The sequence below is a fragment of the Mauremys reevesii genome, linkage group 21, assembly GCF_016161935.1.
Source record: "Mauremys reevesii isolate NIE-2019 linkage group 21, ASM1616193v1, whole genome shotgun sequence".
NCBI lineage: Eukaryota > Metazoa > Chordata > Testudines > Geoemydidae > Mauremys > Mauremys reevesii.
Window position 1 is genome coordinate 10,391,007 of NC_052643.1, and position 143,537 is coordinate 10,534,543.

The 143,537-nt window shown below is 48.9% G+C and overlaps 2 protein-coding genes across 9 annotated transcripts; both read right to left on the bottom strand.

Moving 5' to 3' along the window:
• Nucleotides 1–12,142: 12,142 nt before the first annotated feature.
• On the bottom strand, nucleotides 12,143–82,741 carry SPSB1 (splA/ryanodine receptor domain and SOCS box containing 1). Of its 7 annotated transcripts, XM_039509392.1 has the most exons (5): nucleotides 82,433–82,741; nucleotides 72,020–72,163; nucleotides 71,473–71,647; nucleotides 20,896–21,717; nucleotides 12,143–14,360 (listed from the first exon to the last, which is right to left on the bottom strand). In XM_039509392.1, the coding sequence occupies exons 4-5, from the start codon at nucleotides 21,587–21,589 to the stop codon at nucleotides 14,233–14,235; spliced, it is 822 nt and encodes a 273-aa protein (XP_039365326.1). In that variant the 5' UTR covers nucleotides 21,590–21,717; nucleotides 71,473–71,647; nucleotides 72,020–72,163; nucleotides 82,433–82,741; the 3' UTR covers nucleotides 12,143–14,232. The 7 variants fall into 7 exon arrangements, with proteins under 7 accessions (XP_039365326.1, XP_039365324.1, XP_039365328.1 ...); XM_039509390.1 differs by lacking the exons at nucleotides 71,473–71,647; nucleotides 72,020–72,163; XM_039509394.1 differs by lacking the exons at nucleotides 71,473–71,647; nucleotides 72,020–72,163; nucleotides 82,433–82,741 and adding an exon at nucleotides 56,376–56,478.
• Nucleotides 82,742–98,031: 15,290 nt separating this feature from the next.
• Nucleotides 98,032–119,408, bottom strand: H6PD (hexose-6-phosphate dehydrogenase/glucose 1-dehydrogenase). Of its 2 annotated transcripts, none has more exons than XM_039509294.1 (5): nucleotides 119,177–119,408; nucleotides 109,096–109,752; nucleotides 105,309–105,426; nucleotides 103,160–103,429; nucleotides 98,032–102,426 (listed from the first exon to the last, which is right to left on the bottom strand). In XM_039509294.1, the coding sequence occupies exons 2-5, from the start codon at nucleotides 109,720–109,722 to the stop codon at nucleotides 101,069–101,071; spliced, it is 2,373 nt and encodes a 790-aa protein (XP_039365228.1). In that variant the 5' UTR covers nucleotides 109,723–109,752; nucleotides 119,177–119,408; the 3' UTR covers nucleotides 98,032–101,068. The 2 variants fall into 2 exon arrangements, with proteins under 2 accessions (XP_039365228.1, XP_039365227.1); XM_039509293.1 differs by lacking the exon at nucleotides 119,177–119,408 and adding an exon at nucleotides 112,965–113,147.
• Nucleotides 119,409–143,537: the final 24,129 nt, after the last annotated feature.

Genomic DNA, 143,537 nt, shown 5'->3' on the forward strand with positions numbered 1-143,537 from the left:
TAAGGAGTTCCACAAGTTGACTGGGCGCTGCGTGAAGAAGAACTTCCTTTTATTTGTTTTAAACCTGCTGCCTATTAATTTCATTTGGTGACCCCTAGTTCTTGTATTATGGGAATAAGTAAATAACTTTTCCTTATCCACTTTCTCAACATCACTCATGATTTTATATACCTCTATCATGTCCCCCCTTAGTCTTCTCTTTTCCAAGCTGAAGAGTCCTAGCAAATGAGTCCCCTTCATTCCTGCTGTGATTACAATGAAGGTTTCGGGGGCTACACCAGGGATAATGGGGACCATTTATCCCCGTTTACTAAGCAAACAAGTTCCCAGGAATTCTGCAACTCCCTCGTGGCCCCTGGACTCCTGGGAAGGGAGGGCAGAGGAGTGAATAACTAAGCCCCTTTAGTCAGAAAAGGAGGCGGCAGCTGCTGGAAAGGGTCCAAACCAGACCCCTACACGCCCTCTGCCTAGGAAGTTGTTCTTGGTACCAGGAGATTTCAGCTCCAGTGAGGTGTGTGTTAGCTGCCCTGGTTTCTTAGAACAGAGCTGGGAGCCAGAGTCTGCATGCCTTACAAGGATGATTACCGGCCCCTTGTGCAATTCTGTACTCCCCTTTATCTCAACGGCAGCCAGTGGTGTCTACTCTTCAACTAGCAGAACAGAAGAGGTGTGGCTGAAACTATCCAGCCCCACAGCCTCCAAACATGGCAGCAATGGGACCAGCTGTTCTGGAGGCAGCACCGCAAGTTCATCTCTCATTTGTGTGGGCAGGTAGAAGACAATTCAATTCATGTCTCCCCTTTCTCACTCAAGTAGCTTCCCTTTGGCTAATGATCAATGAGCACAGTGGTATTGTCAAGAGAAGGCTGTAAACCCTTATGCATAACAAATGGGGAAGATCATGGAAGCAGGATCCAAGGGACCTACAAGATGCATGGAATATACAAGAGAATCCTCAGCTGGGCATGACCAGATTTATTCTTGCATTAAATCTTGAGTTGGTCCTTGCATCATCCATGTATGATCCTTGCGCTTTTGCTGGAATAGACAGCTGGACCACAGGGACTTTAGCGACAATCATAGCAAGTGGAAAAACAGGTCCACACATAAGGAATTGTATAGGGAAGAGAACACTGGGTGGAGAAGGCCCCGGCACCTCCTTCAATGCCCCAAAGAAGTTACCACTTTCATGTAGGGCCCTGTTCCAGAGCAGGTCCTTCCACCACGACTGAAGGACTGGGATGCCTGAACTCCCTCACTCCATTGTAAGCTCAGGGAAAAATGGCTCCAGCTCTCACTCATCTGCAGAACATACTGGAGTTCCAGCTGTGAAGATCTGCACAGAACGACTCAATGCCTCTGCTCAGCCACAACGAAGAATTGAAGTAGCTAGAACCATTGTACCTCTGAAACCATGTTAAGAGCTGACAGGAGGAACTGCACAGAGGAAGCCGTTTGCAGCACAGAAGAAGTTTCACTGGTCCCACACAAAACCCAATGATATGGCGTAGCCTTGAGTGCTATCTATTGGCTCCTTATCTGTTAGTTATTTGTCTATCCACAGATACAGAGTATGCTCGTGAAACCAACCACCCAACCCAGTGCCATCCCACTCATCTTCCATCCTGGTTGAGAGATGGCAAAGGAGGTAGGACCAACGCACCCTTTGTCTTCATACAATCAGCCCCTCCTGTATCCTTTTGTTTCTGGCTGACTCTGGCAAAAGAATGAAAAAAAACCCCGAAAAACCCAAGACTTTTTATTTATGGTTGTGTCAGTGGGCTGCACTGTCTAGACAGCTGGTATTAGCATCTCAAGCCGTCCTGGAATTTGAAATACCATTTATTTACCAGGAGAAATAAAAACTCTGAGATTAAACAGTTCATAAAACTAAATTGGGAACTGACACCAGGCCGGAGGAGACAAAAAGGTAACGATGTCTAGGGTAAGCGTCTTCGTTTGTCTTGGCCACAGAGATGTTTTTACAGAAAACAAAACAAAACAAAAAAAAGTCAGCTTGGCTTCAGCGAAATGTCCTCTCTCTCTCCCCTCCCCACCTTCACTCAGCTGCTCTCAACATGTCCCCACAAGAAAGCCTCAGTTCGCTCAAATGAAAATGAAGGACGGACAGAAACAGGGGTCACCCTTCTACAAGAAGCCTGGGGACCAGCAGTCACTCTGTGTTCAGGTGGAGAAAGCGACTAGGGATGGCCGGCTAATAAGTTACATGCAAAAAGAGGGGAGAGCTGGAAGCAGGAATCCTCAACCTTCCTTCTCTGCTGTGGAGGTTACAGGGCAATCCATGCCTGCCCCATTTTGGAGTGGCACTTTTGCAGGACACTACACCTGCCTGCCCGTTTCCATGCCAGTTCACAGATTGCAGGAGGTTTCCAGTCACATAGCTTTTAAGATTCAGCATGGACAGGGCAAAATAAATTTCTGGATCCCACCATCTCCCTCTCCTTGAATGAGCAGCACACAGTCTCCCAGGGGAGCATATAAAGAAAGTTTGATGGAGCCACCCCATAATTTTAACAACAGCTGCAGAACTTTAAAGAGGAACCACATGAAGGCATGAGACCTCCCCTCTTACAAAGAGCTACGGGCTCTGTGTTGAAGCTGAAAGCTCATATTAATATAAATGACTCATTAGGCCAAGCACACAGCAGCTTGGCAGGAGAATTACTCCAGTTCTCCAAAGACAGGAAGATTTTAATAAGTAAAGGAGAGGCCACCGGACAGAATCACAGCACCAGGACTGGAACTAGCAGGACTTTGTCCGGGTCAGACAGAGGCAAGAGTTAGCGTTCCAAAATTGAAGAGGGGGTAAAAATCAGAAAAAACGGATTGGGTAGAAGATAAGGGAGGGGAACTTGGTGTAGTTAATAAGTACCAAAGCCTTGAAGGTCTGGAAAGAAAGGAGAAACAACAATCTGTAACGGATCGAACCATGTGCCTGCTGCAAGCCATGTTAGTGGTATCCAAGGACAGCGAGAGCAGTAATAGCCTGTAGGTGGGTTTTTTTTTAAGCCTTGATAATATATAGATTTGGAATCTAATGTGGATATTCTTAATGCATCTATCGCTGTGGTAACTGAGCACTCTGCTTCTGAATGCAGTGCACAGTACCTGAATGCTGGGTGATGAACGACACCCTGCAAGTGAAATCTGCAGCCTACTGTTTCGAAGTACTCATTGATGGTTCTAACCTCAAAGGAAATTTGCCATTTAAGGCCAATACAGGCAGGGAGGCAGCACACACCAGGGCACAGTAAATAGTTTCAATACATTTCAGTTCAAAGTGACTCAAAATGAGCTGTATAAAGCCAACCACTCCAGCCATAGTTCAGAGCTTGAGTGGAAGGATGTCCTTGTGGTGTACTGGGACTTGGGCAATCTGAGTTTAATTCCCAACTCTGCTACAGACTCCATGACTGGCCCTGGCCAAGCCACTTAGTTCCTGGGCCTCAGTTTCCACCTCCACCCTCCCTGCTGTGAATTGCAGGTGAAATATCGGTGAGGTCACTTTCCAGGACCCGAAGAAGAGCTTTGTGGGACTAGAAAGTTTGTCTCTCTCACCAACAAAAGTGGGTCCAATCAAATCATTTACTTCACCCACCGCGTCTCTCTCCCCCTTGTCTACTTAGAATGTAAAATCTAGACCAGGGCTTCTCATTGCCCTTTGACCCCCTTCTGACAACAAAAATTACTGCACGACCCCAGGAGGGAGGGGGACTGAAGCCCGAGCCCTGGGCAGGGGCCAAAGCCGAATCCCAAGGGCTTCTGCCCCAGGCAGGGAGCCTGTAACCTGAGCCCCGCTGCCCAGGGATGACGCTCTCAGGCTTCGGCTTCGGACCCTGGGCAGTGAGGCTCGGCCCCAGCCCCAGCAAGTCTAAGTCAGCCCTGGCGACCCCGTTAAAATGCGGGTCACAACCCACTTCGGGGTCCGGACTCACAGCTTGAGAATCACTGCTCTAGACTCTCTCTTACACCACATACGGACAGCACCTAGCACACCAGGGTCCTGGTCTCTTTGGAGCCTCTCGGTGTTAACCACAATTCTAAACAATAAATGCTCCTTACTGTCTTCTGGCTACGGCCACATGGCCAAAGCAGCACCCAACTCTGTAGAGTTCAGGCATTTTCTGCAAAGGGTGATTGGATCCTGGCTAGTGCCAGAAGGCCAGATTTGCTGGACCGAGGTTCTGATCCAGTATGGCCAAACCTATCTTACTATGGAAACACTGGTGAGTTCAGAGTCTGAAGAGCCAAATTCTGAAGCACAGAGAGGAAAGGATGTTTTCTTTTCTGCTGGACAAAACATAACATTTCTGGCAGGCGCGAGCAGGGACTGAACACTGTGTCCACTTTGGCAATATCCCGAATTCCTGGACGGACACAAGTGTGTTTTTACATGCAACACAATTGTGTAATCCATCTCCCTCCACTCCCTCTGAAGGAACTTGGCAAAAAAGCATCCACAAGGCTTTGGAAATTAAGAGTAGCCTGGAGCATGTTGCATCTCACTCCATTCCTAGTGCTCCTCGGTGCGGCTGCAGAGCAAGCATCACACAAATAAACCAAGTCACCTTCAACACTGCATAGTCTGTAGGTTTGCTGCACCCAGATTGCAAGAGGATCAATCATCAAAGCCCAGTTTCTCCCTCTCATTACATCCAATGAAGCTACATACTAAAAATCCAAGGGTCATGAACTATCTACTCCAGACAGCACCAGTGAAGGACCTGGAAAACCTTGGTCTTAGTGTTGGGGCTTTCTGGCTTGCTAGCTTGTGTCCACATGGGCTCACACACAGCCGTCTGCTCGCTGCACAGGAAAAGGCCCCACACAAATGAGAACACAGTTAACTAGCTTTTATGTGTATTCAACTCACCAGTGGTCCAGGGCCAGGCCATCTGAAATATACAGATTATGTTTGGAGTAACAGCCATTATTCCTCAATCTTGTTTGGCAGGCCTCACAAACTAAGGAGGAACAGACCTTTTCGGCACTTGGGAGGAGACATCCAAAGGAAACACCCCGGGGTTATTGATTCCATAGGCAGCACTCAGCCTCCAATGAACAGTGCTAGAGAATCCTATTGCCAGAGGTGCTTGCTTTGGAAGAAGAAATACAGCAGGACTCTGGTGCCTCACACAATCATTAGAAACCTCCTTCTTTTTGCAGGGGGCAAAAAAAGTAACCCGCGTCCTGGTCAAATGCCAGTTTAGGCCAGCCTATTTTGCCAGCCTGTACTATGAACTGGATAGAATATTTGCTTGTGCGGGTCCTGAACTGGGGTGAAGTCCTGCTAGACCCTGCTGAATAGTAGTTACTGCCCAGGCAAGAGATGATTACAGTTCAGGGGCAGACGAGATTCCTGTATGAACAGGCACTATAACGAAGCACTTTGCAACCCTTCAGGACAAACAAAGCATTTCCTAGAAATTTATACAGCAACACCACCCCCACTCAAGCCTATAGCCCCCTGCTATTAGATACCCCAACCAACTCCTTCCTGAGCTATCACCATCTGTCGCCTGAAGAGCTTGACCAAGAGGATGCCTTAAAAATCTCAACCCACGTGTACTCTGGGGGGAAAAACAGTGGTGGGTGAGTGGGGAGAAGTACTGATTCTACCTATTTTAGAGGTACAGATTAAAGTCCCTCTAGGCAAGCATCAATGGACGCTCAGAGTCAAGGCCTGCTGTCCAGTTACCCATCTATACTTACACACATGGACTTTCACTTAGCATAATTCTGTTAGTTTGGTTTTCTTTCTAAGGCACTTGCACTGTTCCCCGCATCCTGTAATATTATCCCCATTTTACAGACGGGTTTCCGGAGGATGGAAGATGTTCTAGACCTCAGGCCAAGCTCACAGCTAGTCAAGCTGAGCAGCTGCTCACGGCCAATTTCTTCACAGTCAAAATGTTCGGCAGGAATGTGCTGATGTCAGCACATCTTCCGCCGGAAACCAGGCTGCGTTCCTGCTGCATTGCCCCCCTGGCAGGCTGCTGCAGAGCTGGAACCCTGGAAGCCCCAGCTCGAGCCGGGGCCATCAGGACTTGCAAGCTCCCAGCTTCTTGGTCACCCCTCCAGGCAGGCCACCAGGCAGCTCAAGGAGCCTCATCAATTTTGTTTAGAAAGAGTCAAAATGAAATATTTTGATTTTTCAAGCTGGAAATTTCAGGCTGTCTCTGTTCCGCAGGAAATTCTGAAACCACAGTTTTGTTCCAAGGCAGAATTATTATTTTTTCAACTCTCAGAATTTCCTGCCCCCTGGGGATTCCAGGTTCCGACCAACCAATATTAAGTGCTAGTCTATTTAAGGATGTGTAGGCCCAGGCCAGGCTGTTCCCACATGACCCAGTTGCCTTTACAAATGGCTGTAAGCCATCTTAACATCTATGTGATAGTGTAACACGTGAATGGAAGAAGGTGGCTGAAGTGGGTGAGTCCCAGTACCCTTGGAAATCAGAACAGCAAGTTAGGCAGTAAACGTGCATTACCGTAGGCTTGCGTGATGAGCTCTAGCTGGTATCTCTTCAATGCTATGTGCGTCTGTGGTTTGGGTGGGAAACAAGCATTTCGAGGCAGCAGAACAGAATGCACCAGGGCAGCTTGAACTCCGGCGGGAAGAGCATTGCTAAACAGTAAGCAAGTTGTAAACCACCAGTCAGACAAAACATCTGGCAGCTGCTTCAAATAGTTCTCTGTCTGAAGGGCGGACAAGCCTGCAACAGACTCATAAATCAAAACATTTGTGAGGACAGGGCCAGAGCCCCGGGGGGGCTTTGTGCAGCCCTAGGACGAGCCTTTCTCCCTTTGGCACCACTTTCTGGGCCAAGGAAGTTTTAAAAATAAAATAAGTAAATCAATCTCCAAATATTTCCCTCTCCAATCAAATTCAAGTCAGCCTTGGGCACGGGATCAAGATTATCAGTGCGGTATAGGCTGGGGGAGCACACTAGGGGATCCTTTTCACTCCTAGCTTCGGAACAGCTTCACTCACGCAATAGAGAAGACCTGTTTGCACCCAAATTGGAACATTCACTGCAGCAGTCAGCAGAGGAAGGCTGGCTGTGCTTACGGCATGGGGCTGGGACTCAGGAGTTTTGCAGTCAGTTCTCAGCTCTGTCACTGGATGACTTCTGTGACCTTGTGCAAGTCACTGAATCTCTGCCTCAGTTCCCCATCTACAACAAGGCAATAGGGTTACTCCCTTTGGGCCAAGACCCTAGTTAGGGTTGCCAACTTTCTAATTGCACAAAACCGAACACTCTTGCCCCGCCCCCTTTCCCCGAGACCCCATCCCCGCTCACTCCATCCCCCCACCCTCACTTACTTTCAGTGGGCTGGGGAAAGGGATTGGGGTGCAGGAGGAGGTGAGGACTCCGGCTGGGGGTGCAGGCTCTGGTGTGGGGCCAGGAATGAGGGGTTTGGGGTGCAGAAGGGAGCTCCAGGCTGCAGCCGCGGGGTTCAGAGTGTGGGAGGGGGCTCAGAGCTGGGGCACGGAGTTGGGGTGCAGGAGGGGCTGTGGGCTCTGGAGGAGGGGTTTGGGATGCAGGTGAGGGCTCAAGGCTGGGGCAGGGCTCTGGGGTGCAGGCTCTGGGTGGGAGTTTGGGGGTGGGAGGGGACTCAGTGCTGAGGCAGGGTATTGGGGTGCAGGAGGGGGTTCCAACCTGGTGCAGAGGGTTGGGGTGCAGGCTCCGGCTGGGCAGCACTTACCACAGGTCAGGGCCGGCTTTATGACCCACAGGGCCTGATTGGAATACTTGGCGGCGGGCTGGGGCTTCGGCGGTATTTTGGCCGCGGAGCCCACTCTGGGTCTTCCACGGCACCAAAGGACCCCCCGCTGCCAGATTGCTGCTGAAGACCTCCAGAGCGGACCCCCCGCCGCCAAAATACCGCCAAAGATCCCCAGAGCGCAGCCCCCTTCAGTGCGGGGCCTGATTCCAGGGACTCGGTGGAATCGGCATAAATCCAGCCCTGCCACGGGTGGCTCCCGGTTGGTGGCGCAGCAGGGCTAAGGCAGGCTTCCTGCCTGCCCTAGCTCTGTGTGGCTCCTGGAAGCAGCTAGCCTAGGTGGAGGGGCCATGGGGCTCTGCGTGCTGCCTGCAGGCACCACTCCCACAGCTCCCATTGGCCGTGGCTCATAGCCAATGGGAGCTGCAGAGCCAGTGCTCAGGGTGGGGGGCAGCACACGGTGACCCTGTGGCCACCCCTGTGCCTAGGAGCTGGATATACTGGGAGCTTTCTGCAGTGTGGGGAGGCTGCATGGCAGAGTGAAAAGGACACTGATGGGTACCCAGGCCTGGGCTGTATTCTCAACTCCACGCTGAATCACTATGACCTTGGGAAAACCACAACCCCTCTGCACCTCCTTATGGATGAGACTTGAGCTTCCTTTCCGAAGTAGCTTGGACATTGACAGCTAAAGCCCTGTATCTGTGCCGATAACTATTTTACCATAGCCACCGCGGCAAAACACTCCCCTTGACTTATAAGTTACTTCTGGGGGTATCATCAGGATATCTCGGATTCTTTCAGAGATCACCACAGGACAGCTCCGGGGAGAGGAGCGTCAGATACCTTGGATTGCATCACTGAGACAGCAAAACAGGACAGACTGCAATAAAATGGGAAGGCATAATTCGGTGCAGATGAACGTGATTAGTCAGCAATAGAAGGGAGGCAAGTGATATTGGCCAGCAAGCCAGGATTGGCTTTAAAGGAGGCCTTGATTCAAGTGGGACTTGTAATTTTCACGGTCTTCAGCGGTGGGAGCAGCCTTGGCTGCTGGCGGCCAGGACCCAAGCATATGCGACAGCAGGGGAAACAGGGCTCCACTGATTCATTAGGATTTGCTAATCTGTGACATCATTTGTTGATTCCACCAGGTCCAGTCCACATCTCATGACTTCCTGCATGGTTGCTAAGGCGATGTACATAAACACTGCAAACTCCAGGCCCCGAGCAGATCATTTATTTCAAATATTCCCCGCAGCTGGAACACGAGCCTGTTTGGGTGTCTGGAGCGGAGCATGAACAAATTTCTCAGTCTTTGGCACCAGCCCCACCTTCTGTCCCCACCACCCCAGCCCACTGCTGTGCCCCTCCCCATAGAGTTTATGGCTCACTACAGCTCACATTCCATACAACAGTGATGGGACAGGCTGCAAGGGAGGCAAGCTTTGCCCACATATGGTCAGAAATTAATATTTCTCTTCAAATCCCTGCTACCTGCAGCATGAGAAAGATGCAGAGATTCATTGCTACCATGTGTGCAGGCTGCCTTCACTTAGCATCCTTTCATTAGCGCTTTCCTTTAAATATAAAGAGATGGCACTGAGGGTTCCCGCCCCCTCCCCTCATTTATCTTGCATTTGCCCCCTGCGCAGGGCAGAAGCCATTTCTGGTGTATTGCAACCTTGAGTGGAGCTCAGTTTTACAGACCCCCCTTCCCCAGGCTGGGAGTTGTAAGAGGTCTTTTCCTCTTACACCCACCCCACCCAGTTTGGTAGCTATGGCACTGGTGTGCTCCCTCGCACAAGAGGGTGCAAGGCTTGCCCCGGATTAGTACAGGTGCTCTCAACCCCAGCCCAGTAAATCTCACACACACACACACACCAGGGAAAACTGCAATATTAGCTAAGGTCACCCTGTAGCCCTTATAGAATCCTACAAAGGACTAGGCAGAGCGACCACCCCACACACCACGGCATTGGCACTGCAAGATGCCACCTCCGGGACCATGGAACTATCTTCTTTAAACAGGACCTTCTTTTCAAGGAGTGAAACCTCTCCCCAAAGCCTACGCAGTGTCATTTCAAGCAGTCACAGGGAGGGGTGGGCACTGATCATACCAACTGCATCCCCATTGGTGCTTTGAGTCAAAAAATCACAGTGGAACGGCTAGGACTGGTGAAAGGTGCTAGGTTAAGGGCCCTGGAGCTGGAAGGCCTCAGTGTATTGTGGGGGCAGAGGCAGTGTAAACTTCCACCCACCGGCCCTTCCAAATGCTTCATCCTTGACCTGGAGGCCCACCAGGCTTAAGAGGGTTATTCAGATTCCACCACCAAATTAAATCTTTGGCCTCTAACAGCCAGCTGCAATGACATCTGTATCAGACAGATCTAATGGCAAACGGTCTCAGTTCATCGCCACCAGGTCTGACCCAGGTAGGAGTCAACGGCCTAGAGGAAAGAGGCTCTGTGCATCCCGCTACAGATTCCAGAGCCATCAGTCCCCTGCATCAAGGGCATGTGCTACATTAACCTGCAGGGGCAGGGCACTGCTCTTCAGCTTTGCCACCCCATCCAAAGGACCCTCAGTTAAGTGAATGAGGAGAAACAGGAATCTCACTACTTCCATGTAACCCCAAAAGAGCCTGGCTGGAATAGGTCATGATCTCCTCCATTTCGCCAGTTCCCTTCTCTCGTTCCATTTCTTCCTTTCTGCCTCTCCAGATCCCCTCCACTTTTTCTTCACGACTTTCAGGAACTCACTCAAGTAACCCAAAGGGGAAAAAAATGTTCCCCTATTTATACTGTATTGCCCATTACATTTTGTTCATATACATGGTGATTCTTTACCCTTACACTACAGTGTGAAGAAGGCCCATTTTAAAGAGAGGCTAGCTAGCCATCGGAACGTAAGGAATGTGGTGGATTCTCAGTCACTTAAATTCCAAGTCAAGATTGCAGGAGTCTAAGAGATAATCTTTCCTCAGCCAGAAGTTATGGGGTTGATACAGGAATCACTGGGTAAAACTCTCTGGCATGTGCTGTGCAGGAAGTCAGCCTAGATAAGAGTCCCTTAAGGCTTTAAAAAAAAAAAAAAAAACACGCATCTGTGAGTGAACCTGGTTCATTTTAAGGAACTGAGTACAGGGCCAGTAACAAGTCTTCCCTGCCAAAACTGCCATCTCATCTCAGAGATATTCATTCCAGCCACATGTGCAGTAGAGATTTCCAGGCATGACTGGCAGATGTGGGTCCCATAAGCCTTTAGACGTTAATGAGGTTGTCCAAACACACTGGTTAGCAGAAGATCCCCAATGCTTCAAGGAAACAAAAGTGCTGCAATTCTCATACATCATATCCCCACTCTCTTGGCCTGCCTCCTGCAGCCTTCCTCACACTCAGTATTCAGAAGGAAGTTACATGCAACAAGAGGGCTGCAGGCTTGATCCCAGGTGACAAACAATGGGGGAGACCTGAACTCAAATGGTACCTGCTGTTACAGGTGGAAACAGTGCAACACTACCACGATAACCACAAGCTACCAAAGGAAATGGTAGATTCTGACTCTTGGGAGTCTTCAATTCAAAGACCGGATGCCTTTCTGGAAGATCTGCTCTAGCCCAACACGTTGTTGGTTTCAGTGCAGGGACAACAGGGTAAAACTTCTCTGGCTCATGATATGCAGGAAGTCAGACTAGGTGTTTTAATGGTCCCTTCTGGCCTTACAATCTATTTAAAAAAAAAAAAAAGCTGAGCCATCTGAGGCTACAGTTGTCCATTATGTGCCTCTGCTAGGAAGCATGCAATGGATTGCAAGGAGCCCAGAGTCTGGAGAACAGGGTGAGGGGCTCCAATGGTCAGATGGAAGGAAAGTGTGGCACTGGGGGCATAGGGCCTGGCCCCTCCATTAGCTACAATAGGATACTCCGGCCTTTCACCAATAGCACTTCAGATTCCTATCTATACAACCCTGTTCCCCAGTCACCTCTACCTCTCCTCCAACACAGCCAGGCAACTTGCTTTCAGCAGGGAAGCACCACCACAAGACCATACCAGATAAGCTTGCATAAAAGCACAACTAGTAATGACAGCTCTGCATGTAAGGGGTGGGGCGGGGAAGGAGGGAAGAAGCTTTTCAGTCTGAAGAAAAAGGATGGGGGTTATAGCACTAGAGATCTGGGTTTAATTCCCAGCTCTGCCACAGACTTTTTGGGTAGCCTCAGAATAGGATCTGCAAAATGGGCATAATCCATGCTCTCATCTTTGTTTGTTCTATTCAGACTAGACTCTTTGGGGCATGTCTCTTGGTCTGTATATGTACAGACCTGAACACAATTGGCCTCTGATTTTGGCAGGGCCCCCCTAGGCACAAATAAAACAGGACTCCTGCTCTATATATTTAATAAACTTTATTTCTGTATTGGATTACTGAATATTATTTACAGCTGTAAAAGAGAAAGCAAAGAGTTTAAAACTGTACAAAGCAATGCACTGGAGACAGCAGAGGGACAGTGGAGACAAGGGGGGAGGGGGCGCTAAAAGCACACAAACAACAGGGCAGAAGGTGGCCACTTCCCAGGAGGGGTGGAAGAGTTGAAGGCAATCAAGCTAGGCTCTGTACATGCTGAATTCTCCTGTGCAACTTGGTATGTGTCCCACCCTGTAACAGAAGCTTGTACAAATCCCTACATAAAAATAATCATCCAGGTTACATTAAAAAAAAAAGAAAGAAAAGGGCACTTTGAACCCCACCCAGTCTTGGCACCAATTCTGTGCTTTAAAAAATATACTATGCCAGTAGATTTTTTTTTTTTAAAAAAGGTACCATACAGCAGCTGTTTAAAAACAGGATTATACAACACCACAAATATATATTAAACATTTTCAACAAATAAACTCATTTGTACCTGTACAAAACAGAAGCAAAAAACCCCCACTCAAACAGTTTTTCAAGACAAAAAAGAAATGTGCAAAATAACCCCAGAGAAGGCAGCTTAATAGCCTGCTATTTGGAGAGGCCAGGAGGGAGCATCTCCTGTTGACGGTGGGGGACTGGGTCCTCTCTTTTTGGCTACTGAGGTGAGAATCTTTATTTGGGATGTGCGAGGATTTCTCTTTTTTTCTTTTAAATAAGATCTCAATGGTTCTTCTCTCCCTCTTTTCTTGACTGTGAATCAGGCTAGTTCCCTTTGCTGTGCATGCACAGCATCGAAAGAGCACTCTTAAGCCGCCCATCAAACTACTTTCCATCACATCACCCTCTAGACGTCTGGCCTGCTGACACACTAAGGCAGAACACACTGTTCACACCCTTCCTCCTGGGTCATCCCTCTGGCCACTAGCAGGGATGAGAGGGTCATTCCTGCCAGAGAGCAAGGAGGAGGTTATCTTGATGGACAATGGCAGACTGAAAAGCTCTGATTTGAAATACTCTAAGCAGCTTATCAAAGCAGAAGACTCCCGGCAGATCCATTTCAGGGGCGCTAACATGGACTAGAATATGTATGACGCAGACATGGGAAAGGAGAGGTCTGTGGTTGTAAAAGACCTGCAAATCGACAAGTCAGTCTGGAGTGGCTGGCTCTCCATGGATGATATTGCATGCCAAGGAGTCATGGCAGGGGGAACTCACCACCAACGGGCACCTGATCTAAAAGCTGCAGGTTAAAGTGAACACAAGGAAAGAGGGGGGAGATGCATACATCAGAGGGGCTGCTTAATGGACTGGTTTCCCCATCCACCGCAGGCCTTATCTGCTGCTAGCATCACAGCCAGTGAAAAGGAAGACAGACAAGATGCAGGAAAAATGGAGTGAGGGATGGAGAGTGATGGGTGAAAGAAACAAGAGTCAATCTACATAAAACAACAGTTAAGACAGGGTGAGACTATCGCAACATTGACATCAGCTACATAAACCACCTTATCCAAGTTAAAAAAAAAAACGTGTCCATGTGGAGTTTTTTTGGTGTCTTCACTTCCCATTGAAGTCTTTTACGTCCTTGCTTGTCAGAAGGCCCCTCCCCTCCATCTTGTGCCATTCCACATGTAGCACGTGCCATTCGACGTGTTGCCATTCTCAATGCTTCCCTTCCAAGCCTCATGTACCCTCCTTCAGCCGGCGTAAGAGGCAGAATTTGCTCCTCCACTGCAGGATGCTCTACAGCTGTTTGCCAGGAGCTGGGAGGAAAGCAGCAAGGGATGTGCAGAGAGATTCTGGAAGGTTGTGTTTTGGGGTTTTTTTTGGAAGCATGCGGGGATGTGATGTGAACTTCCTCAGCAAAGGTCATCTTAGTTGTGAAACAAGGATACTTGAAAACGGCCATTTTAAGGGCATATTTGGTTTTGGCGTTGGAGGAAGGTACTTGGGCTGAGGATGTCCAACACTAGTGATGATGGGGGGAGGCTGGCAGGACCACCGTCCAATGGGTCAGCGCCAAATCATTTGCCTCTGTTTCAGTTCTCACAGCGTCCTTCAACCTGTAGGTCATTGGTAGAGAAGGTAGCTCTTGAGGGAGGCCGGCAGTGGCAGCGCTTGGATCTCGCTCAGTCGATCCTTGCCCAGAGCCAGCCGCACAGAACGCCGGCACAGATCCATCAGAGGCAGTGGTTCGGCTGCAAGACAAAAAAGCCCCACGTTAACTCGGAACACAAGTTAGAGCCCAGTGGCTGCGTCGTTAGTTACGGTAACAGACACTCAAGAGGAGTGTGAGAGAAACTGAGGCCCGGGCCTGTTCAGGAGCCCTTGACCACCCAGCACCCTCAGCAAGGCAGGCAGCAGTTCTAGGTTACTATGCAGGGGGTCCCAATGGGCCACAAAAGCTGTAAACTATCCACAGCAAGCACTGAAGGTAATGCATGCCCTAGAAATACCAACGGTAGAGTAGGAAAGGAGATCCTGGAATCCCCCTACAAGTAATTAGGGAGGTGTAGCAGCATTTAGTTAAGGTGGGAGAGCCCATATTTTTAGACATCACAGTGTGGGAACCTTTGTGAAAGCTGTTTAAACACAGGACTGCATCTTGCAGTATGGTTTTACCATTTCTAGGTACCCCAAAGCAATGTACTGGTTCTTCACATTTCTAGGCACCCCAGATGCCTTCACACGCTTACTTCTGACCTCCCCACCCCCAAAATACAGACAGGCCAGCTCCATCAAGTTTCACAAATCACTACATTTGCTCTCCTCAGCAGAGATTTCACCTTCAACCTGAATCCTGATCCAGCAGCACCAGATGGGACTATACACTCGCATCCATTAGTTCAGTATCCATGCAGCAGGTTTCATAGCCCTTAACAGCGAGAGAGCTTTATTTAGAGCTCACAACGCCAGTTCTACTGGGGTGTCTTTCTATGCATCCTTGGTGGACTGGGCAAGTTCCTTGTGCCAGCACGGCATCCCCTATGGTGCAGCGCAAGAGTTCCTATTCTGTTAACACCTCCTGAAATGCAAGTGCCATGTGATTAAGGGTGCAGGTGTTCTGGCTGCTAAAGCCAGTGCTTGCACTGGCCACGCATCGCTGATGTGAGCAGTAATTTCTCTTCTGCAGGCAACCCTGCCCACCTCCCCACCCACCCCCAAAAACCGTCACTGCAGCAGATCTCTAGCCTGTTTCCCCTCCACAGAGATTTTCCAATGAAAGTCTCCATCAGATGCTAATGGTAGCCCCTTGAGAAAAATCCAAAGCCTAACATGAAGTCACCCCCAAAGACTGAGTTGAGCTCGCTTGCCTAGGTCAGGACTTCAGTGTCTGAGGGGCAGATGAGAACCAAGCCACCTACAGTCTGTCCCCAGCAAACTAGGTTTCAACACCTATATTTAAGGGGGCAAGCCCACGTCGTACCCCACAGAGAGTGCTCCCAGTTCTGAGGGCAGAACATGCTCTACTGGAAGATCTGCAACTACGATTCTTGCAACATGGCTTTAATAATACAGAAAGGAGAAAGTGCAAGAGTGGCTGGCTTCACTAACCAGGATTAAGACCCACCCAATGAGGAAAAGCTAGTAGTCAAAAGCCCAGCTTCATTTTAGCTCCACAGTTACATTTTCAGGTTAGGTTTGACAGACTACGGCAGTACCCCAGCAATGAAGAGTTGGGGAATTTTTTTTCCAATATCAAACGATTGCATATGGACCTATGGCTCCATACACATCAATGCAGCAGGGAGCTGCTCTCTCTAGTTCTTAGGAAGAGGATGATCTACGAAGGCCAAGTTTTCAGCACAGTGAGCCCAGGAAATCCAGGAGGTCGAGATTAAGAATTGATATTTTAGAGACAGACGATCCAAATTGCCATCTCCCTACTTCCCAGGTTACAATTCTGCTACCTAAGCAATTTCATAGCCCCAAAAAAGTAGGAGATGCAATTTAACTTAAGCGAGCTGCCACAACAGATTAAAATACAAATGAATATTTCCTAGGAATATTTCCCTGGTCTCCACAGGAAAGACTGGTTTCTTGTGATCTGATGGGGCAGACAGCTGCACATAAGGAAAAGAATCTGAACTTTCAAGAGTTTTTCTTGATGATGTTTTCCAAGCTCATCTGGATAGCACTAAATAAGGGTGAAGGTTTTTCAAAAGCGACTAGGCATGCCTCCGCTTTGGGCTGTCTCACTAGACACTTTATGAGGGTCTGATTTTAAAAAAAAAAAAATGCTGAACAGCATCTAAAAATCCAGGCTCCAGCCAGAAACCCCAAAATGGGGACTTTGAAAATCTTGGCCAACAAGCGTTAGTTTTTCAGGAGCTGACTACAGATTCATGCCAACAGCGCTTGCTTCCTCTGGAACAAGCCAAATTAAGCTATCGACCCTGTTCATCCTGCTGCCACTGCCAACAGATGGGAGGCAAAATTTTTAGTCCATTTTCTGACCTTAAGTGTCACTGCATTCGTGCTCACTTCCAGGGAAAAAAAAAAATCCCTCTTGCATCTCTCCTCCACCACTTCCCACTCCATAAGAGTTTTAAGATTCATCCTTCCCTTCTGTCCTGTCCAGAGCAACGACACTCTCATTCCGGTCTTCCCCACCCCATTTTTCAGATTATTGTAGCCATTGCGTCCACCTTTTAGCCTCCCAATGCTCATTGACAAAACTGTGGCAGAGTTTTCCTAGCAGCTTGGGCAGAATCCCTCCATAGATTCCAAGGCCAGACGGGACCACTGGGAACATCTAGTCTGACCTCATGTGTAACACAGGCCAGAGCACTTCCCCGAAATAATTCCTAGGGCATAGTTTTTAGAAAGACATCCAGTCTTGATTTCAAAATTCAGTGCCCTGCATGTCAGATCAAGTTCAAGATTCCAACCCTTCCTTTCAAGGTTCTAAACATCTCTGCCCCCCACCCCCCCAGCCTCTCCACCTAGCCAGCGATGCCAGCCTTGTCCACCGATTGGTCTCTGCTCTTTCCACTAGGATCTACCCCTCTGTCCATACTAGGGCTTCCCTGCACCAACCCCGAAGGCCCCAATCCTTCTCTGGAGATGCAGCTCAGCTACAGTGCTGGTAAATCAGCTAATTAATGGCTACGTGTGAGGCATATGGGGACATGACTCTTTAGAAGTCATTTTAAAAAGCAAGGGTGCATACTATGCATTTGATTCTCTACTTCCCGCTCCAGGCCCCACCCCAATGAACTTTATTTGTCCCTTCGCCTGTAAGCTCTTCAGGGCAAGGACTGCGTCTTTGTTTATACAGCATTCAGCACAATAGGGCCCTGACCCTCCTCCTCGGGTCCCGTGGCATCACTGCAATAGAAACATGCCAATGCCGTGGCCTTCAAAGAAGCTTTGGATGCAAACTAATCCAGCTAAATCGCACTAACTATGTTAGTTGTCTGCGTGGATAACCCCAAAACAGTCCCATAAAGACCACCCAGCTCCACAGGAGCTAGGAGTGAACTACTTCTGGGTGTTTTTCACCCACCAACAGAACAAATCATGCTTGCACCTGAACCGCTGACCCAGAGAACGCAGCCACTGCTCGTGGAGCAGGTTCATGAGCATGGTGTCATTAGACCCAGGATCATTACTAAGTACTCCAGTACAACTACGCCCAGGAGCTGTTCTATCCGTGCCTGGTAGCTGATGTCTGACCATTTCTGACTCTGTTACCGCTACCCACGGTCAAGGCTGGGCTCCAGTAGCCCCATATTGGGTATGTTACACCTTGGAACCCACTCCGACCGAAGCAGACACAGAACGTGACTGTTCGCTTGCTATGCGGAGTTCTGTGCTGAGAACTCCAATCTATATTGGCCACCTACTGGCTTCACCCCTATGGTGCTGAACGGTTTGGAACCCAGCTACCCGAGTGACTGCCTCCCCTTGGCCATACTAGATAGCAGCTGTGCCACAGCTGGGCTCCCTTCTGTCTGAGTGGCAGGGCACCACTGCCAAGAGCGCTCTATCCAAATGCTTGATCCCATGCCCTCCAGGGTTGGGCACCCTTCCAGACATGCTCCCAGCCAGACTGTTTAGAGACAAGGAGGCTGGGAGGAAGTGGCTGCTGAGGGACCATCTGGTTTTTAGGTGGTAGTGTTTAGCTGCAGAAGGCAGCCTATATGGAAAGCACTGACTGTGCGTTTTCAAGTTTCAGCACCAGCATCCCTAATTAGGGGCACCTAATCCATGGAGATAAGACATCCGACCTTTACCTACTACCTTTCCCTACTTCACACATGCACTTGCCCTGTGCCTGGACCCTCAGAGCTAGTGCAAGTGAAGGGCCCTTGCTCATTTATTAGCCTGTAAAGTAAATACAAAGCATTCCCAGCCATTGCCTCTGGCTGGCTCCTTTCAGATACAGCAGACTTGACTGGGTGATTGGCCAAGACCACAGTGCAGACAAGAATCTGTGTTCCTGTGTCACAAAGCTCGATAGAGGCCACCTCAAAATTAGACCACTCTAGTCCCATCACTGTTTAGAAGGAGAGATACACAAAATATTAGTGCTCCAAGCCCTGCCCATCTGCTCCTGGATGTAATTTGAAATGCCTGTTTTGCTTTACCTACTTCCACATGGTTTGGGACCTAGGTACCTATGAGACTAACCATCCCCAAAGGGCTGCTACGGCCATCAGGCTTAGCTGGAAAGGTCTCTCCAACCAATGGCACCTGGAAGTGAGGAGTAAGAGCTTTTGAGGAAGGGTCCTGGGCTGTGGAATTCTCCTCACTGATGTGCAGGGCAAAGCTCTTCCTTTGAGCCAAGCATTTGCTTGACATGGGTCACAGATAAGAATGTTTTGCTGTGAGAGGTATGCGGGGGGGGGGGGGAGAAGGGGGCTGTCATTAGGGAGATCTCGGTTATGGTGCACTGAAAGTGTAGAGCAGAAATACATGAGTTTGGATAGGTTTAATCTGCAGCTGTCCCTGTAGTCATGTAAAAAGCTCAGAGCTTGCTACATACCCAGCTGCACCATTAGCCAGATTTGCTCAGAGCCCCGCTACACTAAATTTGAAAATCAAGAGACTGAATGGTAGGTGTTTACAGCAGGGCAAATTAGGAGAAGTGAGACTTATCTCTCTCACACTCACATGCGCCAAACGTTTCACTCCAATGCCTGTGACTCAGCACTAGCTCTCTCAGGCCAGGAATACCCTACTGCATGTCGATTGGTTGCCAGGTTTGGCTAGATAATAGAGCAGCAGAAACAGCAAAGCTGGGAGATTCAGTCTCTGCAGTCCAACCTGGGTGGCAAAAACTAGGAGGAGTTTTAATGCAGAGTGGAGAAAAAAAAAAATCTCACTGTTCAAAAACATTGTCCCTTTTGGTCTGTTTGTACAGCTCCTAGCACAACAGAATACTGCTCCATGACCGGGGCTCCCAGGGGGACTACAATACAAACACCACCCATTGCCTTAATTTAATAGCTACAGTAGCAAGGAGAGTCAAGTCTGCAGTATTAGGCACTTGCACTTAGTTCTACTGAAGTGAACTATCCTGCTTAAATAATTCATAATTCATTCTTTGTAATTAATACTACACTCGATTCTGAACGGGCTCCATCATTGCACTGGGTGACCTATGCATGGCTTCGATGAAGAGTAAGTATATTTACCCCCAAATACAGGAAGAAAGTATTCTATAATCCCCTGCAACAAGACAAGACAGATGCTACTCTGGGGCTTGGGGTGAACATGCTATCCCTTCCCATATTAAACCTGACAAATTTCAGTAACAGCAAATCCAGATTAAGCCATTCCTCTGAATGGATTAAGTCACATTCTGGTGCAATGGGGAACCTCCATCCCAAAGAGACAGACAGGCTTTTTTCCAGGACCAATTTGAGCTTGGGAAGCTTGTACTAAGCTTGGTGACCAACCTCCATCCTGAGTTTACACAGAACTACGAAGGTTTTCCTAGCCACAATACCCAACCCCACTCTGTTTAACCGTGTTCCTTAGCCTTGAAGGGAAAAGGACAGAAAGCTAGTTGCTGAAAGAGGTGGGGTTCCAGGCTACTGACTGCGCAGCTCCCTACACACCTGCCTGCAGAGCAAGTTTAAAACTTGTTCTCCTGTATGAAGAGTACGTGGCGGTCGTCACCTTTCAGGTAAAGGGTGCTACAGAGAAGCTACAGGATTCTGCCTCGGCCATTGGCCTAAATCCATAGTAAGGCACTGGAGTCTCCAGCACTAAGTGGGAGGAGGAGGAGGAGATCAGCTTTCCAGATAGACTTAATGCACATGGCTGGAGTCCCAGCAGTAGGTTTCCTCTCTGCATAGCTGCCCCAAATCCACACTTTCCGCCCTATACAGTCACCTAGTTACTTTCAAACTGCTTTCCTAATTTGAGGCACTGTGTGCTGATGTGTAGCCAGACCCGTTGGCGTTACCCTGCTATAGGAACAATCTGGCTGACTGGTAGCTACACCAGATCCAGTTAGAAACAATACTGTTCTTTCCAAACACAGCCCATCAGCAGACTCATCTGGAGTAGAAACCCCATCCTCCCCCAAACCCTTTGCTGCCTTAACAGACCCTGCTGTCCTAACAGTCATTTTGGTTTGCACGGGCCACAGTTTTCAGGTACATAGCTCACTAGCTATTGGGAAGGGAGTGCGGATATGTGCTTCAATCTCTTTAGCGGGGCTAGGAAGGCATGCAGAGATCTGCACTTTCAGAACAAGCTGCCGAGGGTTATACTTACGATCAAGCCCGTTCAAGTAGCGCATCCGTATTTCGCAGTGCCCCCACACCGCGCTTACAACTGGATACAGTTTTTTCCCTTTAAGTCCTCGAAAAGCAACGCCCATGTACTGCCCGTCTACGATGAAGCTCAGGGTCCCGTCATCCATGTCCAGGACCACCAGGAAAGAGTCCGGCACAATGAAAGTCTCATCCGGTTCCAAGAACGCAGGGTAGGTTTTACTCGGCTGGTTCTTGCCGTCATGGTACAGTCTGTTCCGCCCAAGGTCCCAGCCCCAGGATTCATGGTTATTTCCTATCAGGGTCGTGTACCCTACCGAATGCAAGGGCGCGTCCGCCGTAGCCACCCCTACCACGGCATGCGTGCCCCGCTGCCTCATGGCCCACGTGATCTGCCACACATGCAGTCCCCTCGTATATCCAACTTTGCCTCGGATGGCATCTGTGCTCTGAGCCACCGGATGCCGGTGAAATATTAGTTTGTCGTCCTCTTTCACAAAGACATTCAGCGAGCGGTCATCGTTGTTCCACGAGTGCAGCAGCTGGACCTCGTAGGAGACCGGAGGCATATCCAATAGCAAGTCCAGGCGGGTGGGCTTGCAGTAATCCAGCCCCTGGAGCTCCTGCTTGAGTGGCCTGTATGCAGGGTCTCTCATATCCACAGTCTTTATCCCGCCAGTGACCTTCTGACCCATCTTGTGCTTTGATTTCAGGTATTTAGAGACTCCCAGGGCAAGCTCATCAATTACCCTCCCGCTGTCATTCAGCCCTGCAGAAGAGGTTGCTCGGAGACCTTATCAAGATGTGCACTGGTCAGTATTGCCTAATGGAGGGAAAGAAAAACAAGCAGGAGAGTTAAACATTAGCACACCACCTGTAAACAAGATTCCCAGCACTCCAGTTGTCTGGGCAAACAGACCAAAGGTCACACCTGGGGAGGGGCTCACATGCCCAGCACAGACAGAGACAGGACCACCGCTCACTGGAACGTGCAGCGTGTTCTAGAGGGAACCTTGAAAAGTTCTGTCTACACTGCGGGACTAGGTGTGACGGCAGCATACATTGACCTACCCGAGCTAGCTTTAATCTAGCAAGCGAGAGCACCAAGAGCAGTGAAGCCACCGCAGCACGGCGGCTTAAGGCCGTCTGGGACCCTGGGTACTTACCCAGGCAGCTAGCCGATGCCGAAGTCCTTGCTGCTGCAGCTTCACCACTATTGGGACTTGCACTAGCTGGATTAAAGCTCTCTCAGGTCAGTCTCCACATGATGCAATTTCACCTCTAACTGCAGTGTGGACACACCGTAAGGGCTGGGAGTTTGCCAGGCAACTCATGTAGGCGAAGTTTAATAAGGAAGCTGGAAAAATGCAAGCACACCCAGCCTCCCACGAGCTGCGAGGAGGACACAAGTCTCCGTACTGTGATGTACGATGCAGAGAGAAACACAGACTTTGGCCTTTTGTGGGCGTCACTGAGAACACTGAAGCTTTGGTTTTCCCTTGGGTTACACAGACTGCACCACCCTGTTGTCCTTGGGCCACGCTAAAGCTTTTAGACCCAGGGCTTCTCGAATACGCTGCCTTCCCATAGGTCTCCCCTGCATTTAATCCCCCATCACTCCTGCTAAATACTCTATTGTATGCTGCATACACAGGCACAAGAGTTGCAGCTCGATACAAGGTACTGGCACAGCCTTGCTTCATCTCAGCCACAACCTACACTCTCACGGATGCAAGCTGCACGAGACACCTCAGCCATTGCCAGGACCATCCACCTGTGTGTATCTTTCCAGACACTTATAAAGGCCCTGGAATTGCATTCCAACTGGACAACAGTCAAAGCAATCTCTACAGTTGCCCAGAAAGGAGCCAAAACACACAAAGCATTTAACATTCTGCAAAGAAAAATCCCTAAACAGCCCCAGGCAACTACTGCAGCTATTTGAGCCCTTGTAGCAAAGTGATTCCCAGAGGTATGTCCAAGTTCAGAGGGACTGAAGTTGCAGTTAGAGCCTAGAAGGAGCTGGCTTTCATCTTGCAGGGTGAGTGCTCTGGTGGGGGAGCTGAGCTTGCTTATTCGGACTTGGTAACTGAAGCTTAAGGCAAGGTCCAGGGATTACTGCATGTTCAGTATTTAGCTTGTTCTTAGCAGCACAAGCCTCCTCTATCCTGACCCCCCTGTCTTATTTTGCAATAGACAAGACAGAACCAACCTCCAGACAGAGGCAGTTGCCACTAAATAATAACGGTGGCTGAAATATTACTATAGGAGTAGTAAAGGAGCAGGCTCTGTTTCAGTGGGTCTCCCTTCTGGGTTTTATTTCCTAACCACCGTGCTCTCAGGGGGAACCGGAAGACTTGATCCAGATCTGCGAAGAGGTCTAGCACTTGCTGGGATATTACAGGGCTGGCTGGCAGAGCCTGATGTCTATGCTACCCCTGCAGGAGTTCGGCACTTTGCATCCCACTCGCTGGTTCAACAAGGGCTGAGAGCACAGCAGAGGAAGCCCTCGCTCATGTGAGGTGGGGAAGTGACTTACATGGATTTCCCTGGAGTAGCTGTAGCTGGCCAAGGGTGCGGGATCCAGCCTTCCTTGGCTGCCTGCCATAGGTGACAGGGCTCTCTGGGTGGGAGGGAATCCTCTGGGCTCTAAGCACCCTCTGGAGAAAAGATTACACAAGGCAAACACACAGGCAAGGTTGGCTCGGTGATAGCTTTTCCTTCCTCAGCTCAGCACTGAAACTCAGCTCCTGAAAAAGCTTTAAACATGGCTACTTCCCAACAGCAATAAAGCTATTTCAGTGATCAAAAAAGGGAGAGGCCGGGCAGCAAGGGAAAGCCCCCGATGGCTACAGACGATTTGCTGAACAGTGGGCAGAGTTAGAGAGCGCACCCTCTGCTGGGACAGGTCTGGAGAGGAATCTGTCCCCCAACCCCTCAGTCCAACCCCTCAATACTGCGAAGTACCTTGGAAGCGTCCAACTTTGCAGAGCTGAAGGAGCAGGCGAACAGGCTCGGCCCAGCCTCAGGAGGCCCACATTCCAGCAACGCTTGGCAGCAGAGCTCCCATTGAGTTACTGGAATCCAGATAGCAGTTACAAACCACCCCCCTTGTACGTTTCGTCTCAAATTCTCTGCCTCACTGGGGCAGCTGCTCTTCCCAGGGAGACAGAAACAGACTCCGAGTCCGGAGAGAGGAGCAGGATTCTTTGCACAGCTTAACAGTTTCCTTCCAAGCTTCAGACAGACTCATTTTGAGAGGCGCCTATCTGCTTAGAGACCAGCTACCTCCGTGCACCGCTCTGTGGCATTGTGTCCACCCAAGCAAATCCGCTCTCACTCGGCTACACAAGCAACCCTCTGTTTATGAGCTGCCAGAGCAGGGGCAGCTATTAGGAAAATAAAAATATAGGAGGGGAGGGAACGAGCTTTCTAAGAAAAAAAGTGTTATTTTAACGTTTCCTGGAGTGAGGCAATCACCCAGAATTCCTGCCAGCTAACAGTCACAACAGTTACTCATGACCAGGACCTCATCTGGCATGGAAAAAAAAAAAATCACAGTGCATGAATCAGATCTTGTATAAAAAAATAAGGTTACCGGACATAAGCGGCAGCACTTCAGTTAGAGGCAGTGGGTGGAGGAAAGGCCGTACTGTGCGTCGGCATCACCATGGACAGACTGATCAGCTTCCCCTAAGCTTTATGCTAACGAAGTTGCTGAGACTACTCTGCTATTTTAGGTGCCTGTGGTCCGGGGGTTGCTGCAGTTCTGTGGCTATTTGCATAGAGTGCTAAACCACACACACACACACACAGTTTGTCAAGCTTTCTGAGACTAACCCCCAAAGTTCCATCTCCGAGAAATTAGCTCCACAGCTGGCACGGTACACTGGCCCTGAAGATCTTACACATTCTCTCCTACCTTTGACTGATGAGCTGATTCCTCCAGATTCCTGGAGGTGCGCTCTAAGGGAACAAACCACTCCCAACCTCCCAGTCAAGCCTGCCCTAGTTTAATTAGACAACTATGGAAGAAAAAGCAGCTGCCTCTTAGAAGGGTTTGTTTCCACCTTTAGATGCTCAATCCATTTTCTTCTATGGTTTTGCACAGGCTGTATGCTTCACCGTTTAAGAGACAGTGTCAATGAAGCAACAAGACCTTTCCTACATCTTAAGTACTATATTGGGCTCTCTTCAGAGACCTCTGCCCTACGGGGCAGAAGTGCTTTAAACTCCAGTCCTGCACACCAGGGCTGATAACATTAGTCTTGAAATGGAGGATAATTACTGTAAGTCAGACATCATCCAGTATTATCCACAGGGGCACCTGAAGACAAGCTAGGGCACTTGCAAGGACGGCTTAAATCACACTCCAGCATTTGCTGACTGGCTAAGCATAAAAGTCATCAACCAATTGCAGAACAACTTTAGTGATGTTCCCCTTTCTTTGGCTCAATGCTTCTCTTTAAAATACGTGCCTCATTCTCCCCGGGAATCTCATTCCACTTCAATAGGTGACAACACTAAGTCTTGATTAATCTGCAGATATTTAGGTCTCTAATCTGCCTTCCTAGCACATCTGAGTATACTTCAATCACTTCTCTGCCAATGCAGGTGCCTTCGGCACTGGTGCACCTTGGTCACTCCTATTCTCTCCCCGAGAGACATAGTAATCTAGTTTCACATGGGCTGAATGCTAGAGTCTGGTTTCGGTTCGGTTTTGGGTGGTGTTGGTGGCCTGTGATATATAGGATGTCAGACGAGATGATCTGGTGATCCTTTGGGGCCTTCAACTCTACGATGAAGGATCAAAACACTGGCAGAAAAGGAGATGCAGAGATTTTCCTGAACACAATAGTCCACATGACAGCCATAGACAAGAAGCTACAATCCAGCCTGCCAAACCGAGTGAGTATCTGGCACAGACCATTTTGAAGCAAGACATACATGAGAGTAGAGCCGGGGTCGGCAACCTTTCAGAAGTGGTGTGCCGAGTCTTCATTTATTCACTCTGATTTAAGGTTTTGCGTGGCAGTCCTACATTTTAACCTTTTTAGAAAGTCTCTTTCTGGAACTATTGTATGTAAAGTAAATAACGTTTCAAAATGTTTAGAAGTTTCATTTAAAATTAAATTAAAATGCAGAGCCCCTCGGACCGGTGGCCAGGACCTGGGCAGTGTGAGTGCCACTGAAAATCAGCTCGCGTGCCGCCTTCGGCACACGTGCCATAGGTTGCCTACCCCTGGAGTAGAGGGTACTTCTGTAGTCTGCAAATGAGCAAACAATCCCCCTATCTGTGCAAGTGCCAGCAAGACTAGATTCCAGTACTTGTTACCTACAGAACCCTTTCATACACTCCTTGTCTTTGATTTAACCTGCTGAATGGAGGTTATTCCCAAGTGCAATCTCTATTACTGCACCCATGCTCATCCATAAGAGTAGATAGGGTTTGCCCCTGCTTGAAACTGAGCGGAGCTCAGAGCAAGGGTGGGCTTTACATCAGGGCCGCCCAGAGGATTCCGGGGGCCCGGGGTCTTCGGCGGCGGGGGGCCCTTCCGTTCCGGGACCCGCCACCGAAGTGCCCCGAAGACCCACGGCGGGGCCTCCTGCCGCCGAATTACCGCCGAAGACCGGGCTGCGCTTCGGCGGCGGGTCCCGCTTCGGCGGTAATTCGGCGGCGGGGGGTCCCCGCCGCGGGTCTTCGGGGCACTTCGGCGGCGGGTCCCGGAACGGAAGGGCCCCCCGCCGCCGAATTACCGCTGAAGACCGGGCTGAACTTTGGTGGCGGGTCCCGCTCCGTCTTCGGCCGCAATTCGCCAGCGGGGGGTCCTTCCGCCCCGGAGCGGAAGGACCCCCCGCTGGCGAAGACTGGGAGCGGCAGAAGCTCCTGCGCCCGGCCGCACAAGAGTTTGCCGGGCCCCCCGGAGGGAGTGAAGGACCCCGCTCCGGGGGCCCCGAAAAACTCTGGTGGGGGCCCCCGTGGGGCTCGGGGCCTGGGGCAAATTGCCCCTCTTGCCCCCCCCTCTGGGCGGCCCTGCTTTACATACCCGTGACACTGAATTGAGCCAAGGATTCCGAGGACAGAATGAGAGCTCCAAATCAGAGCACTGCGGCTTGCAAGTTTAGGAATTATTGTAATGGAGCACAATATATACCTACTGCAACACTCCACTGTGCACCATGTGCCCGACAGAGACGCTGCCCCAGAAATGGGGTAGGGGTGTCACAAGAGAGAAAGGAGCTTTCAGCTAGGAATGAAAGCTGATGCCCTTGGAAACTTGAAAGAGCCTCACCCACCTTTGGATGAGCACTAGTCACTGCATGCCTTCATTACCTCTCTTTCCTGAGGCAAAGAATTAGGGAGCTAGCCAGGTCCAAGCAGCAAAGAACTAGATTTCGACAGTACAGCCAGGACATGAGAGAGAGAAAAAAAAAGGTTGGGTTGGGAAGGAACAGAAAGGAGCAGTGAGAACTGAACACAAGTAAGGGGCTTCTAGAGGGTCAGACTGGATACACAAGGAGATGCTACTTAACTTATGACTCCAAGATTTATGTAGAATGTTGCCCCTTTACAGTTTGACAGGCTAAGGCAGAATCCGTCAGCTCTGTTAGAGGGGTTGACAAACACCGTGCAAGCAGTAACACTAGTTGAGGAGAGCCAGCTTTGGCATGGAATCAGATTACCAAAGGCAGGGTTAATTCCTTACATCCCAACAGGATTTTAAAAGAAAAGCGCCTGCCTTTGCAAACTAAAGTATAGCAGCCACCGTGGTGCTCAGCAAGCACAAAGCAGACTAGAATACAGTTCTGCTGTGCAAACGGCTTTGTGTCCCAAGGACTGGACTCCTGTACTATTAGAGTGGCGGCTTACCTATCTGGGAGTGCAGAGCTATGCATTAAGTCTCCCTACAGACAGCTCAGCACCAGACGCAGGCAGCCCTAGAGAAAAAGGGTCAGAAGACCCCAAGCACTTAAAGCTACAAACCTTTCACCACAAAAGATTTTCAGGGGTCTACAAAGGTGCCTATCACCGTAGAACCTACACACTGGAAGATCTCCATTGCTCATGCAGCCTGTGCTTGCTGGATTTCTGCATTGTTCTACCGCCACCAACCCCGTTTGGCCCCACAGTTTTAAAGCCCCATTTTGCTCCTGTGCTATTCTGGTTTTATTCGTAACTTGACAGATTTAAGAGTTTTGGAGTCTCACAGCAACGACATCCACTGCTATTTTCAGAGCATTAGCTCTTCCTTTAGTTTAACTGTTAGGAACCAGCCGGCAACATCCCATGACTGACACACACACACACACGTCAGGCTCCAAAACAAAGGATGTTGGCGAGTGGGCACAAAGGCCATCATGAGACGTTTCTCCATCAAGGGCTTTCACACCAGAGAGGAGCAAGGACATTGTTTTGAGGCTGCTCAAGACCAGTTGCAGCAAAGGTGCAAATGTAAGCGGAGATGGAGAACAGGGTATCCCACCTAAAAGCCTTCTTTGTCTTCCTGGCACTTGTCTACCCTAGGCAGAAATGCTGCCCCAACAGCCAGGCTCAACCACTGAACACATCCAGACCATCTTCTCACCTCTCCACCCAAATAACTTGTGTTGTATAAGAGTCGAGGTCATGCAAACATTGCTCCTCCTACAACCTCCTTTGCCCTCTCCCAAGGGATGCAGCCTTCTATTTGCATGTCGTCCTGCGCCATCTCCACTTCCCAGGGCTGGAACACCTCCCCTAACCCAGCCCCATTATGCGACCACCTTATAAGGCCCCAACTTAAACTGCACTTCTTGCAAAGGACCTGCAAGCCTCGCCCTCCCCATTGAAGCATTAGCTAATGCAACGATTCGTCACCAAAATACTGCATGCAAGATGTTGAGAAGCCATGCTTCGCCTCCCTGTTCATACACCCTCCCCACGATCATCACATCCAAACCCCAGCCCTGCTTTGGCCATCTAGACCCATCCACACTACAGAGCGTTCGAGTTTGAAAGCAACCGACCAACTGAGTTAGCGGACAACGCTCACCACGATCTAACCCCGACGCTTCGCTAGCGGTCAGCCCTGTGTCAGCCAGCTCGACTGTTCATCATCTTGTCCCAACACGGCAACATTCTGTAGTCTAGGCAAGACTCAAGACTCCGCTCCATTGCTTTTAGTTTCTTTTGATTTGTTTAAAGTGCTCCCACAGTGGGTCCGGAAGTTTCACAATAATTTATACAAGGGCTGAGAAAAAAAAAGTCTAACTACTAAACTCCACACAGGCTATGAGGAAGCCCACGGATTCATAGACCTGCCCCACCCACTCCATCCTTCAACCCACTGCACTCTCCTGTCTTGAGCTTTGCCATGTGCCATAAAAATTAAATCTGGGCCGTCTGAACAACCAGGAGGAGACGTTCTCAGGAAGAGGGGCGCTCACCCAAGAGGTCCTCCTCCCACCAGCTCTCCCTGCTCTGTCTAAAGCCAGATGAAACTGCAGTGCTGTCACACACACAGGTCATTTCAGGTAGTCACGTTCCAAACCACATGGGGATTTAAAGGTCAAGTCCTAGGACAAACCCCATCCAGAAGCTAAGTGGGAGGCAGTGCAAGTCTGCAGGACATCAGCGCAGGTGGGCTCTGCACAAAGCAGGGACTTGGTGCTGGGAGCTTTACAAAGGGGTACAGAGATGCTGCTGGTGCCATTACCCCAACCGCACCCTGAACTGTAGTTATCAAGTTTGCAGTAAGTCCTGCCCGGAGCTCTCTGCACTCGAGAGGGTTAAAGCAAATATTAAAAGATGCATTAAGGAAAAAAAAAAGCAGAACCTCTCCACTTGCTCTGGGACAAGCAATGTTGCCAAACATGGAAGCGGCAGGAGGGGATGTTAGGACAGGAAAGGGCCTCCAGTTTGGCCCGCTCCGATGCAGTCATTGCATGGAGCAGAGCCGTGCTGGTGTCAGCTCAGACAAAGGAGACTGGAACTGAAAACGAACCAAGCATCGCAGAAAGGGAAAAACTGAAAGCACCTCTAGCCAGCTACGAAGGTTTTGGACAACTGAAGTTCAAAGCCATGCACAGCTGCTCTGGCCACGCTGAGCTGCAAAGCAACGGACACCACCTCACAGGTCACCAGGCACAGAGGCCCCAACACGCTTTTCTCCATTCCCTGGCTTCCTGTGCAAGTTTTGCTCTATGGCTGTTGGTTTGAGGGAGAGTTTACTCTGGCTCGCTCCCTTCCCACAATATTTACACAGAGTTTCTATGGGGGAGAGGTCAGGCATCTCTAAAGCACCCAGAGCATGAGGAGAAAGTCCTGGTCCCACCCCAAAGAGTTTAAGATCTGGAGACACCATTCAGAGGGGCAGGGGGAGAGGAGATGCTGTGCAGAGTCACTTAACCAAGCTTTTAAAAGGAGAATGATTTAACTGCCTGGCATGAGCCTTGTCATCATTCTACCATTCTTGAACCCCGGCTTATGTCTTTTAAAAAAAAGGAATCGGATTTTGCAAGTCCTTTTGGTTTGTTTTAGGGACTAAGTCAACACTGTCCCTCTTCCTACTTGTCAGAGACCAGAAACCCATCATGGCCAGTGGGCAGGGCACTGGACTGGCGTGTGGAGTCCTGGTTCTAGTCCCAGCTCTGCCCCCAATCTGTTCCTCGGGCAATTGACACCTTCCCCCCCCACCAATTCCCCCATCACGCCTTTGTTTTGGCCAAGGCCTCACGGTGTTTGTACAGCACCTAGCACAATGGAACCCTGATCTCAACTAGGGCCTCTAGAGGTGGATCTACACTGCAAACACACAGGTGTTTGATTCCCATGTAGACATGCCAAAGTGCTACTTCAATCCCAAGTGACAATAATCCTTCCTTCTCCCAGCAGTCAGCACCGTCCAGGAGCACAAACCCTCTTACACGGGACTGAAAGCACAGCCAACTGTAGCAACGTTTTAACCAGAAGGGAAAGCACACCGCTCAAGTTCCCCTGTGAAACTAGTGCAACTGAAATCTGCACAACAGTTAAGCTTTGATCTCAGCAGAAAGTTACCAGCACTGTGTTTTTATTCTCAGTCCACAAAGGGGATTCAGAGGGCGACATCAGGAGACACAGCCCTGCTACTCCCCCAATGCACAGACACCCCCTGCACTCAAACATCTCCGAAGTCCCAGCTCCTGCCACTAACAATTAATCAACACTTTGAAACAGCAAGCTCACCTACCTGCCAGAAGGAGCCTTCGCCTGCTGCCCTGGAAGCTAGTCGGTGTGCAGCGAACGCTACCCAGCCCCAGAACAGGCTGCCTTGGCAGTTGCTCAGTAGCACACAGAGACCACTGCATTAGTAACACAGTTTACGCTAGTTTTGAAGTGTTGCAAGTCAGCCCCAGCAGAGATGGGTAGGCACAATCATCACTGCCCGGCACCAGTTTTAGGCACTGGTTGCCGCCCCTCTTCAGTCTTGCTTCACAGACCACAAAAAGAAGTCGCCCAAGGAGGGCAACTTCTCCCAACCCCACCACCGGCAGAAGCAGCTTGACTAGGAAGGTTCAATTGCTGGAAGGGCTGATACGGTCCCTCTGCAGAAAGTGAAACTGCCTTAGCATGTGAGAGCAGGAGGAAAGCACATGTCCTAGCAGACAGATGGAGCAAGAAAATCCTCCTCCAGAACAGAGGCCCCAACAAGCAGCTGTATTCTACAGATCTGCAGGGGATGGGGAGAACAAGCCTCTTTACAGCCTAACAGCAGTACTGGCATGTTCCTAAGCCAAGCACCAGATTCTTCTGCAGAGTTGTGGGCCATATGCCTACAGACTTCTGCAGCTAGATTCCAGTTCTTCTAGATTTTGAGTGAGAGATGTACCTGCCCTCATTCCTCTAACAGAGAGAGGTCTCCACTACAGAGACGAGGAGGGGTATCTTTTCAGAAAGAGGAGAAAGACCCATTTTATGGCACTGCTAGGACCTGGAGCAATTTAAAAGCCAGCTGTTTTACAAGATGGAATTTTCTGAAAACCCCTGCCCAGGAGATGGCCTAAGAAGGGTTCTCCAAGCAGAAGCTTTGCTAAAACGGTGCATTTTGGGTAGCATGTGAAATGCACTGTGGGCATCTCACATGCTGTGGTTCATCCTCACACTGTTCGATTTTCAAAACACAACCATAGCAGGGCTGTGAACTTGAATGAATTAGCTAGGCCCACCCTTGATCCCACCAACGTCTCCATAAAACTATGTAACGGAGGAGCCACCTATAGGAATCCAATCTCTTGGTTAAGTTTCCACTCTCCTCCGACCCAATACAGCCATGAAGCTCTGCAGCTAGCAACAAGAACGTCTTGAAGCACCTCTACAACCAGGGAGGGGAGGAATAATTCATAGATTCCAAGGCCAGAAGAGACCACTGATCTAGTCTGGCCTCCTGTACAACACAGGCCAGAGAACTTCCCCAAAATAATTCCTAGGGAATAGCTTCTAGGGGGAAAAATATAATCTAATCTTAAACCTCTAGTCAACAGATTCTGAAGCACTGTGGTCATCAGGGGAGTTCTGCACAGCAGCCAATAGCTGAGACACAAAGACATTTGCTTTGTTGAAGGTTTGTTCTCAGGAAGACATGTCTAGAAGAAGGTGGTTTCCTGCTCCTGCCAGAGATGGTCCCCTGGATTATAGGGGCCAGCTGCAAGTGGCAGTTAAAACCAAACTCCTGGATGCAATGTGCATATTGGCATTTGCTAGTGGTCTCAGAAAGGCCTGGTCATATCTTAAAGGATTGAAGGGGAATCCCGCATCACAAAGTTTAGCGGATGTGCCAAAAAGGTCACTAGATTATCTGCGGCTTTCAAGAAAACTCATATTCCTTGTCAGTGCCAGCTGCAAATCAAACAGCATGTACAGACACAGCATTTCCTCAAGGTTCTTAAAAATAGCCTACTTAAGTGAAGGCAGATTCCAGCCATTCCCTCCCCACAGCAACAAAATCTACACTAGAGGGACAGAAAAGTTTCAAACTGTACAATATTTGGCAGTGGTGGTCAACATCAGGCTTTTCAGAGGAAGGTGCTCTAATCCTTGCAATGCCCTACTTATGAGGAAGTTTTTTCTTAACTATCCCCCACCCGCGTCAGTCAGTGGGTGGCTTCTGCCCCTGAGTGTAGGAGATTATAAAAACTTGCATTTATAAAAACCACCTTGTTCAAGCCCTGAAGTTCAGCTACAGACAGCTGATGCAGTGTCACTGCTTTCAAGATCACAAGGGATGTTTTCCCCCCTCACTCTGTCCCATTTAGGACAATATCCGCTTGGGGCTTAAGCGTCAAGGTTAGTGCTATAGATACCGCTGACACGTGTGGATGGGTTTATATCCTGTCAAATGCTGCCAGGATCCTCTTGGCAGTGACACGGGATCCTGCTTCTTTCTATGCGAGTATGTACATTTCACAGCACCTTTACGGCAGTTGCTTCTCAGACGGGGTGCCAGGTGGGAGCACATTAGTTTTCTTTCCTCCTTTGATGGAGCAGGACCAGCATGAAATGGCACAGTGCCGGAAGACAGGATTCCATGTTAATGTTCTCCGGCAAACCAGCACTGGCTACCTGCAGCCAGATCAGGAAAGATGCAAACTATAGCTCCACCTGTAACTGGATTCTCTCTCCTTTAAATAAGGATGGTTCACACACCCCTGCCCCGTACGGTCTCCGGTGCTGAGCCAAACCATTGTTCCCTCCCCATATCAAAGAAGTTTTTTTTTTTGTTTTAAATAAAAGTGATCACACCTGAGGATATATTTCAGGGTGCGACAAGCTTTGCTCAAAGTGCTGTACAGACACATGCCTCCACCACTCCAGAGACCACCAGAGGCAGCGTGGCTTAATGGATAGAAAGAGGTGGGTTTTCTATCCTGGGCTCCGATCTGCTGCGATACATTGGCCAAGTCACTTCTCCTCCGTGTGTCCATTTCTCCTCCCATCATCTGTCTCGTCTATTTGGCCTGTGAGCTCTTTGGGGCAAAGACCATCTCACTGTGTCCAATGCCAAGCACAATAAGGATCCCACTATGGTAGGTTGGGGGCGTCTCCAGGTGCCACCATGATAACCTTTGGAGGAGAGGGAGAACCTGGCACAATCTACCAAAGGGTTAAGTGTCTCCCAGTAGTGCCATCTGCACAGCCAGGAACAGAACCCCCAGCCCATTCCCCTCGAACACCAAGGCCCAGGGAGAAGCACCTCTGCAGAATGACTTCTGGGGAGCAAATTTAGCAGCTCTATATCCTAAGAGGCACCTTTAATAGAGATAAGAGGGGAAATAAGGACATGGGGATATTTCAGCGAGTTCGCCAGAGCTCGGTCACTAAGTAGGTTTGTACTTTAAGTAGCGGCAGGATCCAAGTCAGCCGAGACATGAACTATTAGAGACCATCTCCCCAGGATACAGCCCTGGCAGTTTAAGATCACATTAAACTAATACTGCGCTGCATCTCTGCCAGATAGCTGAGAAATTTAGCAAAAGCCCCTTCCCATGTCCCTAATTTGCAGCTGCAGCCCTGACCTTCCCCACAACTCTCCTTTCTGCTTCTTTCCAACATCCTGCGGATCCCAAGCATCTGGCTGCAGCCCACTGGCGAAATGCTGTTTTGATCAGCTGTGTCCGTGTGTCACAAGAATTGCCAGGTAGCCTTACAAGTCAGAGAGCTGGTCTAATGAGCTCTGTTTGCAGGTATACTTCATGGTGTCTAACCCACCTACGGTGCCACAAGCCAGACCGTCACATGTCCTGACGCCGACTGCCAGCGAGAGTTAATCCAGCCATCTGTCCACAGCTCTTTCTGAAGCTAGCGCTGTGTACGGATGGATTGCAGACAGACCTTGTCTTTATGCAAGGGTTGCAGACAGGCTACATCAGGGACATCACTGACGATGATCATCATCATATGTGGTGAGTTAGAATAAGAGCCATAGCTCTGAACTCCAGATAGACTCTTTTGGAGGAAATAGCACGAAGTTGTGGTCTGGCAGATACGGCAGCATTGAGACGGCACCTGTACATTGCGTTACGCCTGGATTTTCCTGCCTAGTTTTTTTCCCCCCTTGCTCCAAGGCAAGTCTGAGGCGGCAAAAAGACACGTGTCTGGAGCATCCCAGCAGTTACACATCAGAGAGGGAAGTTAGGAGATAGATAGAGAGAGAGAACAATGTGTCCTTGCAGTAATTAGGCAATTATACAGAGCTATTCCTCTCCAAAGCGCTTTGCAAATGTTAGTCATCAGCCCTCCCATGCTGCAGTGTAAGCAATTCACCGATGAGGAAACAGTCACAGATTTAAGTGACTTGGCCAGGGCCACACATTTGGTGGCATGGCAACCGAACCACGTTCTTAGGTGTAAAGGGGACAACTGACTGTTTCAGAAAGTAGATTGGCTAGATCAAGACAGGAGAACAAGCCTTCAGAGCGCCTGAGCTGGCGTCGTTTGCCAGAGTTTGTCAAAAGGCAGGACTAGGGGTCAGGAGCTCCTGGTTCTGCGCCTCGTAGACCGATGGTTTTCTAAGCCAAGCTCTTTGTGGACATTTATAACACCACAGAGCTGATGCAGCTGCTCGCCTCCTCAGTAGGAGCACCGAGGGTGCAGCGTCCACTAGGACTGAGGTTCATTGGCAGAGCCACGTGTAGAGAGGCTCACAGGTTGGATCAGCAGCCCCTCGTGCCCAAGTCAACAACCTGGGGATGGAAGTCGATGGAGTAAAAGCTGGGCCCTTCAGAAGAAAGTACTGCGCTCTGGGCCCCTGGCGTTTCAGAACCTCATGGTTATGGTTTCTTATACCCACACAATATTTCCAGTGCCCACACAGGGTCAGGATTCAAGAACCACTTGCCCGTCAGTATGGTGCGGGCGCAGAGCCAGTGGGGAAGGGGAGGACTTCACCTCTCCTTAGGAATCTCTCCTCCTATCCCCACATACCTGCCCTATTCTGGGAGTTAACTTTTCTAGCACTGCCAGGACTTGAAAAGCTCGCACACGAGGACACCACCCTGCTCAGTAAGGGTTGTGCCAGGCTGGGCTTGCGTCACAGCTAGCAAAGATCCCAAAGCCACAGCTTAGCAGCGCTGGAAAGACTGGTTTGGGCAGTTGGGAGACTGTACTGAGAGGCACCAGCCATTCTGTCATCAAGTTATTAACAGAGCCGTGTCTTGGGAGCCTCTCCCTGCGTTTACAAGCTAACCTCCACACTTCCCCGTTCTGACACTTGCTCGGTATGCAGGACAAGCCTGGCTTTAAAGAGAGGCTTTTTAAAAAGCAAGGTGCTCAGGCAGGCTTCTGTCTCTATGGATGCTGCATCATGGTTCCTGTGTCCTTAGACTGGAAGCTCTTTGAGGCAGGGGTTGTCTGTTTTGTATTTGCACTGCACCTTGCCTGATAGGCTCCTGATCCATGAGGTGCTCCTAAAACCCCACAATAATAATAATATCCTTTGCACAGCTGCCCCACCTCACAGCAGACAGTCATAGTCTAGGCCTGAGCAAACCAAGATCTCATTGAGACCACTAGGTTGATACCAATTGCATCATGTTTTTTTTTTACTACAGCTGACAGGTCTGAGACACACCCAGATGGTGAGCTAAGTGGGTGAAAGACTGATCCTTTGGGGCCATGCCAAGTTTCCACTTCTGGGGTGGTGCACTCAAGCCATCAAGGAAGAGTTGACATGTTACTGGATTTACTGAAATTGCTAGTCTAGCTCAGAGCAGCTGTTCTGACTTGGAAAGCTTCATGTGCCTGTGAATAAAGGAGCACTTAGCAGCAGGTGGGTAGGTTCCCTACCACTGACGCTCACCTCCGGCAGTGTGTCACTGTTTTCTTGTCACTCCCCTCCAGGAACACAGCCAGCTGGAAAGTACAGCACCCGAGAGAGCTTTCGGGGCTGCTCTTTTGCAAGACCCATAGGTTAAATTGGCAGGAGACAAACAGCAGGAGAGTGTGGGTGGAATAAGGAACCGGGCAGCCCTGTAGCAATGGAAAAGTAGATAAGGAGGGCAGGGATGCTCCTCCTAAAATTAACACCAGTAACCTTGGCCATAGTTACTAGGCAGCAAGCTGACAGAGGCTCACGGATTAGCCCCAGTTCCAATGTGTTTAACTGTTCTGTGCCGGGCTTGGGAGCTTCCAAACAGCTGGTGCCGTCTATACTCCCCTCAACACCAATTCCCCCCTCAGTAAGACTCGTCTAGCTGATTAACCACTCCCCACATCAGGTTTCTCTGAACCCAGGAGCTGTAACATCCGGATAAGCAGCATTTTGAAAAGGTATTTCCTCTGCTATTAAGCCACCATAAATTTTAAATAATAGCTGTTTACCTTTGGAGCTATTTGCATTGAAGAAACACACCTAATCCTTAGCCAAACCAAGCTCCTCTTACACAGCCAGGGCTCCAGAGTCTAATTTATTCCTGCTTTACTTATTCATAGCCCATGCAGCAGTCCATACAGCCAGTGTGTTTATCTGCCTAAACGACCTTCTTGAGTTCAGTGTCATTAGCTGGACAATCACACCAGCCTGAGACAATGGGGAAGAAACGAGTTTCTATCACTATCCAGAGTTTCTGTTCCCATATCTGAAGCTCTTTTCTGCTGAGACAGTACTATGGGGCCAACAAAACAAGCCATCAGGACCCTGGTTTTCGTAACAGCACTCTCCTTCCCTCTCGAAGCCCGTTAGCACTGAGTCACTGTGGTTTAATTGTAGCGGCAGCTGCACTGGTGGAAGGAATCCACCTTAAAGTTGTACGACAACATCTACTCCAGTGACAGTGGGGCACACGGACGACGGCTTGAAAGCCCAGGAGATTGGGACAGGAGCAACGGTTTCACTGGGGGGTAGATTGTTCTTAGGTAGAAGGAAGGGGCTGGGTTGATAGCAGGGACAATTACAGCACAGCCAGTGGTGAAACTGAAGGCTCCCACATCCCAGTGTGCAAGCTTACCCTGCCGCAGCAGGACTAGCCAGTAATACCAGGGGAGTTTAGTCTTCGTTCTGTTCAGTCCTTGGCCTGCCAACCAGTGTGGACGCCTACGGTATGTCTACACTGCAATAACAAAAAAACCCACGACACCGAGCCCAGCTCCACTGACTCATGCTCGCTGGGCTGAAGTTTGCAGTGTAGATGTTACAGGTCAAACTCCAGCTCAAGCCTGGAGACCCATCTCCCCAGCAGAGTTTCAGAGCCTGGGCTCCAGCTGGAGCCTTGACATCGACACTGCAATATTTTTAGCCCTGCAAGACACGTCTGCTGACCCTAGCCAGCCGCGGCCGTCCTGTGGGTCTTATTGCAGTGCGGCTGTACCCTTCGTGACTAGAACTAGGCAGAAGTCACTCACTCATTTTCATACAGACCTCTGAACAGCAGCTAGATGGCTACTCCTAGACACTACAAACCCCGGCCGGATCTGAACTAGTAACCAAGACACACAAGACTTTTCCAGTTACCAGGATCTTGTATGACGACTGGACAACTAGAGAGCACAGGCGGGTCTCCCCTTGTGCCTCAGCATTTTAGGAAATTAATTTTCTCCTTCCCTTACAGAAGGCCAAGCAAAGGTGCATTCCACACTAGCACCCCAGCTACCATCATGCTGAAACAGCGCAGTGACACGGTTCTGAGGAGTCATTAGCATGACCAAGACTAGAACCCAGGTCTCTCCTCTATTGCCTGCTGTAGCCACTAGATGACACTCTCCTAATAAGCAGTTCCAGGAGTCAGCGCACATCTGAAAGACAGGCCTGCAGAACAAAGCCAAGAGTCCTTTCATGGTTAATGCCTCGTTTTGCTTTTGTTACCATTTGTTTCGAGAACACAGCAAGTTTGTCAGGGATTGAACAAGGCAGCCTAGCACGGGACTGTCATGGGGATCAGAGGCCTATCTGTACTAGTCAGCCACTGCAAGGCTGAGAGGGAGAATCAAAGGCTGGAAAGGAGTGAGTCTGCTCATCTATACTGAGCCAACAGGGCCATGCAGACAGACACTCTGAAAAGAATGTTTTTGTGCTGAGCTAGAAGCTGCCAAGCCTCCTGTGTGTATGGGCGAGGCTTGGGGAGCGGAGAGGAATTCCCTATGACCCAACCACCTTTACATTCTTTGGGAGCATCCAGTTAGCTGGGGATCAACTGTCCCCTTTAAGAGTCCGGATGCATTTGGCAGAAGTCCTTTGCACCCAAAGCCAGGGGACAAAATTTAGTTTCCTTTTTAAAACGTTTCACACAGCTGATGATACCAAGATGTGTGGGTCTTGCAGAGGATCCTAGAAAAGCCATGACCCCCTAGTCACAGAAGGGCAGCTGAACACATCTAGAATACCAGGTCATCCTAAACTGCTAGCCTGGAGGCTCCATCCAGCACGGCAGAGAAGCCACCACTAGCTAGTGCAGTGTTTCTCAAAACCTGGCAGGCTGGGCCGGTTTGTTTACCTGCCACGTCCACCACTTCCAGCGGCTCCCATTGGCCCAGAGCAGCAAACCACGGCCAGGGGGAGCCGCGATCGGACGGACCTGCGGACACAGCAGGTAAACAAACCGGCCCGGCCCGCCAGGGGCTTTCCCTACACAAGCAGCGACCCCAGTTTGAGAAACACTGAGCTAGGATCTGGAGAAGGGCAAATGCATAGTAACACCCCCGCCTTCCACCCCAGCAACTCTGAGCCATGGTCGACGTAATACAATTGCAGACACTGCGTTACCTATGTCAATGCTAACAGTCCTGCAGCCGCTGTTGAACAATGTCAGACACTAGCCACTCTGCTCACAACTTTAAACTCCACCGCCCAGGTGTCACTGAAATCGGAAGCCCCCCAGCCCCTTTACAGACCAACAAATTTTTGAAATGCCTTTTCCTGATTGTCCAGTTTGGTGAGCTCACCCAACCGCTCTGCTTTGTCGTCTGCCACTGGTCAGCTGACCCTGACAGCTGCAAGCTCCAGACTTGGAGGAGACAGGAGATATTGGATCCCCTGGGCCTGCGTGGAGAAGAAGCTGTGCAGAGCGCAGCAGTTCACGTACACAGGGATGTCCCTGGAATCCTTGAGATCTCTCAGTGAAACTTTGACGGAGATACTCTGCCATCCTTTCCCAGAGGCTTCTAGGGCTGGCAGCCTTATTTCTTCCTTTGCAGGAGGACACTTTCCCACGCCAGATGAGGATTACTGCACCGGTGCCTGCAGAAGTTAACGGGTTAGCAGCATACGGGCACGGCCAGCTTTGGGATGCCAGCTGCAGCTGTGCTCGTGTTACCCTCAGGAGCGAGAGATCAACGACCACCACCACCGAAGGTGCCAGTATTCTGTGCCGTTGCGCTAGAGAGTTCTAGTTTCATGCCACTGAGCAATTCCCCCCCAATGTCCCTCCCCCAGACTAGCCACACTCACCATGGCTGGAGCCGAGAGCTGACCATGCACAAGCACTCGGAAGCAGAAACACACCTCCTTGAAAACTGTAGGGGAGCAAGGGAAGGCAGCTCTGAATCTTAACTTTCACTTTCTGTTGTGCCTATACAGACAATGGTGCCTGTGTGTGTTTTATCTGTAGCTGCTGCTGCTGTGGCCTTGAGGGGTTTTTCCTTCTACATCTGCAGAATGCCTGAGCCAGATGAGGAGGAGGAAGAGGACGACATGTTCCGCGAGGTCCTGCAAACCAGTGCTGCATCAGACCAGGAACAGAGCCTGGACGATGAACATGGCAGACTGTACGGAGAAAGAAAGAGTGGACTGGAGAAAGGCCCAGAAGCTGGAGAGGGAAAGGCACCAGGACATAAACAGGGCTTCTCTGGCAGCAAACAGATGCTGCAGACTCTTGGGGAGCTACAGGCTCACCTCCCCTTTGCAGTCCGTGGAGCACTCCAGTACTGCACCTTCCTACCCCTATCACTGCACATCGAGGGACATTAAGGACAACCACAGCTTCACATACCCTCACCTGTGAGCAGGGGTGAAAGGAGCTTAAAGGACTTACCAGTATGCAGGCCCAGAGTCCTGAGCAGGGGGGCAGGGCCTCAACTGGAAGGGGGCGGGACCTCAATCAGAAGAGGTGGAGCCTTTAAAATCCCCAGGCCCTTTAAAAAAAAAATAATAATAATTGAGCTTTAAAGGGCCCGGGGCTCCGGCTACAATAGCCGCTGCTGGGAGCCCTGGGCCCTTTAAATCACCATCAGAGCCCCATGGTAGCGGTAGCTGTGGTGGTGTCCGGGAGCCCCAGGCCCTTTAAATCACCGCTGGAGCCCTGGGGCTCCTGGCCCCCACCACTACCCTGGGGCTCCAGCAGCAGGGCTCTGGCAGCGATTTAAAGGGCCCAGGGCTCCGGCCGCTGCCGGGAGCCCCAGACCCTTTAAATCGCCAGCCTGGGGAAGCTGCCCCCTGCTTGCCGGTACGCTGTACTGGCTTACTTTCACTACTATTTTAGCTACACATACATCTACTGTGGCTCTGACAGGCAGAGGTCAATGTTCCTTCCCCTTCTTTAAGCTCAGGTCCATGAATGTGTTAAGATTTTAATGCATTTGCTTTTAACTTGCACAGAATTTAAGTGGTTTTGTTACTCAGTAACTATTATTTGGAAAATAGTTCATCTTTATTAGTTCCCAACATATGCTGCAGAACAGCTGGAGGGACTTGTGATTGTACCCGGACACAACTCATAGGATCAAGTATCAGAGGCGTAGCCATGTTAGTCTGTCGCCACAAAAAACGAGGAGTCCGGTGGCACCTTAAAGACTAAAAGATTTATTTGGGCATAAGCTTTTGTGGGTAAGAACCCACTTCTTCAGATGCATGGCGTGAAAATTACAGATGCAGGCATTATTATACATGAAGAGAAGGGCGTTACTTTAGAAGTGGAGAACCAGTGTTGACAGGGCCAGTTCAGTCAGGGTGGATGTGGTTCACTCCCAATAACTGATGAGGAGCTGTCAATTCCAAGAGAGGGAAAATTGCTTTTGTAGTGAGCCAGCCACTCCCAGTCCATATTCAAGCCCAAATTAATGACGTTAAATTTGCAAATTAATCTTAGTTCTGCAGTTTCTCTTTGAAGTCTGTTTTTGAAGTCCATTTGTTTGCACTTGGAGAGGAAGATGAGGTCTGTGTATCTGTGCGAGTTTTTTGAGGAGGTTGATGGATTTCCACTCATAGAATCAGTGACAGTGTAAACATACATGTGAACCAATCACCACAAAATTCTTAAAAGGCCCCCCAGACAGAAGGCCAGATACTGCAGCGCCACGACAATGCATGACTATGGCTCGCTGATCTAGGGCTCTTCCAAAGCCCCTCTGAACGGTATAGGTCCATGCTGAGCTCTTGCCTGCCCTTGTACCTGGCTGTTCCAACTCAGCTGACAGCCGCTCCACCTTTGCCCTCCACCCCAGCAGCAAATTTCCCCTCCTTTGGTTCACAGATGTTATGCAGGACACAGCAGGCAGCTAGAACCACTGGGATATTTTTCTCATTGAGATCCAATCTTGTGCCCCTTCCATCTCCCAAAAGGGCATTCAGTCCTTCTGCACCTGCTGAGCCAGTAGTTGACTATTTCCTTGGTGCTGTTGAGGTGGCCAGGGTCTGCTTTCCTGAGCCAAGGAGTAAAGAGTAGGATGGGTCTCCCAGGATCCTACTGACATTTCAGCATTGCCAATGGTCATCTACTGGTTGGGGAAAGGAAGTCCCTGCTTGTAGCTTTTGAGCAGTCCTGTGCTCTTAAAGATGTGAGCGTCATGCACGTTCCCTCACCAGCTAGCGCTAATGTCAATGATGCATCCCCAGTGAGCCACCAGCATAACCATAAAAAAAATTAACAACCCTCCCTGTTCATGTACTTGATGGCAAGGTGTTCTGATGCCAAAATGGGGATGTGCTTGCAATCTCTCTCTCCACAGCAGTTTGGGAACCCCATTGCTGCAAATCCATCCATTACGTCCTGCACATTGCTGAGAGTCACGGTCCTGTGTAGCAGGAGATGAGTAACGACCCTGCACACTTGCGACACAATAGCCCCTTTCTGTGGATTTTCCAACTCCAAAATTATTTCCCTTTGACTAGTAGCATTCTGGCATGATCACTACTCGCTTCTCCACTGTCAGTGCAGCTTTCATTCTGGTGTCCTTGTGTTGGAGGGCTGGGGCGAGCTCGGCACACAGATCCAGGAACGTGGCATTGTGCCTCTGAAAGTCCTGCAGCCACTGCTCGGCATCCCAAACCTGCATTATGATGCGATCCCACCAGGCAGTGCTCATTTCTTGGGCCCAGGAATAGCACCCCTCTTGCAGCTGCCCCGTGAATGCCACTGACCATCTTGAATGGATTCTCGTTCTGTCCCACAGCAATCCAACCTCCAGGAAATGGTCATTTTCCACGGGGCTCTTCTTGCATCTCTGTGAATACCAGAGGATTGCGTGTCCTGTGTTTGTAATGCTCTGGACAATAGGGCAGAGCTGTTCAGGCTCCATGCTTCTGTCAGAGATAGCGAACCAGTCCCATATAAGGTTCATGGGTTTGTCAAAATAGGCATGAAAAATCATGGGTGGAGAAAGCTGCATCATGGGAACTTGACTTCCTCAGTCCCAGTCATCCCTTCATGACAAATTTCTGACCCACCAGGCATTGCCAAAACTTCCCAAGTCAATGGGCTAGATGATGGCAAGTTGCCTACTGGGATACCTATCCGTGGTGCACTGCACTGTGCATCGAAACAAGCATCCCAGTGAGCAAGTGCACCCCAATGCAAGGCTCCAAGCATGCACAAGCAGTCTACTAAACTGACAGCTTTATGCTGATGTGACTTCCATTGGCAAAAGTTAGAGGTCAGACTTGAGGGCACAAAGGGATGTCAGAGACAGGACTATGGGGCTGCATCCAAATCTAAACCTCTGCCTCCAGGGCAGGGACCTGCAGGAGAATGAAGTGACTGGATAGACGGCGGAATATTTTTGTGACCAGGCAAATTCAACAAGCCTCTCAAAACTTTTGGGGTGACAGATGTATCCAAGTTCAATCTTGGAAAACAGAAGGGTAGAGGCAGTTTGCTCAGCCTACATGTTTTACCTTCAATTTTGTATTTTAGCTGGTGCAGTGTCTTCCTATAAATGCTGAAAAAGAGTCACACTCATTCTCCATCACTTCGCTTTCCTCCCAGGCATTCAAGACAATCCCACCTTACTCTCCATTAGGCTGCTTCATCCTCCCACCCCAGCTAGTATTGCATTCAGAGAAGCCACATCTTTAGCACTCAACTAACATTCCCGACAGAGCGTTTCTATTCTCCACCTCCTTGGGTGCTCTGCTTTGGCTGCAGACCAAGGAGCCTTCCACCGGCTTCTGCAAGCAGCAGCATGACTGGAGCGGTGAACATGCACCTCTGCTTGCTAGTGCACAGCTGGCAGCGTCACCATTACAGCCCTTTGTCTCTTCTTGAGTTGGCTGAGAAATGGTTTGATGCTGGGAGCAGCTGAGCAGGGTTCAAGTTAGATGAGCTGCAAGTCTGTTCCAACAGCAGCTCCACACACACAGGCAGACCATCTCGTCTGGATGGAAAATCCCTTACAATTTTCAAGTTGTTTTATCACTACTAAGGCTGCCAAACTGCAACCTCCTCCTTCCTCTTTTCATTTAAGCTGTGTTAGCCAGGTCACAAATACTATTAACCGAAGAGCAGAAATCCCCAACAATGAAGCACTAGATTACTCAGCCTGTGCCCTTCTAAGGCTTTGTTGAGTCTGACACAGAGCTACAGTAAATGCTTCTACGTCGGTAAAGTCTCTGCCCAAGGGGAAGTTATGGCAAGGATGCTTGGGCCAGGTCTACACTAAAGTAAGGTCAGCCCACCTACATCCCTCAGGGTGTGAAAAATCCACACCCCTGAGCAATGTAGTTAAGCCAACCTTATTCCTGAAAGACTTCTTCCATCAACCTAGCTGCTGCCTCTCGGGCAGGTGGATTCCCTTTGCTGATGGGAGAACCCCTCCCCTGACTCTAGTGAGTGTCTACACATGGATGTGCTGCAGCAGCGCAGCTGTAATGCTTAAGTGTGGACATAGCATTGGCAATGGCACTCAGCTGTTCAGGAAGGCAGCACTGTCTGAAAGCATTTGCCAACCAATTCCCCGCAGGGAGGAGCTCAAAGGAAGTTTTGAGGAGCATAAAGGGGGCGTGCTTCCATTTATTGGCAGTCTGTGCCGACAGGGCCAATGAGCCACAAACACTGAATTCCTACCCACGCCTCTACAGGTCAGAAGAGAGGCAGACTGGGTCTGTACATGTTCGCGCAATCTTGCGTCAATGATGCACTTTCTGAGGCTGAATAGAGGACATTACTCTGCAGGACTGGAAGGCAGAAGCAGCACCGTAAGCTAGCGGTGTTGCCTAGTCAGTAAGGCGCTGGAGTGGGATCAAGAGACTGGGTGTGAGTCCTAGCTCTGTCGCTGCATTGCACAGGGTGTGTGTGTGGGGGGGGGCAATTTCCTCCCTGTAACCCCGCCCCCCCATATCTACAAAATGGGTATAGTGATATGACCTCCTTTGTGATCTATGGATCAAAGCATTGGATAAAAGCTAGGTATTATTAAATGAGAGAAAGAACCTGGATCAAAGTTCCTCCCACCCCAACCCTGAGCAGTATCTCTTCCGAAGAGGGACTAGATCCCTCCTCATAAGAGCAAGAGGCGTCTCTAGATAGATACAGAAGTGCCTGTGGTTGGAAGACTAATCAACTCCCTTCTGCTCGCCTCTTGAGGCCAGCAACACAGCACACTCGCTACAGTTGATCTGTTTTCTCCTTCCCATCCCGCACTCCCAAAAGCCACACTTCAGATGCGAGTTACAGTTTCTCTTTTCCTTCCTTTCCAACCTTAAATTCCCTTAAGAGGCTATCACTGAGCTTTTCTGTCTTCACCAGTCTCTGGTGTTTACACCTTACTACTTGTATTCAGTAAATGGACGCTCAGCTTTGTGGAGTGAGATCTGTGCCAAGTCTCTCCAGCCTTGCCGGCCAACTGCCGCTGTAGGTTTACACATTACAGGGGCTGCTCTGGATTTGATCAGGTGTGAACACAAAAGGTGCACTGGTTTTAAAAACACCTTTGGTTAAACTAGTGGTTCTGCACTCTTGTTCTGAAAACTGGCTAAAGAGGATATAGCTAAAATTGGCTTGTTGCAAGCCTTACGCAAAGTCAATTGAGCTACATATATTGTAAATAAATGCTCATGCAGATTTGCAGCTGAATAACAAATAATCAACACCTTTTGTTATTCAAGTGCAAGTTTGAAGGTAGAACAATCACTTGGCTGAACCCAGCCATGGCAAGCCAATGCATTTATAGGGGGTTATAGATTGAAATAAAAGAGTTCCTGCACACACAAATAGCATCAGGTTTCAGGAACTAGAAGAGAACCACTCTAAGTGAACAGTTAATGATTGCCCAATTACCTGCAGAATTTCAAAAAGCAGAATGCTTTATTAGCTCTGTGACGAGCAGCCGCATGAATTGAGAAAACTAGCTGTGAAGTCAGACACCGAGAATGTCACGTTAGGACAGAGCATCACTAGGATGCATTGAACACCTTCCGGGAGCTCTGCCTAGCGGATACTTCTGCGTGGCCTTCTAAAGGAGATTGAGACATGACACAGCACAAGATTGAGAGCGTGTTTGACAGGAAGGGGATAAGGTGATGCACAATGCAATCCCCTTCTTAAATTCAACTTGCAGTCCACCCAGAAGACCAGATGGGCAGCACCTGACCCCCATACATAACAGCATCCCATGAAGGTGTCTCCAAGCTGCTCCACCAGCCGTTTAAAGATCGAGGTTACTTGGGCTCTGCTTTTTCCCTGTGCATCTGACTTAACATGCTAGTCTCTCCCCTCTGTTGGGGATAGCTGGTAGCCTTCCAGTGGAAAGCCGCCAACTCTGCCAGCTCGTGCCAGTGAGACTGCGTGGGGGGGGGGGGGGGGTTAGGCAGCAATTCCATTCCAAGTACGGCCAAAAGCCCCTCCCTGCAGCAATGGACTAGCCCTTCCATACTGGTTTCTTTCTCCCTGTGCCAGCACAGGTCACAGAGATTGAGAGCCTAACCCTTTTCTGGAGTCTTCTTGCTGCTATCACAGTAAGCTACTAATAGCAAATCCAAACAGGAGAGCTAGGCTCTAGTGCGGTACCCAAGCACCTTGAGGTTCCTATATCTCTTCTTCTCCCCCCCCGCAATGAGGCAGGGAATACCTGCTGACACCTTACGGGATCTAGAACCAACCAACCCAGGCCAGTTGCAGGTATTTAACTGCTGTACAGACATACCCTCTGAGATCTCCAGGATGGGCCTGGTTAAAGATCTTTATTTGGATAGATTCTAAAAGAGACAGCTAGACTGGGAGCCCCACGCTAATTTCAGCCCCCAGGGACATAATGTAACAGCATGAGTATCAAGTCTAGAACTGCTCCCTCTCATTACAAAGAAATGCTTCTCACTTATTAGCAATATTGACTCACTGAGTAAGACCAGACCGAGTCACATGATACACAAGCCTGCAGAGTGCATTTCTGGAGGAATCAGGGGCAGCTCCAGGCACCAGCGCTCTAAGCGTGTGCCTGGGGCGGCAAGCCACGGGGGGCGCTCTGCTGGTCGCCGCGAGGGCGGCAGGCAGGGTGCCTTTGGCGGCTTGCCTGCGGAGGGTCCACTGGTCCCGCGGCTTCGGCGGACCTCCCGCATGCGTGCCCGCGGAGGGTCCGCCGAAGCCGCAGGACCAGCGGACCCTCCATGCTTGGGGCGGCAAAATGTCTAGAACCGCCCCTGGGAGGAATAAGGCTATTCAGCTCCAGGGACAAAGTTACTGGAAGAGTCAGAAGAACCTTCTGCCCAATCATATTAGTCTGTTGTCCATCTGTGATCCCAGCTCCTTCTTTTATACCACGTGTCAATGAAGCCGCACTGAGTTTAAAAAAAAAAAAAAGACCACATCAAGAACTTAATAGCTAAGCTTCTCACAACCAATGCAGCTGCCACTACAGTCCTAGACAGGAAGAGATGCCAAGCTGTACTGGGGTTTTGTAATAGAGCCAAGTGTCCTTGGAGGAGTGAAATTAGACTTTGCTCCCATCTAACTGTGACCCAATAGACACTGGAACCCCATTTTGCTTGGAGAGTGACTAGTCCACTAACATCCCTGCACCATTAAGTTCTCAAGCCACTTCCACACAAAGATGCTTCCACATCTTTGCTTATTCTCTCTGCTGGAGTCTTCCCCGAAATAGGGAAAAATCTTTGTTAGCAAAGGTCAGTGAAAGGCTCTGTACTGTTCTCCCCCCCACGCCCTGCCCCAAGCCACACAGTGCTGCATGCAGTGAGATCAGTTAAAGCCCACAGCATTCAGCCAGGCAGAAACAACCTCCTGATTCCAGGACATGAGGACTCAGGTGTGGGAAAGAGATGAAGGGAGGCATTGTGCAAATGTCTAGGAGACTCAGAATCTCGCGACAGGCTAGTCCTGGAAGGAGAGAAGAGAAAGGACCCCACTGTCTGACAGTAAGGCAATCAGCACTACTAATAGGAATTCGCAAGACTCGTACTGGAGGCAATCATTATGAATCAACAAGGAATTTTATTTATTTGCAGCCAGTGTCTGAAGTACCCCAAAGCCAGACAAAAACCGAGGAAAGTCCCTCGGACAAATGGTCTGGATAGTTGACATTTCAAGTTCCAACACCACCACCCCCAAACAAGTTGTCTGCCCGTTGTTTTTGGGTACGTGGGAGGGGGAACCCAGGAAAGGTCTTTTCAGCTGCTTCCTTCTGGGAAGCAAGCAGCCAATATCCCAGAACACAGCCTAGGCATGCAAGAGGTCAACATCTGGCATACTGCTGCTGATACACTGTATAGCTGTCACTCCTCCTCCCTCCAACCCCACAAATCTCCTGCTTCCAAAGCTTTTAGCTATCCTGCAGAGAGGGTATGTTCACTGCATAAAAGAGATGTTCCGTACCCCGGGGCAGCCGAAGACAACAGATGTTCGCTTTTCACTTGTTAGCAGCTAGAGTTAAAAAGTCTATAGGGAGTCTGGTGTTGAACTCAAGCAGCCTCATCTTCACTATTTTAACCTGAATGTTCTTTATTTGGGTTGACGAACCCCCCTTTTTTGGGGGGTGGGGGGGAAGGGGACAACAGTGAAAACATGTCCCTTGTGTGCTCAAAGCAAACCGCCTACAAATAAATCACAGGACAACTATCAACTGCTCCACAAGCTAAACACAGCAGCTTCCCCTTAAAAATACAGGTTGCCACACTCCACTTCACAGAATCCCTGAGCCCAAACATCTCCACTGCCATTAAAACAGCCCTATAGCCCAAGTCAGCCAGCATGGGCCAGCCGTGGGTTAATTGCAATGCAGACAATCCTTACAGTCCACTGAATCACAACCAGTGAATTTCACTTGTACCAGATACATGAGCTACTTAGACTGCTTAGGCAAAATTGCACTAAATAGGCCAGATGCAAAGTGCGGAGAGCAGAGGTCTAAGGAGAAGGGTACATATACGCGTATTCCCGAGTGGAGTTTCACCATATGCTAAAGTCAGACACACCAACTCCTAGCTTTTAAGGATCCCCTCCAGGGTGTTTGTCAGGATCACTTATCCCTCTGTAAGAAGGTACTGAAAAAAAGTGGCCTGGGGGTGGGGGTGGGGGGGAAGAGAATTAGCCTTGCGTCTTCTTTCTCTGATTCACAAGGGCCCAAAAGGATGTCAGATGTTTGCTTACACTAAACATTCAGCCCCTTCCTGCCCTGAAGACGGACAACAAACCCCACAAGACAGAACAGAGTTGAGTAACCAAGGGAGTGATTTTTCAAACAGCTTCTGTTCACGCCAATACTTAACACAACCCCCCTTTTGCCAAGTGCTTATTAAGGAGTCAACACCCTTGCACATGCAATTGAAGTGTGAGAGCTCACACCCCCACCCCCAGGAGATCTTTCAAAGCCTGGGGAGACCATACTCCTGATGTTACTAATCTTACAAAAACGTGGGCGTGGGGGGGTTGTTTTTAAAAAACGCTAAAACAGTGAAATCTTCTAGACCAGCTAGGAGTTTTAAAGACCCTCTTGTAGGAACTGGGAGATCAACCCTTAGGCAGCTTTTGGAAAAAAAAAGAAAAAGAAAAGAAAGGCACAAACTCCATTTTAAAAGCAAAAGCCCTTTACAAATCACCTTTAAAAAGTCTGTAAAAGCAGCAAAGAATCCTGTGGCACCTTATAGACTAACAGACGTTTTGCAGCATGAGCTTTCGCAGGTGAATACCCACTTCGTCGGATGCAGCTCATGCTGCAAAACGTCTGTTAGTCTATAAGGTGCCACAGGATTCTTTGCTGCTTTTACAGATCCAGACTAACACGGCTCCCCCTCTGATACTTGAAAAAGTCTGATACCTGTTTCTGTTCATGAGCCAGGACCCCAAGCTGAAGGAGAACAAGTCCTCACTTCTGGTCTGTGTCCTTAACTCATAACCAATACTGGTACATTGGTAAGGCTCAGTGATCAGCAAGGTTGGGTTGGGGAAGAGGTAGGGAAAGAGAGAAGAGCCACCCAGTGGCACACTAAACACTAGTGTTTGATCCACTAGCAAGCCATGGCATGGGGTCAGGGAAGCAGAGGCTGGAACCCAGCAAAGATTCCCAGTAGTAAGCATGCTGGACAGCATCCCCAGCTCTGTCCTGGGACTCAGAGCATTTTCTCACCAATAAAAGGAAAAACGTGTTCAAGTCTAATTGCGCCTCACGGTAACAACCAGCCTACCCAGGCACATGGCACTTCAGCTTCATGCTTTATAAATATCCACCCTATATAGACAGCGCCAGCCCTATTATGTAAACAAGGACAAGTTAGACAAGTGACTTGCCCACAGCTGCAGAGGGAGTGAGCAACAGAACCAACAGAGCCCAGACTAGACGCGGGTGTTACCTTACGCCTAGCCCCATGTTCAGCCCAAGCAGGGAAACTGAACAGCTCCACCAGATAAAAATATACTCTTACCTGGCTTGCAGCAACAGATCACTTCACTGCCACAGTTAAAGGACTTCTCAAGACTGAGGTTCATCTGCCCAGCTTCTTACCGCAGTTGTGCTAGGGAACAGCTCCAAGCTGAACCACACCAATGGCATGATACCGGTAGCATCATTTTCACACTACAGTCTATAATCAACTGGGAGGTGAACAAGTTGCAGGAACAGTCGATACAACATGTGACGTTCCTCAAACCAACTCTTCCCCTTCAACCCCTTATTTTCCAGCCTCCTGGCTCAAGCTCCACCTGCCCCTCAAAGAGGCCACATGCTGCGGAGCAGCCAGTGAAACAGCCAAGCGAAACAGACTGAGAGCCGAAATGTTGGCCCAAATGTGGTCCCAGTTGCTTTGTAGGGTCATGCTTGTGTTTAGGGAGGGGGCTGAACGATGCAGGGCTCACCTTGCTGTAAAAAAGGCGTTTTATTACCAAAGTGGTCTGGATGGGGAGCTTTGAAAAACTCCCTTCTCCCCCCACATGAAAGTCCTGTTAAATTTAGCTTTGCAACCAAAACAAAAGCAGCATCTGCTTGGACGAGATGAACACAAGATAAAAGGTGTCCATGACAGAAAGCTGGCTGCAGCCTCATGTTTTCTTTTCAAGTTTGAGCTGGGAAAGAAACATAACAAGAGCTGTGGAAAAACCCTTTCCAAATCCAGCAACACAGCCGGAAGAGGCAATTATTCTTCCCCAACGGCATCAATAGCCAGGCAAGGTAAGAGGTTGAGACAGATCCAAACTTGCTGTCCCCTCTGGTGCCTATAGCTCCTCTGCTTGCTGGAATCTGGAGGGATTCTCCCAGCCCACCCCAAAGAAAGCGCAGTTTCCTAGGGATCTCCCTCAGCAAAAAGGAAGTAGAGTTTCATATGATGGCAGGGCGCCTCCAGAATTCTTCTGGCATGGAAGGTTTGCAACCCCGCCAGTAAGGAAAGGAAAAGCACTGGCATCTTTCCTCTGCCTAGAACGGACTGTTCTTAGAGGAGAGTGAAGTTAGGATCATCATGGGTTTGCTGGGACGTTATATAATACAGTATTTAGACACTGCTGAGGTCTCATTGTGGTCAAGCCCAACACTGCAGTATGAATAGACAAGGATTGCCCGGCTACAGATGCACAGTAACATAGGAGCTCCTCCCCCACTCCAGGGAGGGGCCACCATCCCTTACCCTGCAGCATCCCAGCTGCCGGTACCCCCTTGGACACACAGTGCCCCTAGTATACAAGTTAATCCAACACAGAGCTCATGAAATGTGGGTTTGTGCTACCGCGGCCCCCTGCTAGGGGCCGACTGAAAAAGCCAAGGTGCCATAAGAATCCAGGATTTTACACACTTCTTGTGAAATGTGTTTAGTGGTCTCAGTCCAGCCTCCAACAGACAAGCCTCCACCACTACATTGATATGTTCACAGTATCCCAGTATCCGGCAGTCGGAAACAAGGAGAAGTTAAAAGACGACCGGGGGAGGGAGGATGTGATAGAGGTCTATAAAATCATGACTGAAGTGTTATTTACTCCTTCACATAACACAAGAACCAGGGGGTCACTCAATTAAGCTAATAGGCAGCAGGTTTAAAATGAACACACTGTCAACCTGGGGAACTCGTTGCCAGGGGATCCTGAAGGCCGAAAGCATAATGGGATTTAAAAAAGTAAATTCATGGAGGATAGACAAGGACAGCTGTTAGCCAAGATGACCAGGGATACAACTGTATGCTCTGGGTGTCACAGAATCATAGAATATCAGGGTTGGAAGGGACCTCAGGAGGTCATCTAGTCCAACCCCCTGCTCAAAGCAGGACCAATCCCCAGACAGATTTTTGCCCCCGATCCCTAAATGGCCCCCTCAAGGATTGAACTCACAACCCTGTGTTTAGCAGGCCAGTGCTCAAACCACTGAGCTACCCCTCTCACCAAAGCTGGAACTGGATAACAGGGGGTGGATCACTCAGCTGCCCTGTTCTGTTCATTACCTCTGAAGCATCCAGCACCGGCCACTGTCAGGAAACAGGATACTGGGCCAGCTGGACCATTGGTCTGACCATTCTTATGTTCAACACTCTGTGGCCAGCCTACTCTCAATCCACCTGCAGCATCTATTAAAAAGGTACATACGTGCCCCTCCCATTACCAGAGTCTCTGTCAAAGTCTACAAAGCATTTGAAAAATTACATGCGTGGGAACCAAACAGGATTCATCCAGATGTGGCACAGACAAGTGCTAAGCAGCTCTGTCAACGTTGAGAGGACTATCCCTGTCATCTCATAGTACACCAGCGCAAATACCACTGCCAGAACACACACAAGTGACAAGTTACTCCACAGCATCTCATGGGCTGCCCACTAACTATTGAGTAAGAGGACATTCCTGAGAGAACTCAGGACTACTCAAAAGGCAGCTCAGATTACCAGTGTACAGGAACATACACAGAAACTCCCTCAGCTAAGCATGCTGGGCCGATACCTCTCTAGAGCTCATTGGTCCTTCATTAGTCAAAGAGGTGGTTGAACCCTGTGTTTACCAGAATGCTTCAGTCCAATTATTTTTAAATGGGAATATGGCAGGCGGTGCACACCCCTCAGTGAAGATTACAGCTCTGCACTCCCATCCAGGCTCATTAGATAATACGTGACTCCTTTCACCCTACCCGGAGAAGCTTATGAGAACGTAATCATGTTTGTTAAGTGCTTTTAGGAGGGTTGGGCTACAGGAGTGATTCATTTGGATTCTTACATCACCTAGCATTGCAAAGGGCTTAAGATATCACATGGGTCAGCGACAAGACAGCTAGATTTGTCCATTTGTTTAGGTGGTTTTTTAGCTTTGTCAGTTGAAGTTTTATGCAAAGCAGCTTGCATCAGAGGACACAAGCAGAGCTCAAATTTGCATGTACAAAAAACCTGAAACTACTGATTCAACTATGCTTCCCTTAGGGTAGGTCTACACTAGAAACAGCTAGTGCAGCAACCGCACTGCTGTAGCGCTTCAACATAGACAGTCACTACAGCGACGGGAGGGGTCTTCTGTCTCTGTAGTAAATCCTGTCCCCCGGGGAGGCGGTAGCCAGGTTGACGGAAGAATTATTCTGTCAAGCTAGCACTGCCTACATGGGGACTTAAGTCAGATTAACTACATTGTGCAGAGTCAGATTTTTCATTCACCTGAGTGATGTAGCTGCGTCCATCTAATTTTCTAATGTAGAGCAGCCCCGAGTCTTTACTCCTTCAACATAGCCCAGAGGGATCTGCTCTTCAGACAGCCCTACCTCATTGAGAGCGAACCTCTTAAGACTGAGGCCTGGACTACACCTAAAACTTAGATCCACCTAGTTATGTCACTCAGGGGCATGAAAAAATGTATCCCCCCACCGGGAGAGATGTCACTCAGGGTTTGTCTGCACTTACCGGGGAATCGACGCATCGGTGGTCCATTTAGCAGGTCTAGTGAAGACCCAGCTAAATCAACCGGTGATCCTCTCCCGTCAACGTCACGTAGTAGCTTAGACCCGCTTACCACGGGGTCCATACATAACTCCAATTGCGTAACTTAGATCGAATGTCCCCTGTAGTTTAGACAAGGCCTAAGCCAACCTCAGCCCAGCTGTACAGACTCTGCTAGCTCAACGGAAGAATTTTTCTATTGACCCACCTACTGGCTCTCAAGGGGGTGGATTTACTACAGCAACAGACAACCCCTTCCTGCTGCTGCTGAGTCTACGCTACGGCAGCACCGTGCCGTAGCACTTGTAGCATAGGGATACCTAAAGGGGAGAAAAACTATGGGCCTGACGCAGCTCCCGCTGAGTTGAACAGCACAAGCTCTAGATTGCAAGACATCATAACAAACTATTTGCCTCTCCAAACCCCTTCAAGTCAGCATGAAGCTGTGCCCAACTCGTTAAATTACTTAAGGGAGTTCTAACAACTTAGGCTTCCCCACGTGGTGCATTCCCTATACCAGTTTACATAACAGGAGCACCACCCTAGGGCAGCAGACGCGACCTGCGTAACTCGACTGCATTACTTGTCGCCATGTCAGTGCCAGGATATTAGCGTGACAATATAGCCCAATAAAAAGACGCTCTGACCCTCCAACTTCTGTTGGCGAGAGAGAGATGCCTGAAGAGCTCTGTGTGAGCTTGTCTTACACGAACAGAATGTGGACCAATAAAAGATATTACCTCACCCCCATGTGTCTCCAACTTCCTCGGACTAACATGATTATACTACCACAGCAGACAACTTACTGCACACACTCCTTTGCATAACCTCATGCACAGTCTTACATCGGCTGGTTAGAAGACAAATTGCATGCTAAGCCCATAAGCAAATTCTTATAGCCTTCTTTTCCTTACAGGCCTGGAGGGTGGGCGGGGGTGTCACAGTGGGAAGAATACCTGGCAGGAAGATTAAAGACCTACAAACAGCCATATTTTTGACACTTGCCTAGAGTTAAAGGAAAGTTGTTCCAGCCAGTCTGGAGTAGTCAGAAGTGAGGTCCAGTGAAGCTGTCAGGAAGAGCAAAAGAAAGATTGTAGGAACCGGAGTTCGCTCACGCTGGATGTTTGAGCTTGTTTTCCCCTGTACATCTGAAGTGCAGATGAGGCTTACTTGCTGATTTCCTGCACTGGAACGTATGCACGCTTGGGTGGGAAATTAAGACCCGAGTTTGATTAGCCTTGTAATACGTTGACTGATGGTATCGATTTTGTTTAGCTATCTGCCAAGACAGACTCCAGCAATGAAGAAAGGCTGCTAGTACACACTGTCCACATAGCAATTAAAAAAAAACCCCCAACCTTTGCCTACATAACTTCACGTAGACTGCGCCTCCTTTGCTGAAAGGTAATTTTACTTCAACCCTCTAGAATAAAAATGAGAGAACAGTTTCCCCAAAACACATGGTCAGATCTTTTTCATGCTGCACTGTAGAACTTTAAGAACCAGCCTGCCCCTTACATTTTCACATTCCAAGTGCACCAACAATACCGCAGGGTTCTGTGGTAAGTGGTGTTTGGAGGAAGCCTCAGAAACGAGCACATACACACACGCACCCCACACCCTCCCTGGGGCTCCCATGCAGACTAAACTGTGGGTTTCCTCTTAGAAAGGGCAGAATTCCAGTACCTGTCATTAAGCTAGCCGCTTTATGCCACGACTGTTCCAACATGGATGTCTGAATCCTTTCCATCATTACCAATGCGAAAAAGCTAGCCGAAATGAGAAAGAAACGGCCAGTACCACAAACCAACCCCAAATTCTCTTATCTGGCATTTCACAGCTGCTAGTATTTTTTTTTAAAACAGTTCAAAGGCAAGGCAAAAAATATCCATAGTCAACCTGTCCTCTCATAGCCATCTTAAGCCCTCATAAAATCAACATACCCACTAAATAAACATTTAATACAAATGTTTATATAGTCACTTACTTCCTGGTGAACCAAATCATTTGAAGTGGGCCATGGAAAGATGATGACATCAGTGGAAAGTTTCCAATTAGGAGACCAAAGTTTAAAGCATATTAAGGGCATTTCGGGCTCTTGAAAGAAAGCTGCAGACATGGAAACAGCAAAAAGAAACCTGTTGTTAAGCAAAGAGTCATTTTTAAAACAAGTTTGAGGGGTAGCCGTGTTAGTCTGTATCAGCAAAAAAAAACCATGAGGTTCCCCGTGGCACCTAATGCCCAAATAAATTTGTTAGTCTCTAAGGTACCTAAACTCCTCGTTGTTTTTAAAACAAACTCCGAGGACCAAATGAAAAATTTAGACCAGGTCTTGTATTCTTAGTCGGTGCTTATGCGAGTTGACTGAATGTAAACAGCACATGACCCGATGGACATGCTAGGTCATTAGGGTCAGGGTTCTGTCTTTGTTAAGACTGGCTGAGGGACTCAACAAGCCAAGCTGTTTCATCCATCCAAAGCACACTGAACGTTTACCTATTTTCAAGTTGCCATCGAGTTAGAAGCATCCACTCTAGATCAAAAGGGTAGAGTCAGTCATTACAAGTCTCTTGCCAATCACACACACACACACACACACACCAGGAGCATTCTCCATCAGGACTTCTTACTAGGCTACCTCAGCTCTGCAGCACAATAGTTAGAACAGATGATTTTTCCCAGTTTTAGGAGTCTGGTAACTGGTCCCAGCCAGATCACGGGCTTGAGTACAGGGGAGTGGTTCCCTTCGACCCTCAAAAGGAATTAACACTTGCCAAAACAACTCAGACAAGTTTGCAGTAGAGTTCAGCAATCCTCAAGAAGCCACCATCAAAATAGGGGCTACTGGACAGAGAAGGGGCAGATTATTTATAGTCTTTCTAAATACTGAAGTTACACAAAGCTAAGTGTGACAGTCTGGTGTTTGAGGTTGGGGGCGGGGGAGATGGACTTTTGCATTTGCTTACAAACGACTTAGGACATGACTTGATAGGTTTCCATCAACATGCCTCTTTCCAGCTAGATTCCTGCAAGGAATCAGTGCACTTTCAAGACATTTGTCCAACGGCCATCATTCAGATGTTGTCTCACTGGACTGAGGTTATTGCCTGCCAGCTCTTCATTTCTAGTTGTAGCTCTCACAGTTAAGAGCCCAGAGGTAGATGCTAGTAAGAGACGCTGCAGGACTGGTTCTTTAAGACACCCATGTGTTTAGAGCCAGACTCAGAACCACAGGTGCAGAGTGAGCAATCCTACGGGGGTGGGGGGAGAGAGCCAAGCATACTCAACAGCCAGCAGAGAGGAATGGGGACATCCCGGCCAGCCTCCACACATACTGCTTCCCAAGCAAGCTCAGTGCTGGCCTGGAGCCGTGTCAATGCAGCACACCCTTTGCCAAAGGGATGCTTGTAGGCACTTAGGTTTCTGAACCAAAACGTACGAGAGAGACTTGGAAAAAAAAGAGCCCCAGGGGGATAATTACAGACCACATTACTCCTCACACAACCAGCTGTCTCCAAGTCACGCGCTCTACAACAGCCACACTTACGGTGCTAAAATGTTTTTTGCTACTAACATCACACACAAAATGGGACACCTGCCCCCACATCCCGATTCCCAGCTATCACCATTACAGAGAAGGAACAGTTGCTTTTTGTAGTGCAGAACAATCACCTTTGTTTTTCGAATGTGACCAAGAGGCTATCGCCTAGGATGGGTCTTTGATCATCATTACATCTGACAGGCGCACTCTCTCCCCTGTTAAGGCATCCAGCCTGGGACACTGTCAGAAGACAGGATAATGGGCTAGCTGGACCATTGGCCTGACTCAGTATGGCCGTTCTTGCCCTTAAGGGAATTCACAGCAGACAAGCTTGGAGTCATGGGCATTTTTGGCAATCAAGTCACCGCATTGTCACATGCAGATTCAGGGAGTCCTTAAGAAAAGTGTGGTTTCATGTTAGGGTGACCAGATAGCAAGCGTGAAAAATCGGGACAGGGGTGGGGGAGGTAATAAGAGCATATATAAGAAAAATCTCCAAATATTGGAACTGTCCCTATAAAATCAGAACATCTGGTCACCCTATTTCATGTACTGAAGTGCACTACAATATTAGATCTCTTTCCTCCAGTGCAGGAGGAGTCCTGGATTAGCCTTATTGCCCTGATGTTGTAGTACAGAGCACATATTTTAACAGGCAGGGAAATAGTGGCTAGAGCCTCGGGACCTGGAATAAAGTTTGGCTCCACTCATTAGAATTTAACATGAAAGGAAGGGGTGGCAGTGTGGTCTAGTAGATAGGAGCACCAGACTGGGACTCAGGAGACCTGGATTCTATTCCCAGTTTTGTCACTGGCCTGCTGGGTGACCTTGGGCAAGTCATTTTGCACCCGGTGCCTCAGTTTCCCCCATCTGCAAGATAAAAAAAAAATAAGGCTCCTGACCACCTAAGCTGCTTAGAGATCTACTGATGAAAAGCACTGTAAGACTCACTGTCATTACTACTCCAGGAACCACATTTCCAAAGCAACACTCTATCAGCTTAGAGCAGAGGTGAGTGATTAAGTACTGCTGGAAAGGTGCTTCCAAGAAGGGGGCTATATGAAAAAAGGTTCATCTGAAGTGGTAGCCTGAAAAGTTACCAAGGGCCTTTTAACCACCCGAGACTGATTGTGTGCCAACAGCACAGTAATCTATAGCAAGTGGATCTTGAACAGCAACTTTTAGTTCAGGATGGATTCACTCGAGGATTTCTGGAGAACAGCAAATTGACAGTTGTCTAGTAAGTCTCAAGGTTGTGACTTGGGGCCTTTTTAGATGAGCACCTCCCTGTTTAGATAGATTGGCTTCAAGGGAAGCCAGAGCTCGGCTCAGACCTCTTTGCAAGAGGGGAGCCAGGCTAGAAGAACAGAAGCTCAGGGCAGCAGAGAACTCACATCCCAGCCTCCTCCTCAAAGAAGACTCTTTCCCAATTGCCTGAACCCAAGTCAGAACTAAAATACCCTGCTCCGAGACAAGCGAAGAGCTCTCCGCTAATGCAAGTATTTAGAGATTGGCAAAAAAAAAAGGGGGTGACCCATTATGAAAGGCAGGGTAACAGGTGCAAACCAGACACTCCGTAGCGTCTGCCGCCCAAGCACAGAGCGTCTGTGCCAAAGCAGAGCATGACGTACCCCTGGCTGACAGCTTTAGAAGGTCAGCGGCAGCATCATTCAGGAAGTTTGCTACTAACAGCAACAGAGGAGTAACTTTCGCAATGTCTTTTCTGTGCAACAGCTGGGACACCTGTCTAATTTGGGCAGCCACTTTTAAGTGCTGCACATATAGGCCTATTACACAGTGGCTTTTCAGGAGACTGCCAAACTGTTCGCAGTCTGCAAAGATAAGCTGCTGTCAGTTCATCCTAGCATCAAACCCTCCCCCACAGGAATACAGCTCTCACACAAAACACCCTGAAACCCCATCCCTCCATCGCTGTGATCATGCCACACACAGACCCAAATCTGGCTAAGAAGATCTTCACCCCAGATAATTCTGTAGAGATGCACATGAGGTGGATTGGCCAACTTTTATATTCGCCTTACAGCCAAAATGGTTAATTTCAGCCGTCTGCAAAGCCATCCCCTTTCATTGTTGACTGCCTGCCACCTGCTGGGCCATTTGCCTTATCTGCTCAGGGCTCAGGAGAAAACCTTGGTTAGCAAATGGCTCAGCAGCACAATAATGACACATACAAGATTTCACCCAATTCTTTCAATGGTGGCCCAACCGTGCCAAGACAACAAGATTCCATGACACACAGAATAGGACATTGAAAAAAAATGCTACTGCAGCACTGGAGGGGCCTTCTGCTGTTTGATTCTAGATGGTTGGGAGGACCCCAGGCAGCCAACAAACCAGGTGACTAGGGTCTTGTCTAGACTAGGATTCAAGGCATGATATTAGCACGTTAGCCAACGTGCACCAACATGTTAGAGAAATCAGTATAGACATGGGATGCTGCTTTTACACATGCTAAACTGGTCAAGTAAAGCCTAATGGGGAGCTTAAGATCCAACGTGACCAGCTTCACAAGCATACATTGCCTTGTTCTACCTATCCTACGTTCCTGAGACGCACTGGCATGTGCCAATGTCACACCACAAATCCTAGTCTAGGCAAGCCTTCAACTGTGTCTACTACGGCTTAGCTGCATTTGTCTCCCACCGCCCCACACACCCTTGCACAATGAATATTGATAGGACTAATCTGGCTTGTAGCGCTCTTTCCTATCGGGAACAGGACATTCCCTCAAATATCATGACCCTTTTGAGTGGTCCGCCCGGGAAACCACTTCTGCTTTAAGCTGTTTGAGAGCAGGGTGGAATCTTGAGTTCTGTGTTTGGCTCTTCTGTATTTCCCGATCAGGGACACGAAAGAGTCAGAAGGATGTTGTTTATTGTCAAGGAAGAAGTCTCTACACCAGACACTTGGTGTTCAGAATGCCCAACATGACTTGGAGTCTACATCATCACGACCTTGGAACACAAGGTCTATATTTATATATCCCATCAAGCTCACCTTCACTCCTCCCCTTCCAGGGGACCCACGGGACTTCGGCTTCAGCAGGGGCTCTCACTATGGCTGGCCACTCTCCCTCCCTGGCGTCTGACAAAGGAGTCCTTCCCCAATGGCAGCAATTATCTCAGCCAGTCCTCTAGGGGGGTCCCAAGCTCGCACCCACCCTTAGTAACTACCTAGTGTCAGTCCATTCCCTACCCCATCCAGGGGTAGCAGAACAGGGGGACCAGAGGGCCATGGCCCCATCACTTTTACCAGCCATAAGGGCAAGCAATGGGTGGGAAGGGTCTCAAGGGGAAGGGGAAGAGGCAGTGGGGGGGGCAGGGCCATGGTTTGGGAGCCGGTGGTCCCTGCCACTTTGAGGGAGCTTCCATAACTGGAAATTCCCCCTCAGCCCCTTGCAAGGGGGAGCAATCGTCTGACCACGTTCCCCAGCGCTATCAACAGGGAGCTGAAGAGTTCCTCCTGGAGTTCCCTGGCTGCTAATGGAACATTACAGCTCCCTTAGTCTGGGGTCGTCAGCCCTGCTCTGACTAGCCTTACGCAGCCCGTGTACCACTGATGCTTTTGCTCACAGCAATGTGAGTAGACTTGTCCTGCAGCTGTCCAGAGGTTCCTAGAAACCCGACAGTCCTTGCCTGGTCTCCCAGTTCAGCTTATTCCTTGGCTGCTTGGCCAGGTTTTTTACTTCTTGGCCTGGGTGCGGCCTGGAATCTCACAAATCTACTTTGGGTGAACTTTTATTCGGGGATTAGGCTAGTCTAAAACATCAGCGCAGTCCCTCCCTAATCAACTCAGGTTGTGATTGGTCTGATCCTGACTAGCTCAGGAAAAATGAGTTCTCTTACAGGTAGGGTGACCAGACAGTAAGTGTGGAAAAACCGGGTCAGGTGAAAATGCTAAGGAAGTTAAACCAGGTCACACTACTGAGCCCACCCCCACAAAAACTAGAACCCTGGCCTCTTTAATGGGACGCTGTTCAACTACACCAGGCTACTTCCACCACCGGCTCAACATTCCAAAGGCACGTGCTCCACCTGGATTGGGCAGGGGCAGGGGCACGGGAACGAGTGGTGTAGCAGCACCCCGGCTTAAAGTAATAATAGCGTGGCTTCCATAACATGCAGGGTTTGCAGTGTTGCTCAATGGCTTTCAACACCCCTGCTACAAAAATCATTCCCACATCCTTGGTCTGGGAGTTTAATCATCAGCTTGGAAAGAACATTTAAATTCTGCCTGGCCCAACTCACCAATTCATCCTTCTTTTGGTAGGGACTGTGGGGCTTGACTGCTCTGTGCCCCTGCAGATTTAACCAACTGAATTGTGCACAAGTTGTACAACCTGAGCTGAAGCTGTGCTACCATGAAGTCCTGGTAGTCCCTGGAATCCATGAGTTAGAAAGTTGCATTGTTATAATTAAAAGACACCCTGATTTCTGTTGAAACAAGCTATTTTAGCTTGGCTCAGCTAATTAGGAATCTCTTTCAACTAACCCAACAATGCCACTCAAGCCAGAGAAGAGTCCACGCAAGGGTTTGCAGCAGTTTAAATGACTAAGTCTTTTTAAAGACAGATTTTAAACCAGTGCTGCTTTCTTGAGCAGAAAAGGGCTTGGCCTCATCCATCCCTGGCTTATGTTGGCTGTTGACAGTCTGTGGCTTGAGTTCTCTTTAAAACGCAGCCATTCCTAGAAGGAATATTGTATAGTTACTCACCGGCTTTGTACATTTATGGTGTCGGGGTCCCATTTGGCATCTCCTCACGATAGATTCTTGACATGGCAACAAGCCACAGATCCAAAGAAAGCAGCTCTGGCATCTATGCAGCTGCTGCAAAACTGAAGACTTCCCATCAAATTCCCTTCCCAGCCCAGGAGACAAAGCCCTTGTTTGGTAACTCCATCTTCTTGCACACCACCACCTTCTGCCCCAGTGCCCTCAGATAAGAAGCAGGCATGTTCGTACATTTAGAAAAAAGAAAAAAGAGTAAAATCCTATCTCCATCCCATGGTTATAAAAGTCCTAAGACAACTTACTATACTAGCAGTGCTACCATAGTGAGCTGCCTGCTTCTGCAGTCTGATAGCAGAGCAACAATCTAAACCTCAGAGAATTAAAACAAAAAAAAATTGTTTTATTGCCATTAAGAAGGTTGCAGAGAGCCCTGTTGACTTCTAACAACGTGCACGCAGATGGCAATTTCTGCATGAAGATTGGGAAAAGCATCTCATCTGAAGCGTTTCTTTGGTGCTCAATTTAATTAGTCCCAAGACTAAGTAAGCCTCACATGTGAAAGATCTCTGAACGACACTGAAGTTGTGAGAAAATAGTGGGAAGAATTTTTTGGATGTGAGTTGGGAAAGAATTAGAGCCAGTAGCACACTCTGTTTTTCCTACATCTGTGAAGGGGAAGATATCCCATTTCTGAAGCTTGTTTATATTACAGTAACAGCCACAAACCCCCAAAAGCAACTGGGCCTCTCGCTGCATTAAGCTCATAAGCAAGAGAGCTGTCCCTGCCCCAGAGAGCCTACAATTGAGAGCAAGTAGGGATGCACCAGAGCAGAATAGCCAAAATGCACGAATATACTAAGGCTGGCCTACACCATTCCAGCACAAAAGTCAGGAAGGAAAGCAGCCTGGCCCTGGTAGGGTCCGCAGCTGAAAGCGGTCCTCAGATTATTTCCAGAGAGAACATACAGCAAAGATTCCTTCTACGCCCAGGAAAGAAGCAGCTAGAGTGTAAAGGGATGCCGTCCCCTCCCATTCAAAGCTATGTCGATGTGTCCCAGGGAAGAGACAGGACACCAAAACATAGTGCAGCACCAGATCAATCCAGACTGTTCAGCGCTCGGTGGAGAGAAACTGCATTTCCTTTATCAACCGTTTCATTGGACGGTAACCCCATCACTGATGCCAAATTCCTGCACACATGGCAGCTGTTCATCAGCTTTTAAGGAAGCCCAGGTTAGAATGGCAGGAACTGTACACAGGATATATTTTTAAAACTCAAATTATCTTCCTTTAGTACGCATGGAGCTCCGAGAGAGGGTGAGAAGACTTTTCCCAGAACAATTTCACTTGCTATTGATATCTTCCAATAGGAATGAATCAGTTTTTACGTTTTACATACGCTGCTTACTTCTTGCATCTCACTCTGCTTAGACGATGAAGAAGCTTCTAAACCAGTTTCACTTTCAGGTTATCATGCACCAGCACCCCAGGGTTTGCAGTGCTAGCCCTGGAGGGGAACGCACGCTGAAGTCCAGAGACAAAGCCTCATTTTCGCTTATTTTAAAAGTTAAGTCAATTTTTCTAGCAGAATCCACTTTTATAGGGCAAAAGTACCTTAATTTTGGGCTTCACCTGCCTAACAGGGGCCCTTCTGTGGCACGGCCCAAAAGGCAGGGACTCTGGCTGTTGCAGAGCTGCTTTCCTTGGTTGTGTCCCTTGCAGTCAATCAGTCCCCTTGCAATCAAGACTAACTTCATGAAGTAAACCCAACAGAAATCTAGGCCTGATTTTTGCAGGGTTAGAATCATAGAATCATAGATTATTAGGGTTGGAAGGGACCTCAGGAGATCATCTAGTCCTGTGTGAAGGGATACAAAACCTCAGCCTAAGGTGGCAAAGGAGTCCAAATCAAGGGAAGTCAATTGTTAAATCATTATGTAGTCGAGGTGAATGGGCCACAGGGTAACACCAATCACTTGATGATTACCTGTTCTGTTCATTCCCTCCGGGGCACCTGGCATTGGCCGCTGTCAGAAGACAGGATACTGGGCTAGATGGACCTTTGGTCTGACCCAGTATGGCCGTTCTCATATTCTAACAGTTCAGCCCTGAGACGTGCAAGGCATTGCACAATAAAGGCTAGCAAACCTAATACCGAGGCTCCCACTTTGGTCAGTGCTCTCGATGTCTTTCTAGTCCACTCCTTGAGCTCCACACTTTGTAATTCAACTAATATTAGGGCTTGACAGAATTTGTTGGGTTTTTTTTTTAAATATAATTTTGATGGATAACGATGTTTATTTTTAAGTTCTATTTTTATCAAGGAAAGTTTTCACAGTTGCAGGAAGTTAGGGGGTCATGCTTCTCAAGAAGCATTTTGCTTACTTTGCCCACTTGTGAGTTTTAATTATCGATGGACTTTTTTTCATTGGTTTGTGTGTAAACAGTGGAACCGATGTTCACTGACATTTACGGATAGAAATCTAATCCTGCTAAGCCTTGTCATATTGTATTTGTCTGAGCCAGACTGCAAACATTTCAGGACAGGCACTGGTATGTGTAGACCAGGCCAGCATGTCAAGTTTTACTGGTATAACTATTTTGGTTATGGGGATTTTGTTTTAAAGCAAATATTTATCCTGCTAAAAGCCCTAGGATGGATGCAGTTATAACAGAATAAAAGATAACTCATAAGTATAGCTTCTTCCACCTCTTGAGCCAGAAGGAGTTATACCAGTACAAGCACTTACACTGGTATAACTGCTAGAGCTGTCCGAATAGCAGATTTTTCAGTTTCCAGGCAATTCCAGAAAACAGGAGGGGGAAACTGTTGTGTGTCAAACCTAAACATTTTTTCAACCCAAAACAAATTGTTGTTTTGACAGAACTTTGTGTGTAAGTGTTTAGATGTTTCCTTTAAGTCGAAGTTAATTTCAAATCATTTATTTGTTTAAATGAAATGTTTCTATTTTATATTTTCTGACCAAAACAATTCAGCAGAAATAGCAGCTTGTGAAATGTTTTGGTGTTACCAAATTTGCATTTTTCTCCAAAAAAGGTTTGTCAGAAAGTGTTACCCCACTCCAACTATTTCATCTGCACTAGTGGTTTTGTTGCCCCATAGCAAAGCTTTCTAGTGTAATCAAGGCCCTTGAATCAAGGCCATTTGAAATTCAATTTTTTATAGTAAAAGGACATAGTTTAAAAACTCTACCCCAAATGGACCGTAGGGGCTAGTTTCCTCTAATGCGATAGGTATTGGTAATACGATTGTCATACTACAGTAACCTACTGCAGCTGCCTATGGTAAGGGTGGGAGAAAAGCAGATTGAACTATTGCCACTACACAAGTTTGAACAGACGCCAGCATCCAAATCATGCCCAAGAGGTATTAAGGAAGATTAGAGTCCTCTTTAAATTAAAAAAAACACCCTAACATCCAGCAAGTAAAATAGTTGTTACTTTACGAGAAAACATTCACAGCCTTCTACAGACACAGGCAGATTCACACAGAACCTGTAGCCAGTTTACTGATGATTTATAATCGCATCAACTTTATCTTGCTTGGGGGAAAAGAGTTAGTTTCATGCATGATTTTCTCTATACATGAAAATTTGTTTTTTCAACCAGTCAGCCATGCACAGACCATAAAACAATCAGGAATAGACAGAGCAAATGAAAAATGGCTTCTCTACATGTTTATATTGGGCTTATGAATGACATGTGTGCTTGGGTGGACAGTCAGTACAATGCCTGGATGTTTACAACAAACAAACAAGAATAATGAAATTATTCATTCAGAAACAAACAAGAGCTTTTCCTTGCAAGTTTAGGATACTATTCTCCAATTAAAACACTAAGAAACTGAACTTGTGTGCCTACAACCCACTTTCCTGTCTTTTTCACCCAGTTTTTAAAATAACCTGCACGGACTTCAGTGTCCCTTCCACATAATTTCCTATTAGAAATAGTTCACTTCTAATTCCTAAAATGTTTGTCTCACACCCTGGCGTTTTCACATACACCTCCACAAACAAGGTAGTTGTCCATATTATTGGTGTGAAAATTACAAGCAGCCAAGTCTCCAGATATTGGACAATGGCAGAACTGTTCCAGCCAACATACTTAAAGCTTCCTCATGTTACACAACAAGCATTTGATGCCACTAGATTTTATGAGCCTAACAGAGGAAGAAAACCCATTAGTTTGGGGGATCAGAGTCACTTCTAAGCTCTGGAGGGATCCTGAGTTTTAAGAAGATAGATCATACATACAAGGTTGCCTTAGATGCTATTCCTCTGGGAATAACGTGTTTGTAAGAAGCAAGGGGTGTCAGCCAGGAGCACCCAGCCTGAAGGCACAGCTACTGATCTATCAGAATCACAATGACCAAATGGGGAAAAGGAGGAACAACAAACCTTAAGGATAACGACAGCTCAACCATCCTCTGAAATCAGGGCCTTCTTTTAGATGAAGGGAAATGCGGAGTGGTCCAAGCTTTCTAATTAGAGGAGTAACAGTAACTCAGACGTTGAGTTTTGCAGTCTAGTTTAGGACTTCCGATTTTTCTTCCACTGGCTAATGGCTGGGGATTTAAAGTTCTGCTTTTCTCTCTTAAAATGAGTGTTGAACACCAGGAAGTGCAGGTCCAACAGAGCTGGTTAGATCCATGCAGACACCGAGCAAGTTTGCTGACACCTGAAGCCACACTCACACCAGCTGACATTCTTCTCCCATCTCCCTTTCTAGTACAGGCTATCAAGGGCTGACGGTGCAGTGGTTCTTCAACAGAGGTTTAAACTCAGTGCACTTGTGACCCAAGCAACATATGAGCCAGGATGCCAGGAATTAAAAGCTACGCCAGGATTTATACATTCTGTTTATCGGTGTGTTTGCTTGAGGCATCAATCCCAGCTTCCTTTCAAAGGAAGTTTATTGTTAAGGCTTGCACTGAGTCAGAAGGTTTCAAGTATTAAAAGAAACACATGTTTCAGTCTTCAAGACGGCTATTTTGCAGCTTAATAATGAGGCTGCCGCAAAAACTCACCAAGCCATGCTGATGACTCATGATCCACAGGGAAGGGGAGGGCTAGAAGGCAGGTGACATCCAAGAAAGCCTCTACCTCAAATGTCCTTGCTTATCTCAATGTTAGGAACGCATCCAAAAGAAAAATTCCTTCCCACTCCTGACTTGCAATGAGCCAGCGTCCAGAAATGAGGGTGGAAAGGCTTCCGGCACGCACCAGCAGTTCCAGGCAACATGCTGTAGCCACAGTGCCCAGCTGCTGCATTTTCAGGGTGTCGTCAGGATTGATTCATTCCCTCCGCCTCCAGTCAAAATGAGTCCCCACATCATGAGAAATCTCCCACCAAAACCAAGCAATGCTGCTTCCTGCATAAGCCAGAAGGCAGCGCCATGCAAATCAGCACCATATGAACGTCAGTGCTCACAACAGCCCGGCTCAGCAGATTTCTCCTTCTCTAAAGACAGGGCTGACGCATTAAGGGACCTGCACAAGGCCACACAGCAAGTCGGTGGTACAGCTGAGATTAGCTTACAACTCCTCCTGGCTCCCAGCCCTGTCCTCAAATCCACTAAACCACACTCCTTGGGGCAGGCTGCTGCTGCCAGAATGCTACAAGCACCAGGTGGCCCAGAGAACCCTGGACCTAAACCCCTTTCTCAGGCACAGCAACATGCTGCGAATGTGATGGTCACTGGAGACTGAGTGAGCATCCTTCTCGTGCATCCATCTGCCATTTTAGCAGCATCCCTGGCCTCATAGACTCAGACTTTAAGATCAGAAGGGACCATTATGATCATCTAGTCTGATCTCCTGCACAATGCAGGCCACAGAATCTCACCCATCCACTCCTGTAACAAACCCTCACTCCACATACAGCTGTTCTCCCACCAATGAAACCCCTTTTATGAGCACACGCTCCCCTTCCAAATCAACAGCACACAAGGAGCCAGTTTGCAGGCAATCTGATGGCGCAGGGGACGGATGAGGAGTTATTCAGCATTTCACCTCTAAGTCATTGCTTTATACACAGATTGTCAGGGACAGAGTTGTTCCTGTACTGTAGCTATTCAGTGAGTTTTTTGGGGGGAGCTCAGCCCAGCATACACCTTGAACATCAGCCAGCCTTGTACGGGAGAGGTCAAGGAAATCAAAGTAGCCTTTGACCCCTAGAAATGATCCTTCCAGGTTAGGACTGAGGAAGCTCATGTTGCTGCAGATTGAATAGTGCAGAAAATTGCATCATCGATCAAGCCCCTTTCAGCAGCATGAAAAACACAGATTTAACCCCACCAATTTTCCACTTACTAGAACCACTCCTAGCCCAGATCGTACATGTATGAAACATCACTAAGCTGAACTCACGTCTCTTCACTACTAGAGCACTCCTAGAGAGTTCAGGCTGGCGCCAGCCTCAACAGCACTCATTTGTTAACTGCAGCAGGGTTTTCCTTGAGACTGTACCAGAGCTGCATTAAAATTTTAGTTTCCAAGACTGCAGAATTGCTATGACTAGAGTGGGAGAAGCTAATTAGAGTATCACTACTATGGAGACTGCCACCATGTAAACCTGTCACAATACAGAATAACTGCAACAGACATTTCATCAGAGCCAGGAAAGCCTTAAGTTTAAAGGGAGGTTAAGCCTGTGCACCGGTCAGACCAAAAACGATCACGTCTAGAAGTGCCACCAACTCCCTGTATCTCTCTCCAAGCAAGTCTCTGTTTCCCTCTATTCCAGTCAACTAAGCTGGACAACTAGGTGCAACTTAGGATCATCTTAATAGTGAACTTCTAAACTCCTTTGTATGCTAGACAGACAAACTCTTGGTTCTGCACAGTCCTATACCAGCCAGGAACGATACCCCTCTAGTGTATCCGGGACACACAACATTGGAGCCATCAGTCACTCGCTGGAGTGTAGTTGGCAGGAGGAATTCACTCTTAGACCTGGTCTACACTGAACTTAAGTGGACAGAGCTATATCAGTCCAGGGGTAAAAAACACCCCCCTCCCCGACAAGTGCCAGAGCTATCCAGACCTAAACCCCAGGGCCCAGAATGCTTCTGTCAACTTAGCTACCATCACTCGGGGAGGGGGTGTTCCTACACAGCCTGGAAAACCCCCTTCCATTGGCGCAGGCTGTGTCTACATTACTGGGTCTCGGCAGTGTAGACATACCTGGAATTACCTTGCATCACCTCTGCCAGTAAAATTATATAAGTGCATAATTGCATGTTAGCGAAGCAATATTATAAACTATTTCAGCACACGTGTACTATGCAGTGTAAACATACTAGATAAGACCGTGGGAAAACTTCCATCCTACTCAGCATGGATAATTAGTTTACTGGACCAAGCTACTTCTAAACACAGAAATGGAAGCCAGGACCTCCTGGCATTCTAATCCTAGCTGTGCCAACAGCCCCCACAATGCTCCAGGCACCCCAGTTAAGTCTGGAAACACACAAGTTTAACATCTGATGGATAGTTGCCTACCTCACTGGATTGTGTGAAGCAGTTTGTACAGAATCAGGATGGATACAAATCCATTATTTTTAAAAAAATTCAATTTTTTTTTATTTAAAATCAGATTTTTTGATAAGTTTTTTCCTCAAAAGCATTTTATCTCAAGATAGTTTTAATTAAGATACATTATAGCTCAAAGATATCTCACCATGGAATAGGGATTATAAATTCTAATTCTATAATATGAGACAATATATTCATGTAATGTTTATGAAAAGGTTGGTAAATGAGTTCCAATAGTTCATGGATTAGGAACCCAATCTTATGGGCTTCTGTACAGATGATTTAGGTTAATCTTTCTATCTACCCAATGGGACTCGGTGCTCAATCTAGAAGATACCATCAGAGATGCTTAGTTTTGCAGTTCTCAAACTGTGGACTTGTGTCTCCAGAGATAACATGTTTGTTAATAAATATATAGAGGTGAGAAATAACAGCCCTCAACCCTATTGTTCCTCTGCAAATTTGTGTACACAAAGTCAATCCCCTACCTCTCTCTAAAAGTGCAAAGTTTCAAAAAGTTCAATGACTAGAAGATTGTTGGGCGTGGAATAGATCTGGACAAGGAGAAGAAGTCTGGAGATAAATGCGAGAAGGGAGGGATAAGCAGTAGAAACAAAAGTGAAACTGTTTGAGCAGCATATTCCAGAAGTCTTGAGGTCATTCTGAGTGTAGCCTTCGTTGATTTGAGATCTACCATACCATTCTCTCACTAGAAGGGAAAACTTATGGCCTGCTGCCATTGTAGAAGAGACCCAGTCGGGGAATATTTGAATGAAGTTCCTCTACTTGTGAAGAATACATATGAAGGTTATAACAACCAACAAGAATGCACTTTTATGTAGACATCCATGAATAAATCGAGTCTTCCTGACTAGTGATTTAAATCAATTTGATTTAACTCAGATCCACCCTGTACAGAATGCACGCACACGCAAGCTAACTATTAAACACTACTGCTGCACCTATCAGTCAAGGATCAAAGTCATTTACAAACACTTTGTCACAACCCATCCTGTGAAGCAGATGCATCAACCCCTTTTTACAAACAGGGAAACAGAGGCAGAGATTAAGGGATATTCCCACGGTCACACACCACAGCAGGGACATTCCCACGGTCACACACCACGGCAGAGATATTCCCAGGAAAAGGAATCAGACATCCTGGTTCCTAGTCACACGCGCATAACACTGAAAAAATTAAGTAATTCCGTGGGCATGTTTCCTCCTTTACATACCAGATGCAAAGCCACGTGTAGTGCAAAGCTGCATTCTTTGGATCCCAGTCATCATTTCAGACACCTTAGAGCTCTCCTCTCCTACCTCTGCAGTTAGGCTGTGAAAGAACAGAGCCGCCTCAGTTACTGAGGGAAGGCACCGCTTCCAGAACCCCTGGTCAGCACAGCAAGAGGCCTGCAGGCAAGGGGAGAGTTCAGACAAACATGCCGTGTCACAGTTCAGAGCAACTGCACCTGTATTTCCCTCTCTATGGCCCAGCAAAGGAACCTGCTCTAGGTGCCTGGCTCCCCAGTCCTCACCTCTCGTCTCCGCTCCCTCTCCCGACTGGCCTATATCCAGGCTGCACAGTTCCCTGCCTACATTGTGAATCCCCAGCAGTTCTGACTGCGCAGCAAGCCTGCTTGGCTTTCCTCCCTCGGAGGCTATAAACAGCATAATTGTCCACAGTTACCACACAGCGTTTTCTAAGCGTTATTCTTCATGTACCAGCATTAGACAAGAAAAATTAACAAGAAAAAAAAACCTACCTGCAAGCTAATAGCTTACCAGAGATCACCCCTGACTCCAGCAGGGGCTCTGGGAGGGGAATGGTCCTTCAAACACCAAGCCCTTCTGAGATCATAAGTACAGAACCGCCTTGGCTCAGGACAAGCACAGACGGAGATGTTTCGGAGTAGCAGCCGTGTTAGTCTGTATCCGCAAAAAGAACAGGAGTACTAGTGGCACCTTAGAGACTAATAAATTTATTTCAGCATGAGCTTTCGTGAGCTACAGCTCACTTCTTCGGCTGCATAGAATGGAACACACAGACACGAGATATTTATACATACAGAGAACATGAAAAGGTGGAAGTATGCATACCAACAGGAAGAGTCTAATCAATTGAGATGAGCTATCATCAGGAGGAGAAAAAAAAAAAAAAACTTTTGCAGTGATAATTAAGATGACCCATAGAAGGTGTGAGGAGAACTTAACATAGGGAAATAGATTCAATTAGTGTAATGACCCAACCATTCCCAGTCTCTGTTTAGGCCTGAGTTAATTGTATCTGCCTCTGATCTTGATTGCGCATAACAGGTGATCAGCAGACAATGGGTTTCTCCTCAGGGAGCAGGTTCCAGAGATAAGAAGTTACCTTCCCTGCCTCCCAAGTACTTCCTAGGTATCCCACTTTGCTTGGTCTGTCTAGCCCATTGTTTCCCCGAGTCCTTTGAAGCTCATAACACTTCCCAAGAGTTTACACTGGTCACGTCTTCCAGAGAAGTTACACCCAATCCTACAACACCACAAACATTTGCATTTTCAATACAATGAGTTCCTAAGACACTTGAACTTAATTCAATAAGGTTTGTCCATGATATTGCAAGGTGTCTCTCACAGGCGGAAGGTTGGTCAGACCAGGCTGACATTTGCTTGGTTGAAAGGCTGACCCGATGAACTATTTGAGCTGACTATATGGCTATACACTTAACCTCCATCTCTTTGAGGCTGTTGGACAAGGCAGAACTAGGGAAGGTGGGTTTAAAGCTAACAGGACTCAAGCAAAATGATGAAGTGTTTGGAAGAGCAAATTGCTGCCATATGCTTAAAGCTGAGGAGGAGTCAAGCAGCATTACTGTGACTAAGCAAGAGCTGGACGCTGGGAAAGAATGTGCATGTCATGAGTCAGTAAAGTACTCTGAATAGCATCCCACTCTCCTGCGGGAGTGGGGGTGTCAGACAGGAAGAATGGCCTTGCAGTTAAGGCAGGGGACGGGGACTGGGCCTGGAGAGATCTGGGTTGAATTCCCAGCTCTGCCACAAACTTCCTGTGTAAAGTCAGGCAAGTCACTTATTAAGACTTAAGGAATGGCAATATACAAAAACCTGTAGGAGAACACTTCAACCTCCCTGACCACACAATAGCAGATCTTAAAGTGGCCATCCTGCAGCAAAAAACTTCAGGACCAGACTTCAAAGAGAAACTGCTGAGCTTCAGTTCATCTGCAAATTTGACACCATCAGCTCAGGATTAAACAAAGACTGTGAATGGCTTGCCAACTACAGAACCAGTTTCTCCTCTCTTGGTTTTCACACCTCAGCTGCTAGAAGAGGGCCTCATCCTCCCTGATTGATCTAACCTCGTTATCTCTAGCCTGCTTCTTGCTTGCTTATATATACCTGCCCCTGGAAATTTCCACTACATGCATCCGACCAAGTAGGTACTCACCCACGAAAGCTCATGCTCCAATACGTCTGTTAGTCTATAAGGTGCCAGAAGACTCTTTGCTGCTCTTATTAAGATTTTGTTTCCCATCTATAAAAACAACTTCCCAACCACTCATATTTCTGAGGCAAGGAGGGGCCATGCAGATAGCCCCCTGACCGTGGTACTCTCCCTCCCCCACAGAATGGCTACACAGAATTTCTACCTATTAGCAACAGCTTATTTTTAAAAACTTGCTCTAAACAGGACAGAGCTGGCTTGCTCTTCACCCCCTCACAACCATGTCCAAGGTTCAGCAGAGAGCAAACAACTGCTTGCCCAACATGCGCTAGTGTCCTCACGAACGAGATAATATACAGACCCACTGCATTTTGGTGGAGTTCCTTCTGCTGGCAGCTAGCTTGCTCCTGCTGAATGAACCTCCCACTGAAACGCAGGCCTTGTCCTCTTAACAGGCAAGTCCCTGTGTGTACACACACTTCAGTTTAGGGGTGGCTTATTTCAGCTTAAATAGATTCCTAACTGATTTAACCTAAGCCAAACTAAGTGTGTCCACACAAGGATTTCCAAAAGATTTAAGTGAAACCAGAGGAGTATTCTTGTTAAAACAAAGTCTCAGTGATAAGATTGAGCAATATATAGAGAGAAGGGATCACACCTATCACCGCTTTTACTGCGGTGGTAAATGGCTCCCTGACCCTGGCAGCCTCCCACCAACCAGGCTATTTATAGCTGATGAGTGCTAAGTGAGCTGCTGAAGGCAGCAGTGTCCATTAAGGAGAGAGGACATTGATACCAGCGTTGGCTGTTGCTGCTGAACCCGATAAGGTTAACAAAAACCCAGAGAAAGAGAGAACTGTCAGAGAATCACAGAAACACAAGCACCACTCAGGCCCTGGCTTACACACACACACACACACACACAAATCACACCAACAAAGACACATGAAATTCAACCATCTCTCTCCATTCAGTTTCAGATTCCAGAGAGCTATTGTTGCAAAACGCTATTATCCCTATTCAGTTATCAGCCAGCACCCACAAGGACATTCCTTCCCCAGCACAGTTTGCTGGGGCTTTGCTTCTAACAAAGACATCAAGCTATAAATTTTTCAGTGGCTCTAGCCCTGTGCCCCTCCCGCCCCCCCCCAACTAGTATTTCAAATGAAGATCTAGGCAAAACAAACCAAAAGGATGCAAGAGGCCCTGGCCGAGGAAGCTCTTTGCGGGGGGAAAGTGGGAATAATCGATCCATCAGGATAACTTGAAACTGGTAAATGAGTATGGCTCTTTCCATTAGCCTATAAATAAATGATTGCTAAGTAATCAAGCAGCTGTAACCTTGTCTGAAAGTCACACGTGACCAGCTCTGCTGGAAATAACTTCCTAAATCTTTACGATCTTGGTAGAAGGAGAATGGACTTATTCTCACTACTTTGTTGCCTGGTGGCTAGAAAGAGGAATGGTCAGTTTTTATCGTAGTATCCAGAGAACACAAGGACTGTTCATCAAAATGAAGTAAGGAAGTGGGTTCCAGGAACCTTGTGTCAATCAATTATCCATGGCTTTGTCGACTCTTGTACTGCTTTAACTATATCGGTACAGTTAAAGCAGTACCCCAGCGTGGGCACAGTTACAGTGACATAAAGGTGATTGATTCCAGTTACGTTTACTCCCCCTTCTTGTGACAGAATAAGTTATACCAATACAAGGCAGTTTTATACCAATATAGCTGTGCCCATACTAGGAGTTGTACAGGTACAACTATTTTGGTCAAATGAAGGTCACACCACTAACCAAAATAGTTATGCTGGGAAAACTGAGTTTAGACCAGATCTTCACTTCTGCCCATCCCCTCCCAGTAGAAGAGAAGCCCTCTGTCCTAAAGGATGCTTTAAACATAGGAGAACCTTCTTTCCTTCCCATCCTGTCCCTCACATCTGGGAAAACCCTCTGGGCAGTTTCCGCACTTCAGAACCCACGCGTCAAGGCGGCTACGAGCCCCAAGTTAATACAATCCCACTGCTGCATCCAGATCTTTTGGGAGGCAGTTATCGCAATGCCCATTTTTATTACCATCACACACAGGACAACTGTATAACACATCTCCCAACCCCCACTTACAGCTACACCGCCACAGCTATTTAAGAAGATGTACCAAGGACAGCACCTATTGTCTTGAGGCTCCAGTGCCTCTTTCACATGGACAAAGAACCTGGAAGCCTATCTGATCCTCATTCAGCTGAGAAAATTATTTGTACTGTGACCACATGGCACAAAGCAGCCTCCTTCCAGCCAAGAAACGAGAGTTCACAATGTGGTTATACAGGGACAAAGCAAGACACACCAATTTGGCAGGGGGAGGAGAGGGAGATCCTATGCACTTAATCAACCCAGTAGTGAGGAGATGCAAAGCTCTTATAATTAACTCTGAGCTCTTCCCCCTCTTCATTTGGATTTGAAGAATGGCACCCGAGTATATAGCGCAGTAACAGATAGGGCCATGTCAGAGAAATGTGACATGTGACCCAAAACCTAGATTAGGCATATAATAGCCAAATCCAGATGTTCCAGTTTCCTTCCTTGTATCTCACACAGTGTGGAAGCTTCCCAGTGTTTAATTCCCCTAAACTTGCCTTACTGCACATGCTATCTGCTGGATAGTCTTCTTATCTGATAGCATGTGGCTATGCAGGACTTGCTGCTTTGCCCTACCTTGGCTTTAAAAGCCACTAAGATTGGACTCTGAAAAAAGGGAGGGAGGCACTGAAGCAAGTTCTAACAGTGACTCAAGTTTCGCTTTCGGCCCTACAAGCATAGATTTGCTTGAACATAGAAAAGAAACGTGCCAGGCTACATTCATGCACCTCTCCCCGGAAGGGTGACCGGATGTCCCGATTTTATAGGGATAGTCCTGATATTTGGGACTTTGTCTTATATAGGCACCTATTACCCCCACCCCGTCCCAATTTTTCATACTTGCTGCCAGGTCACCCTACTCCCCGGTCACTGAAATGTGTTGGTTAACTTCTGAGGAGAAGGGGGAGCTATTAAAAAGGCCATTCATTTACACTAGTATAAGATGTGCTTTAGAGGGCAAAGTGAGTTAGTCCCTACAAAAATAAGAGAGTACGTTCCAAACAGAGGGGCAGCATGAAGAGGCTAAGCTGAAAACAAGCCACGAAACATGACAAAAAAGACAAAGAGTTTTCACATCAAGGTAGCTTGATGGAAGGCAGGGGGAGGGAGATTAAGAAGGGTTGACCTCAACTTGCCATAAATCGAGGTAACTTCTTGTGCCTTGACTCCATTGGGGATTTTACATTGTTTGCTACCCTGATGCAAAATAAAAAAGTCACACTCACCCTTTCTGCAGTGAAAGCATAGCCTAAGAGGAAGGTATCGGCAGGAGGAAGTTAGAGCAGAGATTGTGCAGGGCCCTGAAAGTGAAGGACAGGAGCTCAAATCTGATGTGGTAAGGGGCCGGAAGCCAGTGCAGCAGACTGTTCAGTATTCTGAGCCTGGAACATCTGTACCGAGTCTGGCCGTGTGCCCTCCCTGACTTTGTTACAAAGGGTTTTTGCTTTTAGCGATGGTATTTAGTGCCCATCTTGGTGTGGTTTGTACAATTATTTGTAAACTGAGAAAGTCAATAATGCCAAACTTGCACATTTCAAAGTGAGCCCAGGGATCCTGGCTACTAGAGTCCATCCCCTAATTGCACACTGGAACTAGGTGTTCTGCTGTTTTGACACAGCTGCACACACCAAAAAAAAAAAAAAAAGTTTGTGGTCTTAAATATCCCATTACTGAAGTTCTCATCCAGCCTCAGCAGTGGGTTTGTTTTTTTTCCAACTCCAAGTGTCAAGACTTCCTGTTCTGTTTTTAACAGTTTTCTATTACATTTAATTCAATGACCCACCATAATTTGTCCCTAAGAGACATCCTTCTACACACAAAAGTCTCCTTCAATCACGCAGCTGCCAAGATCTCCAGCAAGCCACTCAGCTCAGATAGGTGGGTCTCACCAGTACAAAACTTATTAGCTACTTACTTTGGAAGACTATTCCCATATTCTTTCCCCCCCTCCTCCCCAGTGAAAGACATGGTTTGATAGAGCAATGCTTCCTGTGGCATTAGTGGAACAGGCCATTAGGCTTTAAGATAACTACAATCATTGGGCAAGAGCTTGCCTTGGGTTGGGTTCCACTCCTGTTCTAAGGCTCTCAAACTTTCTCCAGACTTGGGACTGCATCTCAATAAAAATATAGTCTCTTGGACAGACCCAAGCAATAGCATGTGTCACTCCCCTGTTTGCCCATGTGCAACGGCATAACATCCTTGTGGTAACTCCAGCAATTGCTTACACGGAAGAGCAACCTTAGGGAAGTAGTTTGCTATCTAATAAAATGTAGTAGCTGGAAGTGAGTCAGCAGCATGTTGACATGAGCCAACTCTGAAGACCAGCAGCAAGAACTCCACAGACCACGGTTTGGAAGCCTCCGTTCTCAGACACTTATTCACTTTTCATATCCCAGGAGCATTACCCTTGACTGCACAATCTCTTCAGGAGCTCATCATACAGCTGGTGTCTAATTAGTGCCCTGCCCCAGCACTCTACAGGAGCCATTAGCAGGAGAGATTAAACAACTCTCCCATTATTAGTCTGCTCACGTGAAGAGCAGGGCTGCCCACTGGACAGGTCTCCATCTTAGCTGATGACTATGTCAGGGAAATTTGCACCAAATCAATCATTGCAAACTTCTCCTGTAGTTATTACACTGTTGTGACTGACCCCAGGTATAAATTGCACGGGTGCAACACCTACATTAGGGCTTTGCACTGGCGTAGCTGTACTAAAAGAGCCTCGCTGATGCACACACATTGGCACTGATCTCCCTCATCTAACCAAGCCCTCGAGGACGGCGGGGAGCAACTTGCTCATCTCCTCCCCACCCCTGTCCCATTCTCTCACGTGAGAGTAGTTGAGCCCTGCTTCAAAGGGCGAGACAAATAGGTTGGTTTAGAGTTCCAAGTCAGAACCTGCTCCCATCCTTACTAACGTCCAGCTGCTCGTGGAGTAAGTGCTGCTGGTGCAGGAAGAGCGCAGGTAAGCACTGAGTACTCCAACCACTCACCATATCAGCCAATCACATGAACCTAGACAGATACGTAATACCTTCCCCTCCCTGCCACCACACACAGAGGAAGAAGCTGTTGCTACCCTCTTTGTAGCAAATGCAGCCACCGTGAATGAACAGCATCACATCAGCTGAAGAATCAGCTGCATCTTCAGCTACATTTACAACATAAGCAAGAACTCCAGGGCAAGCAGCCCACATCTTTGCACGGGGCAGGAGACAATGCGGACCCTGTCCTCAGCAGCCATGCTTCACGTCACTTTTAAAAACCCATGGAAAAGTGTGACAAGAAGTACAATATGCTGCAGTGTTAGACCAGAGACCAGATAAAAGAAATGGAGACAAAACTGTGAGTCTTGAAAGTTAAAAAGACTGTCAGTCATAATTACATCAAGTTGAATGCATGGTTTACCGGATTTTTTTTTCCTGAACACTTCTGGGGGAAATGTTGAACAATTCTACTCCTCTGTTCCCCGCCCCCCAATGAACTATGAATCAAACACTAACACAAATAAAGGTACCGTCAGGGTCCCCTATAAATACCACTGAACTATGAAAATAAAATAAATAAAAACTTACTGGATTAAATGCAAGACTCCTTGAACTTGAAAATTACTCAGTTTATGCAGTGTTAGCTCCACAGCATGCAGCAGCTTATGTACAAATCCATAGGGCTAGGAATTCCAGTGTTCTAACTGGCTCAACTACAAATCAAATGCCTTCATCAATTCGTACCCAGCCCATTTTAAAGTGCATCATTTATAGCTTATTGGGGGGGAAGGACTGAATATTAAACCAACTCCTTTTGTGTCCAGGATCCATGTGAAGCCACCTGACTCCACAGGAGGACAATACACCATTACAGCAAATTAGTTCCTGGAAAACCAGACCACAGCTTAGACACATCCAACATATGGGATCCAAAACACACACAAACTCCCAATCACATTATAATGCACTTCAGTGATCTCTGAAGAAACAGAGACAATGCACTAAGCTGCACCAGCACAATCCCCCTCCAGAGGAATACTCTGCTGTGAAACAGTTATCATTCCTATTGCCTCTGCAATACAAAAAAAAAAAAAGATGAATGGGCAGAAGGAGGGAGGAATAAATTACACCTTAATATGTCAATCATCTTAGTTCTTGATAAAGCCAGAACAGCCAAGACACGGCCAGGCAGATTGAAGGAGCAGTTCGCATTTAAATGTCATCCTATCAAGGGGGAAAAGAGTCTTGCATGTATCAACGTTTAAGTCCCTCTTGAAGGTGCCATTTACTTTTAGATTACTTTGTAAGTAGAGGAATGGCTCCATCTTATTCTCAATGCATTTCATATCAACTGGCTCTGCTCAGAGGGCTGTCCCTCCCCCACCCCTACAATTGTCATCCACAGTCTCATTCTACAGTCCCATGTACCCAGATCCCCCGTTGTAGTGAATGGGAATTCTGCACATGGACTGCTCAGAGGATCAGGCCTTCAACTTGCAGGGTATAAATTAGAGAGACTAGGCGGGTGAGGCAATCTCCTTCTGTTGGTTAAAGAGACAAGCTTTCTAGCTCTAAAGAGCTCTTCTTCAGGTCTGCTCTTTCCGCAACAGAAGTTAATCCAACAAAAGGTATAGTCTCTCTCTCTCACTTTGTTTCTTTCATAGCCTGGGACCAACATGGTTACAGCAATGCTGCAAATCTATAAATTAAAGCAGTATTTCTCTCTTACAGAGCCTGCAGGTCACATTCTGAAGGGATGAGGCAAAACAAAAAAGGTAAAAAAATATATTTAAAATCAACCCTTGCCTCCCCTATCTGTCTCTGTCCTGTATTGCTGACAGGAGTAAAAAGCTCAATTCCCCCTCAGGAAGGTTGATTGTTGCCATTTTTACAAGCACTTAGGGCTTGTCTATACTTGTAAGTAGCGTTTCAAGTGTAGACAACTACACCAGAAACAGTAGTGGGAAACCTCTCCCACAATTCTCCCATGGATCCAGCCCTGTCTACAGAGGGACTTAGGTCAGTATAATTATGTGTCTCAGGGGCATGGATTTTTCACACCCCGAGACACAAGCTGTGCCAATGCACGTTCCCAGTGTAGACCAGCCTTAAATCTGACCCAAAAGGATGCTTTAGGCAGGACAGAAGATAAACCTGGTGTTCATTGTAAATGGTCTAGGTGCAGCTCATGACATGTCAGGTTGTTCATTAGCCATCGGCTCAGTCAGGAAGCCACAAATGCCAAACGAACCAGGAAACCCCCGATGAAGAGCTCTGCAAAAGCTCAAACGCTCGTCTCTTTCACCCACAGAAGTTGGCCCAATATTACCTCACCCACCTGGTATCTCAAATTAACTGCATTTCGTCTTTACTTGTCAAGAGTATTTTGTCATGGAAATGACAGACACCAGCTATTTAAAACCAGGCTGAAGTCATCTTATACTACCGAGATGACCATGTAAAAATAACCATGCTCATTAGACTTGCAGGGTGTGCTCCCAAGACCATTCAGCGCGGCACTGTAAGGCACACACTTGACAAACAAACCTATTTCCTTCGTTAGTTTAACTCTCTGAATCGACCTTATCGGTGTTTGCCTTTCAAATTCACACACGGATACAGCAGATGACCTCTGGCCGTTAAACATTTCCTTGCGTCCCAATCACTTGGGTTGTCTGATAAAGGACATAAAGCATTTGCCCAGGTCCCCGGCTGACAGCTCTGTGACAACTGTCACTTGCGATTGGCCCAGCTCATCTTAACTCATTTTCATATGAAAAGGCCACCGCCATTCACTTTTGCCCTAGGGTGAAGATACTATAACAGAGCAGTTCAGATACAACCGCTCCTTTAAGCTGCACAAACAAGGGCATAAAGTGTAGAGGAATCAGAGTTGTGTATTGTTTGGTTGTGGGGTGGTTTGTTTGTTTGTTTTGGGTTTTTTTTTTTTTTAAGATTTGCATTGAGCTAGTTCAGTTACTAGAAGAAAAAAGTTCTTTGCCATGAACTTGGGGGCGGGGGAAATCCTCATCCCAAGTAAAGTTTTCAACAGCCAGTGTTTGCACAGCAGCTGCATCTTAAGGGGGGGGGGGAATACTGACTGTTGGGCAGGAGAGGAGATTGAGTAGGAAAGTGAGTTTACCCTGTCAGCAGAAGCTCCAGCAGGTGAGAGCTCCCTCAAAGCGGGATGTTTTGGGGGAGGAGGGAGAGGGGGGGGCCGGCACACAGGCGAGGTACTGGTCTCTACCCCTAGTGTGGGCCGCTAAATAGGAAACCGAAGCCGCAGAAGGTGGGAAGTGAGGACCGGTCCCGAGCCAAGTTTCCATTAACCCCTTCGCGCCGGAACACGAACCGCTTCGGAGCCGACCGGCTCGACCCCGCCTTTCCCGGGCTGCTCCGGGTTTCCCGGGGTGGGCAAGAGATGCCCACGTTACCCCCGGGACTCCCCATCCCGCAGCTTCAGGGGCGGCCCCTGCCCCAGCAGCCGCCTGGCTGCACCGGGGGGGGGGCACCCCCCAGCCAGCGCCCTGCGGCTCGTCCCAGTGCCAGCCCCCCGCCGGCCCCCCGGGAAGGGGGAGAGGGCACGGCCGCCACCCCCCGAGCCCCAGCGCCGCTCCTTACCCTGCGAGCCCTCCTCCCCGAGCAGCGCCGCTTCCTAGCGCCCCGGGACGCGGCAGCGGAGCATGGCAGCGGCCGGGGGGGGGCAGGTTTCTTCGGGGCTCCCCGTCCGCGTCCTCCCCAGGCCGGGCCGCTGGGATGCCGGGGGGCGAGGGGAAAAGCAGCCCCACCCCTTGCCCGCAAGCCCGGCTCCTCCTGCCCCCGCCTCGCTGGGCCCCCCCGCGGCAAACCCCGGCAGCGCCTGACTCCCCCGCGGGCAATTTCAGGGCTGGAGCCGCGCTCGCCGGGCTCCTCCTGGGCGCCAGACGCGAAGAGCTCCGGCCGGCCGGATCACATGGGCCAAATAGCTCCCAGCTGCCGCTTGGCACCTCCCCGCTCCCAGCCCCTCCTCTCGGCGGGGCGGGGGGACCCGCGGCCGAGCCGGGGAGCAGGAGAAACCCTCTGCCCGAGGCCCGCTGTGCTGCTTCTGCCCTTGGCAGCAGAGCTGGGTGTCCGGAGGGGAGAAAAGCCCCCAGCTGAAGAGATCAGGGAAAACTTTCTCACTCTCAGGCTCCGGAACAGGCCTCCAAGGGGCGGTGGAATCCCCTTCCTGGGGGGGTTTCACAACAGGTTGGACCAACCGCTGTCAGGTTTCCTTGGTCCTGCCTCAATGCAGGGGGCTGGATGGTTTTCTCAAGGTCCTTTCCTCCAGCCCCACGTTTCTGTGCTTCTGTAGAATCAGGGGCTAGGAAGTGATGCAAATCCAGATGATTACTGGATGGTGGTGGTGTCTAAAAGGCCACTGTGCCAGGCACCCTCCTAACAGATCCGATGAGTTTGCAACCCAAAGCACTAGATCAGTGTTTCTCAAACTTTTGTTTTGGTGACCCCTTTCACACAGCAAACCTCTGAGTGTGACCCCCCTCATACATTATAACACTTTTTTTTTGTATTTAACACCATTATAAATGCAGGAGGCAAAGCGGTGTTTAGGGGTGGAGGCTGACAGCTGGCGACCCCCCATGTAATAACCTTGCGACCCCCTGAGGGGTCACGACCCCCAGTTTGAGAACCCCTGCGCTAGATCCTGTAAATACTTATGCACGGTGCTTAACTACACTACCCTGACTAGTTTCACTGATTTCTTTAGGACACCTCTGGTAGCAAAAGTTGAGCACATGCATAAGTGTTTGCAGGATGGGGGCTGCAGTGCATACTGCCGGCCCCAAGCATTCACGGGCCACAAGTCAGGCCCCGTAAAATCAGGAAAATGGCTTAAAAATCATGAGATTTGAAAAATAATTATCGGTTCTTTTTTTGGCGTTCTCGTATTTGGCCCTTTAGGTTACACTCAGGACACATTTTCAAGCTTTTCACTCTAGCCATGAAAGCTAGAAGCTTACCTAAAAAAAAAAAAAAGGCAGAGATTCACACCTACTCACATGATTCCAGGAGTTGGGATTTTGAGAAAAATACCAAACAGGATGAGAGTTGGCAACACTGCAGGGTAAAAATTCTACTTGTCTAATTCCTTACCTATGTTACAAATAACACCTTAGGTTATTAATGCACAAAGCATTTTTTGATTATTATTTATACAGTGTTTATTTTTATTTATTTGTGGACAAATAAACCCAGTTCCACTTTTGTTTGTGAACTGTCTAGTAGTGGCAAACACTCTAGTGGAAGGTGTATTAAAAAAAATACAATTTAATTAAAAAATAAATCATGAAAACAATTCTATTGGTTTTAGGTTATCCAAAAAGGAAATTGTGGGACAAATTTGATTTGACGGTCTCCTTTTAAGAGGTGCCTTTTTAGTATTCCCAAGCAAAAGGTCTGTTTGTAACTATATCACTTAGGACTGTGAATTTACAAGTTCTCATAAATTAGGCAAGCTTGAACTTGATCAGGATTGAATGGAGCACCTCCAACGGCCACCTAGGTGGTGCAGGAAGTGGTATGATGGACGAATGATTCAGTAGGTGGCACTCTGCCAGCCGAGTCAGTATTGAACCAGTGCCCCATCCTGGTGCAGAAGGTGGTAGATTTTGAGTTGAGACATTCAAATCCAGTCCTGACCGCCTGTGGTCATTAAAGATCCCATGACACTTTTCCCAAGAAAAGTCTTGGCTAAATTGAAAGGGCCTAATTCTCAACTATGCTCAGGCACCTTTACACTGCAGAGCCTTTGTTTAACTAAGAATCATACTCAAGTTGTGTAACTGCGTTCTGCCTACCTAAATGCAGTTGAAGTTAGAAAACTTTCTCTCCTGAAATCTGTCTCCTGTTAGTGTTGCTGTGCTCTTTTTAGTGATGACTGGAGTTCAGAAACGAGTAAGGGGATTCCTTTCTATGCACATCATAGGCTTGTCTTTGCTGCAACAAAGGAGGGGGTTTTCACAGTGGGAGAACTAACATTAGCTATCCCACTATAAAATCCTAGTGGAGACAAATCACTATAGCTTTTACTTCAAGGTAACTAGGGGAGTTTAGAAGTATAGTACATTTACATGACATTAAGGTAGTTATTCTAGCTGTCTAGTAGCACCTGGAAATTTAAAGATAAAGCACAAAGTCCTTTAACACACTACATTGCAGGAGAGAGAAGGGAGAAACAAATGTTAAAAATATATAGCTAGGCGGCATTTTCAAAACCACTTTGTATTGACGTGACTCTTCCCCCATTTAAGTCAGTGGAAGTTTTCCATTCATTTCCATGGCAGCACTGAGCCGGTTTGAAAATCTCACATGCATACTTTTTCCCCTGTGTACTTTTTATTTGAACAGGTGGTGGGTCAAGTCCTGCAGGTCCACACTCAGCTGAAGTCAGTGGGAGTTTTGCCTGAAGAAGGAGTAAGTAGGGAGTGCAGGATTTTGCCCTGTGTAATAGCTCCAAGTTCAGCCAGGACTGCAGTGACAGCCCGCAGGGTAACTCCTTCTTTGCCTGGGCATCGATTCTTTGCAGCTGTTAAAAGTCTCTTGCATCTCTTGTCCTCCCCCACGTGCATAACACATCTCCATGTAGAAATTTCTGCTCAGAAAATCGCGGCATGGATACTAACACTCAGTATTGTGGCTATCTTTATTTGGGTATTTAAAAACACCAAAACCACTCTCAATCATTCTCATTTACACTGAGGCTTCTTGACACCACGCTGGCAGGGTAGATGTCACTGAATTACACGTTACACCTACTTTAAGGCTCTTTTATACTATCAGAGAGATGTCAATGGGGTCTTAACGTAATGAGTATCTGACCCATGGAGGTTAACATAGGCTGAAATGCCTTGTAACCCAGAAAGCCGTAGTTGTGTCACCCACGGGGCACTGTTTAATTTGTTATTGGAATGTCGCGCTTGTGAAAGATGTTGGATCAGGACTGAGTCCTTGGTTGGCTCACAAAATAGGTACTGCAGGGGCAGCAGCAGTGCACGTTTCCCTGCAGACCTGACCAGGAGGTCCCACAGGTGGCACTGAGCAGGTTTCTATTGGACTCTCCTGATACTGCCACTGACAGTGTCCGCTACGAGCCTACCATCGCATTTCACATAAGCCACCAACCAGCCATCAAGAGGTTAAAATCTACTACTGACCTGATCCAGGGTCACACTGGGGAACCTAGAGAGCAAATCTCCAAAGACCCCCCTACCCATTGCTTGAGGTGTCAAGTTCCTATCACACACAGAGCTTACAAAGAGCCAGTTGGATTTACTGATGCTTAACCGTAGGGGTTGGGAAAGTCCCTCTTTCACTGCGTGTGCGTGGTGCTCCAGGGGAAGTCCGGCTGTGGCAACAGAGCGCTGCAGCACCATAGGGGGAACCAGGCCCCTGTGGGAACTTAACAGCTCTTGCATGGAGATTCCGAAGGAGCCTTTAGCTACTGCTCCCATGCTGCCTTGGGAACTAGTGTGAGGTTTGCACCTCCTGCAGAGAAGGAGGCCAAGTCATTGGTGACTCCCAAAAATAAGAATTCTACAGGGAAGACACCACCTGTCTGCCTGTGAACTCCGTGGCTCAGTTAGCTGCTCTGCAGTGGAATAGGCAGGTCTCCCAATATACGCACTGGGGATACCAGCTCCATGGAAGACTGGACAGTGAAAGGGAAGTAATAAGGCTTTAACTGGAAGGAAAAAAATAAAAAGGTTAGACACTCACCACGAGAGCAGAGAGAAAAGGCACCAGGCATTTGTTAGAAGATTCTCTTAATCTGCATGATGGACACTACTAGTCCTTTTGCCTGCTGGAGAGGGGAAAAAATCCCTACAGGAGCTGAAATTTAGTCTGGCTTCCTCTGTCAGCTGAGATGAGGGGATCCCGTTCAACTAAGCCACTTGCCGGGGTGTGTAGCGCAAAACATATCAAAATGGCAAGAAGGATGTGTTAGTTCTAGTCTCTTTCTCTTGTAGGATGAGGTCAAGGCAGACCCACTAGAGAGGCCAACCTAGTACAAGCTACAAGGGAAAAAAAAACTTTCTTCATGGACTGGGCCAATCCATCCCGGGGGTGTACCTTGGATAACTTCAGGAGTGTTACAGTGAGGATGCATCTGGCCCGCAGAGTGTGCAGAGGTGGATTTCAGGAAGCATGAGTGTCAAAATAGAGACAGCTAAGGAAATTATTCCACCCCACCTCTTCCTAACAGACACTGCTTCTTGGCTGAAATTTTAAAAAGTGACTAGGAATTTTGGGTGCTCAACTGGAAACACCTTAAAAGGACTTGGTTTTCAGAGGGTGGGCACTCAGCGTTGTGTGCATATCAGGCCCCTTTAAGATGTCGAAAGTTGGACAGCCAAAATCACTAGTCACTTTTTTAAATGTAGGACCTTATCAGGGGGTTGGACTAGATGACCTCCTGAGGTCCCTTCCAACCCTGAGATTCTATGATCTGTAGAAGGCACTGTCATGCTTAGAGCAGGACAGGGAGTCAGCATGCCAGGATTGGCCACTGGTTTTCTGTGGGACCTTGGACAATTCATGCCTTTGTCACTTGGTCCAGATCCTCAAAGGTGGCTCTTTAGGTGCCTAACCCCCAATGGGTAGATATCCGCTTTATATCCACGGACCACGTTTGCAGCTCGCGGCTCAGATGCGGATTTAAATTTTGTATCCATGCAGGGTTCTACCAATGGGAGTTAGGCAGCTATATACCTTTGATGATCGGGGCCACTGAGATTAGGCTGTTGCAATGCCTTCTACATGGGGCTAACCCTTACATCCATTCCAAAACTTAAATTGGTGCAATACGCACCCCCTCACTTACCTTGTGGCGAGCACATTATATCCCTGGTATGTAAAGAAGTATTCTTTTTAAAGTGAGCGATTAAATGACATGTCCAAGGTCATATACAGTCTGCACCAGACTGCAAATTGAGCACAGGTCTCGGGGCCCGGTCTGGCTCCTTAATAACCACAAAACCCTCCCCCCTCTCAGGCTGAAAGAGTACTGCCCAGAAAGACCAAAGGTAAAGCAGTTGGCACCAGCCTGGAAGGGAGAATGCTGCACCAGTTCACATGTGAAATAGGACACTTTTCCATCAGGATTGTCTGAACCAGCAGGCAGAAAATAAGCCCCTACTCCGTGTGAGAACTTAGGTTTCTTTCCCATAATAATGTACCATGCTGTCTTCACACTGGCCCTTGTAAATGCCGCTTTATTAATTATTACCTTCTTTCAAGACACCCTGTTCTTAGTATCTGGCCGCTGAGCATGGCTAGACTGCAAGAGAACACAGCAGCCAGATGAGGCCTCTTATTCTGTAGACAATATGGGCTAAATTTTCCTCTGATTTACACTGGTGCAACCACACTGAGCTCAAGAGGGCTTCGCTGATGTGATTGGCAGGCTCTCTCACCCACTCCCATAGGGATGCAGGGGTCCTTCATTGACTCACCCTGTAACCAGGCCTCAGAAGCCTGCCCAAAGCTGAGGGATAAATTCTGCTGACTCACAATGGCAGGTGCAGCTTGTTAACTTCAGCGATATAAGAAAGTTTGGGGGCAGCCCTCTAGTTATGGGTGGGTTTAGAGACAGAAACAAGGTGTCCTAGGATACTTGTTCTTTGAGTCCTGAATAGAGCCTGGCCCCACAAGGGGGTTGAGTTACATGTCTCTATAGGCTTTATTTTCAACAAGGTACACAAGCCACGTTGTGCTACTGAGAAGAAAACCAAGTCCTGTGTCTTCAGCTCTTAAATCAAAGGCAACCCTATAGAGGGCTTTATCACTATCCCCTTGTGCCCTGTTATGCAAGTTTCCTTGTTTTGAGGGATTGTCTCACAACCTTGGACATCCTTTTGATGCAGTTCCTGGCATGTGAAGGTCTCCTGCTGTTTCTAACCAAAAGATACTCTTATCTCTGGATTAGCGGCTGGGAATGCCCAGGGTGTTCTGTTCCAGGGGGTCTCAGCCAGACAGATATTAATGCACATGCAAGCTAAGCACCCTCGCTCTGACCTGCTCTTTTTGTGTTCACTTGGCTGTGATTTGCAGATTGCTGGAGAATTGTTACGCCTGGGGGGGTGATAGAAACGTTCAGCTCTAGCTTTTTGTTACAGATCAAGGAAAGGTAAAACTGCAGGGTAAGAGGAGCAGACAGATTGGAGGAAACACCAGGTTGCAAACAGTCAAAACACAGTTCTGGAACTTCTGGCCAGTCCATTCTGAAGATGGACACCTTCTCTGGGAGCAGTGGGGCCTTGGAACCTCTTGCCAGATGAGATTCCAGCTTCTACAGAACAGTTTAATTTTGACACATTTAACTCTCCTGCATCCTCAAGGACCATGAAGATACTGAGTTATTTGCTAGAATCACTAACATGCACATCCCACCAGCTCATAAGAGAGGGGTGTTTTTTTCTGGTTTTGTTTTAAATCCCCCTACCTTTCAATTTTGAATGAAAAAAATGGAGGAAGGGGATAATTGACAAATTCCACTGCCCAGTGACTAAAACTGAATCTGCTTGAAGAGCTAGACTCTGCCTTGGCTGGGGAGTGGACCCAGTTGATTGAACAGGCCTTCTCCAGCTCTACCCACGGCCTAAACCAAGATTTAAAAAAAAAATTAGTTCCTTCGGGTGCCTCAATGTTTGACTTTAGGCACCTTAAAAGGGCCTGGCTTTTAGAAAGTGCTAAGCAGCTGCCTTCTGAGAATCAGGCCTCTTTAAGGTGTCTCATGTTGGGCTCCAAAAATCACTGATAAGGTTTCCACCTCTGAGGCACAGCAAAACTGGCTGTGAGGTCAGGTCCCAACTTGGGGGGCTGGCCTGTGGGAGCAGAGCCGCGCAGAGGATTCAGGGGGCCTGGAGCAAAGCAGGGAAGCTGCAGTGCTTGTATTCACCCGGCGGCGGTCCGGGTCTTCAGCAGCATTTTGGCGGTGGGGGGCCCTTCAGTCACTCCGCATCTTCAGCAGCACTGAATGGCACCCCACCACCGAAGACCTGGACCGCCACCCGGCCAGGGCTCGCAGGGCCCCACTTGCCCCCCCCCACCCCGGGGGGCCCTGTGTGGGAGGGGCTAGGTCCCAGGGCTGCAGGGAAGAGGCTCAGCTCTCAAAAATTTGGAAAGATCTAGGACTGGGATTGGTCACCACTTCCCCATGAGCTGATGTCCATCCTTTGCACACTACATGCACGCAGAGCAATACCCAGGGGCCAGCCAGGTAGCTGTGGTGCACTCCCAGCTGCCAAGCGCCCAGCCTGTAGTTAAGATATTGCATGTGCATGGAGCAAAAAAACTGGCAAATGACATCTTCTGTCAACCAGCCAGTCCCTGGACCAGCGAGTCAAAACCCTGCCCAGTGGCCAACCCTATTACTCCTCACTTTTGAAAGCATTGGCCCGAAAGCTGCTACATGATTTATAGAGGTCCTTTTGCCCTGCGGGAGTTACTCCATCAGCAGGAGGCTGGGAGACTGTATCCAAAATAAATCCCAGCACTTTGCCTTTTGGCTCCTTGTGTCAAGAGTCTGCAGCCACGTAGCGTTTTTTAAGGGAGCTAGATTTCTCCTAGCCTACCACCCCCTTTTGCCTGGGGACAGTTGTGGTGTTCCCAGGGGCGGCGACGCTGAGCAGTGCCCGGAAGCATCTACGTGCTGCATGTGGGAATCTAGGGAGACAATGTGACAGGCGGAACAATGAGGGTCTGTACTGTACAGCGCTGGAGCCAGAGTAACCTAGTGCTCTGTTGAACAGAGGGAAAGAGACGTTATGAAAACAGCAGCATCCCCAGGAGGTAGAATTCCTGCCAAGCCTGCTCATAATGCAATCAGCAAGCCCTCCTCAGCTAGAGGATGGGTCATTGTGATAGAGAAGGAAGTAAAAATCAGGGCGTCAGGATGGCGAAACCCAGGGGAACTCCTGCAGGCCAAACATAATCCCTGCTCTTCTAAGTCAGCCAGCCTCCTGCGCGGTCCAGGTTCAGATCCCAACAGGGTCAACCCAGCACTTCAACCTTTGCCAAGCAAATAAACGAAGCTCCATACAAGCTCTTTTCAAGCGAGACTTTAAATGAAGCCCCTGTCTACTCTGCACAGACACTAAAGCGCTTATGGCACTACTCAGAAGAGCTGGGATTTGCACTGATGTTCTGGACCACCGTTTCCTCTGGCCCACCCCGCTTGCACAGGGCGCCATATGGCCACTGGCTGCTTTGCACTGGTATGGGCCATCTAGAGCCCTAAAGCTCTTTGCACAAAAGATGCTCATCAAAGATGATTAAAATAATCTTTTATACAGGAATCCAGTCACCGAGAGTCCAGTTAAACTTGGGATGCGTGGGCGGCAGTCAGAACACCCCTTCCTGACCCCTCAATGGGTGTGCATTCCTGGGGCACTGGCCTAGATGCATAAGCTGCTCCAAAGAAGGGCCCCTTCACAAGCACACAGTTTTAATCATCACCGCTGCAATTGCAGTAACCTTAACAGCTAAGACAACCGTCCCTCCTTTATCCTCTGGGCATATAGTGCTGCGCTAGCCATTATTATATAGCACAATCACCAGTCTGTGCACAGGAGGCGGATCCCGCTGTCACAGCCTGCACACAGAGTCTTCTTGTTTGTGCACAGGGAGTCTGCATGAATGTGAAATAGAGAAAATATTTTGTGGTCTTACTGACCCAAAATGATGGCGGAAACACAGGGAGCCACAGAAAGTCAATGGTGTCCTGTGTGGGACCTGCCACAGAAGAGCAGCCACTATAGCAAACATTGTGTCCCAGCTTAGCTCGGAGGAGTTTATTTCTAGTAATCGTGCTCTCAGTGATGCGCAGACAGCTGTGCTCTGCATCGCCTGTGAACAATGCACTGCAGCACTGGGCTGAGAAAATAACTGGTTCAGAGTCCTGCTCACTCTGAGTTAGGAAAGAGCACCCCCTGCTGGTGAGATGCCTGCCTCAAAAGCACGTTTGGCTAGAGTGCCTAGAGAAAGGCTGCGGCTTCACCAGGCTTTGAAAAGCATCTGTAAAAAAGTCCCTCTGCAAGTCATAACACTGCAGCGTGTGGGCGGTTTGTTTAATAGACGGTCTGACCATCATGTCAGCATGCCGCTGCTGGGGAAAAAGCTGCATCTGCTCTCAGCAGCCAGGAAATACACAGGCCAGGCACACAAAAGATCTTGCTTGCTGCTGCTCTACTTCTAGTACTTTGGTTGGTATTTTACGGTGAACGTGTCTTTACACACACACAGACGCCTCCCAAGGACTCTGTAATAATGCTCTCCCTTCATCACCCTCGATCCAGCACTTTACAAACCTTCACTAAGCCTTTAATAAACTGCCTACCTTATGGGATGACGACAGCCCTTTTACAGAATGGGACACCAACGCACAGATAAGTTAGGTGACTTGCCCTCCCTGAATCAGTGGCAGAGCCCTGCCATCCTGGCCGCCTTCCCTTGCTCTAACCATTAGACAATATTCCCTCTTTGCAGCTGGGAACAGAACCAAGGAGTCCTGACTTCCTATTTCTCTGCTCTAGCCCCCCAGACAACTCGTCACGTCAAGGAGATCAGTAAGGGGGCCTGGTTCCATTTCACCTCTCCCCCTTGGCCAGCCAGCAGGCCAACTCACCAGCCAGTGCATCAAGCCCACTCAGTAGCCACTCAGTTTTAATCCTTTTACTTCAGGGCTGGAATTTTATTTCTTGCAAATAAAAGTTTAACCTAAAAGTTTCCTCCTCTCAACCACGCCCTTTCCTCTGACCCAGGGTCTCCTGCAGGCACCAAGCTCCAGCCCAGCTAGCTGACCACAAAGGAGGGCCTCTTTACCTTCTTATCTCCCTGCCCTCAGGCTGCCCTTTATCCCAGCGGGCCTAGTTCTGAGCCACTCAGCTTCTACCCTGTGGCCCCAGGACTTATTCCCTTCCCCGGGGGAGGTGAGCTGAGTCTGGCAGAGTGAAGCAGCTGAACCCCCAAATCTCTCAACGAACCAGCTCACACTGTGAGCCTCCCTTCAACCCACAGCTTTGTTCCAGCCGCTCTCGAACATACGGCACTCCCTGCTCCACCGCTGTGCTACAGTGTGTTCCCCAAAACGCATGTCCCCAAGGTGCCTATTCACCTTGGTCTCTGCACCAACTCAGCAATGGTGAATGACCCTCCGACCCAGTGTCATTCACACACGACACAGCTTGTTTTGTGTACGAGCGGATGCCTACAACAGGGAGCCCTGGTGAAGGAAAAAATGAAGTGATGTCTGCGCTGCACATTATAGGGACATATTTTCCAAGGAAATTTTCCCAAGAGCAGTTTGTCAAGGGGGAGCCAGTGCCTCTCGACGGAAGGAGCATTGTAAGGGCACAGGTCTTCCCGCAGGAAAGCCTGGTGCTGCATTGCTACAGGATAACATGCCAGCTCTGCAGAGGTAGGACCTGGGCTGAACTGTATCCATTTAAAACACACACACACAATTCCATCCACTGATTTGTTTAGGAATCAAAGGGATTCCTGAGAGGTGTCACTTTTTCCCTCCTTTGTTCTGCATTTTCTCCTTCCCTTTTTATGAAACATCCATTTTCAATCGTACTGTTTTGGGGGAAAAATGAAATCAAACCATCACACAGGAGAGGAGCCTGGAATTCCAGATCAGCGCAGGGCAAGCTTAGCGGTCGACTGTGGAGAAGCCAAGGCGACCATTAAAAGAGACATTTATATCTGAAATGATTCAGATGCTACTAAGGGCGAGCGTCTCAGAGCTTCAATCCTTTCCATCAGTACTGCCTCTGCGAATGGTGGGGGAGGGGAGGAGACCTGGCTTTGGTAAAACCCTGCTAGTATTTTTAATCATCCGCCTTCAGTGATATGCGTTGAGCAAGAATTGCCTTTCCAAACAGGATTTCAAACGTTTGTGACTGAACGGGGAATCGTCATCTCTCCCGCGTGGCCGAGCTGTTACATGTTTTCAATAATCGATTTGGATTTATTAACTTACACGTGTTTTGTTGAATCCTAATGTAATGGGCTGCCATCTCCATTCAGCATGTGCGTGAGAGGCTCATGTGTGACCCTAGTTATGGTTAGATATCAGTCCGGGGGACATCAAAGGGCTATTAGGATGTGGCTATCGTTCCTTCCCACCTCAGCCAATGCAGCAATGTTCCTTTACTCCACGTTTTCGCATACTATGGGGCCAATTCTGGACCTTATTCTGACCCACACTTACTGCCCCATCAACATCTAGAGTCAGAAACTGAGCCACAAGGGACCAGGGGAGAATTCCCCCAGTGCAGAAGCAGCATAAGGCAGCTGTAAGGGCTCTGTGCTGCCTTCCCATGCAAGCTTTGGCGTAGAGGCACGCTAGAGGGAGTCCTGGGGGCAGAAGGGGAAGTACCCCTAGCACTTGGTGCTACAGAGAACCCCGTCTGCAATACAGCCCTGGGGCAGCTCTGGGTGGCTGTTGTAATACTCTAATTTTACCCCAGGGTCATTTTGGCCCCTGCAACAACCCAGAATCCAGGCAGCATGAAGTCATACTTGTCACCCATCCTCCTGGGTGATACAACACAGAAGGGAGCCCTTTGTCAAGTTAGAAAGTTTCACTTCCTTCCATTCGGCGACTATTCCACAGTCTAATGGAATATGTGTTTCCAAGGGTATAGTGTTCTTCTGGAAGAGGTCATTGGCTGCCATCAAGCAGGTCTTTGATCTGTAGACAATCACAGGCCTGGTTAAAGCTGATGGGTTTGCTGTGCACCATTCTTTCAGGCTAAATGGAAGGAGCAATTAAATGCATCTTTATGTAATGATAGCTGCAAACAAGAGGAAGCCACCACCCAAAACAATGGGCCTCAGGATAAGTCCAATAAGAAGTTAAGCCATGTTGACTGAGGAGTTTCCCTGGGGCTGACTGTAAAATGCAGGCACTAGGGAATTGGTTGGCTCAGGTAAGTATCTGTATGTAATAGAGGCAGAAAACCAACAAAGCCGTGGTGAGTGTGGCCTTCAAAGGGAAGTGAGAGACAGAGATGCTTTTGGGCACAGTACTTGATGGAAAAGCAGACTTGGATTTATGAGCAAGGAAATAGCCTGCCGCTTTTTGTTTTTACTGTGTTCAGGGAAATGGGACTTTATGTACACTCTTTTTAAATGAGCAGATTGCACTAAAGAAATGCCTGACTTGTATAATCAGTTTCTCCTCCTAATTAAAACAATTTACCCCCAAACACTGACAAAGTGCTGGGCCCAAAAGGGGCAACAGCATAAACATCTACATTTTGCCTCCCCGTCCCCAAATGATGCAGTTTCTTTTTCCGCTCCTCCCTTCTCTTCCCCCCCCCCCCCCGAACTAGGTTCTACACCTTTTTGTTTTGTTTAATGGAGAGAAAAATCTAACATATTAAAATGTATTTCATTTTTCAAGTGATGGCACTTAAGCAAGAAGGGGGCTGGTTCTAGGCAGTGGCCATTAGGAATACAGGGGAACAGAGAACACAGCCCCAGCATTGGAATTCTCTTATTCAGCAGACAGCATATTCTGTAGAAGACAGTCTGCAGATTTCATTTTAAAATTCAGCTACACAATCTTGACTCGCTGGAACCTAAGTTACTAAGCAACCCTATACTATGGTGATGGCTTCTACAGAAATGCACAGAATAAATCAATAGATCACTGGCGATTTTCCCCAAGCAGCATTTGGCTGATTCCAGGACATTACAGCCTATGTTTTCAAAGACTAGTGATTTTGGGAACCCAACCTGACACCTTAAAAAGGGCTTGATTTTTAGGAGGGTGGCTCAGCACTTTCTGAAACCCTGGCCCTTTTAAAACGGCTCAGGTTAGGCAGGCAAAAATTGAGAGTCGAAATGAATACTCACACCAAAAATTCAGACCTACTCTCTTCAAACTCTTGTAAATATAGGCCTACTGTCTTTGTAAGAACCAGTGCCATTTAAATGCAATCACCAAACAGAGGATAAACAAAAAGAATGAAAGGCAGCTTTAGGCCAAAAAACGATTTTATTATTCAAAAATATATATTTGTTTTTTTAAAAATAAATTTCCATCAATTCCCAAACATTTTATGGTTCATTATTAACAGGAAAAGAACTCTTTACAGCTTGATTTATAAAAGTTAAACCATGTGAGAAATGGCCCGTTTCCAGTGTTAGATTTTTGTAAAAATGTATATAAACGGTCACATCATTGCTTTGTATGGACACTATTAAGAAATAGTTCTTCCTTTTAAAAAGAGCACTGTGACGATACGAATAATTGGCGGTGTGATAAAATGACTGCAAAAAGTCACTCAATGGGCTCCTCTTTGCAAGGATGTTTAACACACATTCACTCAGCAACACAACTGCACACAGCATTCCTAGCTCACTATTCACTGAAAATAAAAATCTATCAACAGTTTCTATTAATAGCTTTCCCAAAATGTAACTAGCACTCTGATTCCATGGCCTAGAAGGAAGTAGATCTTTACCACACTGTCTTTTTCAGTGTCAGACTTATTTTAGAGTTTCACGTTCCCTCCCCCACATCCTGCTCCCCAAATCTCTTGCTGGTAAACTTTGGAGGTTTAAAAATATTTATCCCCACTCTGTTATCGGTATTTTCCATTTGGCAAATACGAACAAAGGATTAAAGAGTTTAAAACAGATGCTTCTGAAAAAGACATTGCCCTGAGAAATAATGAAAGATCTTCAGTGAAGAATAAAACACAGATATATTGCAGAGCGCAATTACTAACGAAGGATACACTTACATACAACGTTTCTATTGGAATTTTATAAAGGGAAACCTGAGGTTTTATTCACAATTTTGGGGTGCCCAACCTAAGATATCTGAAAGAGGTCCTGATTTTCAGAAAGAGCTGAGCACCCAACTTCTGAGAAATCAGGCCTCTTTGAGGTGTCAAGTGGGGCACCTAAAAACCACTAGTCATTTTAAAAATTTTCAGCCAAATTATTCAAAAAAGAATCAAGGAAACACTCCACCCCTAAGCCACTCCTCCAATGTCACAACCTCTTCCGATCCGGAGAGAAATTCTGCTGATAGCCATTACATTTATCCTCCCCCCTCCCTTTTTTTTTTTATTACGTTAAACCTGTTGCACCACACACGCCATTTGCATGAAGCCGAAGGTAAAACAGCTAATTTTGTTTAACAAAGAAAAATGAAGCTTTGAATTTTCAGCTATCCCAGGCCTAAAACCCTCCTCCTCTACATGGCTGCTTCAGCCACGGGGGCACATTTTGGAATTAGCAGTGTTAGCAACCTGGCACTTCAAACCAGCAGAGAGCACGGGGAATTGTGTTCTTCCAGGTCTGTGACAGAGGGCTAGCAGCACCACCCTGAGCATTGACAGCCGGAAGCAGTTAACCACTTTTCTATTAGGAGATTATGAGGGGGGGTAATTACTATGCGACGGGAATAACAGGCAGTAATTGGGAGGATCGGGGGAGGGGGGGAGCACAGACCCTGTATGGAAAGCCCCGCCTGCTGCATACCTGTATCCTTTGTTTGGTTTGGGACTGAGGGACCATGGAAGCAGGCCAGAAAGTGAGGCACAATGGGTAGTTAAGGGAGCACCCCATGACAAGGTCCTATTGTAGGGGGTTGTGATGGTGGTAGCAGTCTGTGTTAATGCTTTCAGAAGCTGGAGGATTTTCTGTCTGGAAAAAACAATGTAGCTGATGGTATGAGACACAATGCAGAAGAGGAAGACCAAAAACATTTTCTAAGGCCAGTAAGCTACAGCATCGTCCCTCCTAAAAGCAACCAACAGGGTTTCCCACTACACAGTGCTTTACGCTCACCCTTTGCTTTGAGGCTGATAGGTAGGCCCGCCTGTCATCATAATCCAGAGAGGAGGTAACTCCAATCCACACATATCTGATTAGACAGACTGTCTCCTCAGGATCTGAGCCGATGATGTAGCTACACCAGTGCAACCTCCCTAATGTAGGCAAGCCAAGCTACATGCAGCAGAGCAATTTATCCCAGATTGATCAGAGGCACCAGTGCAAATCACAGCTTGGTCTTTCTGCACTAGATGCTTGCACTGGTGCAACGACCTCAGTGGCAGAAATCAAAGCAGCCCAAATGGAGAAAAGGCCTCAGCTCTGAATTTCACTGAGATCAGAATACGTCTCCCACCCCAGCCCTGGGTCTGAAAACAAGGGATTGGTTCTCAGAGCTTCCCCATTTTATTTCTATCCACAGCATTAAAAGAGGATTGCGTGTTACAATAAAAGCCATTCGGAATGACCAGGAGTGGGAACACAGGAACTGCCAGACTGAAGGAGACCCACATCCCTGCGTCTCGGACAATGGCCAGCATCCGATGCTTTGGAGGAAGGTGCAGGAGACCCCCCTGCAAATGTGGGATAATATGACCCCCCACATTACATCTCATCCTGATCTCTAGTAGTCAGAGGCTGGCTTGACTCTGCAGAGGAGGGGTTTTACATCTCTTCCAAGGTTTTTTTGGTATTAACTCTGCTAACGCTGGATATTCTCGTTAGCCATATGCCCTCCCTCTTTGACGCACCTTGACAACACCCCACACCCCCGCAACAAATATACACACACACACACACACACACAGAACTCCAAACCAGCTTACAGTGAAGTCCTACTCTGAAAAACAGGAAGAAATGTCCTGCAGCCCTGTTACACTCTGAATCCTAGCTGCTGATTTTAGTGACCCATATGTTTTTCCTATTTGTTACTCCCGTTATCCCCTCAGCCATGAGAGTGATCCCAATTCCTTCCCAGCTTATGCATCATCAACACGGCTAGCGGTCTGACTGTGCCCTGACTGCCCTCTTCCACCAACATCCATGGAGTTCAGTGGGGTGCAAGTCAGGCAGAATTTGGCCCCAATATCCACCTCCCAGACCCCTGGAGAGACTTTTCCTCCTTCCCCACTCCATCAGCATTTCACATCCGTGTCGGTCACGAGGGCTGGCTCCTGAGAATCTCGCAAGCAGGACAGGAGCAGCCTCCCGTGGTTTCAGGCTCAAACAGTGCGGTGCTTGGAAACTACACACAATTTATCACCACTTGGTTTGTTTGGTCATGGCGCCACCTTGTGTCAGACTCCAGCTTTTCCACTGAACTCCAGTCGCGCCCGTCAGTCGTCACCTGGACTCTAACAAGACTGGAGTGCTGGACAACTAATTCTTTCACTAGCTGTAAACATCAGAGAGTCAACAGCCTCCCCAAAAGGTGGCTGCTAAAATCCCTCTGAAAACCATCACTTTCTTCCCTTCTCCAGTTCTGCCAGTCAAGGATGTGCATTGCTGGGTGCGGATCAGACACCAGCAGATCTGGCTTTGCCAGGAACTGGTAGAATGTCCCTATTCGGGGTTCCTACAGCTCTGTCTTGTACTCCTGGCTCTGCAATGCTTGGGTGGATTTACCTCCCCCGCCCCAAGATCATAGAGCAGCTCAACATCTCCCAATGCAGTTGGCAGGATCCGGGTTTCCTTATCTAAAAAAAGAACGTTCCTCCTGCACTCCACAGTAAATAGCCCACTGAAGCAGGCCATAGCGTCACTAGAGTATATGGGGCTAAGGCTTATATAAAGGACGAGCAGCACATGGGCAAGGTGGAATTTAGGCAGTGGGGGAAAGAGGGTTCTAAAGATTCTTCCCCTTTTTACTAACAGGACGGCACCCCCCGCTTTTGTGCAGTTGGTCTATGCTCTTCTGACCCCCCTCCGATGTTTTCAAAGGACGTGTCCTCCCTACGCGGTGACGGTGGATTGGCTAGAAAACACCCAGGAGACAGAAAACTCCCTCCTCTTCTCCAACAGCACGCCAGTGCCCTGGAGTAACAGCCCCGGTATCCTTGCCATAAGCGCTGGGGTGTTGGGATCATTACTGCTGAAGACCGTAGTTCTGTATCCAGCTGCCTCGCGGGGAGATGTCGTAAGCTGCTGAACAATGCCGCAGCTTGCCCGTGAGGGCGGAGGAGGGCTCTTCCCGGGGAGTATAACACCTCAGGATATTTAAGGAAACCCAATTCCATCTGCAGCTAACTCTGCCCTCCACCCCTGATCCTCTGAGAAGGGGAGCTTCCTGCAGCGGTAACGTCACCCTGCAGACAAACGCCATCTCCAGAATAACGGGAGCTGAGCCACGATGCTCTCAGCCCAATCCCCATAATCCTGAAAGCCTCAAAATCCCTTGCCTTTTCCATTCCCCTGGGGTGCTGGCTTCCCACTTAGGAAGAGCAGCAATTGCTACTGATAACTACGCCTGTGCACCAGGACAACTTCTAAAGCCTCCGCACACAGCTCAGTGCCAGGGAGGGGGCGGTGTCGGTCACACAAGGGATGGTCCCTGGGTGTCTGCCGCTTCCAGGGCTGCATAAACACAGCTATGTAGGGAAGGGGACTGGTTGTTTCTCTTTGTTTGGGGGCGGGCGGCGGGAAGAGGGGGAGGAGGCGGAATCAATAACAGGGCCAGTGCAATTGACAAAGGTTAATATGAGACAAATCCCTGTGGATGGCACAAGGCAAGCAGGCAGGGTCTGGAAAACTCCAGTGCCCAATGACTGTACCCAATCACGCCCTTACAATGAGGCAAGGCCCCAGACCTGCCAATACAGGAGAGCTCTAAAACAGGAACTGCAGCAGAAGACATTAGACTAGGAGAGCTCCACAGAGGAAGAGTGGGGAAATGGTCAGTATTTTGCTGAAGGAAAGGGTTGGCACAATCTGAATGGGACCGTGATTGGGTCTCTGGCCACCATGAAAATGCTTCTGTCAGCCTGTCTGATCAGAGGCGACCATCAGCAGTCAGTAACACGGCGCTTCTCTCTGCACCTCTCCTCTGAGAATCCTGACGAGCTCTGCAGGCAATTAATCAGAGCTGTCTCGGATGGCTCCTGCGAGGTAGGTAAGTATTATGAACCCCACGGTGTGTGGGGGAAACTGAGGCACGGAGCAGCGACGTGACCTGCCCAAGGTCCCAGAAGCAGTCAGGGGTAGAGTCAGGAACACAACGCTGATCTCCGAGCGCTGAGCCGCCCCCCCCCCCCTTTCTAGGCTTAGATGACAGAGCCGTTACAGCCCATGGATCTTCACAAAAGTTAGAGGGACTGTTCAGAGCAGGAGCTGTTATTGTAAACACCGGAGCCTGTGTGCAGTGTTGGAAAATCCCGGCTCCAGGGGGGTAACGGGACAGACATGAGGGGAGGGTAACCCAAGAGATTATCCAAGCAAAGCGTCATAATCCATGTACCACACCAGCTGGCCAGAGCTGGGGTTGACCCCTGAAATTGGCCACTTTCTGGGCTCCTGTCCCACTCTGCTGATCTGGGTCGTGATTTCATGCTTCCCCTTCCCCATCACCAGCACGGCCACCTGCCTGGCTTTGTTGATGAGAGGCAGGCTGAGGCTCATCCTCTGGTGGGGTTTGACGGGGCTCTCCGTGAGCACCACCGTCTGGGCCCCGTCGAGGCCGCTGGACGAATGCGGGAAGAGCGAGGCCGTGTGCCCGTCGGAGCCCAGCCCCAGCAGCACAAAGTCCAAGCTGGCGTTGGTCACTAGCTCTGCGATCTCCTTGGCGTACAGCTCCGGCCCCCGGTCCTCCTCCACGCACAGCCGCCGGTTCAGGTGCACCGGCATGGGATGGATGTTGAGGTAGGGCACCCGGACGTGCCGGAGGAGGTGGTCGTGCAAGCTGCGGAAGTTGGACTCCGGGTCAGCGAGCGGCACGCAGCGCTCGTCCACCAGCCACAAGTGGGTGTGTCTCCACGGGAAGCCGTAGTGGTGGGTCGCCAGCTGCTGGAACAGGGTGATGGGGCTTGAGCCGCCTGACAGGGCCAGGTGGAACTCGCCGCAGCGTGTCACAGCCTTGGCCGCCGCCGTCTCAATGTCCGTTGCCAACTGGGCAATCAGCTCCTCCGGCCAAGCCGAGACCAAGGGGCTTTGCCGAAACTTGGCCTGGATGGTTCTGTAGTCGCTCGGCATTTGCCCATCGGCGTGCAGCAGTTCCACTGGCTCCTCCAGCGTGAAGGACAGCTCCCTGCCCACCATTTCAAAGTCCAGGAGGTGCTGGTTCTCCAGGCCCCCCGGGTACAGGCGCGGGACCTGCTGGGTTAAGCTGTCCAGCAGCGGGGTCCAGAACTCCCAAGACGCCAGCAGGTTCTCCGTGGTGATGAAGGAGTCCTTCCTGCCGTGGAAGATGCTGGAGATGAGGACAGAATAAGCCTCTCTCTCCTTCACCGGGCTGTACACGTAGTAATCCGACAGCGGGAGCCCGAAGAGGCGCAGCTGCGGGCGATCCACCACCTCCTTCCAGCTGCCTTCTGGCATGATGGGCTTGAAGAGGTTCCGGCTGATCAGCACGGCAGGACAGCTCAGCTCCCCGTGCCCGATGTAGAAGATGATCTGCTTGGGTCCACACTGGCTCTGCCCCGCCTCCCTCAGGCTCTCGCGCTGGGTGCAGTAGGCCCGGTTCTTGAAGAGGACGCGGACGTAGCCTACCCGCTCGTCCAGGGCTTTGCCAGAGGTGAGGAGGAAGGGGACTCCCTCCCATCGCAGGCTGTCTAGCTGAATCAACACACCTGAAATGACAGGGGAACCTCAGGTCCGAGCCCAAGCACCGTTCTCCTTGCATGGATCCTGGCATCCAGAGCCTCCCTTGTACCGCAATCAGCCTTCCCCATCACCCCACCAGGTCTCTGCTCTCCCGATCCCCAAGGATTTGCCTTGCTCCCTCCCAATTAGCCCACAAAGTTCCTCTGCTTGCCTAGGTACCCCTTAGGACAGCAGCTTCTCTGGATGAGCCGTCACATCACTCCCTCGCCAAGAATCAAAACACTGAGCACGTGCAGCATGGCCAGAGATGGCCTTGTGATGAACTGAGGTCCACCGGCCCCAGAGAAACCCCCCCGTTCTTACCTTTTGGAGACATGGAACGGCCCTCAGACAGTGAAGGAAGGGACCTAAGCCACTATAGAATGAATTCCTAAAAATAACTGACATTTATAGTAACAATTCCACATGTGGCTTCACGGGCCAACAGACCCTTCTAGATCCCTGGGTGGCTGGACCTCGGGCTCTTGAGGTCTCACAGGGACAGAGGCCCTGGAAATAAACAAGGCAGCTACTGTCCCCGGGTAGCAGCCGTGGAAGCAGAGACAGAAGTTAAGTCACTGGCCCACAGCCACAGAGGAAGTGACGGAGCTGGGATTAGGATTTGGCTGCTGCCCGTCGCCTAGTCCCATGCGTTGACCACACCCCACCTGCCTCAGCCACTATGCCCTATGACATCATCAGCCTGGGTCTTGCCCCCACCTGCAAAGGTCGGCGTCGTGCTGACGTAGTCCTGTGCCTTCTGCAGCTCCTCCCGCACCTGGCCGGCGTAGGCCTGGTATTGACCCAGCACTGCACTGGTGCCCTCCAGGCCCTGCAACGACTTGAAGGTCTGCAGCTTGTGCCGGAGAACCTCTTCGGCGCTGCTGATGTTGGCCGGCAGCTCCATGGCGAGATACAGCAGGACCTCGGTGAGGTGGTTCTGGAGGACGTCACGGATGACCCCGTACTGCTCGTAGAAGCTGGTGCGGCCTGAGTGCGACGAGGAGGCGAGAGACGAGCAGTCAGAGCGGCAGGAAAAAGAAACCCCCCCTGCAGCCCCCAGCATGTGAAAGGAGCTTGAATATTGGTGCCCGAGGGAATGACGGGACAGGCCCAGGGATGGAGCCGTCTCTAGCCCCAGATTGGGTACAACGCCAGCTGCCTCTGCGGGCACCTCAGCAACTCACTTCAGCCCTGCACACCCCTCCGCCCACGGCAGCAGGGCCTCCCAGGAGAAGCTGCCGCAGCTGATAAAGGATTCCCAGGAGACCGGCTGCCCTCACTGGAGCAGCAAGAGGGACCACTGCTGGAGGAAGGAACGGGAGAGTGGGGGCTGGGGGGGGTTGGCGAGCTGGGTGAGCGGAAGGGCTAAGAGGAGGCAGCAAATCCTGTCTGTCCTCAGGCACCAGTATAGACTTAAGCCAACCCTAATTACAGCCTTGCATGGGGCTTCCTGAGCTCAGTGGGGGCAGGGAGGGGGCTTTGCCTGACCAGGCCGGCAGCACAGCCCATGTGCAGTCTGAGCCAGGGATCAGCATCCAGCCTACGTGCTGGGAAAGGAACGCAAGACGTGCAGTGCCGGGCCTCTCTTTCACCCCAGCAACAATGGCCACATCTCAAGGGGCAGGTGGGATGGCAGCAGAGCCCGGGGTCTCTAGCTGGAGTGTGAATCCACATCAAAGCCTTAACAGAAGGATCAGAACAAACCCGATTACCCCTCGCAATTCTGCAGCAACGGAGCAGGTCAACAGAGCAGCAGCTGTCTGCATTACACTGGGCCCCTTCCATCCACCACTCCACGCACAGCCCACTCCGAGCGGCTGAATACTCCCCCGTACCACCAACGTAAGCCCTGCCCTTTCTGCCAGAGTCAGGGCTTTACCTGTTTCAATACAGGCCGTGCCTTGCCCTGGGCTGATTTCTTACTGGGGCCAGGAGGGAGAAGGACGATGTCCTATTAAATGCAGGGGATTCAAACCAAAGCCTCCTGTTAGCTGGTCAGAGCAGGCGACGCGCTGCAGACCTCACCCCTGCCCTGGGCTTCCCCTTGGTTTGATACAGTTTGTCTCCCTCTCTCTAATCCAAAGGCGCATTTGTTAACGCAATCAATGCTGCAGCCTCTCTGGAAGCCAGGCTGCAGGGGGGTTGGGGGGAGGGGGAGTCAAATGATCAATGACCAGGCTTTAATAGGTACCTTATTTAACACTGCGTGTGTGGTGGCTAGGAGCAGGGGAGAGAGAAAAAGGGCGCAGAGACACAATCCTGATGTTGCAGAAATAAGGGCGCCTGGCGTCCCCACAACTGCTGCCGGTGGCAGCCCAACCCGGAGCGCTTTCCGCTCAGCGCTGCGGCGTGGGGCTGTAACCCTGCAGGCAGAGATTGCCGCCGTGTCCTTCGGCAACAGACCCGCATCTCTCCCTCTCTGAGCGGCGGCTGAGAGATGCCCCTGTGCCGGGATGGATGAGCGCGGCCTGGTGGGTGCGAGTAGCTCCCCTGGGCAAAAGCTGCAGCAGCCTAATCCTGATTTAAACTTTCACGCCACAGCACCAAATGAGACCTGAACCCAGGCTGGGCCCTTTCCGAGTCCCTGTGCAGCAGAACTCAGGGTCTCTGGGCATCGGTGTGAAAGGCTCCCGAGCTCTGCAGCAAGAGGAAGGGGCAGGTTCCCCCTCCAGCTGAGGGAGGCAACAGCCCTGACTGGGAATCAAATTTCTGCCTCTCAAGTGCCCATGCAGAGGGACACCGCTCAGCTACCCACCTGGCCTCCTTCTCATGCATTTGCAAATTCAGCCACAGGGGTTGCTCGCACAGAGATACACTAAAGCCACCCAGGGCCTCCCCCTGGCTAGCTTAGCCCAGGTTCCCTGACCTTTAGCATCCAGAGTCTCCTTCAGGACAATCTCTACTCTCTCCACATGGTGCCGGTTCCAGATTGGGTCCAGAAACCGTCGGTTCTGGTCTCGGAAAGGCAGGATGTGGGCCACAGCCTGCGAAGGAAGGAAGGGAGGGAAGGAGGGAGGGAGGGAAAGATCAGCGTTAAAAACAAAAATCCAAAGCCAGCAGCATTTCTAGAGCATCTTCCATCCCACTGCTCCATCCAGCACAGAAACACAGCCCTGTCTGAGGTGTAGGGAGCACACGGCACGGGAGGAAGAGGGGAAATCGGCACAAGAAAAGCCCGACTCTTGCAGAAGGTACCAGGGGGTCTCTAATGTCCACGTGGGACAGACATGAAAGGCCTCCGTGGACAAAACAAACGTTTTACAGTGTCATCGGAAAGCGACTCACACACAAAACACAAGACACTCAGCCCCTCTCCCTCGGAAGGGCAAATGGCTGAGTCAGACCCTGCTAGGATTCCAAGCCGGGGTTCCAAGGAGTTGAGACAGATCAAAGGGGCCGCGTACATCACTGAGCCACCTGTTCTCACTTAGTGCAAAAAAAAATTCCAGTAGAGATGCTCTCCCTGCAGTCAGACACGCACCCTTGTGACCGGACCATGGGGCCATGGATGCAATAAGGCTGTTTTGAAAAGGAGATGTCCCAGCACACTGAGGCCAGGGCAGTGCATCCACCTCACACACGTTCCCTCGAGGGGCCATGCAGCTGTTCAGACACCACATCTGGACAGGGCAGCGGCATGTTCTCAGAGCCCTGTGTTCTGGGGTCAAGAGTGAAACTTCAGCTCGGCCCGCTCCACGGCTACGGAAAGTGACACCTTGTCAACTGGCTGAGGAAGGCCGGGTGTCTTCAACAACCTGATCCACCACAGCCCCCAAATCACTTGTGGTCTAGTGGATCTGGGGTTGGGCTGGGGAGTCGGAAGACCTGGGTTCTGTTCCTGGCTCTGACAATGGCCTGCTGGGTGACCTTGGGCCGGTCTCTTCCCTTTCCCATCCGTAACATGTGGCTAGCGATGCTTACCTCTGTATGTAGAGGACTCCGGTATCTCTAGCTGACAGGCCTATCAGAGCTAGATGTGCTGAAAACCCATGGAGGTCAAGAGGCACAAAGTCAGGAAAACTCCCGTATAAAGCTACCCATCACGTCTCTGGCGCCACCCAGCTGTTCCCAAACCAGTGGTTCACAGGGATAACAGGTGCTGGGAAGTGGGACTGTGGGTGGATGGTGGATAATTTGGAGTTCCTTGGGAACCCCTGGGAGAAGGCAGAAGAAACTGATGACAAAATGGGAAACATTAAAGCATTGCATCTTTGGACTGGTTCTCAAGTAGGATGTTAACACTGATCTCCCAGCTCAGGATGGATCCTATTCAGGTACCCCTCCCTACTTCATGTTTATAGTTCAAAAGATGGGGTAGCGGCACAATGGGCAACCAAAATGATGATCCCCTCTTAGTTCCTTATTAGAAAGATCCCAGCAGATCCAAGAGAGAACCCTGTTCCATCCATCTGCTAGAGGAGAGAAAGATGTCTCCCAGTGTGGCAGATATAATCACCTGGATTGTGTGTCAGCTGCCTTCCAATTAGGGGACCTGAGCCCAAGCAGGTCTGTACCAGTAATTTACCTGCTGGATCTGGCAATATCTGGTGCAGGGGAAAGGACAAACAAAGTCAAAAGCAGAGAGCATAGAGGCCATAGGTCGGGGGCTAGGATCTCAGGGGGGTCGGGGAGAGGGAACAGTTCTGATTCACAGGAGAATCAAGTGATGAACCCCTTTCCTGCCCTGACACCCTCTTCCAGCCCAGAGCAGGAGAAGTGTGACTTCCTCTGCCGCAGGGCTAGGTTCACTGCCTTTTACACCCCCTCTCCACTCTGTCCCTGCTGCAGTCACTCGCACAGATGCGCCAGCCCCTGAAAAATTGGCTGATCATTTAAAAAAAAAAAAAAGCAACAGCACGTCATATCAAATTAAAAGCCTCCTCTAGAAGCTGGTGCTAAGAGGCTGGGCCTGCGTGGAAGGGAAGGGTTTGCTTACCCAGCAAAATACAAGCCCTGACCTTGACTGGAAGACCAGATGGATTCTGCATCTCACACACACTCCCATATGTGGCGACCTCGCTAGGAGGAGGAGAACAAAAAGCCTGACCCTTATCACTTTGGCATGAAAAGGTCCGGCCTCTGCATTTTCCTCGGTGAGAGATGGGCCGGCAGTACAGGGGAAGAGTAACGGCCAGTCGCTGCAAGGTCACTCGGCTGCAGCCCGGAATAGTGGGCTGGACACATTCTCTTTGGCAAGGGGAGGGTTTGAAACATGCTCTGAACTGCTCTGCCTGGGATCCCAAGGGGACATGGACCCCTTCAGACACCAGGGGAGGGGGCAGGATCCAGATATGCCGTGAGAGCAGTAAAAGAGCTCTAAGCGCTTCATCAACAGGGATCCATTTAGCCTCCAGACCCCACTCGCAGGCAGGGACCATCCTCATTTGCAGATGGAGAAGCTGAGGCACAGAGAGGACAAGTCACAGCGCCTCTAGGAGGCAGAGCTTGGAAATGAACCTAGGAGTCCGGAGTTCCATAGCCACAAGGCCAACCTGCTTCCGTTATTAAGCAAAGGACGGGCCAATCAAGACAAAAACTCGGAGCCAAGAGCACAAAACTCATTGATGGGGCTGAACCCTCTTGCTTGGAGGCAGAAAGGGAAGAGAGAAGCTGCCTAAGGAGATCTGTAGCTATAAGCCCGTCAGGATTGGTTGGGGTGGGAGCAGGGGAGAAAACATAGACCTTGATAACCCACCTTCTGGTACTCTTGTACCTAGTCCTTAATTGTTCCTATTGCCCTGATCTATAACAGATTCTCGACTCCTCAGACACCTTGCCGCCTTCTGCATCTGCAAAGCGCCATGCACGCCTATGGCATTGTAGGGTAACGCAGTCCAGGGACATGCAGAGCGCAGACAGGCTGGCATTCGCTAAGAGGAAACGTGGGAGCAATGAAGCACCCACCAGTGTCTCCAAACTCTATAGGTCTGATGGGAATGGGGCGTCCTGGCCTGCGACTGACGTCACACACACCTGACACGGCCCTCGCGCGACAGCTACAGTTCACAATATGATTGTACCAACCCCACATTTGTTAGATAAAAACTGCACAAGAGGACCCAGCCCGATTTTGAGGGGGAGGCTCGAGGTTCTGCCCAGCATGTTTAAAATCCTGCCACACCCTCAGACCCAAAGGGAGGGTGGAAATACCCAGCTTGTGGCCTGCACCCCACCCGGTCCCGGCCTTCCCTTTACCATCCAGGGCGCCCCAGCCAGTCTTATTAAGGTTTATTTTGCTGATGCTGAATATAAGCCACGGATCCTTTCTGCCGCTGGGCAAAGACCAGTAGTATTAATAAGCGAGGAGAAGCCAATGTGGCCCTCGTTTCACAAGACAGTCAGATCAACAGGAACCAAGACAGCCTCGCTGGGTCACGGCTGGCTGTATATTAGTCTCCAGCCCTGAGCATCGTTGTGAAGGGGACAAGGTACCAGCCAAACGAACAGTGATAATAAGACTTAACAGGCTCCAGGTCACTTCACTGCTCCAGCTACCTAGGTGAGCAGCTCAGCTGGGCTGTGATTGGTGCACCTGGCAGCCTGCTGCCCACGTTAAATGAAAGCCTGAAATTTAGGGCCCTCCCACCATCCAAGCTCCCACCCCGCCGAGACCCCGTCCAGCATGGCAACAGAGTCATTCCGAGTCTGCTCACCTGTTTGCCAAGGTAGTGATCCACCCGGTACATCTCCTCTTCCCGGAAGAAAGTCCTCAGCTCGACGGCCAGCTGCTGGGCTGACTTGAGGTCGTGGCCAAACGGCTTCTCCAGCACCACCCGCAGCCAGGCTCCGGGGCGCGGCCTGCAGCTGCCATTGATGTGGCGGGCGATCTCCGCGTAGGCGAAGGGCGGCACCGAGAAGTAGAAGATCCTGCCGGCTTCCTCCAGCCCCTCCTGCTGGAGCAGGGTCTCAATCTCCCGGTTCAGGGCAGTGTAGTTCTCGGATGTCTTCAGCTGGTGATACCGGCTCAGCTTGAGGAACTGGTCCTTGACCACAGCGCACCTGTCAGGGGACACGTCCGATGGGCAGACCAGGCTCTTCAGCACCTCAAACATCAGCCTCTGCCCTGGCTCATGGGCCGTCAGCGCAGCCCCGTGGAAAGTGAAGCTGTGGCCACTGCTCACCTGGTCCAGGTAGAGATGGAACAGCCCCTCCCACAAGTACTTCTTGGCCAGGTCCCCCGTGGCTCCCAGCAAGACCACTGAGACATGCCCTCGGGACTCCTTGGCCAATGATGGCAGGGCGCCTAAGAGAAAGACGGCACACAGGGCTGCCCTCAGCATCCTGGGGGAGGAGACAAGGACCCAGGGAACCTAGAGGACGGGAGAAGGGAAACATCAAGCTACATTAGCACAGAATATAATGCCACAAAACACAACCCCGGGTGCTGGTTCTTCCAGAGCACTCGAGCCAGGAATTTTCACCTGGATTCCTCTCCCCAAAAGTCTCTCTCCTAGTTTGCCACAGGCGGGAGTGATCTCAGCTCTGTTGATACAGCCCTAATTAAAGCTGAGGTCCCAGATGCTGCATAAACCAGAAGGCTTCTGTCAACAAGGAAGACCTGATCTCATGGGGGTAGAGGGGATCAATGCCATCAGCACTGAGCAATAGGGTGGGCAGACCCGGCACTAGGCATAAGCTGACTAAGCAATTGCTTAGGGCCCCAAGCAGCTCAAGGGGGCCCTCTATTCACTTTTTTAGTATGTGTTGTATGTGGGGGACCCCCACACTATCCCTGCTTAGGGCCCCCAGTGGGCTAGCTGTGTGTGTGTGTGTGTGTGTGTGTGTGTGTGTGTGTGTGTGTGTGTGTGGGGGCTGGCTGCGCAGGACAATAAGGCTGCATTAGTGCAGGAAGCCTCGTCATCCTTACCCCCCCCCCCCCGTTTGACAGAGTTTATGATTACTGCCAGCAAATATTTGCATTACAGGGCCCACACGCCCCTATCAGGACTGGGCTCTGGACAAACATAAAGAACACAGCACCTGCCTTGGAGACCTTCCTGCTGTGCCAGCACTAACCCCTGCATGGTGAGGTTTCTGAGTGGGAGTCGCTGGCTTTGAGCTGTGGACATGAAATCCATTCTTACGCGAGTTTCAGTGTCTGCTGCAAACAAACGTGTGCGTCACTGCATGCAGGATGCTACTTCCTGCTTGGGGCTTTTCTTCCATGTTGACACCAATTTGCATCAATATTGTCACAGCGCTTCAGAGACAGGCGCCACAACTGGTAGTCCCGGTTTTCTAGCTCTTCGGTTCACATCCATAATACGCAGCCATAAGACTTGCATGTAACTATGTCCCCATGAATGGCACTGAATAAGGCTCCAATAAGCCAAAATGGACCAATCAGTCTGATGAAACAAGTCTGGTATATGTAGCTATGAATCAGTGATGCATTTTTTGTGTGTACTTGCACCTTTATAGCTCTAAGCACTCTGCCTGTCTGCAGAGATCCCCCATTCTGTTCCCAGAGTTGCTACAGCCTATAACAGAAGAGATGCACACAGTCCACTCTCCAAAATAAACGTAGCTTTTGTTCTTTCTTGCTTCTGTTTTCTTTATACAAAAATATAAGCAATTTTTTAGACAAAAGTACAGGTTTTGTTCTTTGTGCAAGGCGGTGATGTGGGAAACCAGGAGAGAGAACCCAGAAGGACAAGTTATGAAGACAGCACAACGGTTGATTCATAATCTATTGCATCAGTTGTTATCTCGCTCTGTTCACCTAGTTTCCTGGAGTTGTGCATTACTGGAGAGCAGCCACAATGATAGCACAGGATTGAGATAATCCAGGGCTTTCATGGCACTGCAAACAGCTAAGCCTTATCTACAACAGCAAGTTGTGTCGCTTGAACTACACCAGTTTAATTAAAGCGTGAGAGCACGCCCAAGTGCGACCACAGTCATAATGGTATAAAAATGTTTAGACCACTATAGTTACTCCTGTACTCTGTGCCCACAGCAGGTTATGTACTGGCCTAACATCATCTCTCTAACTGACATAGTTACACGCGTACAAAACTGGTGTTTAGACCAGGACTTAATGAGCAAGTTTCTCAAGTGTCTCAGTGAAACAGGAAATGTATTTGACACCACAGACCCCGTTTGCTTTTTGCACATTCTGCATTTGGAGCAGTGAAACTAGTCATTTCACTTTCTAGCTCTCCTGCAGCAGCTGCTCAGGATGGATTTCTCCAGTGCATGGGCCTGGCAAAATATCATTTCAGAAATTAAAAAAAAAACAAACAGGTGACAATATTTCCATTCACATGAGGGTTTGAAACAACCTGCTTTTCTTTTTAGAGCAAGACTATGCCAGGGAGAGAGCATCATTCCAGGGTATTAGGTTCACTCTCCTCAGACAAGAAACACCCATTCTCCACCAATACAGTAAATGATCCATAATGAAGGATGCAGGCTTTTAAAGCCTGTTTCCTCTGGTGTCAGTGACCCCAACAGTACCCATTCAGGCCATATAGGTCAACTGTAAGGACCGGTCTTGTTCAGATTCTTGCATGAAAAGGGAGCGTTGGGTATTTAGGATTTTTCTCCTGCTCCCGCAACAGCCTCATATCATCTGCCACCGGCTTCCCCTGACCCCACTGCCTGCTCTGCCAATTCTGGGCTAGTTCACTTCTCCCCATCCCAAAACATCAGCAGGGTGGGGAGCTGGGTGCCAGCAAGGGGAGCGTGCCATGTTCTGTTTAACAACTACGTGGCCCCAATTGGCTCTGGCCACATGGCTCAGGCAGAGCAAGGCTTCTGATTACTGGACTGAGCGCTCCGAGCTGGTTTGAACTCCAGTTTCCAGAAGAGTGCTGAACACAGCTTGTCCTGGTTACACTTGCTGTTCAAACCACGTTCAGCACTGGCTCAGATGCCCTTGTTGTCAACCCTGGGTATCTTTCGGTGTAGACAAGGCTACCCAGAAGGAGAGTCGCAGTGGGCAGGCCCGCGTCTGAAGGGGAATGGAGTGAGGGAGAGCTGGTAGGTTTGGAGGATAAAGGCAAAGGAAGAGAGAAACAAAACCCAAACTCCCCTCCACCCCCATCCCTGCGCGATCTCCCCTCTCCTCCAGCTTCTGCCTGGAGCTTGGCAGCTCAATGAAATGTTTCTGGCAGTGCCAGCACAGCGTGCTGGGAATGGATGGAAAGTGGAGATATAGCAGCATCTGGGAAACAAAGGCTTCTCCACAAGCTCCCAGAATCCCTGGCTCCAGCAGACAGCTCCCCTCTCTCCCCACACACAGTGACCTGTGCACCAACATCCCTTCCCTTCCTCCTCCCCAAGCCCCACTTCAGGCTCTGGTTCTGGAACAAAGGACTGGACTGCGATCCCCTGCAAGGCAGCAGGCCCCATCCTCCTAGTTCTAATGAGTTTCCGTACTAACGGGGTCCAAGGAAAAGTCTCCTCTTCAGCGCTAGTGTTTTCACTAAACCAGCACAGGGAGCCCCAGGAAATCCTCACCGCCCTATCGTGAATAAACATGATTAAAACGCACACTGGTCTCACCCAGCAGACTCACCCCGGTAACACAAGGACTTTGCAAAGACTGCAATGGTGAAAGTGCTCTGGAAACTGACTTCCTTCTGTTAACTCCTGACCACAGATCTTTCTTCTCCTGCAGCCAGAGACAGGCTATGCCAGCGCACTCAGGACTAGCAAACCGATCGATAGTTAGACAAACAAGAGGCCTCGTTAACGATAAGCCAGCTCAGCACTTTCTGGTAAAGGGGAGGAAACAGCAAACCTGAACCTCCCATTCCCAGCAGAGAAAAAACAAATGCTCCTGTACCCGTCTCCACCCAGCACTTCAATTCATTGGTCCAACCAAGTTCCTTTTACATAGCTGTCCAGGAATGGGGGTGGGAAGGAGAGATTTTTTTTCCCCCCCAACATGGATTCTTGATATTTTATTTAAAAGAGTGGGAGGGGAACCAAGAAAGGTTAAAGCTAAATATCTGCATCTAGGCTAGCAGCAGATGTGTGAAATGCTGGCCCATGCAGGAAGTCCAACTTCCCAAGAATTTTCTCTGAAACATTCATCTGATTAGTTAAGACACTTGAGAATCATACCTCCCACTCGTAGGGAGACGCACTGGTAATGGCTTATAGTGAGCCCTCAGTGAGAGGGATTTAAGAAAAGACTTCGCGAAGTCACAAAAACTGCGTGAAAAAAAGCGTACAGTTTCACACACTCACACAAATAAAATAAATCAAGGGTTTGATACTGCTGTGATTCTGAATGCCCTTGATCAGCGTTGAATTTGAAGATTAGGAAAGACAGTGCGGAAAGATGGAGGAAAAGCACTAGTGTAGGTCTTGAGAGACCTGAGTTCTTGCCCCAGCTTCGCCACAGTCTCCTTACATGACCTTGGCCAAGTCACTTTGAGGCCTTGTCGATGCATAGTTAAGCCAATAAGAATGTGACCCTCGTGAGAGATGTCATTTTTCTAATGAAACAGTTCAATCAGTATCGCCCCTACCAGTTATACTGGTATAAAGGTGCCTTATGCTGGAATAATTCATTGCTTTTCCCAACAGGAATAGCTATACCAGTAGAAGGCACCTTTCCACCAGCGTAACTGCATCCACACTGGGTGTTGTAGCGCTTTATCTTAACTGGGATAGAGAAAGCAGCACAACTTGCGTTCATAAACAAGGCCTTAATCTCTCTGTGCCTCAGCCATAAACGGGAACAACACTCCCCTTCTCCCACCTTTTGTCTGTCTTGTCTATTTCGGCCCATCAGCTCTTTGGGGCAGGGACTGTCTCCTCTGACTGGCATGCACAGCACCTAGCGCGATGAGCGCCTATACGCGCAGGGGCCTCTCGGTGCCGCTGTATTACTACTTAATGTGCTTTTCCCCTGCCCTGGCTGATCGGTGGGGTTTTCAGGTACACAGAGCAGCACAGAGGGCGTTTCTTTGACGTTTTTCAAACACAGGAAAGAACGTCCCCTGGCTGCAGAGGAAGAATGTCACACATTGGCTGAACACAGGTAGAGCAAGTCTAACCAGGGGCATTTGGCAAAGGGAAACAGGAGATCGCCTCAGTGTTTACCACAGTGTGGAACGCTCTCTCAGGAGACAATCTGGGATGAATTCTTTTTCTCCTGGGAGCTCCTACAAGATATACCTTCACTCATCAATCTCTTCCCAGCCATCCACTGTAACTCTCCTACCCGCTCCTTCCTTCCTTCTTCACCATTGGCTACTTAACCTCTATGCAACTGTCAAATTGCACTGACAACCACATAGGGCCAAAGGCATGGGACATAATCCCCGTGTCTACTGTATTACAGGGAGTGATTATTTTGCATGTGTACATGACAGTTCTTCCTTCCATTATGGAAAGGTAATAGAATAATATTATTGTATCCGGATCAGCAACTTCTATTTAACCCTAGAGTGCTTCAAATGTATAATTGAAATGCTCCTACCTTGTGGGGTGCAGGGGGCTAGCTCCCTAGAACACAATATAGTGCATGACAGCTGAGGCAGGGTGAGCAAGGATTTCGGCTAAGGATCCTGGCACAGCCCTCAACTCTTATAATAAAAAGCCATGGAATCTTCTGTGATCTCAGCTGCATACGGGGCATAAGGACGGGGGGGCAGGTTACCTGCCCGGCTACCCCCAATCTGAGTGGTGTTGCGACTCCGTGTGCCAGATCACAACACCACTCGCTTAAATTTGGCCCACACGGTCCTGCGTCATCCAGTTAGGGGCTGGGGTGCTGTGTCCCCCGCTGTGCCCCCAGCTGTGTGGGAAACACCCCCATGTAAACTACAGGGCATCATTTATCAACTCCAACACTGGAAAGACGAACCAACCCTATAGGGACTAGAATCTGTGATGCTACACAGTTTGGGCATCCCAAAGCTAAGATAACCCTTCGGGAGTTTTCTCTGTATTAGACCAGTGGTTCTCGAGCAGGGGTACATGTAACCCTGGGGGTATGCAGAAGTCTTCCAGGGGGGTACATCAACTCATCTAGATATTTACCTAGTTTTACAACAGGCTGCATAAAACGCACTAGCAAGGTCAGTACAAACTAAGATTGCATACAGACAAGGACTTGTTTATACTTCTCTATATACTATACACTGAAAGGTAAGTACAATATTTATATTCCAATTGATTTATTTTATATTACATGGTAAAAATGAGAAAGTCAGCATTTTTTCAGTAAGTGTGACACTTCTGTATTTTTAGGTCTGATTTTGTAAGCAAGTGGTTTTTAAGTGAGGTGAAGCTTGGGGGTACACAAGACAAATCGGACTCTTGAAAGGGGTACAGTACTCTGGAAAGGTTGAGAGCATTAGACAACTTGTACTGATGTAATTAAAACCAATTTAAAGTCAGTTTAGTCACACCCATGCAAACCCTCTACTGTAGACATGTTTACTGGTTTAAAGTGCATCATACTGATTTAGCTCAATTTGGTAACTGAATTAAACTGGCGTGAGTATATTTCAAACCAGTTTGAAGTGTGTCTACAGAAGGGTCTTGCACCAGTGTAAGTAAGCTGATTTAGGTCACGTCTACACTCGCATTTATGTTGGCAAAACTTTTGTCGCTCAGGGATGTGAAAAAAAACACCCTCCTGAGTGATAGAAGTTTTGCCTGCAGAAGTGCCTGTGTGCACAGCGCTTTCTCGGCAGGAGACACTCTCCCGCGGACATCGCTTCCACCTCTCGTGGAGGTGGAGTAATTATGCCGACAGGAGAGCGTTCTCCCATCAGCAGAGCGCATCTCCACCAGACGCACTGCAGCTGCGCCAATATAGCATGGTAGCATAGACTCCTGGGGGATTCAATTACACAGTCTCACACATTTCCAGTCCAACTAAAAACTGGTTACTCAACACTTCCAATTGCAAAACACCGCCCTGCTGTGCCCAGAGCCAGCAGAATAAACCCAGTTCCCCTGGTTTACTGCTGTCAGATCATATAACAAAAAGGACCCATGTAAAAATAAAACCAGACGGGATTATGTTACCCAAGAAGGATTCCTTTCCCATGTGCCCTATGGCTTAGCTATATGAGAAAGTTGCAACATTTTAACTTAAATCAATTTTAAATCTGGGTTAGTTAAACCCGTGCAGGCCCCTGCGCAAACATTCTTATTCTGGTTGAAGAATAGCTTGTTTGGGTTTATTTGGGTAAATTCCCAAAACTTAAAAACCAAAGTAATTGCTATCAAATGGGCATAAGGCAGCCCTGGTGCAAAAGCCTCCCCCCCCCCACATAAGAAACACCCTGACAGCCACAAACCAGAAAATAAACAGCCCGATTAAAACAAATGGATTTTACAACATGGCCATAAAGGCTTGTCCTGCAATGACTCCATTCGGACAATCCACTGAGGGTAATGCTGCCATGCATGGATGCAGGAGTCCACCACACAACCAATTGCAGGATGAAGGCCTTAGACCCTACTGACCAGCAAACCAATTCCAAGGGCTTTCTCACCCTGGATGTCACTGTTCTCAGCAGTTCAGGACCCAAACTGAGAGCATTCCAGTTGGCCATAACCACTGTAAAATACACCCTCATCCTGCAACGATCTGTCAAACTATGGGTTGTCTTCAAGGTTAGGAGTCCAGTGGGGTACCCAAGGGAGGCTGAGAGACTGTCTTAGGCCCTAATTTTTCATTACAGATCCACTAGTGCAGACCCCTTCAAATTGAGGTGATTGCAGGATCAGGGCCAAATATGTTCTCCTAAACTCTCTGCCTCTGCTAACCAAAAAGCCACCCACAGTGTGACACCAATCACCCCGAAGTCTTTAGTGCTGGGCTCTTTAAGGGAGTAAGATTGATTTGGGTTGGTCTGGGAGAGCACTGCAGAGAAAAATCACCTGTTAATCACTTATTTTACACACACACACACACACACACCGTCAGTCAGTCTTCTGACCGAAGAAAAGAAAACAGCCTTGGGAAAACAGCAGCTACTATCATGACTGGCTAGAAGTCTCAATCACCTAACTCGCCGCTGTATGAAAAAATGACAAAATGATCACCGAGTGGCAGGTTTTCACTAGCGAATTAGCATTCAGTCCACCCCGCAAAACATTTAAGAGATATACAGCACAACACAGCATGGCTTAATCCTTCTGTAAGGCTGACCATAAATAAAACACGAAGGAAAGCATCACCAAGAGGGAGGGAGAATCAGGGAAAAAAAGTCAGCCTTCTGCATGGGGAAGTATTAGAGAATTGGCACCATCAGTTCCTGGAATGGTCAGAGGTTTAATGCCCCAGATCCCATTAAGTACAGAAGGAGAGATTCAAATTAGCACTTGACCCTTTCTATTAACTGTTCTGACAAAGCCATGACCTCCAAGCCTCACACAAAGGAGACAGAGCTTAGGCCACCAGCCCCAGAAAACTGAATCACAGAATTTCCGGCGAGTAGGAGGAGGAGCAAACTCGCATTTATAGAGGCCCCAAGCAATATAGCATCTATTCCTCAATGACACAGAAGGCAAAACCTTGGCAATACAAAGGTTAGACAACATCTGAAGTGTGCGTTTCTTGCTACTCCGACCAGCGCGTCTAAGTGGAGATCTAAAATACTCCTCATCTGCCTTCCCCAGGCTGATTCCAACCCAGTAATTTATTTGTTAAACCCCTAAGCACCAAGGAGGCAGGAGATGAATTTTATCAAGGTCATGGAACCATGCACAGAGGTAACCAGTGTCATAATTGGCAATAACTAGCAAATGATTTACCAAAAAACAATAAAACAAACCAGAGGGCTACAGAGGCAGAGATGGGGAAGTATATTTCCTTAGGTGAGATCTAAGGAAAAGTTACCTTAGAAGAGGGGCATTTCTTGTAACGTTCACCACACACACAACCTACACATAAATAACTTGGTCGGGTATCCGAGGGGTAGGCGTGTGAGACTGTATCCACAAAAACAACGAGGAGTCCAGTGGCACCTAAAAGACTAACAGATTTATTTGGGCATAAGCTTTCGTGGGTAAAAAGCCCACTTCTTCAAGATGCATGGAGTGAAAGTTACATGCATCTGAAGAAGGTTTTTTTACCGATGAAAGCTTATGCCCAAATAAATCTGTTAGTCTTTAAGGTGCCACCGGACTCCTTGTTGTTTTTATAAATACAGTAACTTTGTTCCCTTCCCTCAACAAGACATCACCAAAACCCACACCTCATAAATAAATCACTCCACACACACACACACACACAAAATCTCCCTACCTATAAACTACCGAGTGAGCTCCTCCCTTCACCCTCCTCCCGTCCCAGAATCCTCCACGGAACAGAAACCAAGTGCACTCTGCAAACTGACTTGTGCAAGAAGAGCGAGCCCTGGCCATGGTGCTTTCTTTACACACACAGCCCAAGACAAGGGAGGGGAGGAACCTTCCCATATTCCTCCTTCCCCGAAAGCACTAGCTGACCCCTCCCCCATCCCCCCTAGGAGTGGGGCTCCCCCCAAATCCAAGTCTAATTCTGCAAACCCACAGCCCATCAGCTGACACGTGCTCTTGTGCACGGACAGCCCAGACTGCCCCCGCTTGGCCGCACGGCAGCCCATCCCCCTGGGCTCCCCGCCGCCACCCAGCAGCTTGCAAGCTGGGCAGAGTGCACGGCGCTGCAGCCGGCGCTGCTCCCACCACACGGCTCACCCCACGCAGCAGCCGGACAGGCCCCCCCCCCAGCAGGGCCCAGGATATGCGCGAGCCCCCACCCCCCGTACTCACCCCACGGGCCAAGCCACGGGAAAACCCTCCCTGGGCCGGGCCGGCTGCAGCTGCGGGCTCCGCCTCCCGCACCGGCGCACAGGGCTCCGCTCCTCCTCTGCTAGTAAAGTCTATGGTTCACGCTGCACTGGCTCCCGCTATTGAGAGGCGGGAGGGGGCAGAAAGACTGGATAAGTGGATTCTTAGGGATTCAGCTGCCAGGGTGGGTCTGGCCCCCAAACTAGGCAGCTCCAGTCTCAGAGGGGCCAGATGGCTTTTTCCCCCCCCCAAAGAGTTTAGCTCCCATCTGAGCACTTAAATGAAGCTGGCCAGACTTCCAAAAGTCCCCACCAGCTGTAGAGACCATGGGACCTGTCAAGTTTCGAAACAAAGCCGTGGGTGCTTTCTCCCACGCTGCCCCACACATGCTTGGGAGGGAGAAGCTGCCTGTTAGCATCCCCACAGCCATCTCATTCGCTGCCATCAAATCCCTCCTCCAAACTCTCCTTTGCCATGTTGCCTTCAAAAAACTTGACAATCGTTGGATTGCTGGTGTGCTGAGATCACTGCCTGTCAGGCTGACCATATGCCATGGTTTCCTTGTCGTCCCCCATCTAGCTGTTGTCTCTTGTCTTAGCGGGTAAGCTCCTTGGGGCAGGGACCATCTTTTTGTTCTGGGTTTGTCCAGCACCTAACACAGGGGGGTCCTGGACCATGATTCAGGCTCCTAGGCTCTGCGATAATTCAAATAATAAATAATGATTAATAATTAACTCTCTGGGAAATCTGGCCACACATGCACTGGTCTCTACACAGTCCCGATGTTCAGTAACTTCCCATCCCCAAACAGTCGATTTTCTTCTCTTTATTTGTCTGTGGTTTACATTACCATTATGCTAAAAATGCTATGAGTGGCTGGGCAGGGCAGGGCTACTACCCACTAGCTGCAGGAGAGATCTAGTTTTGCTGGGGAGTGGGGACTCACTAGCTGCAGGATGCTCTCAGGGCTGAAAGCTACTGCCCATGTCCTGCGAGGCACTGTCACATGATGACTTTGCAATTGAACCTCGTGACCTTTGTACACAGATTGAGGATGCCTAGGACATGTGTTCCCGCATTATTTGCATTGCAGCATAACAGACAAATGCAACATGATAATGTCACACCTTACCCTGTTTTGTTGCAATATACCACTACGATAGCTTATCCCATTGAACAGACTCCAATATGTGGCAACCTTTACAGACCATGGCCCTGATCTTGGAAGGGGGCTCCACCCACATGCAGGGACTCCATTCACACAGAGCTTATTGCAGCATCAGGACCCCATCTGTAGCTCCCACCACCTCCCCATCTAACAGGGTGTGAAATTAACTTGTGCATTACAAAAATCTGTAGTCACTTGAGACTTCCTAGTTGTCACCGTGTTGCATACCATGACCACTCAGAAATACATGGCAATAGGAGGGATTGAACTCTGATCTTTCTGCTTTTAAAGAAAAAAACACACAATGAACCTCCATAAACCACCAGTACAATACAGCTAATAGCACACCCTTGAGCACTTCTAATTCAATCCAGAAAAGGGCAGTGAGCTACATAGTAAGAACAAATACTTGGCATACCAATGCTGTGTTCCACCCAAGAAGCTCAAAGCACTTTACAAAAGTGGATCTATATTATGAAACCATTTTACAGATGACAACATTGAGGCACAACAACAGAACTCAGCTCTCCTGAGGGCCAGTCCTACGCGCTCACCTCTACACTACACAGTTCCTTATGCTCTATTTGGTGGTATAGTTTCTTGATACCTGTAATTTACCTTCACTTTATTGGGTTCTCCCACAGAGAGTGAGCCAAAGTATGACACGCAGGCTCTTTTCAGCATCACTCAAAGACACCCTAATTCTTAACTGTAGAGAACACAGAGGACCCAGCAGCAAATGCTCCATCTTGATCTTCAGCACTGTGTGTTGGCAGAGCATCGGCCCTCCCCATCCAGCATCCTGTCTCCAGCTGTGACCATCCTTGATGCTTCAGAGAAAGGGCTCACCTCCTCCCCACCCCCAAGAATACCCATCTGTGCATCGGGGGAAAGGCCTGCCTTCATTTCAAGTGTGGCTGAGTAGTTGTTCCTAGATGAGTCCTCAGTAACAGCTGGCAGCTCAGATGTTGTGTCAGCTGGATGTGAGACATGGGACTGAGCAGCAGAAAACCTGGGATCTAGTGTCAGCTCTACCACTGACTTTCTGTGTGACCTCGGATAAGTTGTGTAGGTCCAGATTCTGATACCTTTACTTTGTGGTCTGGCCCCTCCCTCCATGAGTTTCTCTGTTGACATCTCTCGGACTAGCTGAGGAGTAACGGCACTCTCCAGTGTGAGTCAGGGTGTGAGAACATGGTGCTCGACCTTTTGGGGACTTCATTTCTGTGTGTGTGAAATGGGGGTAATGATACATAGGAAGGCAAGGCTTGTTGAAAATAATGGACACTAGACAATAATTCCTGTATCTGAGTCCATTACAGCCCTAGTAGCACTGAATATTGTGAGTTCCCCTCTTCAGGTAATTTTAGGGGTGCAGTTGAAACCTCATGCTCCCTTTCTTTTAGAAATGGACACCTCTACATGCATGAGTGTGTGTGTAAACGCACAAATTTCTGTCTTGAAATTTGGGGTCCATCCCTGTTCCCATTTAAAGTCGATGGGAGTTTTGTCATTGACATCAACGGGGGAAGGATTGGGATGTTTCCTTCCAAAGAATGTTGATGCAGAGTTTTTCTTTAGGGCTAATTTACTGGCATTGAGGTCTTTTTCTTTCTTTCTTTCTTTCTTTCTTTCTTTCTTTCAACCAACTGCACTGACATACTTATTATGGGGAGAAAACCCCAAATAAAGATTTACATAGATTCTACAAAGAGAGATTTTTTAAAAGCTCACATTTTGGCCTCAGTGTCCATTTAAATCAAGATTTTTATTATTCCATGTGGATAGTGCATCTTTGAATACCAGCTTCTACTTTCGTATTGATTTCTGATTGACTGATACAGGTTTAACAATCACAGTAGCTTTATTTGTACTGTCTGAGAAGTTTTGCTAATTATTTTTTTACAGACAATGGCATTATATCTAGGAAGCACCTTGAGGACAAAGCACAAAGCCAGCAGGTCAGTGGTGTCCCCATTGTGATGGCGTGGTGCTGCAGGGAGCTGCATTGCACTGCATGTCACAACGCAGAGCTGATGCAGAGTGCTGCACTTGGAAAAAGCTGAACTGCACGAATCCTGCTGAGGAAACTCAATGGCTTCTTCTGAACATGTGATAATTGAACGCCAAGAAGCCTTATGTTAATGCAACATTAAGGAGGAGAATCTAAAAATGCACCAAGGTCAGAAAATAATGAAGCTACAGTCCTCACACCAATGTTAACTGGGCCATACTGCACAGCAGTGTTATTGTCACTGAGCTGTATTGCAGCAGTGCCTTAGTACAGGATTTTGGATCACAGTCCATGCTGTTAAATGCACACCTCAATGTACTGCACACAAGCAATGTGGCTGAGCTATATCACGGTGGCATGACAGTTCATTATTCTCCAGCCTCTCTTGCGTTGTTATTCTCCATCTTACTCCATGAACCAGAAGAGTTTGGTTATTCAGTGTGGGTGAAGTGACAGCTATGTATATCCCTTACCTACCCCCCAGGGTGGTGCTGTGAAGCACATTTCATGTTTGTGGGTGCTTTGAGATCCATAAGGAAGGCGATACTGCTATTACTATTGTATTGTTTATCTTACACTAGCATCTAGAGGACCCACCTTGAGATCAGAGCCCCACGGAGTTTGGTGCTGTACATGCACACACAATAAGAGACAGTCCTTACTCCAAAGAGCTTCCCATCTAAATAGACAAGATGAACAAAGGGTGGTAGGAGTAGGAGAAGTGACTTGCCCAAGGTCACATGCCTGCTCAGCAGCAGAGCCTAGATCTCCTGAGTCCCAGCCTAGGGCCTTAGCCACTGGACCAGCTTGTGTCTCTTCTTAAGTATGTTACATGAGAGCTGTTGGGTGTCAGCCCAGTTCCCCAAGGACAGGAGCACATATCACAAACTCACCAGTACATTTACCACTAGTCGGCACCTTCATTTGAACGTGCAGCAGGAAGGCCATGGATCAAGAGTGTGAGCCTACAAAGTGCTGAGCACCCTCTCAGAGGTGCTGAGTGCCCTAGTCTCCCAGTGATGTTGCGGGCAGTCAGTACCTTGCTGGACTGAGACCTGAGTGAGCCATGGAGAATGAAATCCCCTCTGGCCCCTGTAGAACAATCCCTGGCATGGACTCAGGCACATGGATGGCACAGCCTGCGAGAAGCCTGCACTGCTAATGCCCTTGCTGTGTAGGATGACCAGATGTCCCGATTTTATAGGGACAGTCCCGATTTGTGGGTATTTTTCTTATATAGGCTCCTATTACCCCCCACCCCCGTCCCGAGTTTTTACATTTGCTGTCTGGTCACCCTATTGCTGTACATGGAGAGCTTGATTCACAAGGTGCCAAGCTAGCACTGTTCACAAATACTCAGCTCCACTGGAATAAATTACAGATCTACCCATTAAATAAGGATCAGATAAAGGCACACGGACACTGGCCCAGCTACACCAGGCTGAGTTTAGCACTAGATACTTGGGCAAGCTTGGAGGCTTTACCGATTAACTTTCTCAACCCCCCTACTTTGGTGCATTGCATCCACCCTATAAACGATCCCAGGGATTTGGAGACGCACCGTGTATGTTGTTGCTTCCACTGAGCTGCTGGGAAAGCAGGACTGTACAGAAGCCAGGATTCTGGAGACCTGTTTGGGGTGCAGTTCAGTGTGGTACACTGCTGGCCCATGCATCTTCAGTCACTGGCCATTTACTACCCAGCATTATAGCTGGTGGATGCATTGGCTTTTTCATAACAAACTATACCCTCCCTCCCGAAGCTTTGCAGAACAAAAAATGACAAGATGGCATTGGTGGGTGGAAAAATTAAACCATTCAGACCTAAAACCAATTACCAAAGGGGAGTGCAATTATGATGAGAGACAGGGGAGGGATTTTCAAAAGTCGTCTCTGATTTGGGAGCTGCAAGTGCTTAACCGCTCCGAAAACTTGACCTAAAGTATTTCAAGTTGGGCACCCAAAACCGGAGGCACTCCTGATGGCTGTCTTCTTGGCCTCAACCCCTCTGTGTCTCTGCATCTTCCGTAGATCAAGATAACAGCCACCTTCATAAAATGCATTGGGGTCTATGGATGAAAAGTACTTAATTCGTTAATGTCTTGCCTCAAACCTATCCCCCTGGCCTGCCCTCCCCCACTCTCTCTGTTTCTTCGTTACACCAACATATTGCAGCTTGTCTTAATTAAGACCCCATTCCTGCACCGCATGGCCAGTACTCTGCATTCAGCTCAGTGGGGCTCCACCGCAGGCCTAGGCTTTTGGCCTGGAAGCACGTCAGAGTAGAGGCTGTCTCTGACTGTGGGTCTTGTTTGCCACTGCCCTGCACCTGGGTAGTTGTTTTGCACCATCGCCGAGTGGGTGTCAAATGGAATCCGTCTGAGTGGGTTGCAGTTCACACTCAGTTTTGCCCTTCTGTAAATGACTCCACAGGGTGCAGATCAGGAGTGAATTTGGGCCCTATACATTTGTGCAGCACTTCGTACAACGGGACTCAATCTGACGGGCCGATTTGGGCAGCTGCATTACAAATCATACATTCTAACACAGGCATTTACTGTTACGAGGGCGGCGGAGCGGGAGGGTCTTAGAATGTGCTGTGCTGAGTCCTTCCTGTCAGAGCTTCCGTCAACAGAGCCAGGTCACGTAGTCACGTGAAGTCCTCTTCATGCTAAATCTAAGAGGTCCCAGTGCATTCTGCAATAGCCTCAGCGCCACATGGCAGCGTCTGTAAGCGCAGGGAACCAGACTGAGACTCGGACACCAGCCCAGATCCTCAAAGGTATGTAGCCTCCTAACTGCAATGGAAGGAGCCTACATACCTTTGAGGAGCTGGATGAATCCAAGATGGAATGGAACGATCCACAGGAGAAGCCTTTTGACTAGAGGTGAGCACAGGACAGCTTGGCATAGAGCTTTCACCCAGCTGATATGAATTTTACACCACGCCGTGTAATACATATATACACACCACACCCTGGAGTAGCCCTGAACTAAAGCTAACCCACCATCTCCCAGTGCTGTGGGGAGGGACCCTGGACCCACAGCCAGCAAGGGGGCAGCTAAATCATCTTTGTGATTCAACGAGGCAAAGTGGATCTTCTCTTCCTTGGAAATGAGCGTCTCTGTGTCCACGTCTGAGACCCAAAAGAGGAAAAAGAGCCTTGCACAAAATGGCTCTGCGGCTCATAGAAATCACGCCCTGTACTAGCGGTGCGGTGGGCTGAATCCAGCATGGAAGAAGAAAAAAAGGAGGGTGGGGTGTGGCATAGCTTCCTTTCCTGTACCATTCCAATGGCTTTATCAATGGGCTACTCAATGAGACAGAATCCGAATATTCTGTCCAGATAATAAAAGGCCTGGCAGAATCAAATGCACAAAGGGTAAAAAAATCGCCTTTTGGGCCAGATTCTCAGAGGCTGTAAATCAGCACGGATGTCGATGGAGCGATGTTGATTTACACCAGCTCAGGGTCTGGAACCTTGCTTGGTATTGTCCTGCACGTCAGGAATAAAACACAGGGCAATCAGATGAGCGGAGGGTTGGTTTTTTTCCTGAGGTAGAACCTCTCCCTGGTTCCCGGTGGAGTTCTACATTGGCTGGGAGAAGACTGGGATTAGCAGCGTTCTTGAGCTCAGATGAGATCCCCCCCCACTTATTCCTCTGCTGTCTTCTCTATTTGTTCCATTATCCATGTCAAGCCCATTTTCTCCCCAGCCCCTGCTGGCCTGAGCACCAGCGCTCCTAGTAACTTTGGAACAAGTTCCAACCTGCCCCCCAAAGGTGGACCCCAGGGGGAGGGGGAAAGGGCCCCCCTAGTCTCTGCACAGGCCTGATTTGTTTTTTGTTTTGCCAGAGGTGCCTCTCCAAGTGAGCCCATCCAGCAGGCAGTCAAATCGAGCCTTTACCTGGCCAGAAAATGGGGAGGGGGAGATGCTTCTTAGGTGCCTTCCTATAGGATCAGCGTTCTTGCCATGTCAGGGATTTCAATTTCTCCCCCCTCCCCCGCCTGCTTGCCAGAACAGCAGCTCGGGCCTCTCCCGGCCTCATTTCAGTGCAAGGACCCAGCTGACACTCCGTATTGGAGGTCCCTGCTCCCCACTGGCAGCAGCCGCCTGCAAGCAACTTTTCCAGCTTCAGCCAGGACCCATCTCCGAGGCAGAGCGCAGCGCAAAGCGGATCTGCGGGGAGAGAGGTAACTTTCGGGGGGGAACTGGCTGGATTCAGGGGCGGTGGCTTTGCCTTCACACCCGTTAGCAATGAGCCTTGTGAAGGGGGTGTTCATATTTCCTTCCCAAGGGTCGGGGGAGTTCATGCAATTTGCAGAAATTAATCAGATTTGGGGATTTCCTCCCCCTCCCTTAAACTTTCTAGGGCGCTTGCTAATTAACGGCCCCCCGGTTCAGTTCTTTCTGGCCTTGAGCTCTCGCTGGGGATCAATGCAGGGACGGGTCAGTCAGTGTCGTCCAGAAATTTTGGATGTTAAAACCCCGCTTTGTAGCATTGCTAAAGACCGTCTGGCTGCTTGTCTGGGGCTTCCAGTTTGCAACATCTTTGCTGTTTAATTTTTCTAGGCAGAGGGGATGGATTGATTTTTGTAATGCCCCCAGCCTCATGCAGTCCTGCTGCGGTCCCAGCTCCCTGGCAAACTGCAGACAGACCCTTGGCTGCAGGAAGGAGTGCATCCAAATGCATTGCCTTCCCACTCGGGCAGCAGCGTGGGGGTGTCCTCCCGGATCCCTCTCTACCCCATGTCCTCCCCCAGTCGCCCCCCTTGCCCCCCTACCTGTGCGGGCGCTTGCAGGTTGAGATGCAGGAGATTGAAGGGGAAATTGGACACTGCAGCTTTAAGAGTGCCGTACTGCGAAAGCTTTTCTCCTTCAAGTGATCTGCAGAGGAGCAGCAGCAGCAGCTTCAGCCAGGGGATTTCCCCCCTGCCTTGATGCTCTGCGCTCTCCACGGCTACCAGCCAGCAGAGGAAAGCGCAGCAATCAGGCCTTTGCACGATCAGCCTCAAGTTTCCTGACTTTTTTTTTTGAATTGTTTTAAAAATATAAAGGGAGGGGATGTAGGTCCTGCTGTGACATATTCAAGTTTGGATCCTACCTCCTGCCTTCAGCAAGATCCTGGCCTGGTGCATTCATTTCTATTTAATTAACTGAGGGTTGTTTGTTGTTTTTTTTTTAAATCCCCACAAGTGTCTAGTGTTTGATTTATGAACTCAGGAGATAAGCCGCTGGATGCAAAAGTAGAATTTACCTTGGGAACGTGCTGGTACAGTCAGTGCAAGACCTGGATTGTCTTCTGGGGGGATGTGAGCTCTGGACAAAATCTGCTAATGGAATGAGGTTTGAATGATGATTTATTGTCGATTTTAAAAAAATAAACCACAATAACTGGCATTAGGGACGTGATTGTTTCTCTAAACTAGTCTGGGGGGTTCTTCCCCACAGTGCAAAAATACAGCTACAAACACTCAATTAAAAATTAGCGCAGATTTTGTCAATTGCCAGTTCTGTGGGATTGATAGGAATGTGAATGGATGGGGCTGGTGGGGGCCGGGTGGGGGGGGATTGAACTCTGAGCAATTGTTAATTCTAGTGCAATGTAATAACAGCAAAGTCAGCTGGGTTGAAATCTTGCTAGATAAATATTTCACAAACTCTCTCTATCTAGGGGGAGAAAAGTTGCTCTGAAAGCAGTTTTTAGAAAACACCAAGTTAGTTCCTTGCTGCTGTAGGAAAAAGCACTTGGTGACGTTTAGTGGGGCCCGGCATGGCCACATTTTTGTCTGCATTTTTGGTGATGTCATTCAGCACCAATGAGGACATTTCTGCAAAGAGTCTTCACTGAGGACTGAGTGACTTTTCTTGTCCATAACTTCTTCTAAAGCAGAGGTGTGTGTCTTTACTTGTCTTTGATCTGTAATAGTAATACCAGGCAATTGTATTTCCGTCTTTCATCTGAAGATTGCACAACGATTTATAAATGCCAATCAAGTGAACCCCAGATCTGTGGAAAAGGTAAGTATTAGCCCCACTTTATAGAGGAGTAAATTGAGGATCAGAGGCTGAATTCCCAAGGTCATGCAGCTAGTCAGTGGCAGAAGCGGGGCTACAACCAAGGTGTCCTGAGTTTGACACTTCTGCTTCAGGAACAGCAGGTCAATTTTGCAGATGTTAAGTTATATCAGGATTGAATTTGTCCTAGTGTCTGCTCTGTGTCTCTGGTTGAGACCTAGGTTGGTTGTAAAGATCCTGATAAGCTTTGTGTGCTCTGAAAAATCAAAAGTTAAAGTACCTAAAACATTAAATGATGGCAGACAATAATTCTGAATTGCACTGGCTCATAGTGCGTGTCTTGAATGTCCCCATGTACTATCATACAGTTACCAGGAATTAAGCCTGGTCTTTTAAAAAAATATTAATGCACTGATACATTTGTGCGGTTCCTCATCAGTGGCACTGCATAATTCATAGAGAGAAAGTACCGTATACTAGTAATCATATGTGTGACTAACATAAAGGCTGATGGTTATTAATAGGGGACAGACAATTGTGGGATGAGTGACTTTCCTAGACTGGGCCAGATCTGATGATGCAGAGTTCCATAGCACGGGCTGCATTGCAGAATCTGGAGGCCCAGACACTCATTCTATCATCAGCCGCTGCTTTATGAAATAAGATACCTTTATGAAGAGTTGGGGAGAAGGGAGGATTCCACCAGGAGGAGGAAAATATGCCCATCTACTCAAAGCAGATGAGATCCAGGGGATACAGAAAGCAGAGCAGCTTCCATGTGCCTAGGAGTTTGGCTTTCTAGAAGAATATACCCACTTAAAGCTGTTCCTTCCTGCCTCCCAGCAGTGAGGGCAAGATGACCCTGCATCAGATGCTAGAGAAAAGAGAGGTGATTTATGGAGGACAACGTGTGCCAAATTAAGTACTGGTATAAGCAGGTTCAACGGCAAACTGGAGTCTCTGGACCAAATTTGGAGGTGAAGAATAGGATGACATGAGTTACACGTAACCATTTATGCCTCCTGTGCAATGTGCACTAGTATGGGAATGTAACATAGGTGCAGAGGAGAAGGAAAAGTGCAGCAGACAAACGAATAGGAGAGTGTAAAATAATTTAGCAGCGGTTGCTTTATCTGACACCTCGCTGTTACTTTTTCCCTTTTGGTAGATGTAACACTTGCTCTGATCACCTACTGGATGCCGTCCTTAGTGCAAGTTAGACTCCTTAGCCAAGCGCACTCCACCTGTAAATTGCAGCACCCTTTGAGTCACCTTGGATTTTGGCCCGCTATAGGTATTACACAGAACAATCCACGTGCAATTGACATGAATCCAAATCCAGCCAGGATACGGAATATTCTAAGCACAGGCATAGAGTCTATGCTTCTCTGCATGGAATCATGACCTAAAAATCTCTACCCATAGGAGACTGTAGCACCCTGAATCACAATCCTTAAAGCCGACACTCATGGTGTAATGAGTGACTCTTTTGTGAGCTGTGTTATTTTGGACTATTATGGTATTTCGTTTACCTATGCACTAGTCTCTGTCTCTTAGATATGAATAATTGTTTCTTCTCTATAAGTCCTAGCATGAAGTGCTAACCAAAATTAAATGCACACGATGCACACTCCTTGCCCGTCTTGGGGCTGATGAGGTTGGGCAAGGAGAGATCAGAGCCAGGTCTGCATGGTCATAGCAGCCCTGGCTACTGGCATAGCCCAGGATGTTTTGGTTTGCAGGGGTGATGAGTGGAATTTGCAGCAGATCACTCCTGTCTATTGGTTTGTAATTCTCTCCACCTCTAGAGGGAGAAGGGTTTGGAAATGGTTGAGGCAGATTTGTTTAAGTGGCAGCCGCCTGTGTTATTTTTTGCAGTTGAAGGTCATGGATGCTGTTCCTGGTGCCTCACTCACAGAATTGTACCCCTTAAATATTCTGGTACTTCTGCAGTTTATAAATCATCACCCTCTGTGTCGCTGCTGCTGACACTTGTGTGGTGTGGCGTAACCAGAGGCTACACACAGGCTTTTGGGATAACTTGGAAATAAACGAGAGATCGGGCTCCCCTTTACCCTCCCCCCTATAACATGAATGGCAAGTTCTCCAGGCGCTGCAGCAAATGTACATTTCCATAAATCAGTCGTTTCCATGAGAGCTGGTTTAAAGAGGTAGGGGGTGAAAGCAGCCGTGGAAAGCAGAGGCTATTTGTCCACTTCAAGAGGGGATTATTAAATGCTCTCCAAAACGAGAGGCCTATTGGCAGTGCTGTTTCCCATGAAGAATCTAAATGGGGCTTATGCACCCAGCACCAGGCTGTTCTCCCGCAAACCTGAAAGGCTTGGAACAGGGCCTGGGGGTGGGGTGAGCTTTTAGTGCCACTTCTCTCAAACCCTCTGCAGATTCTTCCAGTTGGCTGCCTTGCTGCAGAATCCACAGCGATCACAGGTGCAAGGGAGTGGGAGGGAGAAACTGGCTGTCTCAGTTGTGCAGTGTGATGCACCGATGTCTAAATTTAAAGAAAGGACTTCAGCCGCCACTGGAAATAGCGTCTTGCCCATCCCTGTCTGACGCAGGAACCCTGCAAAACTCTTAATAGTTTTCTTCTTTATTCCCAGGCCTGGGTGTAAATGTCCGTCCGAGGTAACTTTTCCAGCTCAGCCCTTAGAATCTCTGGTGGTGCTGTGAGTGCTAAGCTGTGGCAGGCTTGCCATCTGGTTTCTCTTCTCTAGCCTTTCCCCTCATCTTCTGCCAAGAGAGAGGGGCCCCATTTATGGGAGAGAACCACTGAGAACTAGCAAACGTTATTTCTATCTACCTCAACAATCTGCAACAAATAACAATAATGGGTATATGAAACTGGGACAAAGAACTTCTGACTGCAAACTTGCTTTGCTGGAGTAAGTGCAAAGTCACCTGCTCCTGCTGCGTTTATATATAGCTAAAGAAAAAAATGTGTCCAGGGGATATTTCTTGGGCACGCTGCCTAGGATAAACCCTGCCCTTTGTTTAGAACCGGAAAGTGAAACTAATTAGAAACAGAAGCAAAACTGACCAGTCTGTTTTTGATATTCTGGTAGCACCTAAAGGTCCCAACCAAGGTTGCTGTGGGTCCCTTGGGCACAGGATAGACAATGGATTGCCCCTGTCCCCAAAAGCTTACAGTCTAAAAACACAAGACCGACAAACAGGTATAGACAAATTACGTGTTTTGTTGTTAAAAGCACAGAACTAACCTATGATCCAGCTTCCGTATTTCACAAATGGGGGTGGAAAGAAATATTGGATTAAAAACCTTCACGGTTTTTAATCCAACACCAACCTTAAATATTTTCCTCTTGACAGTCCGTCCCTTTAAAAATCAACCAGTCGGCATGGAGCAGACCCAGCGCCTCGTGGTAGTGTCTGGACCACAGTGTGCATGTGCAGGACATAAAACCAGTGTTCACAAATGGACAGTCATCTGTGGCCTTCGGGAAGCTGCCAGATTTGGGGTGCGCTGCGGGTTGAGGAAGGATCAGTTTTTTTAAATGGTGCGTGCTGGCGTAACCCCTGAGGGAGAGCCACATCCTAGGTCCGAGGGCTGAGCAGGCATGCACACTGGACGTGCGTCGACAGAGTACGAACCACATCTGAGGTGGGAAGCGCTCTCTAGATTAGCTGATATTGATTTGCCAGTGCGACAGCATTGTCAGTGCAACGACAGGCAATGATGCTAGTCTTCCAAAAGCTGACAGAGTGCTAGGCTAGAGTGACTGCTGTGCACCAAGGAGAGGCACTTGAGGTGCTCCAGGCAAGGAGACCACTGTGAGCAAAACTTGGATCCAAATGACCTTGAACTTGGGGGAAAGTTTATATCCCAACTCGGTCGCCGAGGCTCACCGTTAGAGTTTCTTGGGCTGTTGCAATGGTGCATCGATAGGAGCAATGGGATACAGTCAAGAAGAGGTGACCGTAGTTGAATAGCAGGAAAAGATCCTAACCCGTGAGATCTACCTGCCTGTGAAAACCAAGAGCAAAGGTTGAAACCCCAATGGAACTGTCCTTTATACTAAGGTCCCTTTCTGTCCATCTGACAGCGTACAGGGAAAGTAAAGTGAACATCAAAACTTACACTCCTTGTAATGCCTCTTTGTACGGTTAGAGAGGTGGAAAGCAGCCTTAGCATAAGACTTGGGCAACTATAGGGTTCGTTATTTCTCTCTCTAATTTACTACACATCACCAGCGGCAGAGAGGGCAGAGGAGGGCGGAAGAAGTGATGAATGCAAACACGCTTCCTTTTTGCAGCCCCAACTAGCCAGCAAAGCATGATTTCCCTGTGAGGCCCGGCACTGCAGCAGGAGCCGTGTCTGATGCAGGGAGGAGGGTGGAGAGGGAGGGTGTGCAGGAGAGGGAGCTGCATGCAGCATGAGGAGTGGCTGAGACTGAGACAACCTCCCGCCCCATCCTTCTACAGCACCGGAGTTGGCTAGAGATAGTAGCAGTCCCAGGCTGAGTGTCCTTGGTGTGTCAGGGCAGGTGAGCCGTGCTGTGGAGAAGCGGAAGGTGCCTATAGAAAGGGGGCGTTCTGCTTGTGGGTCACAATGGCTGAGCCTGCAGCAGCTGTCCCTTGGAGCGCTGTGACTGCAGAGTATATGGGGTCGCTAGGCTATTGCTGTAAAACGAGCGTTACTGCCGCGTTCTACCTGTGCATTAGAGGCTGCCCCTCCCCCCCTGTTCTGTCCTTTCTTCTGCCTGCACCAACCCCTCGGTTTGCTGAAGTGCGAGGTCCTCCCTAGCGGGGCATCCACCCCCTTTCAATGAACTGACACCAGCCACATCTGCCCTTGGCTTCCCCCACGGGGCGGCGTTGGGCTGCAGAGGGAACTGGCGTCTGCCAAGCCCGCGCTCTCTCTCAGCCTTTCGTCTTTGCTCGGGTAACTGTCCTCGCTGCACCGGAGGTGGGAGGCCAAGAGCTCTGGAAGCATGAGGCCTCCATTGATCCACGGGCCAGGGGCTGCAAGGTGGGGGCTGCGAGCCGCATTCCGCAGGGACCTGGGGAGAACGTCCTCGCTAGGGGACGTCCCAGGGTGCTGATTCGAGGCCAGACCTCTTGGCAGCACAGCCTGCTAGCTGAGCAGAATTCCGCCTGTCTGCGGTGTTGGGAGGGAAATGTGCTGAGGCCATTGGGCTCCTTTCACAGGGTAAGCGTGTCCCTAAGGGAGTTAACCCCTTAGCTCAGGCTGATGCAGTGTCACTGGGTAATGCTGGCTGAGTTTCCCTTGCAGAGATGGTGTCCGCAGTGTAGGCCAGTTATCAGTGCCGGGAGATTACCCAGGGGGTGTCGCTTGGTTCCTGGGACCCCCCTCAAAGAAAGCAGGGAGTAAGGTAGCTTGTGCAAGCATGAGGCTCGCAGAAGGACCTAGTGTGAGCTGGAGCTGGGCCTTTTGGGGTGTCGGGATAGAAGTGAAGGGTGGGTGAGGGAAGAATGCTGGAGACCCTCCCTCCTGACTCCCTTTCCCTCTTTGTGTCTAAATCAGCCTGCCTCTCTACATAAGGGCACAGGCCCTGTAGACATATGCAGGTGTCTGCACCTCTGCCTGGATAACCACATGCGCACACAGGGAAACTTAATCTTCACCACAGCTTCCTTGCAAACTCCTCTGCTTCTGGCAACACTGAGCAGAAATGCCTGCAGCCCCTGGGGCAAATGGGCCTGGCAGCAGTCAGACCAGATTAATCTGTAACTGGGTGAGCCATAAAATGAGAAGCCCACGTAGGTGTGTGTCCCTTTCTCAGAGTCCCAGCCCGGGAAGTGCTGTGCCAGCTTCCAGCAGCAGAAAGAAGGAGATAAGAGACAGGGAGGACCCCTTCACTTCCCTTTACGGTTCCAAAGGAGATCAGCATAGCTGCATTAACCCATCCTTCCTGCTGCAGCCCAGTGACTCTAAGCACACACTGGGGCAAGGACACTAGGACATTTATTTGGCTAAAACACTGAGGCCGAAGAAAGGGAAAACTAGGTTTCTTGTTCAAAAGAAGGACATTGTCCTCTATGATATGGTGCAATTTGGGCATTTCCCAGCAGAGGGCGCCAGCAGCATGTAGGACTATGAATGCTACACTGGCTTCTGGCAAAGTGCTGGTGGTGGGAAGGGTAGCGGGTGCTTTTCAGTCATTCTGTCTAGAGAAAACCTAAGAAACTGCTGGGTGCTTTAAGGGATAAAGAAATTACAGTCAAATACATGTGAAAAGAAAGTGTCTCTTCCGGATAGGAAGAAAACCAGTGTCTCCACTGATCTCACTGGAGGGGTAAAAGTGTGCGAGATCTATTAAATGGGGGTGGAATCCGCTCCCTAGGGAAGTGGTGGAAACGGCATCTCTTGGGAGACTCTAAAACTGGGCTGGTGGATAAGTGAGATAGGGAACAAGCCTGAACTGACTGAGGAACAGGCTAGGTGACCCGCTGAGTTTTCTGCTGTCTCTTCATTTCCGTGATTGCGATACCTAGTGCAAAAATCTCATGTCCACTCACCCGTCTAGAGTATCTGATGCCAGGTCTCCAGTCTGCTCTTCTCAGTATATTACATCCGGAACTAGCCAACTGCCCTGTGTGTGTGAGCCTTGTGCTTGTGAGTGACTGACGGGCGAGAGGATCAGTGTCCCCATATTATCCTGGAGGCTCGCTCCTTGGCTGGAAAGCACAGGATTGCTGTGTCCTACACAGAACAACCCCCTTCCTTCCTTGGGGCTGCAAGGGCAGGCTCCAGTACTGCACAGCCAGAGTGCTCCCTCTGTTCTCCTCTGTCTGCATCTCACCAGGGTATTGCCTGCTGGGCCAGAATGACTTGACCATCATAGAAATGAGCGGGAGGGAAGGAAGCCAGAGAATGTGGCAGTCCTTAAAAAGGGATGAGACATCATTTTCTCCCCTCACCCCCCATGTAACAGTTCACTGTCGCCATGGGTGATGTCTGGCCCTGCTGTTATTTATTTTCTGTCTAGAATGGCTCACCAGGGCTGCACCCCAATGCACAACACTGTTGCAAGGAGTTTGTCAGCAGAGCACTGAGCTCTGGCAGTTCCACGCCAGCATCGGTCTAGGTACTTGCATGTCCCTCAGTGCCCCGAGGTATCTGAGTGCCTGGCAGTTGTGAATGGCTTTTACCCTCTCTGTTAGGTAGGACAGTATTATCCCCATTTCACAGCTGGGGAACTGAGCCACAAGGGAGACTGTGACTTGCCCAAGGTCACATAGGGAGTCTGTGGCAGAGCCTGGAACTGACATCCCCGATCTTCTGACTCCCACGGCCCCCATCCTACAGACCACGCTGTGAGTGGATGTCCTTAGGAAGTGAAGGTCTCTCCGGTCCATCTGTATCCTAAACTCTGAACATCTCCCCCTGCCCCCCGTTCTAATCAATAGGCATTACAGGTGCTCAGTGCCTCGAAGGATTTGACCCCATTTAGGGGGTCACTACCTAGTGTCTATATCAACCTTGCTAGCAGTTTTCTCCTCATCTCCTTGCTGCTGGCTTTCTCCTGTATGCTGTCCCTTCCGGCTGGCCTGGCAGTGGGGATGGCTGCCCTTGCACTGCGCAGTTTTGAATGTCCTTTCTATGGCAATTGATAGAAAAGAGATTCATTGCATGCAGGAAAATGGCTGAGATGTGGTGAGATTCCCCACTTGTCTGCTGGGTGGTAACTATGGGGATCTGCACTGTTCAGACCTGTAGCTTTCACGGTACCTGGATTAGGACAGTGTCTTTGTACTGTATTTGTACAGCACCTAGCACAGCGGGGTCCTGATCCTTGACTAGGACTCCTAGGTAGTACTACTAATAAAGCTGCTTACACAGCGTGAATAAAGTGCTTTAGTGGGCTCTTCTCTGCTTCTTTCCATGCTGGCTTGGAAGGGAGGCAAACTACCCCAGGCAAGGGTGCAAAGTTTATCTCCTTCCGCCTTATGCTCATGGGAGTCACCCTATTGTTAGCAAGGCCAAGAAGGCTGCTCACCTGAATAAGGCCTGTAGGATGGACCATCTGTTACTCTTCTGCAGCCACTGGAAGCATGATCTAGTGGCTAGAGCAGGGGGGTCTATCTGCTAGGAGATCTGAGTTCTATCTCTGGCTCCATCACGGACTCACTCCTTTTCCTTCGGAAAGTCACCTAACTTCTCTGCCCTTCAGATTACCCATCTGTAAAATGGGGATGATACCCACTGGATTCTGTGTTAGCTAACTAGCTACATAGCCATTTTGGAGAGGAGGCACCATAGATCAGCAGGGCCATAGTGGAGACCCAAGAGCTTATGGGAGACCATTTTTCTTCGCTAATATTAAACAGGTTCTTTGGAGGTGGAATTGTGTAGTGATGGGATTGGAAACTGAATCTGAGTTGCTGCATATTGGCAGGGGTTTAATTACAGCAGGGTGAATAGAAGTGAGTGCTAGCAATGATCTGGGAGACGTTCCATTTTGCTGCATTGGAAGATTTTTGTTTCCTCTGTTCTCCTTGATTAAAATATGGCTTAAAACCCACAAAGGACAATGTAACTATTTTCCACCAGCATCACCCTTGATTTTATTTATTTATTATTAATCCTTTGTGTTTAGCTAGATGCCCCTTAGGGAGAACAAAGCACGTCTTTGGCAATCGGTGAGAATGACCAAGCATCTGCATACAGCACTCTGACAAACGTGGCTGCCGGGCAGATTCTGTCACATATCAGACCTGGGGGCAGGGATATGGACTATTTAAACATTTTATTAAAGCTAATGTTAAAATTATATAATACGCGGGTTGAGAAAAGACTGTCTGTACATCTGGGTATAGTGCTTAGATTAGCCACAAATACAAAGTTTGTTTTTAAAGTCATATGCTACATATAGTGCATAATCAGCAGTAACCCAAATTTAGGTGAATACATTTAAGAATACAGTTTAGATATTAGCATCCAAGTATTTGGGTACATCGCTCCTGAAAAGTTATACAGAGAGTTGTCTGTGGAAAGCACATACTGTATATCAATGAGTGAAGATTGTCCCTCGGTAATTGAGAATGTAGGTAGGTTGTCTATTTAGAAAATACAGTCCATGAGGAAATATTTCAGTTACTTTCCCCACTAGGCTTCTCATCCCTTCTGGTAGTGCTGATGTGTTCTATGGAGCTGTCCCTGGACCATCTGATGGGATCCCACACCATAAGTTGCTGCATCAGCCAAGCATAGCATTGACCGATTCTGTAATCGCTTGTCAAAGCTGCTCCCCAAACCAGCCTTTAGAGTCTCCCTTCCCAGTGCTAGCCTAGCCTGCTTAGCTTGGAGGGGGATAGCTTGAAGCACTGTGGCTGCACCATGTAGTTCTGAGCAGCTTGTCTGTTTCACACCAGCTTCCCCCCATGTATTTAATAAGAGGTCAAGTCCATCCTTGATGTAACAACTTCTGTTGTCAAATGGCGTTACACCAGGGCTAATTTTGGCCTAGGAAATTCCCGGCACTTTGTTTTGCTGATTTGTACCTGATGGTTTGAGTCTCACAGCAGAGGCCTGTCTGGAGCTTGCAAAAGCAACTCCTCCTCCCTGAGTTCCAAGGGGCTGCACTTGTAGGAGGGAGAAAGGCAGTGGCTTGATTTACCATAATGAACGCGATGGACCAAAGTCATCCCAGGTTTAATCCCATCGGATTCCGTGCGTATGTGGAGAAGAGGGAAGAGAAATCTAGAGCATTTCCCTTGTTTGTCCAGCGTTCGAGATTGGCACATGAGGCTCGACACCAAAGTCGGCCTCTCTCCCAAAGCATGTAGTGATTCCCTGACCTGCGCCATTATCCTGGGGGCTTGCACGCTTCAGAGGCCTTGGATTCCACCCCTGCTGTCTGTTCCCCTTCATGGTGCTGCTTAACAACTTCCGCGCACACACAGCGGCACAGTGCATTATGTGTGCACAGGATGCAGGTGCGGATCAGCTCCCCTGTGGGGACCCATCAGACCTACAGCAGAAGGAAGTGCTCTTTAGGCTGAGACAGCTTCATGCAGAGCTTAGCTCAGTTCCCCAGGCCACCTCGGGAATGTGTATTTCCCACTCCCTGAGGCCACGTCTCTGTGCACAGTGCCCTGGATTCTCGAGAGCAACCATAGCAAGGCCTTGATTCCCAGAAAGAAACATTCACCCAGCAAGAGAGTGGTTAATGACTTTGCAACCAAGCACACGCTTCAGCCCTTGCTAACCCTGAGTGCTGCAGATATAATGCCCTTGCCCGCCCCTTAAGGGAACGGATTACTCTGTAACCACTCTTCTCTCTGGCCAGTGTGACTTGGGAGTGCTCCAGGGTAGTCCCACCCGGCGGTTGCTGGTTGGAGGAAAGGTTGTTGTAAGTGGATTGTGTTCTCTAGCCCTTCGCTTGTCCTGTTTCTAGGGCTCCAAATGATGGGGCTTCCCCCCACTAGCTCCCTGAGGGAGGCTCTCTTTCGGCCCCATCACTGATTCAATGGGGCTACCCCTCAGACCTCTAACCCAGACTGAGCTCTGCTGCCTGATGGGAGTCTCTCTTCCCACAAACTACCAAGGAGGTTTTCTCTAAGTGCCAAGTGGTCGACAGTCCCCATCCCTGGTTCGTCTTGCACCTGCCGGAGTTCCAAGAAGGAGGTTGGTTGTGAGACCGATGGAGAGAGACTCTAAGATGATTTCTGACTTCTGCATTCACCAGCTGGTTGAATGTTCTGCATTATGCCCTAACAGAGGGGGCACTGCTACAATGGAAAAGGTAAAACAAGTCATTGAAGTCTGTCTCGTTTGCGCTAAGCCCTGTTGGTTTCCCTGAGGTGAAAGTAGCTTGGCCGTGACCGTGACTCACTGATGAAACATTCTATTGAGCCTGCCTGATTGCAGGCGGGATGTCCTGAAAAGGCCGTTTCACCACCGTTCGGGTGGCTACTCGTGCTGTGGCAGCAGACGCTCTAAGACCTTCAGTGCCAATATGTGCTTCTGCCCTCCTGTCTTCATCCAGCGCTGCGGGCGCACCTCTATTAGCTGGTGCAATTTCAGTTTGGGCGATTCCCGCAAGCTGCATGATCATGGAAGTCCACTGCAGTTCAACACTCTGCTTTGCACAAGGCAGTTAAATCTGGCTTTACCATAGACCTGTCTACGTTTTATTGAGCAAGGCTTGAGACAGAGACTGATGTGAAAGCAAGGATAAGGATTTGGAAATATGAGGTTACCGGTAAAAGAAAAGCATAAGACACAAATTATAGCCATTGTCTCTTACCCCTGGAGGTCCCCCATCTCAGAATCTTCTTGTGGTTCTTTTGTCTTCATAATCCTCCAGCCTGCCCCTGGGCCATGGTCCATAGACGTCTGTTGTTCTCCACACTCAGCTGAGACTCCCTGGCCTCCGGTGGGAAGTTTCACTTCCAGCCGTCCTGGTACACAACGGCCTACATGTTAAATAATGCTCACATGGCTGCCCCACAAACACCTTGCCATAACCATGGCAATCACCTCATTCTTAGCTTTCAATAGAGACCCCCCATAACCCCCTTAGGTGAAATATACCCCAGGGGTGAAATACCTGCCTGGGGATGTCCAGGCGTGTCTGTCACACTTGCTAGCAGGTGCGGGGGGAATACCCTGTTGGCAGCTGAGTGCTGAACTCTCATCCCCTGACTACACTGGGCTGAATCTGCAGCTAGAACAGAATTGCTGCCAGATGCTGCTGCTGCTCTTCTTTCAGCCAAACGCATCTGGACTGAGTTCTGGATTGTCAATGGGAGCCCGACTGTGACATTGTTGCTACCCAAAAGGGGTTAAGGAATCTATTGCCCGAAGCATGGCAGGGGGCCAGTTTTCCTGCAGGGAATTGTGCCTGTATTGTGGCGGGGTGCCAGGATGCCTATGGGGAGACTGGATTTGCTTGCGTTAAAATGTGTGCAGTTTAAAGAGATCATTCAGCTTAATCTCCCTCAGCTGTGAAATAAATCAAGTGGTGCCGTGCTAACAAGCTTCTGGGCAATGACCAGAGTTCTCTCGTCCCTGCCTGGACACAGCAGCGTTTGCTGCTCAGAGGCAAAGACGGGTGGCATCCCCTGCTATTGAAAATGGCTTGAGGATGTCTTGGACTGAGCCCCACTTATTCCTGCCCAATTTCAAGCATTTGGCCTCAAACTCAAGATTTTGGGAGAGCTTCCCGAGTTCTCCTGACTTCTGGTGATGTCAGCCTCACAAATCCATGTGCAGAATAGCTGGGGATCATGAAGGCTAAATTGGCTGCAGGTTTGTCACGTGGGGATGCCCATTCTGTGCTGCCAGAATAGATCCTCAGCTGTACATTGCAATGTTGTTGCTTGTCTAGGAATCTGCATCTGGGTTGGGATAAAGAGGGGCATGGGCTCTCCAAGCACAGAGGGAAGGAAAGGAACAGGCCATCCAGTACCTAAGGATACCTGAGTACCAAAGCAGGGATTCCTACATCCCATCTCCTTGCAGTGTGCTTCCTGACAGGCCGCTCTTAATCCCTTTCTTCCTAGCAGGACACATTTTAATTTTCTGTCTTGCGTTGTTAGTTCGTCAGAGGCAGAGCAGGGTCAAAGAGGAGTTGACCCACCTCCAGGGCAGAAACTGGTTCTTTCAAGAGGTACGGAGGAGGGCACATATGGGAGGAAACAGGGCTAGGAACAAACCCTATCTTAAAGGGAAGGAATGCTTCAGTGCAGAAAACTGATGCCCGAAATCTGGTGAGGGGCTCTCTGTGGGATCAGTGAGTCACTCTCTCTCCTGCTGCGCTCTCGCCTCTAAAAGTGGACCTGGCTAGGGTCGGGTCCAAGTTGTTGATCCTCAGACAGGAAGGATGAATCAGACCCGCCTGTGATTGCCGTGCGAAGAGCTGAGCAAACGTCCGTCCCCTTCCAAGTCTCTGCATTTCACAAAAGTTTCATGCCTAAAGAAATGCTGGGATCATTTGTGACTGTATTGGGATAAGTTCATCTGTGTGTCATGTCTCTGCTGAAGTCAGTGGGGAGGGGGGAGGCGGAGACTTGACCCAGTATATAATATATCCTGTAGCCTAGAATATTTAAAGGTGACTAGTCACTTTTGGGTGCTTCTTTCTTTTCTTTTTCTTTCTTAGCCCAAATGTTTTTGAAAGGGGTCGATTTTCAGAGGGTGGGTGCTCAGCACTCTCTCAATATCTGCTCCTTTTTAAGGTGTCTCAAGTTGGGCACTCAAAATCAGTAGCCGCTTTGGCAAATCTAAGCACAACCCCACCTGGTGAGCTTTGAGTCCAGGTCACTAGACTGCATGTCTCATCCCCACAGACCATTGAAAACAAGGGAAGAAGTAATTAAGTAATGCACTACTCATCCCCTCGTCAGTTCCTTTTCTCAACCTCAGTTACTTTCCTTCCGCTGCCCCCCCGGAACCACATCTCCACCCTCATCCTGAGAGCCCAAACAAGCCCCCTTGAACTCTGACCATGTTTGTTGATGACATGTTCCTTGCCTAGGTGACTAATACAGGGGTGGCGTGGCTTTCGCAGATGACCACGCGCGTAACCTGTGGGTGACTCTTGCACTGGTTTATCTAGGCCAGTGGCTCTCAAACTTTCGTACTGGTGACCCCTTTCACATAGCAAGCCTCTGAGTGTGACCCCCCCCCTTATAAATTAAAACACTTTTTAATCTATTTAACACCATTATAAATGCTGGAGGCAAAGTGGGGTTTGGGGTGGAGGTTGACAGCTCGCGCCCCACATGTAATAACCTTGCGACTCCCGAGTGGTCCCGACCCCCAGTTTGAGAACCCCTGGTCTAGGCAAGGTGTAGTGCGAGAGTGCAGATGGTGACTGCAACATGCTGCTTACGTTTTTTCCTGTAGTGCCTGGGGAGGGAAAGGGTGTGAATGGTGATCAAAATTAGCGAGTGTTCAAAGTCTTTTTCTAAATGTCACGATTAGAGGCAAAATCCACATTTGTGGCTGCACTGGTGTATTTATATTTATGGGAAGACTTAAGGCTGCAGACTGGAGTGGGAAAGATGTGGGAAGGAAGTTTTTGGGGCGCTAACGTAGGAGTTCTATCAGTGCCTTGACACAGAAGCACTGGCCTCCCTAAGCCACCTGCACAGAAGCATCTCCTCTCTTCTAAGCCATCCCTGTTAAGCCCCTCCTGCTTCTATCTCCTCCCAAGCCAGAGGTCATCCACTCGTCACAGCTGGCTAGCCTCCCTCCCTGTCTTGCTAGAGGTATTCACGGGGCATTCCAGTGAGTCAAAGAGCTGATCAGGGGAAAGCAAAATACCAAACTTTGACAAAAAATGAAAACTTCCCTGAATTCTCCCCCCCCCCCCTCCCGCCGCCACGGCCCCAGTTCCCTCACTGTCCAGCTCTGGTCAGGGACACTAAATGTCAGCATTCAGGAAATGGGAGAAGCTGCTAGATCTTGGCAAAACTGTTAGTTGCCCTGAATAAGAGGAGTGACTCTTCGTAACAAGTTTTTAACAGTGGACAGAGTGGAGTTTGCAGAGAGGGGAGTTGAGCTGCAGGACTCCAAGACACGGGGATTGGGAGAGGATGCGAAAAAAAATGTGTTAAAGGGTAAATTTTATGTTTTCTGAAAATAACTTCAGTAGAAAACTCCGCTGCCTTCTGAATTTAATCCCCAGATGTGGCACGCACCCTCACTGTCTTCATTAATATGTAACACGGGGAGGGCTTTTAGCTTTGCTTGAAGTAGAAATTGCACTGAAGCCTTATCTGTGGAGTCACTACCGTGTGTGTGTGTGTGTGTGTGTGTGTGTGTGTGTGTGTGTGTGTGTGTGTGTGTGTGATCTTCAATATGAGCTGCTTCTATGAAACTCACAGTAGGACAGCTGCAGTTCTGAGAGTGAGGCATGTTGAGGTGGAAAACAGTGGGATCAGCCCCCCAAGTGCAAAGATTCTCCACTGGTCCAGGGTCTGCGATGCGCAAGGGCGCTATGGTGATGGAGGTTTCATTTTTATTTAGTCCACGGAATCCTACCTGTCTGCACGGGGGGAAGGAAGGGAAATGCTAGTTCACTAAGATGAGCTATTTCCATGGAGGGGCTCTTCATAGCTTAATGGACTTCTTATAAAACCATTCCTGGAAGGGGGAATCGTAGACTTTAAAGGTGGAAGACCCTAATAGGTG

Excerpts from the sequence above, each read along its gene's own strand:
- H6PD (XM_039509294.1), bottom strand. The coding sequence starts at position 109,722 with ATGCTGAGGGCAGCCCTGTGTGCCGTCTTTCTCTTAGGCGCCCTGCCA. Across the intron at positions 103,430-105,308 it reads GGAGACTCTGGATGCTAAAG|GCCGCACCAGCTTCTACGAG; the intron begins GTCAGGGAACCT and ends CGTCGCACTCAG. Across the intron at positions 102,427-103,159 it reads CACGACGCCGACCTTTGCAG|GTGTGTTGATTCAGCTAGAC; the intron begins GTGGGGGCAAGA and ends CTGTCATTTCAG.
- SPSB1 (XM_039509390.1), bottom strand. The coding sequence starts at position 21,589 with ATGGGTCAGAAGGTCACTGGCGGGATAAAGACTGTGGATATGAGAGAC. Across the intron at positions 14,361-20,895 it reads CTACTTGAACGGGCTTGATC|CCGAACCACTGCCTCTGATG; the intron begins GTAAGTATAACC and ends TTTGTCTTGCAG.